The sequence below is a fragment of the Ascaphus truei genome, chromosome 3 (genome assembly GCF_040206685.1).
Source record: "Ascaphus truei isolate aAscTru1 chromosome 3, aAscTru1.hap1, whole genome shotgun sequence".
Lineage (NCBI taxonomy): Eukaryota > Metazoa > Chordata > Amphibia > Anura > Ascaphidae > Ascaphus > Ascaphus truei.
The window spans coordinates 378,668,383-378,812,561 of NC_134485.1; the positions used below are offsets into that span (position 1 = coordinate 378,668,383).

General features: G+C 41.6%; 1 protein-coding gene and 1 long non-coding RNA gene across 2 annotated transcripts; both read right to left on the reverse strand.

Annotated features, from left to right (window-relative positions):
• Positions 1 to 23,572: 23,572 nt before the first annotated feature.
• On the reverse strand, positions 23,573 to 89,967 carry ZMYM2 (zinc finger MYM-type containing 2). Its single transcript, XM_075592304.1, is given in 23 exon segments — positions 23,573 to 24,507; positions 26,381 to 26,501; positions 26,624 to 26,875; positions 28,342 to 28,456; positions 33,097 to 33,248; positions 33,446 to 33,617; positions 35,304 to 35,398; positions 36,157 to 36,517; positions 37,519 to 37,634; positions 39,051 to 39,180; positions 39,475 to 39,509; positions 44,083 to 44,248; positions 45,890 to 46,062; positions 47,913 to 48,063; positions 49,385 to 49,501; positions 52,476 to 52,591; positions 54,036 to 54,186; positions 60,927 to 61,139; positions 62,962 to 63,124; positions 74,066 to 74,351; positions 75,883 to 76,692; positions 88,396 to 88,456; positions 89,621 to 89,967. Coding segments are annotated over 21 exon segments (4,041 nt in total). The 5' UTR covers positions 76,628 to 76,692; positions 88,396 to 88,456; positions 89,621 to 89,967; the 3' UTR covers positions 23,573 to 24,296.
• Positions 89,968 to 90,410: 443 nt separating this feature from the next.
• On the reverse strand, positions 90,411 to 91,675 carry LOC142490259 (uncharacterized). The gene is made up of 2 exons (XR_012800009.1): positions 91,443 to 91,675; positions 90,411 to 91,249 (listed from the first exon to the last, which is right to left on the reverse strand). It is a non-coding gene; the product is annotated as an uncharacterized LOC142490259 (long non-coding RNA).
• Between the last annotated feature and the right edge of the window lie 52,504 nt (positions 91,676 to 144,179).

The window sequence follows — 144,179 nt, forward strand, 5'->3', positions numbered from 1 at the left end:
AATTTGAAGGGCCAGTATATTATTTCTTTGTTTTAGGCTCTCACTATTGTCTAGATTTTAATTATTGTAGGGGAGCACCGTAGTTTTTTCCACACACATTGCATCTCTGTTGTAGTTAGTTGATGATGCCTTGGCATGGGCTTCACCCATCTGGGAACAAAGGCCGGACCTCACGTGCGACATAGACTGCTTCACCAAGGAGTTCCGCAGAGTATTCAACACGCCTGGACGCAAGGTAACCGCTACCTCATCTCTCTTCCATATTTCCCAAGGCAGTCGTCCTGTGGCCCGGCACGCAGTCGAATTTCGGACCATAGCCACTGAAACCAGCTTGAACAATGAGGCATTGGCGGCAACATTCTGGCAAGGTCTCTCTGAAAACATTAAGGATGAACTTGCTGCGCAGAAATGCCTCACAGAACTGGAGGAGCTCATTGGCCTATACATCCAAGTGGACTTAAGATTACAGGAAAGAGGGGCCAAGAGAAATCGACGCAAGTAAGGTATGCAGTCCCTCCGCAGCCACTACACAGAGGCCCTGGACTCTCCTCTACCGGATCTGGAAGAACCCATGCAGCTCGGAGGCAACAAGCAATCGCCCGGTGGGAAACAACGCAGACATGATGTGTAAGGAATCGGGGGCCACGTCCCCTGCGACATAACCTCTCCTACCCACTACCAGTACTGCAGCTGCCCCCCATCTCTACCCTTGTCGCCGCGCGGCACTTACCGCTACTCACGCCGCAGCCACCATCTTGGATTTTCGCGCCGGTGTTACAGAGCGCGCATCTATCCCTGGCACTTATAACACGAGCGCCATGCCTGCCTCCGCCCCCCTTCTCGGCATGAGTCCTTGCCACGCCCCCTGCACTCTCAGCTGAGCCCTGTTACTCCCAGCCTCTCAGGAGCTGTTCCTCGTCACACACCCGTCCGGATTGGTGGATATCGCTTTAAATACCCTGCTCTGTCACTTCCTCCTTGCTCTGCATAGCTCCTTGCTTTCTGTGTAGCCTGGAAACTGTGTCATGCTCCCTTTGTCTTTACTCCTGCAGATTTGTACCGGCTTGTCAGAGTACCTTCTCTGGCTCCCAACTTTGGCTTACCCATCACGATTCTTACCTCTCAGACCCTCGGAAACGGAATTAACTACGGAACTCTCAAGACTCCTGAACTCGGCAAGTACAACGACTATTCTGAATCTTAACTCAGGCCTGGCCACGCTACAACCACATCCCGGACCCGCTCCCTCTGCTGTCGGTGTGTATACTCTAAATCCAACCTCAGTACAGGGGACAGGTCTGGTCTGCGGGCTGCACAGCATGACATAATGCTGGACACCAGGTAACTGCTTGCCCCCAGAAGTCGGGAAACGCCAAGTCCCCAGCGAGAGCCGGGAGGATCACACCGGGAACATTAGCTACTTGTCCTCCCAAGATGCCAACCAGGCTTTTGTTACCCATCACCCTAACCGGTGACACCTTCAAGGCTACAACTCTGGCCTTTCTAGGCTCTGGGTCAGGGGGAAATTTCATGGACCAAGGGTTCGCGAAAAGAATAAAAATCCCTTTGGCACGTAAAAAAGTCACCCGGTAGGGCTTGAGGTGGTTGACGTTCGACCCTTACAACCCACCTTCGTCTTCAAACTATCCCTTTACAGTTGCAGACAGGAGAGGTTCATACCGAAAGGATCCAATTTGACGTCATTTATTCTCCTACTGTCTACGTCATCCTGGGCCTCCAATGGCTTCAACTACATAACCCTCAGATAAACTGGACAGAAGAACATAACAGAATGAATTGAGTTCATACTTCCTACAGAACTGCTCTGTGCTGTCCAAAGTCTATGTGGGGTTTCAGTACTGGAGCAGTAACGTCTCATCTGACTCAAATCTACACTGCATTTCAGGACATATTCAGCAACGCTCAATCCGAGGAGCTTCCACCCCACCGATCATTTGACTGTCCCATCAACCTTCTACCCGGCTCAGTGCCTCCTCGTGGATGTTCTTACCCACTGTCACCTCCAGAGACCAAGGCCATGAAGGACTACATCGAAGAGAACCTGCAAAGGGGCTTCATCTGGACCTACTCATCTCCTGCTGGTGCGGGGTTTTTCTTTGTAAAGAAAAAGGATGGGTCCCTCAGACCATGGATTGACTATCGGGAACTTAATAAAATCACAATCAAGAACCGCTATCCGTTACCTCTCATCGTCGAACTTTTTGACAGACTACAGGGTTCCACCATCTTTACTAAACTGGACTTACGAGGAGCCTACAATCTAGTAAGAATCCAACAGGGGGATGAGTGGAAAACAGTGTTCAACACACGGGATGGACATTACATATACCTTGTCATGCCTTTTGGCCTTTGTAATGCTCCCGCGGTATTCCAGGACTCTGTCAACAAGGTTTTCAGGGATCTCCTGGACCAATAAGTCATTATATATCTAGATGACATTCTAATCTTCTCCAAAACCGCACGTGAACACCCGGGTCATGTCAAACAGGTACTCCAACAACTACGGGAGAATCACTTATTCGCGAAATTGGAGAAGTGTCACTTTCATCAGACTACAATATCCTTTCTGGGCTGCATCATCTCCGATACTGGCCTTGCCATGGATCCAGCCAAAGTGAGAGCAGTTTTGGATTGGCTTCTGTCACAGGAGACAAGGAAATTTACACCTTTATACCGGAATCATTCATTGAGCAAAACCAAGGAGTAAAACAAATTGCGTTTATTCCTTAGAAACAGACATGCACACAATGAATATGCAGAAGAAAACACATTTACTGGGAGTCTGGGTTAAAAAAAAAAAGGAACCTTAACTCAGATAGTCCTTAAAACAAAGTCTTTATAAGTCCTTTCAATGACCGGGATGTACCTGCAAGAGTCCTGGAACTCAATTCGGCATGCAGTTCCTGACGGCACCGCTCTTTCCACTCTGGATGTGTGAAATCCCTTGACCGGGAGCGAGTACTAAACATCCTGGTACTCTTTTTTGCTTGTAGTTCCAGCAGCGACCGCAACGTCTCTTTTCAGAACTTGGCCCCTGAAAAATGGGAAATTTCTGATGCCGGCTTGCGTCTATTTCTCTCAGAGCATCTTTTGGTCAGTTCAAATCTGCCGCTGCTGTCTTGGCGCTTAGAATCTCCTTAGAATTTCTCAACACGATTGGCTGCTAGGTTTCTTATGGGATTTCAGTCCCCTTCACAAAACGCTATAGCCAATCAGCTCGTGGGAAAATTTCTACCAGCCTATCACAGATTTGCCGGTACTCTGAAGCCGGACGGGCACGGATTTCAATTCTGCTATGGGGCATGCGCCAACCTGGCAACTCAGCCACTTAGCATATTGAACCCCCCGTTGTGCCAGGCTCCTCAGGGTCTGGTAAAAACAAAAAACAAAACTGTGCGCTACTACCTAACTACCTATTAAGTATAAATGTAGAAGTATACACAGTGCAGTGACTATACCATCAAATAAGTGATGAAAAATTAATAAAAAGTTAAACCACAAATCCCACAGTGAGATAATTATGCATTAAATAATAAATGCCACATAACCGTGTTGGGGATAAGGGCGTCTGCAGCTGTAAACGCAGGGGTGGCTCAAGCCCCCCACACACACTAAGAGAATGGAAACAAAAGAAAACAGCGCACAACGCCAAATAGTGAAGCAAATTCAACAATATATTATCAAATTAAAAAGGGGGTAATATATCTGCGTACATGAAAAAGATTGGTAAAAGGCATGTAGTGTGTATCACACTGTTTACCACTCGGCAGCTGTTAGCTGTAGATTCAGGTGCTTGTTTCCCTCTGCTGATGCAGCTCGGTTGATTCTGGGGAAGGACGTCAGTCTTTCACTCCCAAGGGGATTTCCCTTCATGCAGCCAGGTTCAGCAGCTGGTATTGGGGCTCGTTGAAATCGCTCCGGCTTCCTGGCCGATATGGAGCTGCTCCTATACCTCAGCAGGTATATCCTCTGCACAGAGGTAAGACCGCAGCTCACTGGGGTGCCCTCAGCGTGCCACGATGCCGCTCCGTCGCGGGACGCTGTGTAGTGACGTCACTGTCTCCACAGCAGTGGTGGATTCAATAGGGAAGTTTGAACAGTCTTACAAAGTCTCTCACAAGTGTCCAAAACAGCACACAGGATAAAATAAAAACAGGACAGGCCAGTGTATAGACAAAGGCCAATATAGGCAGATATAAGGCAATAGAATGTTACATCCAACGCGTTTCGTAGAATTAACTACTTCTTCAGGGAAGAATCCACCACTGCTGTGGAGACAGTGACGTCACTACACAGCGTCCCGCGACGGAGCGGCATCGTGGCACGCTGAGGGCACCCCAGTGAGCTGCGGTCTTACCTCTGTGCAGAGGATATACCTGCTGAGGTATAGGAGCAGCTCCATATCGGCCAGGAAGCCGGAGCGATTTCAACGAGCCCCAATACCAGCTGCTGAACCTGGCTGCATGAAGGGAAATCCCCTTGGGAGTGAAAGACTGACGTCCTTCCCCAGAATCAACCGAGCTGCATCAGCAGAGGGAAACAAGCACCTGAATCTACAGCTAACAGCTGCCGAGTGGTAAACAGTGTGATACACACTACATGCCTTTTACCAATCTTTTTCATGTACGCAGATATATTACCCCCTTTTTAATTTGATAATATATTGTTGAATTTGCTTCACTATTTGGCGTTGTGCGCTGTTTTCTTTTGTTTCCATTCTCTTAGTGTGTGTGGGGGGCTTGAGCCACCCCTGCGTTTACAGCTGCAGACGCCCTTATCCCCAACACGGTTATGTGGCATTTATTATTTAATGCATAATTATCTCACTGTGGGATTTGTGGTTTAACTTTTTATTAATTTTTCATCACTTATTTGATGGTATAGTCTGGGTCTGGAGCTGGGCAAATGGTTGCCCTTATTCATGGCAGGTCGTGGGTATTTGAGTGTAACTCCAGTACTCTGCCCACTCTGACACCATGGCATCTCTGAGACTTTCAAGTACGCGTTGGTGGACTTGTGCTGTGGCTTAGGGGGGACATTCAGTCCATCTTTTTTATGCAATAAATAATTTTTGCTGCTGCAACCGTGAGCCTCCTTCTGTTCTTTCTGGCAGTGCACTGCCATTTTTCCTACCTGCAAGTACCGGACCCGACCAGACAGTGGCACCAAGCCTGGTGGCCATCTGGTCTCTTGGAACCACGGACTTGGAAATTCCCCAGTGCATATACAGGGAATACACATATACACTGTTATACACCTTATTAATAAAAATCTTACAAAATTCTTCTAAGTCCCTCATCCCCTAGGATCTACTTAAAAGACGTGCACGTTCATTTTCAGAGCTCCTAGACCTTCCTATAATGAGTTTTAATAAAAGTTGCTTCAAATAACATTTAGGTTCATTTTCAGGGTTGCTTCAATTGTACCTTATACATGGTTGGAAGCACCCCCAACCCCTATACCGAGTCTGGGGCATAAACCGTGGGGGACTCCCCTTAAACCAAGGACCCTTAACTATACCTGGGATACACATCCCTATGACACTTTTTACCTTTCTGGCCTGTGCTGAAGCAGGGACTCCTGGCGGTGAGCTGCAAGAAAGTTTTCAGGGTAGGAGTTTGACCAGAGCCTTGTGCTTCAAGGTATATGAGAATCTGTAATAAACTATGTTTATATATATAAGGTGTTTCAAGGTTATGCGTACATCAAGGTAGATTAATCAAGCATAGAGCCACAGAGTGGCAGTTACCAGCGTCTGCAACCAGGAACCACCAGAGCTTCACTCTCCTTTCCACCTACAGGTAGGTGAAATGCCAGATAATTGATTACTCTGCCACAGTCTCAATGTCCTGTAAATAGCGTCAATGCGCTTAGTGGATCCTGGGGAGTGGTTGTCCTTTGCTCCTCTGCAGAGGAACCTGTGTACTACTTGCAAGCAAAGGACAACCACTCCCCAGGATCCACTAAGCGCATTGACGCTATTTACAGGACATTGAGACTGTGGCAGAGTCATCAATTATCTGGCATTTCACCTACCTGTAGGTGGAAAGGAGAGTGAAGCTCTGGTGGTTCCTGGTTGCAGACGCTGGTAACTGCCACTCTGTGGCTCTATGCTTGATTAATCTACATTGATGTACGCATAACCTTGAAACACCTTATATATAAACATAGTTTATTACATTTTTCACGATGAGTGTTGTGCGCTTTGTTTGTTTTTTTTGTTACTAGATTCTAGGGTCTTGGGCTACCCTTTACACAGCAGCAGACGCTCATCTACATTGGTATATATTTATTTACCTTTTCCACATGGTGGGGTGTGTTTTTTTTATTTAAATTGACATCACAATTAACACTTTGTATTAAGTATATATTTTAGTGCGCACTTATTTTTCTATCTGAGAATCTGACCTGATTCCCGGCTACCTTTTTGGGGTATTCAGTAACTTTGTAACCCCGCTACATAGCCACAATCTGAAAAGACTTTCTCTGCAAAACCCACCCTGAAACTCATAGCCTAGCAATCTCTGCTTGCTGGCACTCCTGGAAAGGCAAAACCACAAGAATTCTTTGTCGCATATTTTCATACAATGCATAGCAGTACATACACGACAGCCAGGTCCAAGAGCTGACACTCTAGGACCCCACAACATGACTCAGGGGCAACCAAGTGGGCTTGACCTTTATTAGTGATTAGTGAGCCTGGTTACCCTCTCACCGTCACAGCCTCGTCCTACGACCCTGAACGCCGTACACCGGTTCTTAGGCTTCGCAAACTACTACCAAAGGTTCATACAAAACTTTTCATCCGTAGTAGCACCCATTACGGCACTGACACAGAAAGGAGCTGACCCGACACTTGGGTCTCCTGCAACCCTTCAAGCATTCGAGAAGCTAAAAACAGCCTTTGTGTCGGCCCCTGTGCTAGTGCATCCTGATCCAGGACTACCCTTCAAGCTCAAGGTGGACGCTTTAGATGTTGAGGCCGGGGCAATCTTGTCCCAAAGGAAACCCCCACAAGCCAAGAAGCACCGCTATGCGTTCTTTTCAAAATAATTCTCGCCTGCCGAACAGAATTACGATGTGGGCAATCGTGAACTGTTGGCCATCAAGATGGCCTTGAAGGAATGGGGGCATTTGCTCGAGGGCACTGAAAACCCTGTAACTATACTGATGGATCATAAAGACCTCTTATACACCAAAGGCGCGCTTCGCTTGAGGTCACAACAAGCTTGATTGTCCCTTTTCTTCTCTCACTTCAATTTCATTATTGCCTATCCACCAGGTTCTAAAAACGCGAAGGCAGATGCCGTCTCCTGACAATTTCTTGTAGAAGACAGGCCCGAGGACCGACAGGAAACCATACTTCCCCAATCATGTATAATTTCGGCTAACACATTTTATGCTATGGAGGACATCACGAGAGGTCTGTCTGATATTCCAGAGGGTCTCGAAGTTTCAGAGGGATGTCTCTTCACCGCACCAGCTTATCATCAAAAGGTATTGGAATGGGGTCATTCATCTCAAGCTCTGGTTACCCTGGTACAAGGAGAAATATTGATCTTCTGGAAAGGACCATTTGGTGGCCAGGGATGCGCAAGGACATAAAGGAATTTGTTACCACATGTACTACATGGGCCCAGAACAAGACTCCCCCTAACAGACCTCAAGGGTTGCTGCAACCCCTCCCAATTTCAGATCGTCCATGGACTAATCTTTCCATGGATTTCATCGTGGAACTACCTATATCCAAAAAGGTAGGAATACTGGAACAGTTCATCCACTGCTTCATTTCCGATACCCAGGACAACTGGGTAGATCTCATGCCGTGGGCTGAATTATCTCATAACAATCTGCATAATGAGTCAACTCAGGACTCACCATTCTTTTCTAACTTCGGCTTCCATCCCTCAGCTCTTCCTACTGCAGGACCTGGATCTGGGGTACCAGCAGTGGACAATAGGATTCTGCATCTTTAAGAATCATGGAGAAAGATTCAGGAGAATCTCAAAGGCAGTCTCCATGCAGAAGAAGCAGGCCAACCAGCATCACTGTGAAGCCCCTACCCACAATCCAGGGCAAAACGTATGGCTGTCTACCAAGAATATCCGGCTGAAGGTTCCTACAGCAAAATTGGCACCCCGATTTATTGGCCCATTCCCTGTCATCGAGGTCAACCCGGTGGCCTACCGCCTAAGGTTGCCAGGTTCCATGAGGATTCCTTCTGTATTACTCTTTACTTTAACCCTTCATACAGGATCCTCACTCTCCTGCCTCTGTGTCCCCTCCTGAACCCCTTCTGGTTGAGGGACAACATAAATTTGAAGTACAGACGGTCCTAGACTCCAGATTTACCTGGAGCTCCAATACCTGGATCATTGGAAGGGCTTTGGCCCCGAAGAGGGTTCTTGGAATCCAAGGGACCAACTGCCAGATACACTTCTAGATAACAAAACTAGAAATAGGCAATTAAGTTACAATATCCATGCCATTAGATTCAAATCAGGGAATGTAACATCTAACCCTAAATTGATTATAGAGGAATTTAAGAAATACTATGAGAATCTCTATAACAGAGAAAAGGTGGCTCACAATGCAGGCACAAGTCGGACCGTAAGTGATTTTCTGACAGGCTCGGACTTGCCTAGACTTAGCAGGGAGGCCAATGATGGTTTAGGAAGGAATTTCACGATAGAAGAATTCATGCAGGGGATTAAACAACTAAAGCCGTCCAAGGTGCCGGGCCCTGATCAGTTCTCCAATTTATATTATAATTTTTTTTTTATAAATTATTGGTCCCCCACCTTATTCGCATGTTTAATGCAATCCTAGCAGGCGCTTCATTCCCGGAACATATGCTCCAGGCGTCCATCTCTCATATATAAACAGGGCAAAGACCCGACGAACTGTAAAAGCTTTAGACCAATTTCTCTGATAATTACAGATATAAAAATGTATTCTAAAATGATAGCTAATAGATTAAGTCATATCCTGCCTAGACTGATTCACCCTGACCAAGTTGGTTTCATAAAAGGAAGACAAGCAGCCGACAATACGAGGAGAATTATAGATCTAATTGAATTGGCCAACACTAAAAAGGTACATTCAATTGTGCTAATCAGTCTAGATGCTGAAAAGGCATTTGACAGGATAGACTGGCCATATCTAAATACCACACTTTGGGCATTTGGCTTTGGGAATAGAATATTAAAGGCAATCGCAGCATTGTATACTAAACCGGCGGCGCAGGTTATCCACCAAGGATTTCCCTCTGAATTTAATACCAAAAGTGGTACGAGACTGGGTTGCCCTCTATCCCCATTATTGATCGCCCAATGTATGGAACAATTGGCGGCCAAGATTTGGAAAAACCCAGATATTTTGGAGATTCAAGTTAAAAACCAAATACATAAAGTAGCTCTCTAGGCAGATGATATAGTATTGATGATATCCAGACCTCTGACTACCCTGCAAAATCTATTTAAACTGCTAGAGAGATTCAACAGGATCTCAGGCTTTAAAATCAATCATGCAAAATCCAAGGAATTAAACATAAACCTATCAAAACACATGGAAAAACTCAGCCATAAAATTTCAACTTTGTGGCAGCATACGGCTATTAAATAGCTTGGTATATATCTCACAATTATAAAGCTTTATATAAGGTGAACTTTCTCAAATTAATGCAGTCTAAGGAAAGACATTTGAATCTGGTCCACGTATAACAAAGCGTGGATTGGTAGAATCTACTGCATAAAAATTAATCTACTCCCTCAGATTCTGTATCTGTTTCAAACTTCCTGTGCCGGCCGTCCGTAGGGATATCCTTTCCCTCAAATCTTTAATATCAAAATGTATATAGAACTACAGGAGACCGAGGGGGATCATGGGGCGACCGACCTTGAGGGTGTATTGGGGGTACCTTGCTTGTTGTAATATTACAAAGCGGCCCAATTATGTCAAATTGCTCAATGGCATACAGACCCCAATTTGAAGCGATGGGTAGAGGTGGAAAAATAATTCTGCTCTCCGTCTAAACTGTACTATTTAATTTGGTTACCAAAATTGAAAGTCAACATTGACGGTAAACCGCTTTCCTCAATGGCCAACTCCATATCAATTTGGAAGGCCGTAACACTCAGATGTAATTTAACCACCAAAAAAAAAAAAAAATCAATTGATGGCCCCCCTTTTGGACAATCCAGATTTTGCTCCAGGGATGAATAGCAACAATTTTACAATTTGGAAGCAGAAAAGCATTGTTAGATTGAAGGATCTGGAGAGTAGAAATAGTATTAAAACATTTGAACAAATTAGGTCAGAAAAAGACATGCCACACTCTGAATTCTTGAGACACCTCCAGATAAGAGCATTTTTATAACAAATTTAGCTTCCGGCCCCCATTAGCAAATTTTGAGAAGCTCTGTATATTAGAAACAGACACTAAAATAAAATACTGAAATGTATGAGGAAGTGACCTGTTCCAGCCCTGAGTATCCCCGAAAAATTAGGTATATATGTATCAGTGGGAAGCGGACCTAGGGGACGTCCTGGAAGAGGAAGAGTGGTATGATTTTTATTGCGGGAGAACGCATATAGGGTCATGATGAGGTGGCATCTTACTCCACTAAAATTATCAAAATTTGTCGCAGGTTACTCCCCATAACAATGTGGAGAAACAGCAGACTTGTTACATATGCTGTGGTCCTGCCCTCAGATTGCCCCACTGTGGGAGAAAATCAGAGATTGGCTGCAGAGGATTTGGGGCCTCACCATTCCATTAGCCCCCTGGTCGTTTCTATTCAATAGAAAACTACCAGGCATTTCCAGGACTGAAAGAAAATTAATCGCATATTTTGCAACAGCAACAAGGTGCGAGATCGCAGCATTAGGGAAACAGTTGGAGATTCCAAACATTCCCACAATTCGGAAACCGAATTCGGTTTGTCTGCCAGATGGAAAAGTAGAAAAGTTTGGTCAACGACTCTGGCACTAAATTTCTAAAGGTGTGGCTACCCCAAACGGATATTCCTAGGGTGAGTATAGCCACAATTTTGTTTTAATAGGACGAAATGCGTGCTCCCTTGACAGAGGGGAAGAAGATTTTTGACACATGATATTAAATAACTATATGATGAAATTAGTCAAATAGACAAAGGATAGAGATGAATCCACACAGGGGACAGGATCCTGGACATAGTTGAAAAGGATCTGACTTGTTCTAGAAGAAATTATACACATTATCCTAGTTGTTTTTTTTTTTATTTTTTTTTGTTTACTTAAATATGATCTTTTAACATATTTATTTAATGTAATATGGAATTTTTGTATGTTGTGCCCAAAAACAAAAACAAAAAAATTTAAGTTAAAAACCCCCCACAAATTTTCAAGGACTAAAATTCATTCTGCCGTTTTCCCACATTTAATTATATTTTTAGTGAGTTGCGGTATCTTAAAGAGATGATTGTAACATCATTGGACATGTCTGGTGAAATTAAATATGATTTTACATACATCAGCACCAAGGAAGCAAGCAGGTGGGTATTGTACAGAGGAAAAATCTATGTACAGACAATGTAATTAATATCAGAAACCGAGGGCCTCAAGGTAGAAAAAAAAAGTGGAGGTGGTAATTCTGACAAGCTCTGATAAATTAAAGTAAAAACAACACTTATACAGGTGTATTTCCTATCACATCAGCGTTACAGCTATTTCAACAAAATCAGAGGGATCCAGAGAAGCATATTCCAGGAGCAGAGACGTCCTTGACCAAATTACTTCACATCTCTCTGTCTCAGGCATCACAACCTGGTTAGAAGCATTTCCACGCAGAGACTAATAAAGCCTGGGAATATTCTATAATGTTCAATGATTAGGGTTAACTATACGTCTCTATTTTCTCTGAGTCGTTTCTGTCTGTTCAATTGACACCTCAGCATCTTTACATTAAAAGGGACAACAGTCTATGGCAACCCTGGCTGGACCGGAATGGTCGCCTGACTTACACACACAAACCTTTGCTGCATTACATTTCTATCAAATAAGACTATATGAAATTAACCCCTTAGCTTCCAGAGTGGCTTGCAGTGCAAGCTTCTCTAGTAGGGAGGGATTAAATAAATGGGTATACAGTGCTTTTAATATCGGTTTTTAATCTAAAAATGGAAAAACATTTTTTTATTGCGACTGCCCACTTTAAAAAAATAATTATTAATTTAATTATTTTTTTTAAACGTGCTTTGACCAGTGTTCCTGACTTTTCACACAGTTAACAAAACTGAGGTTACATCAACCTTCCATTGTATGTGGTGTCAATTGTGTGTCAGTAGTCATTGTTATGTTTTGACTGGAAGCTTGGTCACATGACTGTCTCAGACACCTAGGACAATGGGATAAAAAGGTTTACTTCTTGTCAGCATCACCAAATGTGCAATGTAAGAAAGAAAAACGCAAACAAATATACCATCAGTGCGTAATAATATATCATCTATTAAGACCTAAAAATTGTGATTCACCACAGTAATTGCAGGCAAAAAATATATAACATTAGTGGCAAGTCAGAAATGTTTATTTAGGTAACGGTATTAAACACTACTGAAGTAAAAATGCCTAGTTCATGAAATTATTAAAAATGCGATGGAAACATTAGTAAGTTTTCGTTGCTTAATGGAAAGTTATTCTCTATATAACATGGTTTTCACTTGCAGGATCAGAAATTAGAATGCACTGACAACTACTGCGACCTTAGATAAGGTCAAATCCTTTTAGGTCAAAAGGGTGATTACTTTAGCAAGCCATATACCACATTAATCATAGACAGTAGATCTATGCACACAGAAATGTGCAATCGGTTGCAGATACAATTCTTTAACAGCCATTCACTCTTCAAAGATTATGCCACCTACTTTGGTGCAAGGATTTTGAAGCATTATCTCATATTTGTAAGGTAACTATTTAAAGTGTAGTGATAGTGTAGAACGATCTTTGGACAAATGAGGCATAGGTGGGTTGGATATTTTAGTGTGCTTTGGAGAATGGAAGGAATTTAGGAGACCTCCAAGGTGGCCAAAGTTCCCCAGGAACAGAAGTTTTATGCGTTATTCTCCATCTTCTGTGTATGTAATATTTATATAGTGCCACAAATGTACGCAGCACTTTACAGAATTAGAAAGACCATAAAGAGATAATATACAAGTCTCCCAAGTATAACAGGAAGTTAAATGGGAATTAGAGGAGTACCTGTCACACAAATGTTATAATCAAAATGAAATAATGGGAGACATTCAACATTAAATAGATGAGGAAATTGAGGAAATGTGAACAGACAAGATGTTAAAGAAGCTTTGATGCAAAAGGAAGGAGAGCAAAAGGTTGATGGTTACAGGGGGGGAAACATGATTCAAGGTAGAGATTTTGAGGATGGATGACTACTGCATGTTTGTTTGTAGAGGGAAAGCTGCTTATAAAGCTGTTGCCATGGCTGTAAAGCCCAGAATGGTAATTATCGATAAATGGCTGTGACTATATCTAGAGGCGTGTGTATTTTGTTTCAAATGTTGGTAGGAATACATTTGAGTACAATGGTTATATTGTGTATAAACAGCACTGTAGTTTAGCGAGTTGTGGTTATCCAAGACTTTTCAAATGCTTAATTGAACATGTGTTCAGATGGATTTTGGAGTTAGAGGAGATGCTTGGCAGAAATTGAAAGGAAGGTGCAGTATGTGAGAAGGGTTAGATGTGTAGAAGAGCGGTAGTCAGGGCCGCCGACAGGGGTCGGGGAAAGCCAGGCCAACTGTCCTGAGTTCAAGTGCTGTTCTGGGTCCCGCTAACCTTGGATCTGCCATACACCAGACCCACTGACCCTCCTGCTCAACATCCATGAGGAGGAGAATAGCAGAGACTGATTGCAAGGAGTGCGCAGTTATTCTCGCAGCAACATTTTGAACCCATTAAAAGGGTAGAAAACAGGCAGGCCAGTAAGGCTGATAAAGAAATAAAGTGCGCAACTAAATGACCACTAATGGCGATAACAGTGATATAAAGCAGATGAATACTGCAAAAAAAAAAAACTAAAATTAAAACCACATAATACCACAATGTGATAAATAATAAAATTGTACATAACCGTGACAAGTGGTTAATGTTAGCGTCTGCAGCCGTAAATAAGGTGGTGGCCCAGCACCCCCTGGACACTGGAGAAATGGAAACAAAAACAGCGCAAAACGCAAATAGTGAAGTAAATAAAAGTATTATTACATAAAATGTAGGGATAAATATTCTGCGTACATCAAAAAGCTAGAACATAAGCATTGAGTGTGCGAAGCACACAAGTTACCAATCGACAGGTTGGGATTCAGGAATCAGGAACACGTCTCTCTGGTATGCGTCTCAGACCGTCTCTGTGTGATTCCTCCTCTGGAAGGGTAACCGGAAGTGGTAAATCCGACTCAGTGGGAACCCTCTCTTTAGTCGGGTGGTCTCTGAAGTATCCAAAGTTCGTTCAAAGGTATTGGCACAGCATTGGTCCTCTAATTGAGCAGTGAAAGGGACTCAGACATTAGGAGTGTGCTCTGAAACCGGCACAGCAGCAGCCGGGAGTGGTCACTCTCACAGCAGTGTCTCTGGTAAGAGGTTTCGGCTCTCCTTCACAGTGCGCCGTGTGATGACGTCACGATAGCGGTCTGCACGATCCAGTGTACACGAATGGAAATAGTCCCAATAATGCCAAAGTACATATAGAGTATGCAAAAAACCTACTGATCATAGGCAATAATAAAATCCTACGCGTTTCGTAGTATGACACTACATCAGGGATAATAAATTTCATTTCTCAGAGGCATTAAATACCCCTCATGCCCTGCCCATTGGTTGGCTAATTAGCCTAAAACTTCCAATCATCAATGGGGAAAACGTCGCCAGTTGTTTTAGAAACAATCCTATTTCTATCAGGGTGTAGACATTTGCACAAATCCCTGGTAGATCCCCCTGGTCGCCCCATTATTACATTATCCCGATTCCTGAATCTCAACCTGTTGATTGGTAACGAGTGTGCGAAGCACACTCAATGCTTATGTTCTAACTTTTTGATGTACGCAGAATATTTATCCCTACATTTTATGTAATAATACTTTTATTTACTTCACTATTTGCATTAGGCCAGTAAGGAGAAGGCTGCAGTAGTCCAGATGTAAGAGAATGAATGCATGCATTTTAGTTGTAGTAAAATAAAGAAAAAGGTTGCATCTAAGCAATTTTATGGAGAAGCTGCAAGATTTAGCAATAGCAATAAATTGAGCAGTCAATCTTCAGAGAGAAGATGGTACTAAATGACCCTTAGTTGTTGTATATGTGAGTTTATATTCCCAGCAGTAATCCAGTTGGTAACACATACAGTACATAAATATATTATTGAAATGACCTTTGCTTCAGGCAAACTTGGGAAGCTATTTTTCCCACCCACCCATTTTTACTTTTTAAAACCAGTTTTAATAGCCCATATAATTTTTTTTTTAGATTTGAACCCTTTAAGCACATTTTCTACAACCTGTTGCACATCTTTGCCATAGGCATGCTTTTGTTTGAATTTCCTGCACTGCGTTGAGAAAATCGTAGTGTAGGAACCTGAAAGGATCCATCTTGACTTGGTAGCAGGCCAACATGTTTTGGTGAAAAGATCAAACTAAACAATCCTTACTTAATATTAAAAAAATTATATATATTATTTTGGATGTGCATTGGGGATTTTTTTTTTTTAAATTTCTGTTGTATATTTAAAGTCACATTCCCAGAAGTACTCTAGTTGGTACTATAAAGTATAAAAATTTATATATTGTGGATTGAGTTTTCTCAAGAGTGTGAATTTCCGATAAGAATGGTCCAGTAGTCCAGGCAGGAGAGAATAATAAACAGAGAAACGGTTGTATTTTAGCAAAATTACTGAGAAAGCAGCAACCGCATTTAGCAATAGCATACGACAACCAATTACAGTAGTCTGGCCAAAGAGGATACGGGGAGCCCAAGCCAGGCAGTAAGGATTTATACTAAAGAAAAACAGCTTTATAAATGCATTGATCATTATAAGAGTGTTACTAGATGCAAGGGGGATAGGGAACAATCCCCTAACTGGTGCTACAAACGTCACTATGTGGTTAATCAGTATGTCAGGTAAATCAGGAATCCATATAGATTTAAGTAACGCATCTATCCAGGTGCACAATGAAGTATGGAAATAAAGGCAAACTCACTCCTATTAAAGCCCCATAAAGTAAGAACAGTGGGGGGTCTGACTGTGCTGACAAGTGTAAGTGAAGACAACACTCACCCGGTATGAAAGCACATGCCTCTACCCGGCGGTCTGGACGGCTGAAGGGTAGTGAGAAGCACACTGGCTACCAAAGGAAGTTCCTTGATAATAAAAAAATAAACTCACGATCACGGAGTCAGCTGGATCCCGATAAGGCGTGCTTCAGTCCACGTAGATGCAGCAAAAGTTTCAGAGAAAGGGCTGATCACAGCAAGTGATAGGGCTGGAGGCAGGTTACCAATAAAAAAGTATTTATTAATTGAGCAACATAACAGCAGACCCTGCATCTGTCTGCTGTTATATACATCCCAAAGACCGGGCAGGGAATTGATGAGCATGCTACCTTGGACGAACTAGCCAGGAAAAGAAAATTATGGTAAGACAGAAGTAACTATTTTCTTCCTTGGTGGGAGTTCCCATGGCAGTGTGCACGAAAGAGAAAAGAGCCCAAGTAGTACCAAAAGAGGGATGGTAAAACAAAGAAAAACAACGCTGTAGATACTGCTTTATTGTTTTCTTTGTAGCTACAAAACACACAAACCACAGCAAGCTCTTTTTGGAACCCCTGAGCCCCCACAAAATATATATATGTATACAAGTGTCAAAAAGGAGAGCTATTGAGCTTGGCATATGTATACAACAAACGACAGTAGCCCAATATGACATCCAATATGACAAAGATACACAGAAAAATATTTATATATTTTCTTGAAAAGGGTTATTTAGTTTAACACCTTGGCCAAAGCGTTGTAAGGTGTAGCTACAATAGATTGGTAAACTTTCTGACCAAAGAATGCTTCTGCTGAAGCCTGAACATCCAACTGATAATACCTTATGAAAGTATTAATGGAAATCTAAACTGCTGCACTCAATTAAACAGCAGAAGCTCGAATCTTCGCTGCCAAGGATGTGGCGATGGATCTTGTGGAATAGGCTTTTAAGCCTGCTGTTCCTGGACAGTATAAGACTTTATACCTGCTAAAATGCAAGGACATTGTAGATTTGGAGGCAGCTTGCCACGTTTCTTCCTATCGGGAGAACAAAGTGCATAAGATTTTCGGACTGCGGAATTCTGGAAAGGTATCTTAGACGTCGGATAACGGCCACAGAATGAATGACTTTTTCCTCATCATTTGATGGATTTGGAAAAAAGGCCGGTAAAATGATCTGATTTAGGTGAAAAATAGAAATGACCGTAAGTACAAATTGATGCACCGGTTTAAGGACTACCTTACCAATAGAAAATAAGAAAAGGTTCCTTGATGGATAGCCTTTATTGCTCACCGATTCTGCGTGCTGAAGTAATAGGCACCAAAAGACCCATTATGGGGGTGAGTCATATCGGATGCTTGGTGAAGCAGTTCAAATGGCGATCAGGTGAGAGCTCGTAGCACCAAGGGCAGATCCCAAGAAGGAATCGGAATCTTAAGTTTGCAGTTTGATTATATGTATTGCTCAAAAGAAACGTACAGATACTCAGAGGCCAATTGTTTCCCCAGTAATACCGATAATGCAGACACCTGGACTTTCAGGAAACTGACACCAAGCACCAAATAAAACCCCCACTTGAAAACTTGATGGAGTGGATGGTTTAAAAATAAAGAAAAAAATTTGTACTAAGGAATCTGGCATTTTCAGGCGTGAACTTCAGACAGAGATTTTCCTTGCGGTCATCATGGTTTAGACGACCCTCCAAGACAACAGTCTTCTGCAGCAAGCTCTGCTCAACCACCAAGGCCCAAATCTCTGGACTGGGAGGTTGAATTGGCCAAGAAAGGAGATCTGGTGTCACTGGCAACTGCCATGGCTGGCTCTTTAGAATGCGGATAAGTTGATGGAACCATGTTCTGCAAGGCCAAAAAGGCACATTAGCCTTTGTTCTGCCTTATTTTACTAGGAGTATCCTTGGCATTAAAGGTATCGACGGAAAGATGCACTGTAAAATATATTAGAGAAACCTACATTTAAATGAGGGCATTTACATAAGAAGCTTCTGAGTAAAAACTTATTGAATAGAGCTTTCTCAGCTTTCTGTTGAAGCCATAAGATCTTTTTGGAGTAAAGCCAATTTTTGACCAAGCTGGAAGACGACAGTCTGCCAGAAACCAGTCTCCTGGTGTTATTGTCTTCCGACTCAGGAAATCTGCTTTCCATATTCAATATTCCCGGAATAGATTTCCGTTAGTTTTTTCAACTTTTCCTTCAGGAGATATTTATTCATGCCAGACTTCTTGCCCCAGGCTATTTTCCTTCATCTGAGGAAAAACCGCCTACATTACTGCTCTTAAAATTCTAAAATAATCACTGGTATATCTTGATGCATAACAAGCAATCTTACTTTTGCCATCTCTGAACCAAGTTGAGCACCCTACGGTACAGCATCCACCTGTCTTGCACAAAACAGCTTCTCTTTAAATTGTCCTCTTCTTAACATAGCAAAGAATCATTTAAGTGTACCGGAAGCGAGATGAAATGACAAGGGTCAACTTCAGCCATCCCAGATTAATAAAATATATTTGGAATAATCTCTTGTGCCATCTTGCCTATCTGACAACTTGAATGGACGAGGGGAAAAACAGTGTATTAGCTCCATGCATCACGCCTGTAATCTGTAGATGTAACCACTAATCCTCTGCATATCTCCTTTGTGGCAGAGAAGTGTGACAAACCCTTGTGTTTTGAACTGCAATCCAAATAATGTCAGCTTTTGAGATGGTGAATTACTTTTGCACTTATTGACTGCCCTGCCGTGAAGATCCAGAATTTTCTAAACTCTTCATAGGCCACGGCCCCAGTATTTACTGCTGCAAGCGCACCTGGCGATGCGTGCAGTTAAAAGCCACGATCGGCAGTCTTTAGGGGAGCGATGGGATGCGCGGGCCCGCCGACCACATCATCGTGGCACGGGAAGACAACATTAGTCTACCCTGCAAGCGTAAGCATCATCGTGCCCACACACAACCACTGGGGCCTGCCCCATAGAGGGCTGTGGTGTGTCGCACGCACACCGTAGCTTGCGCCGCAGCTGCCACTGGGGACTGGCCTAACATGTTGCAGATCTTTGTCTTGCGCCCTTAACAAGATGGTGCTTAGTTATGCTATCAAGGTCAACCAAGTTTCTTGTGGATGTTGTAAGGTCAAACAGAAGCACTGCAAATTGAAAATGTGGTTGTTCCACTGCAAATCTTAAACATTTGATGACTACTGGCTGCCAGGATATGAAGATGGGCGTTTAAATCTACTAAACGCCATCCAATCCACTTGTTCAACTGCTGCAATGATCACCCTCGATTTCTTTACAATGAGGACCCGGTTGATCATCTTTAATTCTAAATACGTCATGGAATGAGAACCACACCCTTTCTGGAGAAGACACCCCAAAATAGAACTCTGTTGTAATGGAATGGGTTTTATTGCCTTGTGGTTCAACAACTCCATTATACTTTGTTTCAAGGCTAAAGTTGCGTTTGTGCTCCTTGTGACTGTCACAAAACTGCTTCTTCCGGCTATCTTCTTGAATTCCAGAAATTACCCTTTGTGATTAATGCAGAACACCCAGGAATCCAAAATTGATGGAGTCCAAATGTCTCAAATATCCGTCTTTCCCCAACTGCAGACTGTTCGACTCATCTAAAGCAACTCTGCCAGAGCTTCAAAACGAAGGACCCCCTTTCCAAGATACTGGTTTTGGAGACCCATTATTCGGGTCGTTACCATCTCATAACCTTGATCATAGACCTTCCATTCTGCAAAACAGAACTAGCGCATTTTCTTCTTTGAGGTAGAACATACTTTTCACTCCAGCTTTTTTTGTTAGACCTTATTCTGAAAAGTTGACACAACGGGAGCACACAGGTTATTTTTGGAAACATAATCTGTGAGCCAAGGTCGAAGCCATAGACCTCGTCTGGCTGCGACAGACAAGGCCAAAGATCTTGTAGCCAGTCTCCGTAAATCCAGAGATGCTTTTGAAAAACTGTGGCAAACTATTTGTGACAGCATTAATAATGAAGGATCCTTTTCATACATTTTACAAGAGCTTCATGACTCTAGAAACTAACATTATGGCCACCGACAGTCTGCAAATGACGGACCTCCTTAGAGGTCTACTACATGTGTCTGTCCATGTCATCTTAAAAGGAAGTCGCATCAAACATTTGAGTTGGCAAAAAAACAATACAATGCACAGTATGAAATATCAAAACAAAGTAACTTTCGTGCAAATTTAGATAAATTAAAGATGTTCTTTAAAATTGTAGTTACCAGAACAAACATGTAGAGCACAAACAAAATTACTTAAATATCAAATACAGCACATTTTGTTTAAAATAGAACCTTGGTTGTAGTTGCTGTAGCTGTATTGTGACAGATTTGTTGATTCACGATTAACATTTGAATGTATCACAAAGAGCTCTGCATTGATGTCTTCATAAATGCATATACATTACATCTACCAAAAAGAAACATGCAAGGCGTAGTAGTAGCATTTTTTCCCCAAAACAGGTGGGGCTGAGGGTCTAAAACCCAAGTCAGAACAGGTTTCTGAGATAACCACCCAACATTCTATTCCTATGTAAATTCGTGCTTTGATTATTGATAAACCAAGGTATGGCCGGTGGTTCCAGGAGAGCGGGATGCAGTCCACCAGAGTATAACCAATATTATGTAAAGCAAGTGCATTTGCAAATTGTGTTCTAAAAAAAAAAGGGGAGGGAAAAGTTTTGTGCCAAGAACTACAGTATATATTTATACAGTTGGACAATGTTTCAGAAAGACGTGTACACTGTTTATAACTCAAACCGATCTTTATATAGAACAGCGGTTCTTAAATACAGAAGTAGCTAGTAAGCAGTAAAATACAGAACAAAACCAGGTACAACAAATATTACTCTTATCGTGGTGGCCATGTGTCTTCTAGCCATCAAACTCTAGGTGAGCATGTAAATATTAAATTATCAGGTTCAACGAGATCTATATTCTTGTAGCTCTCATACCATATATGACTTTATGGCAAGACACTAATAGGAAATAAAATATTTGACAAGTCGAGAGAAAAGCAAAAACTGGCTGAGCCCATACCCAAATGGTAAGTCAATTAACAAAGTTTTCCCAAGACCTATAACAGTATTCCCACTGGCACACACAGAAGTTAAAATGCACTTGGGATGTTCCATCATGCTTGCACAGAAATCTATCACTAAACTATAATGCAACACCATTTTTTTTTTTATTTATTTATTTTTTTAAAGGAGTTAATCCTGAATATGCCATGGAAGATCAAAATGCAATCAACAATTGTATGTAACAGAAAGGAAGTGAAAGCAGGAGTTACCATTTGTTGAAACAAGTAGGAAACAATGCCATTAAACATTTACATAATCATCCTTATATTTGATATGTAAGCACGGTTTCAAAGGCAGCATAAACCATGTAAATGACAATTAATTTTTTTATATTTAATAACATATACATGTTATATGGATCATGTTTAGGATATATCGACATTGTATGACTGATCACGTAATACAAATGAGATATTACCCAAGAAATTCTCAAAATTGCTTCCAATGAGTGAAAATGGCCATAGCAAAGTTTTGGTGCTGACAGATATAGATATATAAATAAAAAAGCAAACCCTACAGTAAGAAATGTAGAATGGCAGGCCAATGACCAAATCGAAAGTTAGGAAATAAGTAGCTATGCAGATTGCTATGAAAATGTTAGCGGCAAAGGTGTGCAAAGTTCTTGGCCATGGTATTTCCTTAGGTAAATTAGTCAACATTCACATTTTCACGAAAATTCACATTAGTTGGGAATGCAACATTTTTCTGTTAAAAAAAAAAAAAAAAAAGCCAAATGTTGCCCGATTCGTGCACTTCAGAGATAACATCCCAAATCTCCAGTCAGTGGCCATTACAAATTATAATCGTACTGCCAAGATTACGTATTAACTTAAAATATTAAAATACAGAAAAGCTTTTTAGTATTACTGACAAATTGACATTTAAGAATGCAGGGATGTATTCGTCGAGTTGGAGATTTAAAGAATTCAATCTCAGTGCCTTCCATCAACAAAATTATAGTTCCCGGAATATACATTTATGCATCAAATATTAACTTTATTGCTTTTGCATAGTTTTAGTTAATCAAGAATGAAAACATTTGAAGGAAAATCATAACTCACGTTGTTACACGAGCGATTGAAAAATCTAAGCGGAAAAGGCATTTTAGCCAATGTTACATTTCTCTTAAACCGCTTCATAGAAATTGATCATACCAGGGATAAATTATTTGAAATTCCTACCATTACAAACAAAGTGCGGAAAAAATACTCGACAAACTTCTAATTTAAAAGACAATCTTCCTCAAATCCCAAAGCAACTAAAACATCTTTTGGCTCACTGTAAGCCCGATCTCATATAAAAACACATTTTTTTTAATGCGCCAAGTGGGCGTCTCAGAAAGAAACATACAACTTAAAGGAAACGTAATTCCCCATAAACGGTGTGAACCTATTTCTCAGCATATTAACCCTTTGGTGCCTATAGACAGCTACTATGTCATTGGGGTCTGGAACTCCTCGGGCCTCATGACTTATTAGCTACGTCAATTTTACTGCTTGTTTTTGTAGAGGGCAATTGCACTCCATAGTAGTCGGTCAGGAAGTGGAACGGAAGAAGAGCACACACCTCTTCTTTTCTGTCATCAGTGACCGAGTGATCACTTGATTGTGAGTGGTGAAAGGGCTCTGGCATTCTGAAGCCGTGGTCTATCCGGCATGCACAGGTTAAATGGTGGTGACATTCACTTGAATGGAAATTCAATACTGTTAACTGTGTGTTGCCATGTTTCTCACTATACCAAGTATAGAGAACAGGCAGGGGGTGAGGGACTCGAAATATCCCCAATTAGCAATAGCTCCAACCTGTACCTTTTTGAAACTTCAAGGCATCATTTTAATTGGTAGGAATCATGTGCCCTTCACATGGTACACCATACCCATCAGAAACAGACGTTTGATAATCTTGTAACAAAAGCTTATTTTTTTTTTTAAAGGGTCCCCAGAATACATTCATAAAATAACACCAGTCATTGTTTTGAATAGTTTCCAAGTGTTTTCAAACACATCAAGTGGACGCACCTGTAATCATGTTTCCATGAAAATTGTTAACTTAATTACATTCTGTCCTATGCAGACAAATGTAGGTGTTTAATTTGTTGGGTGTCAGTATAAAAATCACAAATAAGGAAAGGACATGGTAACGTTTTAATCAGTATGGGAGAGGGAAAGGAGAGAAAGATTTAAAAAAAAAAAAAAAAAAAGAAGAAGAATTTTCACAAGTAGATTCACATTACAGTACACAAATATTGACAGCATTCTCTTTTGCCTATTTTTGGTACAGAAGATGGAATCTTTCTACATAACCTAATAGGGCTTTTCAAACTAAAAATAAAAAAATCCCTATTAGTTTACATTTTATTTTAAAATTCTTAAACTGCATATCCTAGATTTTAGTAGTGCTACCCATACACAACCATCTGCTTTAAGAACCTGGTAAAAGCTTCTTTTTAAGGAAGCTCTGCAACAATAAAATTGTGCAATATCGATAATTGTTTCTAAGAGAAGAAAAAATACACATGGCACATCCTCATTTCAGATTTTGTAATGTAAAAAGTTACAAACATATCTAACCAAATAAATAATAAAAAAAAAAAGAAAAGAAAAAATGAATTGCGTGTGTTGTGTGTAACGTATCCTAAAATTCACTACAAGGAAAATGGCAAATGTCACGCACATATTTACATTGTAATACCCAATCTGGGTACACTGCTACAAAACTCATAAAGTACATGGGGAGTAAACAGGAAATGTTGTTACTCTTAATTTTCTTTCATCATTTCTAGCAGCTTGACTATCTAATGCTCTGTTTTCTTTCTTGCGACTGACTCCTTCCTTAGCAATTAGCAAAATTTAATCTGCATCTTCGTCCAGTTCATAACTGTCCTTATCGTAAATATCCTTGACTAGTAGAACCCGTATAAGCATATTTTCCAAGGTGTTTCGATCCAGTGAAGTGGATGTGTACCATACAGGGGAGTCAGGGGAGTCAGGAGAGTCAGTGGAGACAGAGTCTTCTGGTTTCAAATAAAAAATATCCATTCTCTGATTCAGATTCTGAGGGCTAGAAAAAAAAAAAAATAAACATTTAATATATGTACATGTGAGCTCTTTAACCTTTATTTAAATAATCAGATCTATTTATAGTGTACAATAAATATTCCATATGCTCTGTCCACACATGTAAACAAAATTGAGGTGGAGAATAAACGGGCCCTACAGCTCCTTGAAATGCCCAGTTGGTACTGAAGGGGTTAATAGCAAATACCATTTACATGGCCCTAAAACAGTTTTTAGGAAACATCATTCACTGATTATGCTTCAACATGTTCTGCAGCACACTTAAAAAAAAAAAAATAATAATAATAAAAAAATAAATAAATAGGACTTTACATATAACTCTCCAGTAATGTTCTGCTTTGGAGTAATATGTACGTAAAATATTTTATTGTCACTACTTAAAAGGTGCAATCCACCCAAACGAAACATTTTTTACATGACTGGTACCAGAGGGGGGTTAGTCGGAGCTGAACCACACTGTTTTCAGCTCTGGGGAGCCCCCAGACAATGGAACAACCAACAATGTAGCTTTAAAGCAGCCACCATGATGATTGCCATTTTTGCTTACATTTTATTTTTGAACTTGCGTCAAGAGATAGCTTTTTTTATTGCCCCGACACGTTCTTTAAAAAAAAAGCTCTGATGCTCCATTCAGGAGATATAAGCATAAGGCTTTGGTCCCGCTGCGCGCGGGCCACCAGCTCCTTTCCTCCTGTCTGGAGGTCCCCCGCTGGCTCCTTCAAACGTGGCTGACTGCGTGCTGTGACGCGTCAGCCGGCCGATGCTGCCAGCTTCTGGTGATCAGAAGCGCTGACGCGTCACGTGGTGCAGCAGTCGGCCAATGAGGAGGGAAGGGAGGCGGATACGGTGAGGCGGCTACCTTGTCTGTGTAGCCGTGTAGCCGTGCATAGCGCCCCCCTCCTCTGGTGCCCGTTTCGCAGGCTGCCCCTGCTTCGGGAGGGGGGGAGAGGAGGGGGACTCCGGGAGTGAGAGAGGGACCGACAGAGGGGGGGGGGGGGGGGGGGGGAGGGGGAAAGGGGTGGGGAACAGTACGAGTGTCATCTGCTCAAACCACGACCCCCCGCTCCCTAAAGACCGCAGGGAGCGGTCAATTGCCTCTCCAAGCACCGCCTGTCTGCATTTTTGCAGTTCTGCGCGCGCAACCGCCCTTTCTGCGCATGCGCGCCGGGCGCAACCGCCCATTCTACGTTGTGCAATTTAGGATTCAACATGGCTGCGCCCTTCTCGGTGACGCCGTATCGGCGGATCGCCGAAAAGCGGAGCCCTGCTGTATTACCGATTGCCATCATTACTGAAACAAGAGATTGTAACAGTTAGCATTTGATAAGTATGAGTGACATGGGACCTAAAAGAAATAAAAATCATTAATTCTCACAATAAAACAAATACGTGTATTTTAAGGTGACCAAATCTTTCTATGTAAGCGGATTATATTCAGAAGTTTCAAAAAGGTTTGCCTGCTATTAACTTGAAAAGGAAAGAATTGTTACATCATAAAAAGTACAAACTATATTTCCATACTTTACTGGGCTCTATAATATAGCATATGCCAAGCTCCCCTCTTATAATCAAGAGTACAGTACTTCCCAGTAGTTTTATACAATGCCTGCAGTTTGATGTGGAGTATGGAATATGTCACTCAATTTAAGCCAAGCACAAGCTTTAGAAACATTAAGAATGAGCAGGAATAGCACCATTTCTAATAAGCCAACATGATCTTTATCATTTGTTTTACTTAAGAGTAACCGGCTTCCCTTAAAGTAACAAATGCTACTTATATCTAGCTTGTGAAAAATGAAAAAGTATCACTTATAGTTTTTAATCTAATACAAACATATTGTGGTTAGCAATCTTACCTTCTGGACTGATAGTACTCAAATATTTTCACAGGACACCGTGATGGATCAGCTGTGTTTTCAATTTGTTCAAATACTGGCTTGTCGTCCTCATGCTTTCTTTTTCCAGTTGCAATTTTATCTATATATATATATAAAAAAAAAAAAAAAAACCCCAAACAAGTATTAGCATTATTATAAAATCTTAGATATTTTGCCCTTATTTCAGCTGACAGTCCTAATAGCTGGAATAGATGAACTTACCCTCACTGTCACTGTCGCAGAGAGAAGATACTTGGTATTGCAGACATGCTTTGTTTTCCTTGGTTAGAGGGTTCTTTTTCAATTGTCTTAAAACCGTGCCAAAGGAAAGTCTTAAATGCTGTTCTACTGTCTTCAAACCAAAATACTTTGTATTAAAGTAGAACAGGGTAAACAGAAGGGCCACTGGGGACTGGGTTCCTAATTGATTTATTCGCCACAGATAGTCTTCTTCAACTCTAGAGAATATAGACCCTTATGGGAAAAAAAAAAAAAATGAAGTTACTGAAAGAGAAACAAAAAAGCTGACAAATATATGCTAAACTAAAAGGGAACCAAACTCACATGAAGACACATTTACATCCTGCTGTATTAAATATGACAATCTTGTCAGTTTCTGGTGTATATTCAGCCTAACTAAGCAACTAAAAGTATACTACTTCAATTTTACAAAATGTCTTTTCCAAAACCGCTTAACAAAAACAAGTGCAACGTACACATTCAAGGTTTCTACTGCTTCCATACACAGTGGGGATATTAATTCAGGTGCAATAGTGCAGATTAGGGGATTATCGCACAAACTCCCATTGAGGTCAATGACCGTTTCCATACGAAAATACCCCATATCTGCACCATCACAGTTTAATGAATACCCACCTTGGTATTAATAGGCTCTCCAACCTCTTCTTGTGTATCCCACACCAGATTTAAAGCGTAAATAATGCACTTGCACAAAGATGAATGCACCTTAATTACATATTAAGAATACATTGGTCAGTACATTGGTCTGACTCAAGGGCCTGAGAAGACTTTAGAGTTACTATTTTGGACCAAGGACTGACCACATCCCTAGAGGAAATAGTTTTTCTATATGAAATGCAGGTCAGTTTCAGTTCCCACGGGCATCTAACACCACCTGACTTATGAAATGTAGACTAGTTTGATTTAGGCTGCATTAAAACATTCAAGGTCATGCAGATTAGCAAGCATGTATATTGCATACCAACAGAAATCAAACTATTCCTTTTCATTCTAAAACGGAATTGTATGGAATATATGAAACTAAAAAGTGAAGGTGTATTTTATACTAACTAGGAGCGTGGAATATGCTTTCAAACAAAAAAAATATTTTTCCAAATAAGCCATTTTTCTCACCATCTTATTAAAAAAACAAAAAAACATTAGATTTAAAAAAAATAAAATAAAAGTAGTTCCAGTACAGGGTATGTACAGCTCAACCCCATTATAGCGCGATCCGCTAAAACGTGGATCCGCTTATAACACAGTGTGAGCACACACACACTTTCCCTAACAGTTGATTGTGTGCTCTCAGTTCTATGGGGATGCTGCAGTGCTGTTAGCTGCTTTGTGCTTGTGTCATGGCCACGCCCCACCGTCATGGCCACACCCCCGACCTATTTGCCCCACTCCTCCCCCCTCCCACCCCGAAATGGAACCTACAGACCGCAGTGAAGCACCGTGCACGTGCCGCCAGGACGCAAGATGGGCGTGCAGGCATGTGCAGTAGGGCCCATGATCGTGGCGGCCATTGTTTAAAAACAATTTTTTTCCTTTTTGACATTTTTGTTATAACGCGGTCTCATTCTGTGGCCACTGAGCACCTCGTTATAACGGCGTTTCGCTGTATTTGTTTGACTAAAAGTAACTAATCTGTCCAAACAAATCACACATTTGTAATTGTAAACATACAAACCACTTACCATCAGGAAGAATACTAGGCTGCCAGCTTCTAATGATCTTATTGAATTCCTGTCCAAATGCTTGGTAGCTTTGATCAACAAATATATTGTCCTTTCTATTGCTGCCGGATAGGAACTGTGAAAATAAAATAAAAGGTATGATTATGCCATAACTCAAGGTGGTCTCTACCGGTATAAAAAGCTTTTAAGTGAACATTCCCCATGCTTTCTGCCCATCACAATGTCTTCAAAAAATCCATGCAAAAAAGGCTTTGGTTACATTTTAGTAACTACCCAATATACAGATGTAGCCAGCTTTATTTTACCTACTGATAATGAAGAATATTGCGTTATAACGCAGAGTATCACAGAGTTTCCATAGGATTCAATGGCAGAGATAAAACAGAATATCCCACCACAATGGCCAGAGGAAGCAGAAACTCTAACTACATCTGTATATTCAAGCAATGAGAGTGGAAAGACTTTACCAATGTTGCTACTTCCAGTACACAGATAGAGGACACAATGGAGCTTTAACGACATTGCTCCCAGATAGAAAAAATTAAATGTGATTCAAGGGGAAAAAAAAAAAGTTTCTGAAAATAAAAACCCACCACTCTACATTACGATAAGTTCCTTCCTTAGGAACAAGTTTCACCTGCTAGAGACAGCCAGTTAACCACTTTGCTGCATCTAGCCATGATGGGGTTAACAGAATACCAAGATTGTTTGTAAAAGCAAACAAACAAAAAAAAAACCACAACAATGTATGTTTTTTGCGTATGGCCTTTATTTTCAGGTATTGACCTTTCTGCTTAAAGTAGTGGCTCTTGTAACACCTCTATCACCGAGCAATTGCCCCAGCGCTGGAAACAGTTCTAAAGTATCCGAGTATTAGATTCTAAAAATGTCCACTTCAGTATTATCTGGGGGAAACAGAGTGAGCGTACAGTGAAAGTCCTCTGGAAAATGCACGCATTTATGCAGATGAGAACACAAATGTATGTTTTCGAAAAGACAACGTAAACCATATATTGCCTACATAAGTGCAAAACAAGCAGCACATTTGAACCAAGCCTATGCTGCTTATAAAAGCAGCACGTTTTTGTACTGCGCCACTTAAGACACATTGAATTTTGCGGTTAGGAAGAAATAGGAGTTGAAATGCATTGTTTTGGGGTTCTGAAGCTCATTGAAGTTAAAGTTTGACAATGCGTAGTATTGTTTTGAAGGAGATGGGTGTTAAAAACTATTTAGTGGATGTGTCCCAGGGTGTCAACTGTGAGTCAGTCTGTGAGCCTTTCTCCAAAGAGTTTTAGGCTTCAATTTCCCTTTTGACCCGTGGGCATGTCTCTTAAATAAACCCCATGAGAACTTGAACAGATACCAGAATAAACTCATTAGCCATGTAACAGCAACGCGTTGCGCTATAGCAGAAGCGTGGATGAGTCCAAGGCTGCCGGTTCTTAATCAGATAAGAACAAGAATTTGGTATTCTCTCAAAATGGAGACACTTACTGGGATTCTGAGAGACTCCTGTTCAAAGTTTCAAAAGGTATGGCAGATCTATGAAACTCATAACACGCAGGACCAGCCACCCATGGATCAGTCCAATATCCACCAGTGAGAATCCCTGCGCTACCCTGGTAACCAGATGGGTAAGCCACCCCCCTCCCCCCAATAGTAGTAACAAATGGTATTTTTTACAGTGGCTATGTATAATGTATTTCTATATATGAGAAGTATGATTGTCAAGACGGTCAGGAATGTTGCGCCATTCCTCTCCCCCCCCCCTCACCCATTACCCCATCTCTTTATTTCTGTACCCTTCCCACCTCCCTCCCCCCACAACTGTTGGAAAAAAAACTAATAAACATTTAAGTTAAAAAAAAAACTATTTCATACGGCAAATCTAACTGACATTGCAAATGCATTCAATGAATACTGTGGGTGTGCTACTAATTAGCGAAACGCAACCTGAACTACATTCTGGGAGTACCTCTATAGCCCAACCCTCTCCCAACACCGTCCACAGTTTTCACTTTGTCCCAGTATCTGAAGAGATTACACAAGTGCCCTGCAAATTAAAACTAAGCAGCCAATGTGGACCTGACCTACTGCAATCTAAGTTCCTACAACTTTGTGCCACAGACATTGCAAACCGCTTGATTCCCTAATCAACTATCTTGTCTTCAGGCCATATCCCAAAGACCTGGAAAAAAAGCCAGAGTTGTCCCAATCTTCAAAAGTGGGGCCACAAACACTGTCTCAAACTACAGGCTCTTCTCCCAATACTACCCAAAGTCATGAAAAAATGTGTTCACTCCCAATTAAGCGATTACTATACCAAGGCAAATTTCCCTAGCCAATTCGAATCAGGCTTTCGCCACCGTAACTACTCCCCTAAAAGTTTGCAATGAGATTCAGTATGGAATGGAACAACTTACTGGTGCAACATTCCCAGATTTTCCGAAGGCTTTTTATACTGTTGATCATGTTATCTTGCTAAACAAACTCCAGTCCTCTGGAATAGGGAAGCATGCTTTAAACTGGTTTCATTGCTACCTATTAGGTAGATCCCAACATGTGTCTCTCGGGCACTAACTCCAACCCCTTGGATATCACCTGTGGTGTCCCGCAAGACTGTTCTGTAGTCCCTACTCTGTGTTCATTAATGATCTTCCTACAGCTTGTAAGGAAGCCTCTATACACATGTATGCAGGTGACACAATCTTATATGCACACAGCCCTAACCTCTCTGACCTTGGACATGTACTTCAATCTGACTTTGAAAAATGGATTTCTCAAAACAAACTGTTTTTAAACACTTACAAGACTGTAGCAAAGGTATTTGGGACCAAGGCTAAATTTATAAAGCTTCCAATGAAGGAGCTACAGATCAGAACCAACTCGAATACTATCCTAGCCTGTGTTACTAGTTTCAAATACGTGGGCATATGGTTTGACTCCCATTTAACATTTGGGTGGCACATTGATACTCTGACATCCAAAACATATGCCAAACTAGGAGTACTATAGGAACAAATCCTCCTTAAGTCTGCTGGTCAGAAAGCGCATCACACATCAGCTGTTGATGACAATTATAGACTATGGGGACACGTATATGACATAGTATATGGCTCGGCATCCCAAACTCACCTCAGCAAACTTGATACCGTTTAGAACTAAATATGCCGCTTTGTCCTCCAATGCAATTACAACACACATCACTGCGAAATGCTCAAAGAACTAGATTGGCCATTACTTGAGTCTAGGCGCAAAGTTCATCTCTTCTGTCTTGCCTTCAAATACTTAATGGGCAAGCTACCAGCCTATCCGAAAAGCTCATCACACCAACCACATGCAGCACTTATCTGAGATCTGACGCCAAGAAACTGTTCGTGGTCCCATGGTTCAACAAAGTATCCAGCCGTACCTCCTCTTACCGTGCACCCCACAACTGGAACAGTCTACCGGAGACTCTCGCAGCCACCAGTCTAAGTGCTTTCAAAACTAAAGCGGTCTCACGTTTTTATCTAGGCTGTAACTGTTATATACACCTATAATATATATATTATCTCTAACTGTGCATGCTATGTCTTGTATATAATGTACGGTTTAACAGTTTTCACTTATTGTAACTATGTATTATTAACCATGTATTTGTTATTATAACTATGTGCCCAGGACATACTTGGAAACGAGAGGTAATTCTCAATGTATTACTTCCTGGTAAAACATTTTATAAATAAATAATAAATCATCTAGTCTATCTACTTTGCATTAAGTGTAAAACAGTTCATGGACAAACTTAAATTAAAGGCAGAGTCAGAGTTCGTTTGCAAAGATGGCCAGAAACTGGATTCGGAACCAGAACATTTTTATTGTTTCAGTTCTGGCCCATGACAATAAACTCACTTAATGCAATACACTAGAACGAATCCAGGCAGCAAACACTTAGAATATATACTAATATGAAACCACCAGTCTAAAGTAAATATTTCTGTGTTATAGATTTCTATTCAAGTTGATTAACGTATGCTGCCCCTTCTGGTGAATGTAATACTAGTTATTGTTATTACTGTTTCACCTAAAATTACCATTTTTGCTACAGTACATTGTACAGTACCATTGGCAATCGCTAGATGACCCTTCCATATATTTCAACTTTGTAAAATCACAACCTTTTGGACTTCATAATTTATATTGGCGGCATCTTGCATAAGTGTAAAACAGTATATTATGTTATTTTTCTGGACAGCCATACACAAAGCTGGACTTACTGTATGGAAGGCTACTAAATATTTCCAAGTTATTAAGACAGATATTGAAACTATTCTAGTTTCCTTCCCCCCCTGTATAAAACAATGGACTGGTTTATTGTGCCCGAATGACCTGGGCCAACTTGCAGCTGCATAATAGAAGACAGAATTGAGGAACTAAAAATAAAAATGACGGGGGAAAAACAAAATCTAAAAATTAATCCATAGTTGGGGAGACGATGTATTAAAATACAACAAAAAGGTAAAGACGCACGCCTCATGCAGCATATACTTAGATTTGTAACCCTTTCATTGAAACTTTCAAGCAGAGTCCAAAGTTAAAGGGGAAGAAAACACCATAACTTTTTTCCACATTTTAATTTGGGGTGGTCTATGTTAACTGCTACAGATGTGCTAAAAAATAATAATTCTGAAGTCAAGTTACATGTATACATCTCTGAGCACTAAAAGAAGATTCCTACGTGCAGATCTGTAATCCCCCCAAAACACTGACCTCCTGAATCCCAAGACACAGATAATAGATGCTGTCTGGTGCATAGTTCTCTCCATTTGGTCTTCGGACCTCATTGACAAAACATGCCAGCCAATTGCTAAGATCAACTGGCGTGTGCAACAGAAGTTCCTCTTTTAATTTCACCGACTTTGCTGAAAAAATAAAAATTTTAAAATAATGCATGGTTGTCCAAGAGGAGTGATAACTTTCCACCCAACGTTTACCATTAAATCCATGGTAGTAATGTATGCTACTTTATTTGTACTCCAATACATTTTACTTGAAGCTATGACATGCAGTATTCTAGATTGTGATAGAAAGACTAAGAGTGATTGTAGAGTACACTTACTGGAGCCAAACTGCTCTAATGCTGGTAAGTCGTCGCTATTGGCCACCCGGGTTTTGACCCAGTGCTTCCAAGCATTTATGCCATAAGAATACTTAAATGGAAATACACATTCTGAATTTTCAGAGCTATCATCCACAGACTGGTAATCCAAAAGTGCCTTTCTCTTTGTTCCCTGCAAATAAAAGGGAAAGTATGCATTATCAAAACTATAATTCAAAGGAGCTTGTCTGATGTTCAACGATACAGCCAACCTAACAATTGAAAACGAGAATATTAGTTGTCATACTCTTTAAAACGGTTTTAGCTGAAGTAGCAGTAAAGCAGAATCAAAATTTCCTCTAATCAGTGGAGAAAACAACAATGGAAGACCCCATTTGCATAAAATGTGCGGGGAAGATCGCATGTCATCCCAACATCTAAAATGGCTCATAAGCAGTTATGTGTCAATGGGGCTGTTTTGATTGTCTTGTTCTGCACTCAAGTTTAGAGCAGCTAAAGAAAGTTAAAATCCTCCCGAACTACAAACGTTTTTTTTTTTTATAAATACTGACAGTTGTTCTTTAAAAGCATAAATCTAGATATAAATATGTGTGTGTGTGTGTGTGTGTGTGTGTGTGGTGCGAGGCGCGAGGCGAGTGTGTGTGTGTGTGTGGTGCGAGGCGAGTGTGTGTGTGTGGCGAGTGTGTGTGTGTATGAGGCGTGTGTATGAGGCGTGTGTATGAGGCGTGTGTGTGTGGCGAGAGTGTGTGTGTGTGAGGCGAGAGTGTGTGTGTGTGTGTGTGTGAGGCGAGAGTGTGTGTGTGTGTGTGTGTGTGTGTGTGTGTGTGTGTGAGGCGAGTGTGTGTGTGTGTGTGTGTGTGTGTGTGTGTGTGTGTGTGTGTGTGTGTGGTGCGTGCGTAATAGATATAGATATATTTTGTCTCTTTTCACTTTTTTATGCTTGCGTAGCAATGTTTTAAGCAGGTTGCCACAAAACTATATTTAAAACCAAAGACATAACATAAAACACAGACAAAGCTCAGTGCACATCCAGAAAAACTTATATACGGTACAGTGCCTAAATATACATGTATAAATAACTAATAAATAAAAAGGTCTTTTTGTTTAACATTTTCGCCAAATTGTTGTAAGCCCTTGAGCCAACTTCACGGCAGACCACGTTTCAAGGGTCCCTACACTAATATAGATTCTTAATAACCTGTGCATTGCCAGGAAGAATGATTTATAATAAATCTGTCAATATTAGTTGTAAAAGTTCTAAGTCTGATTGAAGCTTTTATTAACCTGTACAATACCAGGAAAAGCACTCTGTATTAGATTTCTCACAATCATTCTGCAAGCAAGCACGTTCCCCTGAGAGTGGGAGATGCCATGGAGTGAGCTTTTAACCATTTCAATGTGGGAGGGAGTGAGCTTCAATTGGATAGGAGGTTGCCACCCTCCAAATCAGCTAAGACTAGCTGAACAAGAATTATAAAACATACAGAACACCTACAAGCTCATATTGAACCCCCAAAATATCCACAATATCTATATTAGTGTAGGGACCCTTGAAACGTGTTCTGCCGTGCAGTTGGCTCAATTTGGCCAAAATGTTAAACTAAAAGACCATTTTATTTATTAGTTATTTATACATGTATATTTAGGCACTGTACCGTATATAAGTTATTCTGGATGTGCACTGAGCTTTGTCTGTGTTTTATGTTATGTCTTTGGTTTTAAATATATATATCGCCATGCTCAACAGCACTCCTTTGTGAAACTTATATGCTTATATGTATGTTGGGGGTATTTTGAGGGTTCAATATGAGCTTGTAGGTGTTCTGTATGCCACAAAACTATAACAGATCAAACATACCTTCTTAAAGGACCGTGGCCTCGGCTGTTCCTCATATTCTTCTCCAAACACAGGTGGTAGAAGAAACTCATTTTGTGTGTCCAGTTCTTCAGCAGCTAAAACATATTTTAATGTAAAAAAAAAATGTTAGCTAAAATGTAATATTCAGAGAATAAATGATAGCCCCACTTTACCTCTGTGATATATTCTACACCAGGTGTGGTCAACTCCAGTCCTCAAGGGCCACCAAAAGGCCAGGTTTTAAGGGTATCCCTGCTTCAGCACAGATGGCTCGGTCATTGACTCAGCCACTGATTGACTCACCTCTGCTGAAACAGGGATAGCCACTCCTGTTCTACACCACCAGCTCCAATAAACCCCATGGAAATACCAACATATTCTGAGATATATACTAGTGTTTATATTCTGTGCATTCTTGCAGAATAAGGTCATTTGCTACATTCGTAGATCACATTTAAAGCTTTATTAAAGAAGTCTCATCATCGGGTTCCAAAACAACCCTGTCAGCATGGGCAGTGGAGATACTAATTTGTAAAACCATAACTAGATTTGAAGCAACTCAAATACCCTTGACAAGGCACATTTATTGGTATTTGAGATTACGTGTCAGAATTTGTTCCCAGGTGGTCATCAGAATGGAAGTCTGACACCAGTGTCATTGTCCGTCTCCTGCTCTAATTTGGAGAGGCACAGAACCTTCAGCTAATTAAGTGTTCATGAGACAGACTGTCTTCTGATAACACACAAACTTAATTTATCCATACCATCTAAAATACACGCTGAAATATGAAAACATTAGTTAAAAAGTTTTTTTTTAAAAACACTTAAATTATACAATACTATATACGCTTACCTCTCGGAAAATCAATTTCGATATCGAGATCTGGCTCATAAGGTACATCTGGCAAGGCTGTTTGCATTTCTGTGCTGCAGCTTTTAGATTCCTCCATGTCTGTTCCCACTTCACCTGTAACAAAGGGCAGCCACGCATAAGGCTAAAAGCAAATGGTAACCTGCGTTAGAGACTGAGAAATTGTAAAGGACATACTGGTAATCTCTTCACACACAGCTTTTTCTTCAGCAATTGATTCGATAATGTTCAACAGATCAGATTTAGTAGGTTTTAAAGGACTCTGATTCATTAGTTCTTCTACGGCTTCCTTAATTTTTTTATTACTGTCCAAAGCAGCCGGCAGGAAAATGGGAATCGGCACCTAGAATAAATGGATATTGTATTATTAAACAGTTTCACTGAGTTAAGTCTGCATTAAGCAGGTAAAAGTCATTTTCACAATTAGTCAATAGTATAATCTTTGATTTGCGTTTAATATGCCAGAATATAGCAAACTACAGCAAGAAAAACAATTTTTAATTAGTTTATGTTAAACATAGTTCCCCCTAGGACGACACTGGCAAGATGAACTACTGCATTACTACATTACTAGTATGAACAAATATTTAACCTCTATTGTGGCAGAGCAGAGTGGTCAATTGGCACATTTTAATTTTTTTTATTTTTAAATAGACCAAGTTATGAGGAAAAAAAAAAAGAAAAAGATATGTAACTAGCTAAGTGGCCTTCACTAATGCAGTGCTTCCCAACCTTTTTTTACACTTGGTGCACTACCTGACAGAAAATATTTGTTCCGTGAATCCTGAATGAATAAATCTTGTCGTCGTAGACTATTGCGAACAAAACTGATTGATAAATCCTAAGCAGAATAGTGTCTTGAGCTTGTGGGCGAAACCCCAGCTTAATAAGGCCCCACACTGCACCTCTGTGTTTGCAGAGAGTACTGCAGGAGATTCCAAAGTTACGCCCACAATGTCTGGGAATCCCTGGAGCAATAAATGTCACCATTCAGCTCCAGGGACCCCTCAGTTCCCATCCCTTAATAAAAAATAAAAAAAAGGGGGGGGGGGGAGGTTTGTGGGGGAGGGGAGATATAATTATTTTTTTTAACAGATTTAAAAATGTTCGATTGAACATCAATTACAACAAAATGAACACATACAACATCAGTGACCAACATATTAACCAAATAAATTATACTTTAGATTTTGTATTTTGTCTCCCCGTCTCTTTGTAGAATTTCTTAATAAATAGTTAATCTGGGATCTTTTGTATTTCTCTGGTACTAGACAAAAGTAAAATTAATTTGTGAATGGAACTATATACATAATGTACAGCTCCCCTTCCACCAATCCCACTTACCGGAAAAGGAATCATGGTTGGAGCCGGAATGGTCTGACAATAGAGATGCATAGGCACCGGCACATACACGGGTACAGGAATAGGCACTGGGACATACTTTGTTATCAAATCTTCTTCTAAGGAAGAAAGTATTGACAGTGTTAGGCATGTTGATTCCACTGTTCAAATAGTCAAAAGGAGGGTGATAAAGCAACAGTTTATTTGGGGATTTTGTTTTCCCTTCTCCGAAACAAACAGGCTGCACAATGTAATTAATTTGCATTACTCCACCATATAAAGGAAACAGAATGTCATAAGCCCAATGCACCCCACCATGCTGATTGGGGGTGGGTTGCAGCTGATGTCAGAGGACGTTGGAACTTTCTATTTGTTACTTTGCAGACGTTTATAATTTTTGGGGTAGTAAAAAAATTTTTTTTAAAGAAAAGAAAGTACTGACAACCCCAAACAGACAATGCCCACCCCCCTAACCCCCCCCCCCCCAAAATAAAAACACCTCTACAAATATCTTGGGAACCAGATGGTGCCAGAGGTCATTTATAGGATCCTAAATATCAGCTCGGAGAGACTCCAGTTCAGATAAGTTTGTTAAAATTATTTCAGGGGGTGATGTATTGCTGTTGCTAATGTCACAATTTCTCTCAAGTTAATGGTGACAAAAACCCACCACAAATGAAAGAACACTTAAGAGCACGTTCACCTGTCCAAGATAGGTCAACAAGCCTGCCCATGTTTGTTGACCTAACTTGGACAGGTGAACGTGCTCTTAAGTGTTCTATTTACAATTTCTCTCAGTACAACTAGGTAGTTGTACATTCTCACTGCAAGATTTTACATCTTTGAAGAACTCTTATCTTGTTTCTACAAGAGGCTTTACTCAAAATTAGATTTAAAGAAGCACTGCAAATAATGAAAAGAAAAAAGAGGGGACTTTCGCCGTTACACACTGTGCTCCATCCATTGACACTAATCTGAAATGGCATAAAATTAATGATTAAAGAGGCCGTATGAAATTAACTTTAATGCAATAGGTAAGAGAAGTGTGCACTTACCCAATGTTATGCACAATAAAGTGATATAAGAAATAATGGCTCTAGTTAGTATGTTATATCAAACGCTTCCCATGCTTACTACATTTACAAAAGGTTTTTTTTTTGTACAACTCTACAAGCTGAAAGCATCTTCAATGCAACAGGTTAGGTCTCCTGCATAATAATTTCTACTCCATACAAGGACACAAGTTTAAATATCAGCCAACACTCTTACCACAAACAATTGTGTTGAGCATTTCTCCTTTTCTCTATGACAAAACATATATCCATAAATATATGCATGCACAAAACACATGTATTAATAAAAAAATTAAAAAAACATTTAAAAGATGAGACATCTGTTTCCAAAGATCTAACCCATGTAAGCATTTAACATCCATGCACCTCAAGGTAAAATCCCCAAAATACAAAAACATACTGGAGTGCTGCGAAATATTTAATACAAATAATTTTAGAAAAAGTAGATAAATTACATTGTACCTGTCTGACTATATTTTGTCTGCATGTGAGGTTTGCAGTACGTAGCTTTTGTCATTGATAAGGGCTTGCACAGAACGGCTTTATTCTTCATGTCTTTAGACATTGCAGGAGAAGAGGATGGATTTAACCCCTGAATGGCAATAAAAAGAATAAGTAACAATTTAAGTTTACGGTTTAGAAATAAACGTTTATGGCCATCTAATCAACGATAGCACCAAAAATCAGCTGAAAAACACTTTTACATAATCTACAGATATAGCAGACTCCATTGCTCCCAATGATTCCACAACATATCCTGTTATAGACACAGATAAGTTTCCATAGGATCCAATAGCGGTGATATGACCATAACGTGCCAGCGGGAGTAATACTCTGCTACATCTGTACATAGATACACATGTATAAGTAAGTGAAATCTATTTACCATAACTCTCGTCCTTGTAGTTTGAACACCCTGATCTGTAAACAATTGAACACGATTAGTAAAGAAACGGAAGTTAGGCTTTAGCATATTTAACACTTTTGCGACCATTGGGTCATCCAAATGATTTCAACATCGACCAGCATTAAGGTTAACATTAAACACAGCTTCCTAATAAGCCTTTAAAGTACCAATCACGCCAATGTAAAATAATGAAGATACCCAGAGTAATTAATTTTCTAATTGTGGAAGTCACTTGTGTGCCATTTCAATTAGGTTTTTGGATTTCCAAGCATTAATTATGTAGGTGCAGAGCCAAACTTTCAAACTGTGCACACAATCAAAAAGACGGTAACCATACCCCAAAGCACTTACATCTAACACCAACGAACAGCAAATAACAAATACAGAAATTGGAGGCAAAAATTGGCATGTTGAATGACATGTTCAAATCAAGTAAATTTTTCAGAAATTGAAACCATTTACAACTGCGTTATTAATCCGTAAATGGGATGACGATCTCAAAATAAGAAACACTTGGGGCCTTATTCTGCATAATCCCACGTGCCAAAAACGTCTCAAACGGCAACATCGGACTATATAGCATTATCCCCCAACAAGTGAGATTATTAGAAATAAAGTGCTTTGATTCCGCCTCGATATTCTATAGATGAAATTCCTCTTAAAAGAAGGTGTATTAAAGTCACAAATACTTTGCAGCACAATGAAGACAGAACAGATTACAATACCAGTTTACAGTTTAAAGATACTTTAAAGTGGAGATCATGTACTTTACACACATGCTGAAGGAAGCCCGGAAAGGAATGCTCCTCCAAGTTTTTTTTTTTTTTTTTTTTTTTTTTTTTAAATGGAGGCCACTTTTTTTTTCAAATAGGTTTGAAGTAGGGAGTCTCCAGAGCGGAACCACATTGATGTCAGTTTCGAGGACCCCCGCTTCCTGGAGAAGCTTACCTTGAAAGGGGGTGCCGGTACAAGCCCAGGCAGACGAGTCAGGGCTCTGTCTCTGTCTCTGTCTCTGTCATGTCCCACGGGCCAATAGTTACATAGTAGATGAGGTTGAAAAAAGATGTACTTCCTAGGGTTACTCATTTGGTATAGCCCTGTATACTGTTCCTTTCTAAAAAGATGTCCAACATTTTTTTGAACATATCTCTTGTATCTGCCATCACAGTCTCCATGGGTAATGAATTCCACATTTTAAATGCCCTTACTGTAAAGAACCCTTTCATTTGTTGGTGAAATCTCCTTTCCTCCAACCTTAAAGGATGCCCCTGAGTTCTTTGTACTGCCCTTGGGATGAAACGTTCTTTTGAAAGCTCTTTGTACTGTCCCCGAATATATTTGTATATAGTTCGCATATCCCCTCATAGACACCTCTTTTCTAATGTAAATAAACCTAATTTAGCTAGCCTCCCCTCATAAGCTAGATTGTCCATCCCTTTTATTAATTTGGTGGCTCTTCTCTGCACTCTCTAGTTCCATAATGTATTTTCAAAGGAGTGGTGCCCACAATTGTACTCTATATTCAAGGTGTGGTCTTACTAATGCTTTGTAAAGGGACATAATTATGTTTACTTCCCTTCCAGCCATTGCCCGTTTAATGCAAGATAAGATCTTGTTTGCCTTTGCAGCTACTACATGACTGAGCACTATTGCCAAGTCTGCTGTCTACAAGCACTCCTACAACCTTCTCCATCAAGGATTCCCCCAATATCTCCATTTAATTTGTAAGTCGACTGTTTATTCTTGCATCCCAAATGCATAACCTTACATATATCTGTATTAAACCTCATCTGCCATTTACCTGCCCAAGTTTCCACTCTCTCCAAGTCCTTCTGGAGAGAAATTACATCCTGCTCTGATTCTACTACCTTACACAATTTAGTATCAGCAAAGATGGAAACTTTACTCTCGATGCCAACCTCAAGGTAATTAATAAAAAAGTTAAAAAGCAGTGGTCCCAGTACCGATCCCCGAGGTACTCCACTCGCGCTTAGCCCAACCTGAAAAAGTTCAATTTATGACAACCCTCTCTTGTCTGTCCTTCAACTAGTTTTCAATCCAGGTGCATATATTTTTACTGAGTCCAATTTGCTTTATTTTGTACACCAACCTCATGTGGAACCATATCAAAAGCCTTTTGCAAAATCTAAGTAACCCACATCAACTGCATTACCCTGGTCTAAATTCCTACTTACCCCCTCAAAGAAACAAATGAGGCTAGTTTGGCATAATCTATCCTTCATAAAACCATGCTAATACTAATAATTTTGTTTCCCATTAGGTATTCCTGAAATGGAGTCCTTGAATATTAAATGCAATGGTTTGGCTATTACTGAACTTAACTCCTTAAGAACTCTTGATGCATGCCATCGGGGCCAGGTGCCTTACTTTAATTTTTTCAAGCTGCCTTATGAACTTCTTCCTCAGTTAACTAATTAATTAATATGGAGGTTGTGGCTTCCTCCTGCGGCACTACAATTGAAATTGAGTCTTCCCTGGTAAACACAGAGGCAAAGAATTTGTTTAATACCTCTGCTTTTTCCTTATCTCCAATAATCTGCCTACCCATCTCACACTGAAAGGGTCCTATATTTTCTTTTCTCATTTTTTTGTTATTAAGGTACTTAAAGAACTTTTTAGGGTTGATCTTACTTTCTATTGCAATCCTTTTTTCATTATCCATGTTTGCCAGTTTGACTGCCCTTTTGCAATTTTTGTTACATTCCTTATAATTCTGATACGATGCCTCCCTTCTGACAAAGAATCTAAATGCCTGCTGCCTCTTGTCTATTTCCTCCCCTACCTGTTTATTTAGCCACAATGGGTTTGACTTATTTCTTTTATACTTATTAACCAAGGGTATACACAGATAAGCGTGCTTTTCTAACAATGTTTTAAAAAGACAGCCCATTTATCTTCTACATTTTTCCCTGCAAAAACATCATCCCAATGTATTACTTGTAGATTAGTCCTCAGTTTATTAAAAACTGCCTTTCTAAAGTTTACGGTCTTTGTTGAACCCAAGAAATCTGTGTTTTGATCATTTATTTCAAATAGCTATTACTTCTACATTGTTTAGTATTACCAAATCCAGTATTACCCCTCTCCTGGTTGGTTCCTCAATAATTTGGGTCATATAATTATCTTTAAGCAACAGCAAAAACGGTTTCCCCAGTCTATGTCTGGATAATTAAAATCCCCATTATGCAAACATGACCTAGTTTTGATACCTTCTCCATTTGCAAAAATATTTTAGCTTCCTCAATCTCACCGATATTTGGTGGTTTATAGCATATCCCTACAAACATTTTCTTTATATTTTTACCTACACTGCTAATTTCTATCCACAAGGTCTCTACATTTTCATCATTCCCTTCATAAACATCTTCCCTTATAATACGTTTTAGATCCGGCTTAACATATAAACATACTCCACCTCCTATTCTATTTGCTTGATCCTCCCGAAAAAGGGAATAACGCTCTAAATAAACAGCCCAGTCATGAGTTGTATCTCACCATGTTTCAGTAATGCCTATAATATACTGCTCCCTTGTAGCTATTAATTTTTATGCATTTAAGGTTTTTTCGCATTCTGTTCTATTATCTTTTCTGCTTCTACCTTTCTGCACCAACTTGGTTTAGTCTTTAAAAGTTTTCAAGTATTATCTATATTTACTATGGGTGTTTCGCTGCTTGTCAAACTCGCACTTGCCCTCATTCTACCTCAATAACCCCTTGTTTCCTCATCTATTCTATTTAGTTCATTAACCGTTTCATTCCCATCCCCCCTCCATCCTAGGAAGGTGTGACATCATCCGTCATGTCTTCCTATTGGCTCACGTGACATTTACATTTTGTAGATACAGGCAGCACCTATGGAGGCGAGTATCCCAGAAAGCTGAAAGTCCCTGGAACAGAAATCAACGTGGTTCAGCTCCAGAAGACCCCCTGCTTCAATTTTTTATATATATATATATATATATATATATATATATATATATATATATATATATATATATATATATATATATATATATATATATATATATATATATATATATATATATATATATATATATATATATATATATATATATATATATATATATATATATATATATATATAGAAACCCTGTCTTCCCATAAGAAAAGGCACAAAAGCAGCAACACTCAGATAAAGCAAAAAGACATGTATTAGCAGTTACAAAACAGCACACTATATATAAACTATGGGTTTATAGTGTGCTGTTTTGTAACTGCTAATACATGTCTTTTTGCTTTATCTGAGTGTTGCTGCTTTTGTGCCTTTTGTGCCTTTTCTTATGGGAAGACAGGGTTTCTATATTGATTTCTATGGAGCATGCACCTTGACTTTACATTTGTTGCTTGGAGTGCTGGCTGCTGCTTTTTGTTGTATATATATATATATATATATTTTAAACGTGTCGCAAGGAGTGCTCCTTTTTAAACAAACAAAAAATGTTTCAAGAGCCAACGTTGTACTTTCTTGATACTTTTGTTGCAATGTGCAGCCTTGTTTCCATAGAAAGAGCCCTGACATGGCAGGAAGAAAAAATCCCAACATACCGTAGTGCATGTTTTCCGGTCCCTTCTGAGTAGACATATTAGGTTCATTTTGCTGGCTGTAGAAACGCAACAAGCATTGTGGATCACAGAAGTTTTTTATTACCCCTCGCCACTGTACTTTCTCTTTAAGGGTTCCTTGAGTTTTACAGCAGTCACACCTTGCAGCCTAACAAACACACAACAAAACACTTCAGTACTTTAAACAAGGGAGAACTTAATCTAGAACCGTATGTAAACACTACCATAACATGTATGGCTCGCATGGCTTTGCTTGCACTACCTAAAACGGCAATTCTGGATGCTTCATTTTTTTTTGGCGATACCCACCATTTTTACTATGGGATCCGGGGGAGGGAGGAGGGCTCCCTGGGGCTGAGCCAGGCTATTGTTGGATCCAAGAACTCCCCAGTTCCCAAGACACTTTGCGAGGGGAAGGTACTGTGAAGGTATTGACTTTTCATTCCCTTCCAGGGGATACAAAATGGCAGTTGAAATGGCTGACATCACGTGAGCCAATATGGAGCAACCCCTTCAATACCAACACACAACCATTAAGTTACCATTGAAAGCAGTTACACAGATACTGGTAATTTAACCGGTCAGTATAGTCACCAGAGCGGAATACAATATGGATGAGTTTGAAAACAGCAGCCTGACTTGCATTTGCAAAATTGTATGTAATCTAAATTGGAAAACCACTATTATCGACTTATTTCTTTTACAGCTTAGACTATGGAATGTAAAAGATTGCGAAGGATAAGGTGGCATCTAGCAGTTTCTGACAAATACTGGTTCCTTTATGGGTGTAGTTCCACTTAGTCAAGAGTAATAGGTTTAATAGGTCAAAATTAACTGTCCAAAGGGGCATTAAAGCTGCAGTTCAGTCAATATCCTGCATGTGTGGTTTTTTTAATAAATCAGTTCTGTGGTAAGAAAAAATACTTTTAGCATTTTCTGTTTTTTAAAAAACAACTTTGAAAGACCAATTTTCTTGTATTCTATTTTAACAGCCATTTGCTTAGGCACTGCCCCTTCATGTCCTGTCACAAGCCCTGGCACACCCCTTTGTCAGCCCTGCCCTCCCTCTAGCACATGTCAGTGCAGGAATGCTCATGAATATTCATGAGCTTCCACTGCCAGTCAAGCAGATTATAAACAAATCCCAGCTTTTAATATGTCACCAAATTTCGATCTATCAATACATGGTAAACGAATTGACCTGCAGCTATACAGTTTTTTAGCTAATTAGAGATTGCACACATGAAACTATTGAAGTAAAAAAATAAATGTAAAAAACAAAAAAAAAATAAAAAAAGACTGAACTGCAGCTTTAATAAGGGAGAAATGTCTGAAACGTTGTGGTAGTTTTTACTGCCTTTATCTCTCTATAGAGTGAAAATATTGGTAAACCTTATAATAAATCATTTTAAACAACAATTTGGACACTAACGTGTCCGGTATTGGGTGGAGGAAAAAAAAAAACTCTGTCAATTTATTAAAACAGTCATTTTATATACATGCTTTTATGCGGCTCTGCATCTTTAACATGTCCACAAGATATCTGGCACAAATCCACCTTCAAAAGCAATGTAAAAATGGTCATCAACCATTTGGTGTCTGGATATAGTGGGAGGTGTATTTGTGTAGGTATGCATGTTTGTGTTGATTGCGGTGGTGTGTGCTCCTTTTTGGCATGACTAGCCAACATTTATAGTCACATATTAATAAGTAAAACACAGGCCCTATCTGTTGCATGCCAGTTCAGAGAGATGAATGCTAGAATAAGGAAAATACATGTCAAAGTTACCTTGTAGTACCATTCCTGAAACTTCTTACTGCATTCATCGCTGCAGAAATCTCTCACCATGCCATCAAACTCTTTAGTTGCTGCCCTTTTACACATTTGAAAGCAGTAGTTGCAAGTAACACATTTCAAGCCCAACCGCCTTGCAAAGTCCTGTTTATACAGCAACTTACAACCTGGAGAGAAAACACTATTTTAATGCCGATACCAATGACCTATTAAGTTGTAGTGTGAATGAAAAATGCACATAACTGGAGCGGTCTACAACGGTTGGCTGCAGCCATTTGACCGTGACCAAACCCCCACCTGCACTCCGCCGCCAGAACTACCAATCGCAGGTCGCGTTCCGCCATCTTTAAATATCCTTGGATCTCCCAAACCGCAGGGCACCTCGTGCGGCCACCTCTCCGGCTGCATTTGTGAGCGCGCCTGTGCGCACCACCAGGACACTCAGCGACCGCGTGCAGCCAGGACATTCTTACATTTCCAGCGGCAACTTCTAAAATGTGTCCTGGTGGTGCGCATGGGAGCACTCACAAATGCAGTCGGAGTGCTGCGAGCTGCCCTGCGGAGGTCCGAAGACATTTAAAGATGAGGGCGATGTGACAGGCAGCGAAGGCTACCTGCGGCGAGTAGTCCTGGCGGTGGTATTTTGGTAAAAAGACCAAACGTCCCAATTTCGGAGCTGGTGACCGGGATAATTCTAGTATTGCACAGAACAAATTGTGTCTTCCAAAGCAGATTAGTACTAGAATCAGACAGACCTCCTACTCCTGTGACCCAGTCACAGAGCCAGTTAATGCTATGTACTGATATAGCATAAGACTATGTTAGATATTATTTTTAGGTTGTATATTTTTTAACCCCTTGGTTCTAGAGGGTCTAGCGACACGTTGAAGTGCAATACATTTCTGGGAACCATAGGTTAATGTTTTTTTACAGCACTATAACTAGTCCCATTTCTCTGTGCCGAACACCTACCCATTACAATATTCAAAACAGCAAGCTGCAGAATCTGTCCACTGTTTTTTTGCAATTTCTTCTGAAAAATTATTATTTACTTGAAAAGCTATTCAAATGTATACGTTAGCAACTCCTGCCCCCTCCACATATCGCTAGGATACACCCTTTTCTCACTCATGATGCAACTAAAATCTGAACTCACTCACATATCCTGACCTGTGTTGACTACTACAACCTTCTAGTTGGCATTCACCTAATACATCTATCCCAACTCCCATCCAACCAAAATGCTGCTGCCAGACTTGTCTACTTCACTCGCCACTCGCTCCATTTCTGCTGAGCCACTACGCAAACCCCTACACTGGCTGCCCCCCCCTCAATAAAAAATTCTGAAAGGGTTCATTGAAAAGACTAGTTATCTGGCATACCACTAACATGCACTGCCTCTTTCCCTGCTCACCACCCCCCCCCCCCATTAGTACCAGCTGTGCAGCTAAACCAAACGCCATGCTATCTAACACCCCTAACATCCACCTCAATAGATCCAGCTGTGTGGCTCGACCATACACTCATCACACAATGAGCTGTCATTTTACCGTTTGTTTATACATAACCCCCATATTCCCACTAGATTGTAAATTCTCTTGGGCAGGGCCCCCATTACCTTTCGTATCAGTTTGCACTTGTTTGTATGTCACTCTGCACCCTGCTGCGGAATATGTTGGCACTTTACAAATAAACGATAATAATAAACAGAAACCATTAAAAAAGGTGGTATATAAAGGAGCTATATGGATGACTACAGTCTATCAGAACATCAATATATGTTGCCAAGACGTGTTCTTGGTTGTAATACCTTTTTAGGGGTCCAACTACTGTTTATAGTTCTTCACAGATTAAATTATAGTGTACAGAGTTTGCTAAACCTCTTGGTTTCCTCTACCAGACTGGAAGTCCGACCAACTTCACTACACTAAGCAATAATGGAGTAAGAGAACGGGGGTTGTCACAACAGTTGCAAAGGCAGGTTGACCAGGTTTCATTTGCTCCCCACTAAACAAACCTTCACTGCAGAATGGCTTTTTGACCCCAGAGAATTTCATCGTGTCATGCAAGGTCTTCTCCTCTTGGCAGTATTCACAGTACATAACTATGCAGTGCAGCTTCTTATAGTCTTCACAACAATTGGTGCTGCAGAACTGATGCACTTTATTCTGTATGACAAAACAGAAATTAAATTAAAAAAAACATAATTGAATTGTAATTTTCAGTTAAACACATTTTGAAATAAAGTCACAATAAAGCCATGCAAAAGTTAAATAGTGTGAGCAGTACAGCAACAAAGGTGTTAACTTTATTTTAAAAATACATTTGTTTTCTGTTTCTAATGGGTACCAGAGATTGGTCATGGGGGCAGGACTATTGGTTAATAAAATAATTAAGGTAGAGTCATGCTTACATTGAGATGGCATGACAGTTGGCAGAAATTATTTTATCTGCCATGGTAAGATTCAAAGGAACATCATAAATTCCAGAGACCTCCTCTGGCAAACCGGCCCAGAGGTGACGAAAGGGTCACCAAATTACTCATCATATAATGTAAATCTTTCATTTATATTTGTTACAGCACACAATTTTCTAAAGTGTCAAACTGTATGGGGTAGAAGTACTTGTGTATAACAACATTAAATGTGAGAAGGTATCAGTGTTGCAAATGTCTGATATTTTGGGCCCCATAAAATTCAAAGTGGGACAACCGAAAAAGTGTGCATGTGTCAAAAATATCTGAACGCAAGGACGCAGGAAGCATTAACCTAGTGGTTACAGGGAGAAAATGACTCAGATTAAAGGAAATTAAAGGAGTCTCTCTCCACCCGTAAAATCATCTTAAAAATGGTCACCCAGGAAGAGCGATGAGTGGGAGATAAGACGGGTCCACAAAAGGTTGGCTTGTCTGATAAAGTAAAAATGGTGTCTCTAAAAGTAGGGATTGGAGGGTCCCTACATCAGAATTTCCCCAGAGGTGTGTTAACATGTGGATTTTCTCATTTTCTATTTCATGACCTCTTAAAGGATCCAATATCGTTCACTGGTAATCAGGTTTTCGGTTTTATTTCCTTTTATTTTGTAAACTGTCTGAATTTACATATTGTATGTGTTCCCATAATCTTGGTATTTTTTTTTTATAAGCACTGCACACTTTTTGTAATGTTAAATAAGCAATTCAAACAAATTGTTTATTTTTTATATCTGATTGAAGCAGGTGGTCAGCAGACCTGAACCCCATTAATTTCAGCACCTGGGACCCCGTTTCCAGAGATACATACCTCTGTATACTGGGCTTCTCATAATGGCGGCTTCAAAACTCCTGCGTTATGCAGGCCAATAGGAAACCGTGACGTCAACCGGTGCGGCTTCATATTGGCCAGTGTGACCGGGAGCTTTAAACTCCACCGAGATACCACACGTTTTTGTTTTACAAAAATTACAACATGCATCTCAAATAAGTATTTTACACAAAAACACACTTCTCACCTCCCACTCCAGAACTTCTGGTTTAGAAGAGAATACATTTTTACAGTAATTGCATTTTAGCTGAATATCACTTGGGCTGACGTGCTGGCCATTTGTAGAAGACTGCACGCTGAGTGTCTGAAAAACACACATCCAACAATGTTTCTATAGATTCATACAACCTATCCACACAGGATGCATCTGTACAAACATTTCAATTTTAAGTAATACTGTACAGAAAATAAGTAGTTTATTCAGGATAATGAATATAATCATAGCAGAACACACACAGGTAATAAAAAAACATTTCTAAAGCAATATGTAATGGGAGTAAAAAGGTATGGGGTAGTTATAAAGCTATTTTATTTCTGTTCTTTTCTTAATTAATGGGAAGACAGTCCAAATCTAACGGCTGTTTTCCTGAATAGACAGCCAGGCACATATATTTTGTTATTTTATCCACAACAGTGCACTCTAGTGGTCTAGATTATGATTAATGTTTTTATGAATTCATACTACATAAAGGACAAATATTTTTTTTTAAATATAAATAAATGTTTAACATTTCCATGATGTTCGGAGTTTCTCTTTTTATTCGAACGATTGTCTTTGTAATAATACTGTGTCCTGAAAGCCACCTGTAAATAATTGTTACAGATTTGATCGTTGTAGAGTGATTACAACATGATCATTAGAGAAACAGATAAGTCAGACGTAGCTTTGAGGCTTCAATTCAGTCATTTTTTGACAAGCTATAAATACATAAAACAGTTACTGTAATGATTATTGAAACGTTCTAGGAAAGCCACCACCACTAAGTAGTTATAGAAAGACACACACAGACGCACACACCCCCAATCCCAGTTTAGTTTCTTCATTCTACAAGTTGTTTTTACTTTCCATTTTCAATTTGTAACATTATTTACAGCAAATAAAAATATCACGTGAGCACATGCACTTCCCAGACGGGTCTGCAACCCTGTCTGTCACCTGATTCAACCGGTCTGTGAGTAAGTTTACTGACTATGCTCTTTAAACCAGGTTGTGCTGAAAAGCGGTGTAATACAGCTTATAGTGGGTGTCCATGTTAAAATGCATAAGAAGCAAAAACTTGGTACTGTGTGCTCATTCTGTATGTTATTACCCAGAATCCCTGGCTGCTGTGGAAGCACTGTATGCCAAGAGATAATGGGGAAAGACAGGGTTGCAGACCTGTCCGAGACATGTGAATGTGCTCACAAGTGATATTTTTATATGCTGTACGGTGGAGGGTTTTTGTCACTTTTTACCCACCATAAATTATATATTCTGTTGTAACATTTACAAAATCATATCCCTTTAGTAGTTTTTATTTCCAGAGCCCTAATGACATACCCTGTACGGCACCGGCCCTAGCACACCAAAGGCCCTTATGACGTATGACATACCACAGGCACTTGCTTGTTTTCTATGGGGTGATTAGGCTGACCGTGTCGATGGAGCCTCCATCCTGATAGAAATGGTGTGAGCCCTTTCCCCCACCCACTTCTGTCTGCAGCATCCAGCCTGCTTGCAGTAATTTTATCTCCCACAAGGGATCACTATAAAACAAAGGTGGGCAACTCCAGTCCTCAAGGGCCACAAACAGGTCAGGTTTTCAAGATATCCCTGCTTCAGCACAGCAGGCTGAGTGAGCCACCTGTGCTGAAGCAGGGATATCCTAAAAACCTGACCTGTTAGTGGCCCTTGAGGACTGGAGTGGCCCACCCCTGCTCTAAAGGTTAAGTATGGCCACCACTATTCCCTTTGGAGTCATTGCAGTATCCTTACCTAAGCAGACCAAGATATGATCATCTTACCGAGCCCGTTACCAAAGCACTGCACACAATGCATGTGATCTGTCATTAAGCTTTCAGCATCGGGGTTGGGGAAGACGCTTGGAAAGCTATTAAACTTCTCAAAAGTGTAAAAAATAAATAAACAAAAAAAACAAAAACACAAATCCAATATGTTGAGTCCGATTCTAATAAATGTAGTGACTATTATTCACAACATATATTGGGAAATGGTGCATGCTTTAGAATATTTGCTTTCACTGTATATTCTAATTAAACACAAAAAGGTCTATGCCTTCTACTTAAATCTTTCAAAACAACAGTCCATGTTTTTTGCATTAAACATTTTATATTTACTTTAAGTATATATAAGTATACATGGGAAGGATGTTGATCCAGGGATTAATCCGATTGCCAATTCTTGGAGTCAGGAAGGAATTCATTTTTCCCCTTAATGGGGTTTTTTGTTTGCCTTCCTCTGGATCAGTAAGTATAGATATAGGATAAAGTATCTGTTGTCTAAATTTAGCATAGGTTGAACTTGATGGACGGAAGACTTTTTTCAACCTCATCTACTACGTAACTATGTAAATATATGTAACTTGTCCTTTCAGGGGTTTTTTTTCCCCCCTCGATTTGTTCAAGAGATGAGCAGTTGAAATATTAAGTGTCCGGGACATCAAAATGGATGTCCACCACGGCCCTCCGTTTTAAGCATGATTTTATTAATCTCTAGCTTCTAATAAAACATGGTCTAAAAATACATAAATAGCAGGAGAAGCTTAGAGGCAAAATACCAACATAAAACAATTTGCGTTTATATAAGTTTGTAGAGGGGTTTGCCGGGAGACTAAGGCTGCGGCCACGGTGCAGCGACGCGCGCTCATGCTGGAGAGCTGTGACGTCACCAACTCTGAGCATGAGCACTAGTCTGTCCTGCAGGAATAAAAAGGTGCTCAACCAATTAGCTTAGCCTTAATGATCACTGAGACAACTTAATTTGAGTGTGTCTTGTCCTATAGACCTGGCGTGTTGGTAACCCACAATGACTGAAACACACACACGACTTTTTTTTATATACGTAGTGCTGCCCTTCAAAGATACCTAGAACAGCATCATGGTAATTTTACATTTATTTCAAACCAACATTTTTATTAACTAGTAAGCATTAACTGCACAATTTTGGCGAAACCAAAGATTATTTTCCAACAGCTATTGTTTTAACAAACAAAAAGGGGGCGGGGAAAAAAAACATTTCTGTAAACACAACTTTACATATTTGAAACGGATATACAAACCTGAAACTTCGCTACACAACTTGAACTGCAGAAGTTGTACAATTTTCCATCAGGCATTGTGGCTTGAAATTGAGGTAAAGAGTTTCTTTTACAAAAATGACAAATAATTCCCGCACCTGAAAAAAGTAATACAAGTACATTTAAGAAAAGCTTTTAGCCTGAATTAAAGATATTCTTTAAAATAAGAGACCATTCAAAATAGGTCAGCTATTGAGTCAGTGTGTGAACTTCTATATTACACAAACATTTATCCTACAACATTTACACTGAAAGGTTTTGAATGAAGCACTAGTACCAACATGTTATAAAACTGAAGCACTCTGAAAAATTAGTAACAGGTTCCAAATTATTACAATAAATGTACTTTATTCTAGGTGCCAAAAGGTATATGCAATTAAATGTTACAGGCACCTCAGCAATGAACCTGTGACAAAGGCAGACTGCACACATTTTAAAATGCAGCCTTAAAGATATTAAAAAGATACAAACTTATGCTACATAAGGAAATATAAAATAGTATTGTTCTCTCATAGGAAGTAATGCTTTGCTGTCTAATAAATGTGTACAATGATCCCGTTCAAACATTTCAAAATAAAATTATACTGCTTAAATGAAAATGTTATCATGTTTTTCCAAATGATGCGACATAAAAATGATATATACAAATTGCAAAACTGATACTGTACAAAAAAAATGCATTATCAGCTTTGGAGACAGGAACAACTTCTTCCAGACTATCTTTACTGTTCAAAATACATAGCAGGTGAACTTTGATTTACTCCTTAAAGATCCTGCACCTCCATGGACCAAAAGTCCATGTCATGCTTCAAGAAATAAAGGTCGGGTGGCCATGTACCTCAAACTGTTTTTTAAAAGTTATGTTAAAAAGGTAAACCTTGTAAACTGAATGAAAGAGGCCAGACTGCCTTTATCTGCACCACTGTGTGATGCCAACATGTGCAGAGCTGGACCTGCACAGGGAACGTGTCCATCCATCTCCTCACCATTCTACAATCTGGCACAGCCGATGGGATAGGAGCAGAGGAAACACACGACTGACTCGCATTGGCCGTTTCATATATGTTGAAAACTAACTTTTGTTTTGGGAAATTATGGAAAGCAAATATTGCTTTAAGAACCAACAACCATATTTAAGGAGAATTACATTGATACGTTGCTAACTCTTTATGCCAAGTTGAGATTGGCTGCAGGTTTCAAGAACCTGAAAGTGCCTGAAAAACAGAAACTTGTAATAATCAAGCAATATGACTAGGTTTTCTTCTCTCCCTTCAGATAACCGCAAATGTGCCTATACTAAAGAAGCAAAAGTGTGTTTTGAAATTAATTTTCTAAACTTGGAAAGATCACTCAAATCTGCTGCTATATTTTGCAAACCCTTCTGATGCAATTTAACTTAAAACACTTGAATGCACCATCAGTTCTGCAGTGTTATGAAGAGAGGCCATAAACAAAATCAACTGGATAAAGCTGTTCTGCAACCACAGATCCACTTAACCATCTAGCGCCCCATCCTTTCCACGTTGGCAATAAAGCACTTACTCTGAGGTTTTGCATATTTTGCCTTGTGAGTGTTCATGCACGTTGTTGAACAGTATGGCTCCATGTGTCCATTCACTCCGATGCACTGGGTCATATCGAAGCACCTGCATTGAGCTCTGCATCCCGTACAACTGGTTAGTTTGCCATGTTTCTAAACAAAACAGACCAAGTAATTCATTTGTCAAGACACACAAAACAACAGGCTTTCCATTTGGAGGAAACAGATCCAGTCACTCAACCATAAAAAAAAAATTCTTTCTACAAGTGAAAATGCACTAGATGTTTTCATGTGTGTGATTTTGTCCACAGTGCATAGCTGTAAATTAATATCATTTTAGTCATCACTCCAGCATTATTTAAATGGTTGATTATACTGTAGCTTTGCCACTACACAGGCAGGTATTGGGAAAACAAAAATGAAACGCCTTTAAAAAAGTAGTAACATTTGGATTATATTCACTCCAAGTATAAAATTGCAAGGATTATTGCTTTTCGGGAGAATGCAAAATTGCACATTAACATGTTGAATCTCTACAGCACTGGGCATTTGTAGGATGCATGTATAGTAGAGATTCACACAGCACCTCGTGGAATTCCTAATATCAAGCAGCAATGGGCAGCCTAGGGATTTCAGTTGACCTTTTTAACAGCCTCATAAATGGCTGAGAATTCCAATAGAAAGGAAAATATGCATTACAAGGCCTTTGCTGCACACCACAAAATCAAGGTACACAAAAATATTCAAATAGTGAACATTTTCGTTTCTCTATGATGCAATTAGATATAAGACTGGGTCTTAACTGGGGGCTTAGACAAACGTCTACTTTCTCAAACGTCTACCTTCTCATTTAATTAAATGGCACCATAAACTATCCACTGTAAATGAAGGATAATTAGGAAAGGTAAGAGTGAGTTACTGTGAAGGATGTACTAGGGAAAACTGCCATTTCATTCAGTACGTCATTAGTTACAAAAATGTGCTAGGCAGTATATCAATATTTCATTTGGCATGGTCATTAAAGCAAATACTAAATGACAGGCGAAAGACAACTACATTTTTATATTTAACTTCAGTGCTAAACCAATTGTGTTACACTGTCACACAACAGGTTTATGATCTTGATATATACATTTGTTTTTTTTTAGGCTTGTAATCCGTTAAATTTTAAGGATTGAAATTTTAGGATCCGCAATTAACATAAAAACACTAGGATGTTTTGAAGTGAAAACAAGGAGTGTATTTTTCTTGTTTATACACAAGGTCTTAAGGATGTTAAATGCAATAGTGAAATGAGCATTAGACAACTCAGGGAGGTGGACACATTCACTTGTATTTTACCATCGGGCTCACTATTTGGCAATGTACCAAACACTTCAAAAACATTTCACTACTATAACTTTGGCGTTAAGTAAAAGAGAAAACCCATACATCAAATGTTTTTCATTGTTTTTGACAGAACCGTGTAACAAAGTTTTAGTGCACGTTTCTATATTTTCTGTCCCTCTACTTTATGTCTGTTATAAAGTGCAAATCAATGAAAATGCTGCAGACCGAGAATTGAAAATTACTTCCACATGTTACTTAGAGACAATCAATCACCTATTCTGTAATACGCATACCACCGCTAAATCTGGTTGGGGATTACAACAGTGATGCAAAGCACCATTTCTGTCAGGAGGTTTATTATGTTAAAGGTTAATTTGTGCTTTGTTCTCTGAATTAATCAATCAATATCTGTGGAATAAAAAGCAATACAAAGCAATTGAGATATATTTTTTTAAAGACAATATTTTCGGTTGGTGTTATTTTAACAATAGCGTGCCACATGTTTAAAGTACTTTAAAAAGATGGAGACAACTGCTATTCCATTCATCTATAAAGCTCAAGAGATCTGTTGACGTAACCTATGTTATGGATTAAACGTATAAAATTAATGTGTCCAAGTGGTTTCTTTTTAATACTAGTTACATGCACAGATACCCAGCAAGCTCACAGAAACCCCCCATTGTGACACAGCAGATTATGATGAAGACATGTCCATTTAGTTCAACCTACGTTAAATTTAGACAGATACTTATCCTATATTTACAGCATTTTGATCCATGGGAAGGCAAACAATATCCAATGAGGTTTCATACGGAGAAAAATACATTCCCTCCCGACTCAAAATAATGGCAAATCAGATATCTCCCAGGATCAACACCCTTCCTATGTTTCCTTAATTGGTACATTCCTGTATACCTTTCAAAAAGATGTCCACTTTTTTTTGGAAGATATTTATTGTATCTGCCATCAGTCTCCATGGGTAATGAATGCCACATTTTAACTGCTCTTACTGTAAAGAACCCTTTCCTTTGTAAAGTTCCTTTTATTGTCCCAGAGTATATTTGTATATACTGTAGTTATCATATTCCCTCTGACGACTTTTCTAATGTAAACAAATCTAATTTAGCTAGCCTCTCCTCCGATCAGATTATCCATCACTTTATTATTAGTGGCATTTCTCTGCTTTTTCTAGTTTAGTTTCTTTTTGTAAGGAGTGGTGCCCAAAACTGTACTCCATATTCAAGGTGTGGTCTTACGAATGCATTATACAGTGACAATTATTCTTGCTTGCCTAAAACATATACCCCATTTAATTTAAAGAAAAGATCTTAATTTTGAGGTGCACTTCAGCCTTTTCTTTTTTTTTTAAACATTTTGTTTACATAGAATTGAAGCAGGGGGTCTCGGGAGCTGAACCTCAATTTTAACTCAGGGGGCCCCCAATTATGGAGATACATACCGCCGTAGGGGATGCCGGTAGACACCCTGCTCAGCTACCAGGGTTCACAAAATGGTTGCTTTTCAAAGGTGCCGCGTCAGGACGTCACGGCCAATAGGAAGCCGTGACGTCATCTGCGGCTTCTTATTGGCCCGCGTGACGCTAAACTTCAAAAAGCAGAGATGCGGGCACTCCCTTTGGAGGCACGTGTGGAAGCAGGGGGTCCCATGAGCTGAAATTAATAGTGATCAGCTACGTAGACCCCTGCTTCAATCCTGTGTGGTGTAAAAAAATAAATAAAATACACGCTTGGATTGCTCCTTTAAAAGAGTAATATTCGGTGCTAGACGATTTAACAAATTGTTCTGCACTTGTTATTCCCCTTAATGACCACTGGATGTCAGGAGATTACAAAAAAAAAAAATCAGAGCTAAAATAAATTACTTCAACACTTTTTAAAAAGTCTTTAACATTTTTAATGATAAATTACAAACATTAAAGAAAAGCAGTTACAATGCTATGTTTTTCTGCCAACAATAAAATGTATGCAAAATATAACATCCCTAATTATAGCCGTACAAAGCATTGGTTTCTAAATATATAAATCTTATTGCAACTACACAAAAATCAAAACATTTAAACAATAAGAAAAAAATAGTAAGTTCATTGCACTGAGCAAACACCATGCATTTGTTTGATAATTAATGCGGTTTATCCCCAGAAAAAAGACACAAAAAAAAACAACGTATAAATTTACTGTCAATAAATGTAACAGGTTCTTTGCATGTCGATGCCAACGCAAATATTCAACGTAACTTGTTTTTAATCAGCTTTCAAGACCACGTCCCTTCCTCAAAGGTGAACGGTTTGGCATCATGAACTCAGGATATCCCAACACGTGTGCCATTGTTTAAGGCTCACTACAAAACACTTGTGAAAATGTTTAGTTATTTGATCAATAGAAGACATCACAATCTGTAATTGATGGCAATTCTGCCTCCAGACCTCACCACACAACACAGAAACGACCACTGTTTCAACACACACACTGCTTTCTTGCAGTAGTAGATGAAAGCAAGAATCTAGATTTAATAGCCTGCTTTAGGCAAGTTCCATGTTCACATCTGGCCATCTCCAAGCTTAAATATGTCCGAATTACTGTAGATGTTTTGATTGTTTAAAAGATTTCAGGGTCATGTGTCTGTCTGGTGGTTCTTTAAAACAAAGTCCGGCTCAAAATCAGCATGTGTTGTACTGAGAATATTGGGTATAAGACAGCAAATTTCACAGAGCGAGTTTGAAAGTTACCTTGTCAACAATGGCAAATCATGTGCTACCTAATGTTGTACTTGGAATTACAATTCATAATTTTAAAAAAGTGTAACTTTAGCTTTTATCCATTTAAAATATATTTTAAACTACTTTGGCTATTTCCTGGTGTGTGAAGAAAGTTAAATATTCAGTGCAGTAACCTTCTTTAAACAAGACACAGAAGACAACTAGAGAATAAGATAGAAGAATAACCCAATACAGTGTTTCATAGAACATACACAAACAAATTCAATAGGGAACTACATTAACATTTCAAACAAAAAATACTAATTTATACCTTTTCAAGCATTACTGCAGAACAATGCAACACAGAAAACGCCTGAAACATCTAATAGATCAGAGGCTTAAAAGACAATCTGAAGACAATTATGGTTGATGTGCATGGTATTCTACCACGCTTGTGATTATGATGCACAACGGTTGCTATTTGGGCAAACGCCAAATTTTAATTAAAATAAAACATATCCTTTCCTCACAATCCAATAACATATCCTGGAATTTCTAATGCCCAATTGTAAGTAGTCTTAAAGTATTTATATAGCACGTATGTAATTGAAGAGCTATAGGTACAACTCAGAGCGACTATATAAAGCATTTTGAAATTGTGACTTCACCGCTTCTGTGCTACAGAGAGGCCTTAAATGGAACGTAGAAATCTAGTTTCATAGTGGTAACCAATAGTATATAAAGAGAACACGATTACACTGAAAGAAAAAGATACTACTACATATCCCGCTACAAGCAACCAGGCAGACTGCTGCAATTTGAAGTCCATAGTCTGAAATGTTAAATGGTAAATTATGAAGCCGTCAAAGCTCACAAAGTAAATAAATGGGTAAATTGGTAAGCCTGCCCTGCTGCTTTTAAAAGACAGATAAAAAAATAGAAAGAAAATAATCTGGTTATAAAACATTTGATTACGATAAAGTATCTATTATCTATAAATATTGATATACCAAAGGCCACAGAGGCAAACAAGATTTGTTGCAATGATGGCCCATTTGATGGTAAAAATTGTTATGAAATAACCTATCTACCGTACAAGTTTATACCGAGGATAGTGGAAGACAGCCCGACACGGATTACAGAATCACAAAAGAAGTCCATGAAAGAACAGGAACTAAAATCTTCTATGAAAATCGGACACTTCCCCTTTTCCAACAACTGATCACAAATTAGTCCAGACCTGGAAACACCAGAACAGCAAACATGCAGGAACAGACTAGTTAAAGCCTAAACCAAAAAAAAAAAAAAAAAAAAAAAAATAGACATGCTCTCAAACCCTACCAGTGAAGTGGTTGCCTGCTTTGCAATGGAGGTTTGGCCTTCCCAGCACAGAGAGGATATGGATGGATATATAGTTTTTTTTTTTGTTTTTTTAAAGGTAAAACAAAAAAATAAAAAATTGAAAAAATAAAGAAACCCCACAACATTCCTGTCAATATTGATGAGTTTTTGGCCAGACCCGCATTATTTCTCAAATCTGGGATTCCTGGTAGTCCCGGTATTTTTTTTATTTAAAACATTTGAAACCACGAGGCCCCTACAGCTAAACCGTAATATATTTAGCTCTGGGAAACACCCAGTTCGAAAGATATTCATCAGTGTACTAAACTTTAATGATGCTCCCTCCTGAGGAAACCGTAGGATAACCAGAAAACAGGGAGGTGGGGAGAGAGCGAGTGATGAAGATGGTGGTAAATCACCAGAGCTGAAAATAAGCTCTGGAGGACACCATGGTTGCAATTATTTATATGTATTTGTTAAAGGAGAAAAGCGGAGGAAAAAAAAAAACCAACACGTGAGCAGTGCTATTTTAAGCTCTTATATCAAGATAATAACCGGTACAGTTGCCGGTGTCCCTCCTGTTACAAAGCCTGGCCCATGGAACATTATAAAAAGGTGTAACGTCAATTATTGGCCCTTGGGACCTGTGAGAATTTTACGGGTGATAAATTGACCCATAATAAACACCAGATACCTTTACAGGTAGTTCGCTCAGGAACCAGCACTGTTCCCCTCCATGTACCCCCTGGTTTCAAATGCAGCTAAAAAAAAAATGTTCAAGTCTGCTTTTCATAAAGACCACATTTTAGGTCTTAGCAGCTCTTCATAAGAGCTGAGCAAATTAAATTTAGGACCAAAAACTTTGTGAATTAATTTTGCTTTCTATCAAATACATTTTAATTTGCATTTTTTAATCTGTGTCCCTAGTATATCTTGCTTTTGAGCTATATTGTGTACAATAGGAACTTTTGATAAAGGGGGTTAAAATGTTCCTGTATACTCAGTGTAAACCCCCTAAATACTCTGCAATCAGACTTTCCAATCCGCACATTGCCTTTCCCCTGGAATCCAGGTTCCCATTTCCACCCAAATAAAAAAATGTTACCCATATGCACATGCACAACCAGAGTTTGTAGAACAATGGAGACTATAATAGGAATTGTAGCTTCTATTTACAGAATCGGGCAAACGTTTTGGGCCATAGAATTTACAACAAACATACAAATGCTTTTTGAAAGTTGTGTGTAAGCACATATATGCATATATTCACAATATACATACACACATTCTAAATAGGTGTTGATCAATAGGCAATATTTTTTTCTCCATTGTTCAGAGTAAAAATTGAGTGTGTTCGCCATTCATTATTTAACCTTTTCAGTATCAAAGAAGCCTGGCACAATTGACGAGCAATGTGTTCCAGGCACTCTGACAATGAAGGGATCAAAATAAAGAATTTTCTTCTTCACTAGTAGAATAAGGTGGGACAACTTGAAAGAGAGTTTACCAGCTTAAAATCACTGAGGCAGGCTGGGCTGCAAAACCTCTTCTGCTGGCCTTCAACCATAAGTATATTGTTTCCAGCTCCTTTGCTTGGCAAATATTCTCCGCATTGTTCGCAGCAATTCATGATCAAGCCGTTCGCCATCCTGTATCTATTGAAGCAGTGATCGCTGCACAGCTTATGAGTCATGTTTTTAAAGCTAACCTCATGGCGAATCTGAGGGGTAGAGGGGAAAAAAAATAAAAATGTACATGAAGCAGATGTCTTTTCTGATTGCAGAATTACTATTCCTGGCTTAAAGCTGCAGTTCAAGCAATATCCTACTTTTTTTATTTTTTAAATTAATCAGTTCTGTACTATGAGAAAATACTTGAATATATATATATCTACAAGTATTTTCTCATAGTACAGAACTGATTTTAAAAAAAAATGTATTAAAGACAATGTATTCTAATGTAGCAAGCATTTTTGTTTTTATAGAAACCATTTACAAAGTCACACCCCCTTCCTCTTCTGAGACAGGCTCTGGCTCTTGAGCCCTGCCCCCTCTCTAGCAGTGAACCAATTGCATCTAGTGCCTGCCTTGTCACATGATCTTCCACACAGAACTTTGCATCCTGGGTACTCTTGCGCAGTCCTACAAGTGAATTAAATAACCCCTGATTCGGCGATCGATTACAGAAGAATGGATCGATCAGCAACTTAGCTAATCACTTGTCAGTGTGCAGGTTGTATTGATGAACATATTGAAAGGAAATTTTGTTTTTTGTTTTTTTTGTTTTTAAACTACAGCTTTAAAGGATTCTTTTCACATGGATTTATTATGGCACTAACCAAAAGGCAGGCGTTCCTAACCCTACTAAACTACGTATATGAAAAGGTAGATGGCCCATGGCACCACATTCAATGTAGGAAAACTTACTTTGAATCTCAATTATCATCGAAAAATAAATTGTACGCTAACTGCGCCATGAACACACAGGAGTAATCACGAAATAAAATAAAAATATATATTATACACATTCATAGATATACATATTCAAAATTTATTTTCACATATACAGTCATTGTATTCAACAGTGATTTATAAATCCTCAATTCCCATGCAGGGGGAGAATACTTGGAAGCCAAAGTTTTAATGGTAACCCGACGATTACATGTCACAGAGAAGCCACTCAAATATCCAAATAATAAGCCGCTTCGTGGAGCTAAAAAATTAAGTATGCTGGCTGGTGTCCCTTTGAAGGACCAAGACATTTAGGAAACAAAACTTTCTATAATATCAGTTATTTGTAGAAAGTTTTGATTCATAAATGTCTTGGCCCTACAAAAGGGACACCAGCCAGCATACGTAATCTTTAAGCTCCATGAAAGGAGTTTATTATTGGGATGTTTGAGTTGCTGCAGTGGCATGTAATTGTCAGGTTACCATTAAAACCTTGGCTTCCAAGTACTCCCCTGCATGGAAATGGAGAATAGTTATTATATATGTATATCAAATGTATCTATGAATGTGTGTTTAATAAATAACGTGTGGGGGTGATCCATCTTTTAAAGTAAAAAAAAATAATAATTGTGATTTGAGTGTGCTGTAAAATATCTGTTCCTTCAACTACTCTACCCAACTGCCGCATTTCATTTCAACTACATACTTCAGGTGTGTGATACGATAGAAATGTGGGGGTGAAAATGTAGTGGGTTACATTTAAAAAGTTAGGAATGTTTTTCCTTCATGCTTTGAATGTGAAGAGGAGTACACTCAATACTCAAGTAACAGGGTGTTTGTTCCACTTCCAGGATACTTTAAAATGTGAAAAGGTTAATTATTACTTCAAGGAATTTTTATTAAGACCTACTGGAAAAGAGGTACGTCATATGGACCTAAAATCGTCCTTACTCGGATATTGCTGGAGTTTTGTATGAATTTAGAAAAAATTTAAATAAAATACAAAAAACGAAGATAAAAATCACACACTGGATAAACATTACGTCTACTTAAAAATCACAAAGGAATTGGGAATATAAAAATAACTCATACCTCAGTTAACTTGCCACAAATCGTGCATCTTGATTTGCTAAGATTTTTGGCTGAATTCTGCTTATCTTCATAGACCGACAAACAATATGTACTGCAGAACTCCTGAAAGGACTCACTTGAATCCACTTGAGCAACAATTGTACCTTTCATTGTTGTAATATCCCTGAAAAATAAAACAGATTCCAAGATCACAACTATATTGCACATTCAGGTTTGGAAAATGTAGGTGCAGTGCTGAAATAATTGTATATTTTTTTATTATTTTTTACTGGTTATTTTGAACATTTTAATCAATTATAAATGTGAATAGGGAAGGATACAAAAATGAAAGGGATGAGGAAAGGCAGGAAGGGGGACATAGTATGATTCTTATACATTTCTATTTGATCATAAAATTACAATTCATACAAGACATTTACAGAATCAAGTTGTGATATTGTGAAGTTTCACCGGGGAGCCACCTCTCAGAATTTATCAAAAGATCCATTTAACAAACTTGGGAGATAATCTTATGGAACAACTTTTACATTTTGTAAAATCAGTCATTAGTGGAGGATCTTGCTTTTTCCAGAAGTTGGCTATAGTACACCTGGTGGCCGATTATGTGTGAAGTAAATATTTGGAAATGTTTAGGTATGTTCCAGCATTTCTTTTTTTATAAAACAATACTGTAAATGGAGCTCTTGAAATTGTTTGATGGGCTACTTCATTTAATTCCAGGATTTGGGACCAAGTTTGGGAAGAGACCAACAAATTTGTAAGATCGTACCAAATTTCAACACATGCTTTCAAACATCTATTGGATTAATTTTTTTATATATCTGGAACTAGTCAAAGACTTAAATGATGGAAGTTCACCTTTATTAAATATGCTCAACAACAGCATTGGCATCCATTAATTCCTCTAGCTTCTGATGTTGTGAAAAAGCACAAACTTTTTTTTTCTCGTTGCCAGAGGTTTTAAACTTTAGCAATTAGGATAGAATGATAGTTTGTGCTATTCTAGATGAAGGAAAAGACCGAGTATCCATCACCTTGAAAGTCCGCTTTCGAACATTACATCATAAAACTGTCCTATATCCAATGTCGAGTTCCAAAACTTGACATTGCCACACTGAAGAATCTATTTTCACTTTGAAACATCTACTCGCTCCATGAAAAAAAGTGCAAGCATTGAGTCCCAGTGGGACCTTTCCAGCGGTGGACGGAAGAGGAAATTTACGTTACGATCTATTTTTTCAAGTCCTCTATGGCAGCCTAATACTAATGGGATAGCTGCTCCTCACAGTTAGTATGACAAGTACTTCTTGTGGCCACTGTAAGAGGGGGCTTTATCCACCTTGGGTCAGTTAACATGTCACAGCCCATTAAAAAAAAAAAAACATATTAATATGCCAAACAAAACTGCAGGGAGGCAAGTGCACTGCCATAGAGGACTTTAAAAGATATCAGAACAATTTTTCTCTACGGCAGCCAAATACTAATGGGATGTACCAGAGTAATCCCACACTATTTGGAGGGAGTATTTATTTCCACAGTTGGAACAACTGCTTGAAGCACCCTTCTACCAAATTTCACATTTGCTGATGAATGAACATCCAAACAGTAAAGCTCAGCAAATGTGAAAAGACCAGGCTGACGCTTGACAAATTTCCTGGGCAGAGGCAGCAGCTTTTTCTGCCCATGAAGTTGCCATGGCCCTAACAGAGGTCTTTAGCGCACGCGTGCACTATGCGCATATGCATTGACAGCCTAGTGTTTGTTCGGTGCATCCTGCATGATGGACAAAGCCAAATTGGGAACCCTTCAACAAGGCCTGAACATCTTGAACGGTGTCATATATTGCTCAAACTTACATCATTATTGATTGGCAGAAATCTTTCTTGATGTTACCAGAACCATTGGATCAGCTGATGTAGAGAAACTGAAACCCAACCTGAAAGGCTTGCGTCACGGTGTTCAATACTGTCCAGACGAGAGGTATCAAAGACTTGCCCTTGCGCAAGTTGCTGACTGAGGTCCACCACTGTAGGCAGAGCTTTGTGCTTAGTAACAACGGTAGGCTGAATTAGTTAGATTTTGGTGACCCCCACAACAGAGGCCATTTCTTTGTGGTCATAGGTGAAAGTGGACCAAAGCACGGTCTGACTGAATTTAGACGTTCTATTATATGCCTGAATGGAGCCCTTGATGGTCTTGCAAGGCTTTTGAACAATCGGACCTCCTTCGTAATCTTGTAGATTGGAGGTCATGAGTGATACTAGATTTTGTGCCAAATATGACACCTAAAAATTGAAGGATTTGAGCTGAAGCTAGCCTGCTTTTCCTTAGATTGATGATCCACCTGTTGTCTCCTTAGACATTGTGCACGTGATCCTTAGCAACTTGTTCTGACAGGGCCTTGATTACCCAGTTATCCAAGAAAGGGACTACAAAAACACCTTGTCTCAATAATGCTGCATGCAATCAATTCCAAAGGGAAGAGATAGAAATTGATAGCGACAGCTGTTTAGAGAATCTCAGGAACCAACAGTGCGATTCTTTTATTGAAATCTATAGATGAGCACCCCTTTAAAGCCTATAGAAGCTAGAAATGCTGCATTTTCCATCACTGTTAGGACTGCCCTCTGAGACTCCATCTTGACTATTGATGTTGAAAAAGGCATTGATTTATTTTAAATTCAGAGTGTTCTGAATCCTCCTGATTCTTTCTGTACTAGAAACAGGATTGAATGAAAACCCTCCTCTCTGAGAAGACAGATTGTGAACGGCTCATTTTAAGGCCAGGCTCTTCTCTGGATCGTTTGAGGGTCTCGATTCCATGAAGCGAGCGAACTAGCATTTCCAGGAACACCAAAAAATACCCCATGGCTATAATCTACTGAAATAAAGGTTATCATTTGGACCCAGAGGTCCAGAAATCCTGCCACTTCCCCAAATCACGTTGTATTCAGGACTGGGGCCCAGTCACCTTCAGGGGTCTTGCTTCTTGATGGTTGCTTATGAAGCTGGTTGACCAGAGTGGCCCCAGTCCCAGGTTGGCTGTTGCCATGAATTCCAATTCCGTTGCTTCAGTCTATAAGACTTTGCATCCTGAAAACCTCGTCTTGGAGGCCTGATGAAAGCCGTAACCTTCTCTGCGTGGCTAAAAAGTGATTTCTCCCTCCAGCCATCTTAGAAAGAATTTTATTCAATTGTTCTCCAAAGAGATCAACACCTTCATAAGGTAAAGATACTAATCTATTCTTGGACAAGGCATCCGTCACCCATATTTTAAGCCATTGCGCTCTTCTCACAGCTATAGTATATGCGAAGGATCTAGCTGCTAGCCTGATGGAGTGTAGGGAAGAGTCACACAAAAAGTCCATTGAATATCTAAGATTTGAAAACTAGTGTTGTACCGGGCAGTGATTTATATAACACACACACACACACACACACACACACACACACACACACACACACACGTACGTACGTACCCACACACACACACACACACACACACACACGTACCCAGCCAAAATCAATAGTTCTACCCTGTTGGCTACCTGGTTGGTACTTACCTGCAGGGTGGAGGAAGACCGCAGCGACATCTATGAAGAGCAGCACAGGTCCTGTGGCGGTGGCAGCATCCGAAGTGTGTCTTCAGCCGGCGTGGGAGCAGCAGGAATCCACTACACAGCCCAGCAGCAAGTAAGCAGTGTGAGCCAGGGAACCATGTGACCGGAGTAGGAGCGTTACTATTGGACAGACGGCTGTCCAATACGAACGCTCCTGCTCCGGTCACATGGTTCCCCGGTGCTCACACTGCTTACCTGCTGCTGTGTAGTGTAATGGATTCCTGCTGCTCCCACGCCAGCTGAAGACACACTTCGGATGCTGCCACAGGACCTCTGCTGCTCTTCACAGATGTCTTCCGTCATTGGCTGCAGGTAAGTGATTTGTTTATTTTCAGCTTCCCTGACATTACCCGGCGCCGGCCCACTTCTCAACTGCTCCTTTCGGTTCTGCGCTCCCCCCTCCTTACGTCGCGCGGCGTAAATTTGGTCACGTGACTCAGCGTAATTTGACGCCGCTTTGCCATGGACACGAGTGACGCCGGCAGAATCCAGGTAAGTTTTAAAGTTGCAGGGGACTCACACAAACCCCCAGCATTTCATTTAAATGCCTCGAGGAAGAGCACGGCGCCTCTGCAACCGCCCACGCCCCCCCAGACAAATCCAGCGCCCCCCCCCCCCCCCCCAGGGGCGTGCCCCCTACATTGCGCACCGCTGTCTTAATGCAATCTGAGCAAAATCTTTTGAGGTAGCAGAAAGTTTGGTATTTCACTCAGCATAATATTTAGCATTATTAACAGTTTTTTCTAGGCTTGACAACTTGAGCCTCCTGCTGAGTGAGGCTGTGGTTTTCTGGTCCCCCAAAAATGTAGAACAGACTTGTTGCTAGCCTATCACGGTTGTTTCCAACCGTTTATTGGTTAAGGAACCCTATGTGAAATACCAAGGAACCCCAACCCTGAGATCAAATGCATTGTAAATTTTTCTTTATTTCATACAATTTTCAAAATGACCAGAAAATTATAAGGAACCCTTTAGGGATGCCCAGGGAACCCAAGGGTTCGTAGGAACCCTGGTTGAAAAACACAATTCTATCAATGAGGGAATAGAAAATACATTTTTTTTTTTTTTTTTTTCCAGAACCAGTTTCCTCCTTGGTAAGGAACCAATCTTTAGCGGGGGAAAAAACACGCTTTACTTCATGACGTCATCTGCTGCATCATAACATCCTGAGAGAGAAAAGGCTCCCGCGGTCTCAGGAATAAGTGCCTCCACTTTTTTAGATGGATCAATAAAGGAATATTTTTAATATTACTTGTTTGGGACCCACTTTTGGCTGTTGCGCCAGAATCACCTTGTTTCTCGGGAATAAGATGCCTAGCAGCACTGAAACAGGGCTGTATGCAGCTGCCAATATTACCACGGCAGCATGAGAGCGGCAGTTCGAGGTAAGTTGGGGGAAACGGTAGGGAAATCACCAACTCTGCTTAGGGCATCAACATGGTCCTCAAAAGAAGTATACACAAAAAAGTTATAATGACAGGGAACCTGACCGACGACCTTTAAGCAGCTGAGGTAGGACAAGAATAGCTGACCTACGTAGATAACGCCCTCTCATATAGGGGTCACAGGAAGTGCTTGTCCTGCCAGCTGTGAGGAGCTACCCCATTACTATTTGGCTGCCCCATGGAGGACAGAGGAAATATAAAACACTTGAGCCACCCAGAACTTTTTGTAGCCAGCATTTCCACCGGCTATCATCACCCCATCCCCCTCAACTAGCTCCACCCCGTCTCTTATTCTGCTCTCCGCTCTAACCAGCTTTCCTCATAAGCGGCAACCTGTCAATCACCACCACGAATGCACCGGATCCAGCTTTGATGTTGTAGTTCTGATTGGAGGACAAATCTGTATCTGCGCACAGGCACCAAGGGAGAGAATTTAGGCACACAGGGTTTTTCCATTACTGCTTTAAACAGATATTTTCCGTGCCCAATAGCAGCCCCTTTGGAGGCACGTATCTTCGGAAGATGGGGTTCAGCTCCAGAGACCCCCTGCTGCTCACCTATTTAGGAAAAACTCGGCAAAATGCCAAAGAAGCGCAGCACCACTAACCAAAACAGTTGAGGGTGTAATAAAAACGATTTAATCACAGGTGGAAAAACACACTGACATGTTTCACTCCAACAAGCTCTCTCACACTTTGAGAAAGCTAGTGGAGGTCTTTCGAAACGCGTAGGAGGTCTTTTGGCATCGCAGGGACACAGTAGCTGTGAAATCCAAGCGGTGACGTCAGAGGAGGAGTTGATCGACCGGACTCTGGTAGCAAGCAGCAAGCAGACTCCTGAGCAAAGAAGGGGATCCTCCTTCGTTGACTGGCGTAATTCACCCCATGGCAAGCGGTTTACCTGCTGACAAGACCCTTATACAAATGCGTATGTCCTAGTCACTTCTGGTGAGTAGGTTTCCAATTTTACCAAAGCGGAGCAAGTTTCAAGAATTTTTGTTCTAGTGCAGAGGCACAGAAAGTTTTTTATTGAAATCATTGTGTTTATAATGTGTTTTTATAAAATTTATTAAATTGCCCTCTTTATTTAATATTTTTGTTGTCCCTGGGTAATGCACTATTGCAGTTTGTCTGCATGTTTTGTCTTTTTTCTTGAGGTAATCCATCCAGAGAAGAACTTTGTCTACAATCTCATCCTTACCCTGGCCTCAGCGCCACAGGAGGTGTTTTTCTCTCACGTTACCAAATCTGGTTAGGAGATACAAGATCCACTTCTTTGGGCAGCTCCAGGACTACCTTTTGGACTATATATCACAGGTTTTTTTAAATATCATCGTTTGCATGAGCGCTATTGTTCACCTATATTTCCACCAACCTATGACCTGCAAGTTCTATGGATACAGCATATCATCTCACAGTGAGTATTACCTCATTCTAACTAGAGATTTATTGGAGGCTGTTTTATATAATGGTACATGCTTGACTCATTGTTTTCTCTATGCAGAGTTAGAGTCTGGTCCGGTAATATACTCCACATGTGTAAAGCTGACACTCTATATATGTGCAAAGCTCATATACTTGCTAAAGGGTCAGGTTTCTTAAACAAGATCATATCTACCATTGAAGGACTTTCATTATTGTGCATCAAGGTTCCTTCATATATTAGTATAGCCCATCCCTTTGATCCCCAGTGTATCCCTTGTAGGGATACTTTTTTTTTTTCTTCTCACCTATTTACACGTTTATTCATTTAAACTCGAGGTAATGCCACTAACAGGAACAACATTTAAGTTGTAAGGAAGATGTAATTCATCATGAATCACAGCAAATACAAAAAAATAAATACAGAAAACATAAATCAGCACCTATGCATCTGCAGTGTCTGCGCTGAATTAAAAAAAAGCAAGAGGAGAAAAAGACCGAATTAAAAGATTCCATTAATATGTTTATAAAATCATAAGACAGGCAGACAAACTGCAACGAGTACCTGCTTGCCCGAACGCATACATACTTTGTATTCAGAAATATGTGGCGACAGGATTATGAACCACAGGAATAAGAAACCGCACGCATTGGTTCAGGAAAAAAAAAATCTTAAGTATACAATTCGGGACCTACTCTACAAATTACTATACCAAAGTTGCATAAGGGAGATAGGGGTGGAAAAATATATACTTAGGAGCCAGGGTTTTAAGCACCAGGGATGGTGCAGGCGACCTCATACCTCTGCTGTGTGTCAGTGTGCATCTCCGACTCTCGCCAACACTCACTGACTCTCTCCTACGCACAGACACCCCTAGCCCCTCCCCGGCCAAAGTGTGGTATGTATTAGAGCAGAGCATTAGAGCACTTAGACTACCTCCGCAGCCAGCACTCAGACTAGCTTTTCCCCCAGCCCTCACGTGCCGCTGCTCTCCACTCCTCCGTGGCGACTGACCAGTCAATCACTGCCACGCGGGTAAAAGTGGCGAGTGACAGTTCGTGCTGCGCACGGCATAGGCACCAGAGGGGAAATGTTAGGTCAAAAGGGATATGTGTGTAAGAGACACACGAAAAGATCCCCACTAGGGCACACCGCAGACCTGAATGGTATTAAATCCTGGTCTATAAATGCGCTAAACATACAACATATAAACTTTATTAATAATTAAAATAATTCTTAAAAACCTAAAGCTACTGATGTTGCTAGGATATCAAGTCTCACAGTAAATCGAAAGGTATACCTTCTAGAATGCCGCTTATCACTTGGTCCTCCTCTTGATAGCCCTCTATCAAAAATTATTCCCCATCCCTTTTAATACATTCAAGTCCCACCCAAAACATTAGCTTACACCTTTTTGTTTAATATTCGGGTTTCTGCGCATGTACATTTCAAACAAAATGAATTATGCATGAAGGAACATGTTGGCCTCACATGCTCTACACAAAGACGCAAGTTTGGTTGGTCTCAGGGCAAATTACCAAGATAAACTACTACTTAAAATAAATAAAAAAAATTAAAAACACACAACTTTGTTTTCCCTTTTATAAACAATAAACCTGTTCAGAGATATCAAAAGATAAACACACCAAGATTATGAAATGGATATGTTTACAAGTGACAATGCGTTTTCATGGAGTAAAAAATGCACTTACTGATATAGAAAATGCGCATTATATCAAAAGGAGTATCACCTCCTTACTGAAGCTAAACAGATTTTGTGCATTGCTGTTCCAATGACCTGTAACATTCACCAATACCCAGCAGGAGAGACATTTTTACAGAAGGGTTTCTCTGACAGGATATATAGATATATATACAGTGTTCAACAAACCTATACATTTGCACGCCTCGGGCGAGTAAAATTTTTGGCGATTTGTCGAGATAGATAGACACACACATATAAATACATATACATACATATACACATATATACATAGTGCAGAATAAATGAGTTCTTCAGTATTCGGTGATACCTTTTTTATTGGACTAACAATTTATGTCATAGGACAAGCTTTCGAGAGTTATCCTCTCTTCTTCAGGTCAAGCAATACCGATATACAAAGGAATCTATGGCTAAAACAGTGTGGAGAGAGGAAAAAAAAAACACAACAGATATTTACTGTAGATAAGGTAGGGTGTTAAATGTGTTTGAAGCCAGGGGACAGTGTCAAAGAAAGGTGGGGAGGGGGAGGGATATTGGGGGGGGGAGAGAAACTGCAAGCCCCGGGAGATGAGACAGTGCCAAAGATGTGAGCTAGGAGAGGTAGAAGATGAAACTCACTTCCTGTTGCGTTGCACACAATACTCTGAAGTGAGGAGTGCCCACCTAGAGAAACTCACTGCTGTTATCCAGAACTTTAATAATATAGAAGAGAACCAAAAAATAGCGATCCTCCTGGGAGAAGATGAAACCACAGCAGAACTGGCTGCACACTATATCAGCACCTGCCACAAGCTGAGAGACGTCCACTAACCCCTACACCCCTGTGCGAAACTGTTACCCATATACCGTGCAATCATTATACCCTACCCCCTAGTATTCGTGTAATTATTGTCCCCCACCCCCTATTATTCACGCTTTGGCAATACTGAAATGTTCTTTCGTCATGCCAATAAAGCTGATTTGATTTGTGTGGATAAGAATAGAGGCAAGCAGGATAATTACAAGCAATTTTGATAGGATGTGAGAAAACCCATGTCCGCATTAAGTCCTTTGGTTTTGGTGTCAAAGAGTCTTATCATTCTGAGTTCAAATGTTTTCCGTTCTTGGGTGCTTTTAAACATTCCATTGAGGATTTAGATTTTTAGATCATTTATGGAATGATCTGGTTGTGAGAAGTGATGACCAACAGGTGAGCAGTATCTTCCTTCTTCGTGATGGAGTATAGAGTGTCTGTGCATATTCATTCTTCCTTGTAGTTTTTGGCTGGTTTCCCCAATGTAGCAACCTTGGTCACATTTGTTGCACTGAATCATATACAGACATACCCCGGTTTAAGGACACTCACTTTAAGTACACTCGCGAGTAAGTACATCTCGCTCAATAGGCAAACGGCAGCTCACGCATGCGCCTGTCAGCACGTCCTGAACAGCAATACCGGCTCCCTACCTGTACCGAAGCTGTGCGCAAGCGGGGAGACTATAGAGCCTGTTACACATGCGTTATTTACATCAGTTATTCACATATATGATGATTGCAGTAAGGTATATGGATCGATAAGTCGGGAAAAGGTAGTGCTTCACTTTAAGTACATTTTCGCTTTACATACATGCTCCGGTCCCATTGCGTACGTTAATGCGGGGTATGCCTGTACACTAAATTCCTGGATGTGCAGCTGTATGATCCTTTAACATTGAATGTTCTATGATTGTGACTGGCTGTGGGATCCTGGCAAATATGTTTGCAGAGTTTGCAGCTGCACGGTTTTGTGCCATTATCCATGTCTTTAAAATCGCTGTGAAGTTTTCTACTGACTAATTTCTGTTTGAGGTTTGGTGGTTGCCGGAATGCAAGAATGGGAGGTTTGGGAAAGATTTCTTTTAATGTCGCATCCTCTGTCAGCATGGGTTGCAGATCTTTGATTATTTTTCGTATACCCTCTAGGGTAGGGTTGTATGTGGTCACTAGTGGTATGCGTGTGTTGGGTTCTTTCTGTCTGTATTCTCACACCCTATCAACATTGCTTGTAATTATCCTGCTTGCCTCTATTCTTATCCACACTTTGTCCCCCCCCCAGTATCCCTCCCCCTCCCCACCTTTCTTTGACACTGTCCCCTGGCTTCAAACACGTTTAACACCCTACCTTATCTACAGTAAATATCTGTTGTTTTTTTTTTCTCCTCTCCACACTGTTTTAGCCATAGATTCCTTTGTATATCAGTATTGCTTGACCTGAAGAAGAGAGGAGAACTCTCGAAAGCTTGTCCTATGACATAAATTGTAAAAAAGGTATCACCGAATACTGAAGAACTCATTTATTCTGCACTATCGCAACTGGACTAACACAGCTATTTTCTGCTTTATATATACATACATATATACATATATCAAAAAATAAATAGATGATACCGTTCTGTGGCTAACGAAATGCTTTTATTTGTGCGAGCTTTCGAGATACACTGATCTCTTCTTCCGGCGATGTTACAATGTTGTAACATCGCCAGAAGAAGAGATCAGTGTATCTCGAAAGCTCGCACAAATAAAAGCATTTCGTTAGCCACAGAACGGTATCATCTATTTATTTTTTGATTATTGAAGCTCGGCTAACACGGTACTGATACCTCTACATACATATACATATACATACATATATATATACACACACACAGAAAGTGACAGACAATTTCATTTCAGTTTCTAAACAGTTTGGAACAAACATGAACCTCACGACAGACATCAACCATATAAATAAAGGTTTCTTGTGTGGGGAGGGGAAGAAGAGAGAAGAGGATGAAAAGTACAGATTCAGGCCATCAGAGAATTAAATATAAGAAAATGGCAAAGGAGCTCATGGATAAATGCAATTATTAAAAATGCCAATAGGACATGGTACTTACTTTTTACACATAGTGCAGAGCTTCTTTGGGGCTGGTTTATGTGAAAATGTAGATAAGCAAGCGGTTGAGCAAAATAGGTGAGTGGACCCCTTTCGCTGATATGCTGTCTGCCCCTTCTGGAGAGGCTTCTTGCAGTTTGCACATGTGACTTTAACAGCTTTGGAAGGCTGTTGCTGTGGAGAAGGCTGGAAAATCTGTTTAGGAAGCGAGGCCACTGGTGACAAGGAATCCGCTCCCGCCTGCTTCTGGTTCCTGGGAAATGAAGCTGATTGGGATATCCAAGAATCTTGAAAAAGAGGGAGCAAGAGAGGGGATGAGAGAAGAAGAGGCAGGTGAGAGGTAGAGGCATGGGGAGAAAGAGAAAAGATATATCTATTTAGAGAAGAAAAAAAAACATTGCAACACACTCGCTATTTAAAAAAGGAGCAAGTTCCCTCTGCTCGTTTTTCCTCTTTGTTCAACATGGGAGGGAAGCAGGGATTCCTGGACCGGGTCCCTGGGATCCATACCTAAAAGGTGCCGCAGGTACTGTCCCCTCCAGGGAAAGCAAAATGGCAGTTTAAATCTTGTGTGCAACCTGGGCCAATAGTCAAGTTTTGCATCTTCCTATTGGCCTGTGACACGCTGGGATCTAAATATGCGAAAGCACCAGTGCCAGGTATGTATCTCAGAAACAATGCATCCCGAGAGTGAGTAAAAAAAATTATTTAGTGTGTAAGTAAATATATACACACACACACACACACACACACACACACACACACACACACACACACACACACACGAGTGAGTGAATATATATATATATATATATATATATATATATATATATATATATATATATATATATATATATATATATATATATATATATATACACACACACACACACACACACACACAAACAAACACACAAACTATTAAATCCTATGTTTCCCTTTGTTATTATAAAACAATAATGCCATCATAAGTCACACTGGAAAAGCAAAGGAAATATTCAAAGGAAATAAAATGCAAAAGGACTAGCTAAAAATATCAGCATGCTTTGACAGAACATTTTTTTAAATGTACCTTTTAGGTGATTTGACTGCTTTCTAAGAGAGCCAATTACATGGGCAAGGTGTTTACGTTTAATGCATACATAGCACATGGTACCATCACATTACAGGACTAGTCCCACTCTGCTATTAAACAGTGTTAATGGTGTTAACTGGCTTCTATAACACAATATGGAGTAGAAAATTAACCCCCCTCCCGTTTAGTTCATCTAGTCTACAACAAAACAAATATAAAACTAATCTGGGATCTCTGGCTAAAAAAGGCAAATCGGCCATTTGTAAGATGTTAGAACAAGTCACCACTACAACACAATTATGATATTTTTTCCCTTCAATTTTCTTACTTTAATTTATTGTAAGGGGATTTTCACTTTCTCGGAAGTAATTCAAGCCAGTGGAGTTTTTTTTACTGGGCAATTGCACATTTGGAGTATATTAAACTACCTCAACCATAACTTTGGTGACAAGATTAAAGGGGCAGTTCCTCTTAGGACTACAATAAACTAGAAGCAGTAGTATTTTAAATAGGTTAAATGCAGACTGACACCATTTTTAAATAAGACTTGTGTAATGATGTTTTAATATTTTCTTTTACTTTTGCTGTCAATCAGTGCTTTGAATTGTTTGTATGATCTGTGCCTTTGTTAATGTATGCAACTGGCAGTTTAAGCAGCTTTTTTGTTCCTGTCACTTTACCTAGTATATGACACACACACAAAGTTATTTAACAAAGATTATTTTTAGAAGACAGATGCTTACCGGGATTATGATGGGTTGCAGATTCTCCATTTTGAAAAACATCTCCATTCACATTAATTCTCCCTGGATTGTAAGGTCCAATTCCAGCCTTCGTCTGTGAGGTAAGAGGATGGGGATATGTTTGTACATGGACACCAAAATTATTTGATTGCAATCCATTCGGCACCTCTCCCATGTTGGCGTTCTGCAGCGATGTTACATGGGTAATCATTAGGTTCATATCACGGCCCTCAGCATTTTGAAGATGGCCGTCACTCGCAGAACTCATGCCCGATTCTAAAGTGGTGACATGTGCTATTTGTATTTCAGAGTCTGGCTCGGTTGTAATGCCAGTACGCATCATGCCAGGACTTCCTTTGCTTCTTGAGAAGCTGGAGAAAGCCATGTTGCTGGGTCTGTTAGATTCCATAAGTCTTCGGTCATTGAAGCTGGAAGCATTTTTATTATGCACTGGACTGGGCTCAGTGTCTTCCTCATCGTCAATGATGATTGTTTCACTTATTATCCCTTTGAGGGAATCCAAATCTTTGCTGGAAGAATGCGATTTTGAGTCCACTCTATGAAACTCATTTTTTGTTGAAGAAAATCCTACACTTCTCTGATCTGTAGAAACAGCATTTTGTGGAACCTGTATAGGTTCAATGAAAACCACATCATCGTCGTCGTCAATAAGCGTGCTTTGAAAGTTGTTTGATGTGGGTGGACCTCCAAAAGCATTCCCTATATTGGTCAGTCCAGTAGCCATGGCGTTCGATAAAAAAAACAGAACTGTGAACTGTATACTCCAATCTCCCTAGTGTGCCACGTAACCTATTATAATGGAGGAAAAGTACAAGAAGAAAAAATTAAGCAATTATATATATAATTTAACAAATATACAAACAATGCAATAAACAAACGTAATATGTAAAAATACGCTATTGACAATTGCAGATATAGCTGATCAGACACAGACTTTCAAGCATGTTTTATTTCTGCAATGCAAAACTACAGCTGCAGAGCTTCAAACTAAATCTGTACAGCTAGCATTTTGTGATCCCTATGGTGCCATTTTGTGGGTGGGTGATCTAGACGGCATCTATACATCAAGGTTGTGAAAAGGTGGGAGATCGCTGCTTTCCCCTTTACCATGCTTTATTGATGCACCTGGCACACCATGAGAGCCCCCATAACAGGGTTTTACCAGGCGCATTACACGGGCCTTGTAATGTTCCACCTATTTTGCTAGTTTTCTAGGGGAGATTCATTACGTTTGGGCGTTGAGCACAAAGACAAAAAAGTGGAGCACACTCCACTTCCTTTCTTCTTATAAAAGGGGGTGTCCACGACTGGCACACCTGCGAGCATGTGACATGGGTTCATACATAGCTATCAAGCTAATCCACTTTCTCTCCTGCAGGGTCTCAAATTGGTAATATCTCCCCCTCAACCAGTCACAAACCACCTTAAAATAGCTGCCACACCAAGGATAAAGAAATGTCTTATCCTAGGGGTCCTTGGTCCCGGTTTACCAACAAAAATATGTAATTAGCACACAAAAATCTATTGTCACAAAATGTGTCCGAAAATGCAGTTACTCTTCAAAGAGTGTGAAGTTCAATTAGAACCCAAAGCAGTACTTATTACATTTTAGATTTAATGTACAAAACAGTTCGGCGCTTTATTTTCAGGAAAAAAAATATATATTGTTACATGAAACACACACGCAAGACTGTATAATATATGCAGATCCATAAAAATAATGGTAATACATATCCCAAATGCATGTTTATTATCATAAGACCCATTGCATTGAGAACAGGATAACCCCAACCCGTTGACATTATTAAGGCTAGAAGAGAGAAATGGTTCTCTTTTGAATTCGAGCAGAACATTAGGTAGGAAGCAGGGGGTCTCTCTGAGCTAAACTGCATACATTTCAGCTCCAGGGATCCCCTGACAATTAGATACTTACCTCTGTAAGGGGTGCCAGCAGAAGCAGGTTTTAAAGAGCCTCGTCACGCGGCCCAAGATACAGCCGCAAATTGATGACGTGGCTTATTGACCCGCGGGACATTTAAGCCGCTATTATGGTCACCACAAACAGCCCAGCCTGAGCTGCTACCAGTATCCCTTTCAGAGACACGTATCTTGGGAAGCAGGGTGTCCCCGTAGCTGAAATTAACACCGTTCAGCTGCAAAGACCTGTTTCAATTCCATAAATTTTTTTTATTGGGATTGCAGCTTCAAAAAGTTAAAAAAAAAAATTAAATGCCGAGTTAGAAAACTCTCAATGTTATCCCCATAGCTCCAAGAATATTGGGACCTCATCACGTTTGGGGAATGTGCAGCAAGCAAAGGGATTATTTTTGATGGGTTAATGTCAACTTTGAAAGAATGAATATCTGACCCAGCACCCCAACAATCGTGGATTGTTTAGCATTATTTAGTTGGTCAGATCACAACTGTTAAACCGATATATTTGTGATTCTTGTGAATCAGACTAGATCCACAATATTCTATATTCAGTAAACTTAGAGTCCTGTGGAGTCTTCCTAATCACACCATCGGGCATTCCCAGACTCTTTAGAAATGGCTAAAGGTATATTAAAAAAGGTGCAATTCCTAATAGCCAACCAAAAAAAACATTTTTGTAACAAAAAGAACATTCTAATTTACTTAATTTTAAACCTGCGTAAAAAGCAAAGACTTTGCTGCTTTTGTTTCTTTACAAAATGTGGACAAATTCCTTTTAATCGTGGTGCCTGAATGAGGAAGTGTTAATCAAGTTTCCTCGACACCAGGGGTGGATAACCTTTTTGAAGTGAAACTTCTTTGCTGGCACCCACAGTTTTGATAGGAAAAAACCCTTGTGTTGTAACAAAATTCCATAGCGGAAGTGACGTCACTGCTGGCAGAAGAGGCCATCAGTGATGTTGAGGTAGGGAGAGGACACACAAACAAACACTATAAATATAGAAGTGTAAATAGCAAAAACACGCATTCTAAGTCAAACATTTTTGCGTTTTGGCACTGAAATTGTGTTTTGATTTTTAATTAAAAACATCACCATCACAAATACAATTTCTGTGACAAAAGAAAAGTTTCACTTACAATACGCACACTCTTTTCCAGGTGTGCCAATAAATTTGGTGGGCCGCTGTCCTACTGCCCCACACATCTGATTTAAATTAGTAGCTAAAGAAAACAAATAACGATAAAAATTAACAAGGATAATAAAAACATTACAATATTACAAACTTGTTTTTATTAAGAAAAAAAAACCCCTTGAAAACCTAACAAAAAGAAGAATCTGAATGCAAAATGTGTCAATGTGATAACTGAAATGCAAGTTCAGATAACAGTTTCTCAATAACTGAATTAATCTGAGGTTGATATCAGAAGGGCCCACATGAGCATCAGTCAGTACAGATCTGTACCGTACAAAAATGTTTGCTCACAAAACAAATATGGAGAATAATGTAAATAACATTTTCATTTATTTATATGGATTAATTTATTTTGTTTTTAATCGTTATGAAAATTTTGTTCATTTTCAAAATGTATGTTAATATTCATAAAAGTTTCCCATGTCATAGTTTAATTTTAAGCATTTCGTATTGTTCCTATGACGCCTCAACCAATTTTTATTTTTTGCTCCTTTATCAGGCAGGCCATTCCAAATACCGACTCTGTCCAACCATGCTCTATAACAGGGGAGCGCAAAGTTTTTTCCTTGCGCCGCCCCCCTGCCGGCAGTCCCCTTCTCTCCGTGCCCCCCCTCCCCCCCACCTCTTACCTATGCTCCAGCGGTGGCGTCATGACGTCACGTTGCCATGACAACGGGTGTAAGAAGCTGCCGGAGCCAAGGTAAGTTATGTTTACAGGAGGCAGTGAGCGGGTCCCTCTACCCCGCGCCGTCTCATGCCCCCGCCCCTCAGTTTGCGCACCGCTGCTCTATACCATTATCTCACCCTCCAACCCCGAGCAAATACAGATGATTGGGCTGGAGGATGGCCTCGGGGATGGCCTCGGGGATGGCCTCGTGTGTTAATTTATAATAATAATAAATTATAATAATAATAATAGCATGTTCTTGTATAGCGCTGCTAGTTGTACGTAGCGCTTTACAGAGACATTTTGCAGGCTGATGTCCCTGCCCCGTGGAGCTTACAATCTATTTTTTGGTGCCTGAGGCACAGGGAGATAAAGTGACTTGCCCAAGGTCACAAGGAGCCGACACCGGGAATTGAACCAGGCTCCCCTGCTTCAAACTCAGTGCCAGTCAGTGTCTTTATTCACTGAGCCGCTCCTTCTCCCAAAAATTCACCTGCAGCCCAAGTCCCAGGGAACAATGTTTACAAACCAACTGTAAAAAGTTTTCTTTATAAACATACAGGTGCGGATTTGGGGCAATATTTTTTTATTTATTTATGCTTCAACTAGACTAGAAAAAAAATTAATAAAAAAGTGCAAGGATTTTTCCTGCTTTAAAGAAAAAAAGTTGCAACCGATCCTCTCCACCACAAAAAGAAATTTAAGTCAAACTGATTGCTGCTACAAAAGCCGTCTGTTTTCCACTTTTTATTTTGTCTTAGGCCGTGCTTATAGTGCCGGCGACGCGAATTCGCCCAAAAACAAAAGCATTGCAACCGCCTCGAAACAACGCCGCCGGCAAAATTTGATTTTTCAAGGGCCGTCGCGTCACGTGACAGCTCTTGAACAAATCAAATTGCGGGAATCCCGCGATGCGGCCGACCGGCGAAACATAACTTTCACCGGTGGCGACGGGTGACATCACCCATCGTTTCGCTGTCACTATAGGCAAAGCCTTAAGCTGCAGACAAAGGAATATCCTACGTTTTATTTTAAATAAAATCAGAATGTACTATGAGAAAATACTTATTTTTTTTTGTAAACAACTATGGATGACATTTTTAATGTATTATAATGTAACAAGCATTTTTTGTATCTATAGCAACTATTTAGAAAGCCACATCTCATGCCTCTTTTGGAAGATGCTCTGGCACACCCCTTTTTGAGCCCTGCCCTCTCTCTAGCAGTGCACCAATTGTATCTAGTTCCTGCCTGGTCACATGATCTTCCCCACAGAACTTTGCATCTTTGGTCCTCTTCTGCTGCACATCATATCCCTACTTCAGCACAGCTGGATCAGTATGACTGAGCCACTAATTGAGCCAGCTCTGCTGAAGTAGGGATATCCTGAAAACCTGGCCTCTTTGCGGCCCTCAAGGACTGGAGTTGTGCAGGCCTGCTGCATACCAAGCAATATCCTACGTGTTTTGTTATAAATCAGTTCTGTACAGGCATACCCCGCATTAACGGACGCAATGGGACCGGAGCATGTATGTAAAGCGAAAATGTACTTAAAGTGAAGCACTACTGTTTCCCACTCATCGATGCATGTACTGTACTGCAATCATCATATACGTGCATAACTGATGTAAATAACGCATTTGTAACAGGCTCTATAGTCTCCCAGCTTGCGCACAGCCTCGGTACAGGTAGGGAGCCGGTATTGCTGTTCAGGACGTGCTGACAAGCGCATGCGCGAGCTGCCATTTGCCTATTGGGCGCAATGTCCTTACTCGCGAGTGTACTTCAAGTGAGTGTCCTTAAACCGGGGTATGCCTGTACTATGAGAAAATACTTGTAGCATGTAAGTATGCATGTTTTTTTTTTAAACAACTCAATTACATTTTTAATGTATTCTAATGTAACAAGCATTTTTTTGTTTCTATAGCATCCATTTACAAAGTCACGACCCCATCCACTTCTGTAACAGGCTCCGGCACACCCCTTTTTGAGCCCTGCCCTCTCTAGTAGTGCACCAATTGTATTTAGTGACTGTCTGGTCACATGATCTTCCACACAGAACTTTGGATCTTTGGTCCTCTTCTGCTGCACTGACAGCCATTTAGTGAACCCCCCAGCCAAATCTTCACCGATCGACAATTTAGCCAATTACTTGTGTGAATTGTGTTGATGCACACATAAAGGGAGGGGGTTAAAAAAAATTTTTTGAACGGCAGCTTGGACTGCTGCTTTTTTTTGCTTGTTCTTGTAAGAATCAATCAAAAGATGGATTGAAGCAGCTGGTAGCCGCTCTGCTTGGCTAGCAGGGATCACGTAATGGGCTCTTTTCACATTTCCCGCACCCTGCAAGTCAATAGGAAGCCGTGATGTCATCGGTGCGGCTTCCTATTGGTCCATGTGACACAGGAGTTTTAAAAAGCAGAGGCATACCCTTCAGAGGCAAGTATTCCTTGAAGCAGGAGCTCCCCGTAGCTGAAATTAATGGGGTTCAGCGCCGGAGACCTCCTTCAATGCTCTGTTTAAAATGAAATATATATCTATATCTATATATCTATATCACTGGCTTGGATTGCCCCCTTAAAACCCAATTAAAAATGCATTGGGTTGAATGTAAAAAAAAAAAAGCCGAAAATATCTAATACTACAGAGCGGATATATAGACCGTGTTCGACAAACCTATACATTTGCACGCCCTGTGCGAGTGGATTTAACATCGTGGCGAGCTCCTATTGGCCCAAGCAGCACACGTGTGGTACTAGGTGGCGAGTAGATTTTTTTGTTCGGCGAGTAGATTTTTTTGGTGATTTGTCAACCACTGTATATAGATATAACAAAAATAAATAAATAAAAAGGGCTATTGCTTGGATTATTAATACAAGGAATTTGGCATCTGGATCATGAAACTACCCAAAACATGCAAACGAGCTACGTCAAATGAGCATGTTGTGTTGTAAGCAGGAAAAGAAATGTTCCAGGACAATATATCCCCTTAAATACTTTCTTCCTAACATGAATTATCAAGTACTTAAAGCTGCAGTTCAGTCAATATCCTGCATGTGTGTTTTTTTAATAAATCAGTTCTGTAGTAAGAAAAAATACTTTTAGCATTTTCTGTTTTTAAAAAAACAACTTTGAAAGACCAATTTTCTTGTATTCTATTTTAACCATTTACTAAGGCACTGCCCCTTCATGTCCTGTCACAAGCTCTGGCACACCCCTTTGTCAGCCCTACCCTCCCTCTAGCACATGCCAATGCAGGAGTGCTCATGAATATTCATGAGCTTCCACTGAGTGACTGAAGCAGAGGAAAAACATATCCCATATCTAAAGATTTTGCCAATCAATACATGGAGAACGAATTGACTGACAGCTATACAGTTCTTTAGGTAATAAGAGATTGCCCACATAAAACTATTAAATTAAAAAAAAAAATTTAAAAAAAAGGACTGAACTGCAGCTTTAAAATATTCGGTTAAAACTCTTCAAATATGTACAGAACATTGGGAGGTCTATTTAGTCTTGCCCTTTCCACTTCCAATATCTTGAACCCTTTAATATAGCCAAAACCTTACACTCACTCGCTAGTTGAAAATGTAACACAATGCTCCATTATGTTTTTATACATGCATAACAATTAAATGCCATGTTAACTTTATCCCCTTACTTTCTATGCATCAGAATAAAAGCTCCCCTTTTCTTGCAGTATCTTAAAACAAATCAAGAAAGTGCTAACTTGCAAAACTGTTGTGTGGAGGAAAGGGATACAAACTGTACTCCAATTATCAAAGCCAGACTTGCACTGTCAACTGTAGATTAAGGTGTCTACACAGCAAGCGTCAATTGCTTTACTTTTCTATGGTGCCGTTCATATAACAGCAAATTCATTTTTTACAGCTCATTCTGAAGCAATATTCATGCACAAATGGGGGAGAAATTCTGAATTTCGGCTATACTGTACTAGTCAAGACATTACAAATAACATTGCACCCTGCAGCCAAAATCTGAGGCACTGAATCACTCTCTTGGGAGGAATCAAAAGACTTACAAGAATTATTTATTGAAACAGATCACCTGTTTCATGCCATACATCAGATTAAACAAAGTATTAATTATGTACTTGTATGTATTATTCACACAGGAGGTTGGTGTACAAAATAAAGAAAATTGGACTCAGTAATAATATATGCACCTGGATTGAAAACTGGTTAAAGGACAGACAACAGAGGGTTTTCATAAATGGAACTTTATCAGGTTGGTCTAAAGTCGTGAGTGGAGTACCTCAGGGATCGGTACTGGGACCCCTGCTTTTTAACTTGTTTATTAATGACCTTGAGGTTGGGATCGAGAGAAAAGTCTCCAACTTTGCTGATGATACTAAATTGTGTAAGGTAATAGAATCAGAGCAGGATGTAATTTCTCTTCAGAAGGACTTGGAGAGACTGGAAACCTGGGCAGGTAAATGGCAAATGAGGTTTAATACAGATAAATGTAAGGTTATGCATTTGGGAACCAAGAATATAAAGGCGACTTACAAATTAAATGGAGATATATTGGGGGAATCCTTGATGGAGAAGGATTTAGGAGTGCTTGTAGACTGCAGGCTTAGCAATAATGCCCAATGTCATGCAGTAGCTGCAAAGGCAAACAAGATCTAATCTTGCATCAAACGGGCAATGGATGGAAGGGAAGTAAACATAATGATGCCACTTTACAAAGCACTAGTAAGACCACACCTTGAATATGGAGTACAATTTTGGGCACCAATCCTAAGAAAAGACATTATGGAACTAGAGAGTGCAGAGAAGAGCCACCAAATTAATAAAGGGGATGGACAATCTAACTTATGAGGAGAGGCTAGCTAAATTAGATTTACTTACATTAGAAAAGAGGCGTCTAAGAGGGGATATGATAACTATATACAAATATATTCGGGGACAATACAAGGAGCTTTCAAAAGAACTATTCATCCCACGGGCAGTACAAAGGACTCGGGGCCAAGCCTTAAGGTTGGAGGAAAGGAGATTTCACCAGCAACAAAGGAAAGGGTTCTTTACAGTAAGGGTAGTTAAAATGTGGAATTCATTACCCATGGAGACTGTGATGGCAGATACAATAGATTTGTTAAAAAAAAAGGTTGGACATCTTTTTAGATGGGAAAGGTATACAGGGGTATACCAAATAAGTACACATGGGAAGGATGTTGATCCAGGGATTAATCCGATTGCCAATTCTTGGAGTCAGGAAGGAATTAATTTTTCCCCTTAATGGGTTTTTTTGTTTGCCTTCCTCTGGATCAATAAGTATAGATATAGGATAATGTATCTGTTGTCTAAATTTAGCATAGGTTGAACTTGATGGACCTATGTCTTTTATCAATCCCATCTACTATGTAACTATGTGATGAACAAAAGTACCTTTCAGTGAACTTGCCATTTCTGTAACAACCTAGTGGCAACAATGTTCTACGGCAGTCTCAGTTGCTAACCTTATTTTGTTCTTGATCACCAAGTTTCTTTACCATCAACTTTTAATAGATATGTCTATAATTATTCTCTCTTTTTACGCTAATTTTAGTGTTATACTGCAGTCATTAAAATTAAAGAAAATATTGAAGATGCATTTGCGATTTCTTACGATTTGCATCTGTTCTTATTTCACCCACAGCAATTCTGAGTATTAGAAATACAGTTTTCAAAATATCAGAACCAGGAGTGATAAGTACTACATGCCCCAGAATAATCGAGATTGCAAATGCAAAATTCACATATTGGTAGTAAATGATGTAAAAATTAAAAAAAATAAAAATATTGTACACCTCAACAAATGGCCTTTGCCAGTAACCGCACTACTCTTGTATGTCCAGGTCAGTGCTTGAAGCAACTTAGAAAGTAGGCGCACAAACAACGTTACCTGTTGAATTGCCTCTTGCCTCAGTTGCACGGTTACACCCAGCAAGGGAAATCACTGCAAACTGGATCAACAAAAAAAAAAATCACAGCACTACACAGGACTTTGCAAATGTGAGATATAGATAGATAGTATAGATAGATAGTATAGATAGATATAAGTGTTTAATGGTGGACAGATCCCCTTACGACCGGAACAACGATCTGTCCACCATTATACACTTTTTTTTTTACATTTGCAAAGTCCTTTGGGGCACCGTTTGATTTTTTTCCTTTTTGGATTCTCGTTTGCAGTGCTTGGAGCAAGAAATCCTTACAATACTGTATATGGCAGTGTTTCCCAACTCCAGCCCTCTGGGAACTCCAACAGGTCAGGTCTTAAGGATATCCCTGCTCCAGCACAGGTGGCTCAGTCAAAATGACTGAACTGCTGATTGACCCACCTGGCCTGGAGCAGGGATATCATTAAGACCTGACTTGTTGGGGTTCCCTGAGGACTAGAGTTGGGAAAGAGTGGTACATGGGATATGTAAACTACTTTGCATATTTCGAAACAGCATCATCAACGCTCTGCACTGTAAAAGGCTCCTACTTTATAAATACATGTTGATATACTGAACAAGTGCAAAGTAGAAAGAAGCAGGGCTCAATGGATTTATTTAGAAAAAATATTTATGTAGCCATAGAAAAAGAAACTGCCGTTTCGGCTGTCACAGCAGCCTTTTTCAAGTATCAGAGTTCCAACATTGCACTTGCAGCCTAGTGAGCACGTTCTTTGCCCCCGTGCCTGCTCTCCTTCTTGGTGCGCCCCCCTCCTTACCTCACACCGCGGGTCGTGTGACGTCACATGACCCGCGAGGTCGCGTGACATCACATGAGCCGCAGCATCATTTGCTGCCACGGACAGGACCCCGCGTTGCCATGGTAACGGGTCCTGGAGCCGGCTGAAACTTGCTAAGTAGAGGTTGCAGAGGCCCCGTGCGGTCCCCTGGCATTTAATTTAATGCGCACCCCAGTTTGCGCACCACTTGTGAAGGAGCTCGAAGTATCATCTCTATATCTTTATTATATGTGCTACTTTGATAAAATGAACAATACATGTATGGGGTTCCTGTAGTTGGAATTCTTCCTCCCCCAAAATGTGGTATTCTCGAAGTAAAGACTAAAGACAAGACGTTTATACAAACAAGAGTGTGGGTGCACAAAATTCTGTGGGTATAACATTCTGCATTATGTTAACAGCTGGTGATAATACCCTTAAAATGTTAGTGGGTTATTAACTGCAATAGTGCCCTGATCAGCACAAAAGTTTAATGTAAAACCCCATTTGTATAAAATGAGACATCTATAAATATATGGCGAGAGATAGACATACATACATATATACACACACGATTGAGCTAGTCTTCATTTATTCATAGTAGTCATTTTAAATTAGTTATTGCATCATAAATTACATCAGAGAGGAGCTCAAGGACATGGAACTTTACTACGAACCAATCTGACTTCTTGCAGCAGAAATCTATCATCGCCCACATTGTTGCCACCTACAACACTATGGGCGTTATTCATTAAAACTAGATAGTGGCAGGATTGGGGCACTGTCTCTACGTTCTCCCCACTTACATAGTTAGCTATATGTGGCAGGGTCTCCTTTTCATATTGTTTTGTCTGAAGCGCTTATTCCCATTGTGTTATAATATCAATGGCACGTGTATTGTAAAGCGTCATAGAAAGATAAACATGCATACACCATGCACCCCCCCCCCCCCCCCCCAATATGCAGGGAATAGGACATGGCTGTGCTGCTACTTAACAAGCAGAAATCAGTAAAAAATGAATACCAAAGCACTTAAGAATCCACTGTACTGTCACAAATTCAAAGGTGGCTTCCTTCTTCCTCCTGTGAAGGGTTCCTTTTAGTTTGATTTTCCACAATAAAGTAATAAGTTTAATGGTCCTGGTGAGTGTTGACAGTTACCAACAAAACTATTATATATATTTATAAAAAAGAAAAAAAAAGGGTGCAGGTTCAAATTGGCTGTCCATAGTATTGTAAACTATATCATCACTCAGATGGTTGTAGGTAAAGGAAATTACAATTCGTTAAAAAAAAAAAAAAAACCACAATCTTTCAAGCTAAGTGGCTGGCAATATGGGTCTTTCAGCATTCTGATAACCAAGGGTTTACACTTGTTGATCATGTGAACATTCAACATTAGCAGTTAAGTGATTAAAACACTTGGTATTCACACAAAATATGATCACTAAATTAAAATAATACTGTAACCGAAATCACAATATAATCCAGTCTACAAGCAGAACAATTCTCTTTGATTAGAAGCCCCTAGCGGGCACATGCAATCTGCCCCTAGAAGATGTGCTGGATGCATCAGGAGGGATCCCGCTGGATGCACTCAGTATTGCAGGGAGCAGTCAGTCAGTATTGCGAGTCAGTGCCTCCCTCCCACCATCAGCCTCACAGCAATTACTGCCTGGTTCTAACCACAGGCCCTGCAAGGCCCCACCCCCCTCAAAAAAAACCACACCAACCTCTATCACAATACATGGGGTTTCGCTATCCTCAACCCATTTGTTGGGGTAAATGAAAAGGAGTCTAATCTCAATATTCTGTACCAAAAAGGGCTTTTAGTGCATTGCTGGGCCTCACATATGTAAACAAATTATCCCAATAGCAAATATAAATATATATATTTTTTAATATTATACACACCACCCCTCAATATACACATTTACACATGGACCACCCCGCATATCGCGATCTACTCACAACGGATCTTTGTCAGGATTGCAGCCCAGGCCGACATGAATCAGGACCAAGGTCCCAGATCCTAGAGGGGGGTAAAACCGGGAGACATAAGAGCCCTGCTCCCCCAGCACACACGCACTCCCACTTGTCCGGATCCCGCCCGTGGTGGGTCTCTGTATATGAAGGGGGTGTAATAAACAGGGCCTCGCACTGGCGGGGGGGGTGTAATAAACAGGGCCTCGCACTGGCGGGGGGGGGGGGTGTAATACACAGGGCCTCGCACTGGCGGGGTGTAATACACAGGGCCTCGCACTGGAGGGGGGAGGGGTGTAACACGGGGCCTCGCACTGGCGGGGGGAGGGGTGTAATACACAGGGCCTCGCACTGGCGGGGGGAGGGGTGTAATACACAGGGCCTCGCACTGGCGGGGGGAGGGGTGTAATACACAGGGCCTCGCACTGGCGGGGGGAGGGGTGTAATACACAGGGCCTCGCACTGGCGGGGGGAGGGGTGTAATACACAGGGCCTCGCACTGGCGGGGGGAGGGGTGTAATACACAGTTCCTCGCACTGGCGGGGGGAGCGGTGTAATACACAGGGCCTCGCACTGGCGGGGGGAGCGGTGTAATACACAGGGCCTCGCACTGGCGGGGGGAGGGGTGTAATACACAGGGCCTCGCACTGGTGGGGGGAGGATAAATAGCTTAAGATACGCGCAAGAAGCGGGCGGCGTTTTCACACGGCAGTAGTTTATTCTTGGCTTGGCCTGTGTAGGGAGCCGGGGGGTTGTTATTTACACCCTCGGTCGGTGTTGTGACCCCCTCCCCCCTGCAGTCGGCCGCCATTAGCGAGGCGAACAATACGGAGTCGGCGGTAATACCCGCACAGCACCGCCGGGGGCGAGGGACTGAAAACACCATCAAATAAATCCCGCGGGGAGAGATCCCCGACACCCACATCAGCACCCCATACACAGGGCATTAGAGGGGGCAATTAATTAAATCACCCGTCCCACTCACTGAGCATCTGCCCCGGCTGCTTGATCACTGCGAGGAGATTCCGTGCTGCGCGCCAGCAAGGCCCGAGCCTGAGGGGAAACACACTCGAGGGGGGAGGGGTATTTTAAATTTGCCCCACTAGGGGGCATGGGTTGCTACCCCCTCTCGCCGTACTGAAAGGCTTTGCAGCGCGCTCCTTCAGCGCGGAAACGATCACGCCTGCTCCCTCCCGCGTCATTTCTAACTCACCTCACCGCAGGTCCGTGTCCGTGAGGAGAAACACCAGCCGATCCACGCACCGCTCCTTCCACCGCAACCCAACTCTCCCGTCCGGTCCCGGGGTACAGGGGGGGAGGAGCCAACCTAGCCTGGCTGGCTGGAGAAAGCGAGGGAGGTGGGGTGGAGGGTGGCCCCGCCCCCCATCCGGGCTCCGATTGGCTGGTTGGTTTCGCCATCGGGTGGAGAAGAGGTCGTTTATTGGCGGGAGTGGGGTGCCCTTCAACAGCCGTTACTCCCGCCTCCCCGTCTTGTTGGGTGTAAAAGGCAGTCACTGACAGTCTGGCAGGGCGGGTTTGGCACCGCCCATGCGTTGCAGTCAATGCAAGCGGGGGTGAGGGAAGATGACTTGCCTGCCCGGCGCTGTTCTGGCGAAGCTGCAGTCTTTTTTTTTTTTTTTGCTCCAGCAGCTCGGCAGCGTCCCGGAGGAGGAGTCTGGCACGGAGTGGGGGTGTAGTTGTGTGCGCAGTGAGGGGGGAGGGATATGGAGCTCGCTAGCTTGTTGACTATCCCCTGTACACCCCTTCACCGCCAGAGGAGCCGGCAAAACATCGATCTTCCATTTAATGAGCGGTGTTTTTTTGCTTGTTACGTGCTCCTCTGGCTGAGTCAACTTGATCTCTCACATTAGCTTCTCACCTGAGGCTGCTTGTTGTTGCGCACAAATAGCGCCTGTGTGCAATTATAACACCACATACCCTTTTCGTGTAACCCAGACTTGCGTCAGCGGATTGTGCATCAATAATAATAAAAAAAACAAATCTAACGGTTCGGCAGCGGAGATTTATTTTTTATATAATTCGGGTGCACAGTAATTATTCAGAAGTGCGGCTGTGGCGTGGGACGGTGCTGCGCCACAAGAATAAGCATGGTGTCGTGTTACCTCGTGCGTGGGAGATCCTTATTCACAATAAATATGCTGGAAAACGGGACTGCTGATCTGTCAGAAAGCCCCGGACACGACGTGTTTATTTACATATCGCGACATAAACTTGCGCCACTCGCATTTCAACGAGTTTATAGTGGCAGTATGAGAGTGCGGTTAAATGTGTGATACGAGTGTGTGTTACAAGAAGCCATTTAAACGGCTGGATTCCCTGTCCCCCCTGCATGTTGAACTCGGTGCCCCCCACAGCTCCCCGTCATGGCTTCCTCCTGAGGCGCCGTCCACCATTTTGTCACACGCCAGCAGGAGAACTTTCTCTTTTTAATCCCTTCACATAAGTGTCTTCTGTAAGAAAAGGGAGATTTCCCACTGTAGGTGCGTGAACAAACCACCTCTGCCAGAGCCCTCAGTCTGACATCCCTTTTTTATGAATTACAAGAGATGATAATAACATAGAAGAGGGAGAAGCGCCGTGCCCTCACCCATGAGTCAAAATGGAGGATGCGCGGGCTCCACGTCCCGGCCACTTAGCTGGGCGGCTCTAACTTTATTTCGAGGATTTCTGAGGATTAAGGCAGTTTGGGGATGTCAGCCTCTGTTGCACACCACTGGGTGTTTTCGTTTTCTAGGATTTCTTTTTCATGTCCACCGGGGTTTGTGGGACTGTCTGAAGCTCTGGTCCCACTCTACAGGGATCATCTATCCAGACGCTGCCTCTGTTGTTCAAAACACGTTGTTTTTTTTATGAAGCATAGTAGAATAAAACTTGGGTCACTTGAAACTTTCAGACCAACACGAAAAAAAAATACATATATACAACCTTTTAACTTTGGGGACATTAAAATATGTACACTTTAGAAACACAATACAAATATATGCAGATGTAATTTAATTACTGACCATACATACCTAAATTATGGGAAGGGGAGTTGTGTTTATGGGGCTGGTTGTGTACCCCAATTACACAGGGCAAAACATTTTCACTTTTATTTAAATGTAGCCGAGACCCCCTACCCTGCCTCCAGTCCGGGGAGCTGTCAAGTAGTTGGCTGGAGCTCCGCACGACCGGGAGTGTGGGGGCGGCCATTTTTGTAATCGCGCATGCGCAGTGTGTAGAGTGTGGGGGTCATCTTAGGACGGCTCTGCAGATGCAGCAGCGGTACTACAAGTCCCAGAATCCTCAGGTGGGAGGGAAATACCACATGGGACTGTCCCAGCCAATGGGACTCTGGCAGAGGAGGAACAGGATATCCTCCGCAGGCGGAGAGCCCGTAAAGTCAGTCCATCAGGAGTGGCAGAGAGGACGGATGCGTCCAGGGTGCCAGTAGCCCCTGGACTATGCCAGAACTCTGCCGTTAGGTCCTGAGACACCTGAAGAGCAGTATTGTAGGGAAGGATATGGACTCTTCCCTTTATTAGTATTATTGCGCCGGTGGCGGACAGCCACGCTGGGGCCTGGGACCAGGCAACAGGACCCTGAGACATTCAGGTGAGACACTCCAGCTAGAGCTCACCCCACGAGGCGGATCAGGACCCTTAGGAGAGAGGGTATTTGTGTTGGAGGCCCCGCTACGTGGGACACGCTCCAACTCATTGCAACAAGCAGCACCTGGGTACTGCAATACCCAGGAAGGTACCCAACGTGCACCTACATCCGCAGGGGGTAACGTTACCTCATGCTTGGGAGGGGGACTTGCTTTGACAGGACATCAGGGGTATTGGTGTCACGGCACCCTCAGTAGTTTGGGAGAACCGCCAAGTGTTGGGTCATTGGGGTTATCTGTGGGTACAGTTATTGTGTTGCATATGTGTGTAGTATTCTGTATAGTAACACTCAGTAAATACTTGGTGTGGTGTATTATTATTTATGTGTGTTGTTTCCCGTAAGTGGCTATCCCGCCAACGCTGTGATCCCTCATTTGGAGGCGCTGCACTGCAAGGAGAAAAAGCTCACCCCAGGCTCCCAGCGGCGGAGGCTAAGGCCCCGGTCTCTCCGCTGTAACGCGCGCCCGCGCTTTTGGCGGCGCGTTCAGCCGATTCCCCGGTCTGCAGCTCACTGCAGGAGAAGAGACCGGGGGGGGCGTCGCGGAGGAGTGACGGAGGCGCGGCCATGACGTCACCCGGCAGGTTCGCCCTCATTGGCTGAACCGCCAGGGGGCGTGCCTAATCGCTCGACGCGAGTCCTGCTCTCAATTCTATTGAGAGCAGGAGTAGCTCTCGCGCAAGCGCTGCGGCCCCCCCTCGCAGCGGGCCCGGCGCCATTGCGGGGAGGGCTCTCGTGCACGAGCGGGGGCAAGGCCTTAGGCTGCGACCATGCTGCCGCTGACCGCACGGTGCATGGCGAGGTTAATTCTAGCAATTTAAATTTAGACATCCCCGCTCACTCGGTGCGCGTGCACACGCTCACCCACGCTTGGCGCTTACATAAACAAAAAAAACTGACTTTGAACCGCGCTCAGCTTGCCTGCAACTCCCCCCGCGCGCGCTTACGAAATAGCAAGGACACCTGGCACTCATGCTTGGAGAGCTGGTGACCTCACCGCTCTCCAAGCATGAGCGCTCTCAGCGTGGCCGCAGCCTTAGGCCTCGGGCATGGTAAGCGCTTAGGCGCTGACCCGTGCTGAGGCGCGCTGCTGCTCGGCACTGAGCCCCTGCAGCCGCAATGAGAGCGGCTTTAGCAGGGGCTTGCGCACGCTTCCGCACGCCTGCGGAAGCGTGTGTCTTAAGAAATCTTTAGTTTTTGAGCTCGCCGGAGCGCAGGGCCTGTCACGTGAGCGGTTCGCCCAATGAGGGCGAACCAGCTCCGTGACGTCACTGGCCCGCCCCCAGACATGCCCACGGACAGCGCGCACTCTAAGGCCAGGGAAAGCGCCGCTTTCCCTCAGCCTCAGCGCGCCTCCGCCCGGCTTCAGTCTCTATGGACTAAGCCTTAGGCCTGTGAGCAGACAGGTATAGCAGCATGTGTAGTTTCCCTTAGGCATAGGGAAAGGGGGCTACATAACTTTTAAATTGAAGGTACACCATGTGACCTTAGGCAAGTCACTTTGCCTCAGGCACCAAAACATTGATTGTAAGCTTTATGGGGCAGCGATTCGTGCATGCAAAAATGAAATATACTGCGCTGTACAAGAAAAATATTATTTCATAAAAGTATGAATTTTCTTTTAATATGTAAATTGTCTTTTTAAATACAGTGCAACTTAAATTTAGAAGCAATCCAAGTTGTTTTTCTTTTTCATTTTTTAATACAGACGTGAAACAGGGTCTCCGGAGCTGAACCTCATTAATATCAGCTCCTGGGACCCCCAGCTTCCGGAGATATTTACATCCGAATGGAGTGCCGGTGTCTCTGCAGTTTTCAGCTTCCTCGTTACATAGGACAATAGGAAACAGCACTTGGTGACATCACCACTTCCTATTGGCCCGTAGGGGCCGGGTGCTTTGAAAAGCAACCATATAGTAAGGTAACCAGACATCCCGTTTTTTCCGGGATTGTCCCGGTTTTTGGGATTGTGTCCCGACAACTTTTTAGAAAGTGCCAAAATGTCCCGGTCTTATTGTTAGCCCTCGCCGACTGCAAATGAGTTGATCCCGTGCATGCGAGAATGGCCCACCCTTATCGCAAATTTACTGCCACAAAGAGCCAATCCGGCACTTGCGTGATTGGCTGTTCATGCATGACCAGACGGCTCAGGCCGCCTGTGCTGACCTGGGAATCCGTTGTCGATCTCCCATGTCTAGGTGCCTTACACCATTGAGAAAGAAGAAGAGTGTAGATGTGTAGCACTGCCGCAATCTCCAGCTCCCAGTGAAACCGGAAAAAATGATGAGGTAAGCTTTCAATTGAACAACAGGTCAGGTTTTATTGCAGGGTGGTGCAGCAAGGGGACAACGGAACAACACTAACGCACCTACGCGTTTCGTGCACTAAGCACTTTATCAAGGTGACAAACATACACAATACTGCATAATTTATACTCACCTGGACTGTGCCTCGCGCTACCGGGTGTGACGTCATCGTCCCGCGTCGCAACGGGTCGCGGTGACGCTGCGTGCACAGCCATTGGCTCGGCCAGTCAGGTGGTATGCTGGAATTTTTCTGACTGTCTTTTTTTTCACTTTTTTTCTAAAACAAACTTTATTAGTAATACATGAACAACACTTAAATAAAAACAAATTAAAATCACATACGAAATAATATATTAGCAGTGGATCAACACAAGTATAACCAGTAAGGCTTGAAACATAAAGGGGCACATATGAATAAGTATAAATTTATAGAGGAATACTCAGAAAAGCCCCATATAGATAGCATGTTATGGTATATACTTGAGTGAGTGATGCTTCATAGTTCGTGAAGTGAATGTGATCATAAGTCAGTCTGTACAGTGGATACAGTAGATGGGAACAAATATCAAATAGAAGTGTACCACTAGAGATATAATCCATAGAACACTAATGATAATGTTAATAATATATTCCCTGCACAGATGACTATTGTGAAATAGAACCTGATCTCTTGTGTGGATAATACAATACCATTCATATACTTGATCATATACCATATATGAATAACATATATCAATAACATATAACATGAGATATAATAAATTGCTTGCATTATAATTACAAAGGCATGAACATGGATTGGGAGAGCATGTAATAATTAAATTAATTGAACGAATAGTACTAATTAATAATAACAAATGATGAAAAATATTACTAAGCTCTATTTGTCCACAAGGATTGTGTAATTACATGTTAATATTTGTAAATATAGAAAAATGACAATAATAATGTTTTAATAATATTATACAATTCAACGTAAACAAAGTAAGGCAATGTGTCAAATTATAAAAAATGACTTATATCCCAATCAATGTTCATGCCAAGAGGTTCCCTGGTTCTTAGAGTGAAAATCCAAAAGGATTCGCGTCTGTCTAACATCTTAACCCTATCTCCTCCTCTAGGGGAAGCAGGAATATGTTCAATACCTTGAACCGTGCATAGATTGGCATTACCATAAGGACAATTAGAGAAATGTTTTGGTACAGGGTGATTCATATCTTTGTTCCTAATTAGTCGGAGATGTTCTAGGACTCTGGTCTTTAATTTTCTCGTGGTCCTCCCGACGTATTGACGTCCACAGCCACATTTCAGTAAATATACTATGTGTGTGGAATTACAATTGATGAAACCTGGGACATTATATGTCATTCTCGTAACTGTAGATGTAAATGTTTTACTCTGACACATGGAAACACATGCTTTACATTTAGTACATGTAAACATTCCTTTAGGTAAAGGGGATTTATTCTCGTCTGCTGTGGTGAATAGGCTGGGTGATATCGTGTTAGCTATTGTTTTTGCCCTTTTGAAAATGATGTTTGGGCCTAGCGACACGTATGGTTTCAGCACAGGATCAAGCGACAGTACGCTCCAATGTTTTTTAAAAATGGCTTTAATAGATTGAGCTTGTTTGCTGAATGGTGTTATGAAAGATGGACTGAGATCAATTCTAGATCTTTTCACTGTTGATTGACTAAGTAAACTATTTCTGTCCATCTTCCATACCCCATCGAGCAGCCTGTCTAAGTCTGTTTGTTTATATCCTCTCTGTAAAAAACGAACATATAATTCTTGTGCTTTCACTTTAAACTCTTCATCATTTGAACAATTGCGGCGGGTTCTAATGAATTGACTTTTTGGTATTCCCATGAACGTGGCTTGAGGGTGACAACTACTTGGTCTTAAGAATGTGTTCCGTGAATTTGGCTTACGGTATAATGTAGTTTGAATAGACAGTGCTGTGTCAACATATAAACATAAATCTAAATAATAAATGTGATGATGGTGATAAGAAAAAGTGAAGGAGAGATTAAACTCATTATCATTAAGTGCAGAAATGAACTCCCGGAGTGTGTTGATGTCTCCTTCCCAAATGAACAGGAGATCATCTATGTAACGTCTAAAAAATACAATGTGTTCCCTAAATTTGTTCTTATCTCCAAAGACGTGGAACGACTCCCACCACCCCATAAAGAGGTTGGCGTATGAGGGGGCAAAACTCGTGCCCATAGCCGTTCCACGTCTCTGGAGATAATGAACCCCATCAAAAAGAAAAAAATTGTGAGTGAGCAAAAAGTGAATGGCATCTAACAAGAAAGTGACTTGTGCTGGTGCTAAATCAGAGAGATTAAGAAAGTGACGTGCTGCTGTCAAGCCATGTTCATGGGAAATGATGGTATACAATGACGTTACGTCTAGCGTTACCCACACCATATTATGGTTCCATACAATTTGGTCTAGAGTGGTTAATAAATCACTGCTGTCCCGAATGTATGAAGGCAATTGTTGAACAAGGGGCTGTAGGAAATAATCCACGTACCGTGAGACACCATCTCCCAAAGAATCAATACTGGAGACAATTGGTCTCCCAGGAGGGGACACCAATGTCTTATGAATCTTCGGGAGATGGTGAAACACGGGCGTGGTGGGCATGGGGTTAAACAGGTAATCAATGTCATTGTCATTTAATACTTTTAGCATAGAGCCTATGTCTAGTAGATTTTTGAGATCCCTTTGAAATTTAAGGGTGGGATCAGAGGGTAGTGCAGCATAGGAAGTCAGATCTCCAAGTTGGCGCAAGGCCTCCCTGAGATAGTCATCCCTATGCTGCACCACCACCGCCCCTCCTTTGTCGGCTTTTTTAATAACCAACTGTTTATTGGTCTGTAAATCCTTTAATGCCTGTCTTTCGTTTATTGATAAATTATCACCTTGTTTGGCGCTATGTTTGGTAGTGAATGAGAAACCTTTGTGTAGAAGTCTTAGGTCTCTTTCTACTAGGGACTCAAATGTGGATATGAATTTACCTTTAATAAATGCGGGAAAAAATACTGATTTTCTCCTCAAACCTGTTTTATAACTCCCTATTATCCACACAAGAGATCAGGTTCTATTTCACAATAGTCATCTGTGCAGGGAATATATTATTAACATTATCATTAGTGTTCTATGGATTATATCTCTAGTGGTACACTTCTATTTGATATTTGTTCCCATCTACTGTATCCACTGTACAGACTGACTTATGATCACATTCACTTCACGAACTATCAAGCATCACTCACTCAAGTATATACCATAACATGCTATCTATATGGGGCTTTTCTGAGTATTCCTCTATAAATTTATACTTATTCATATGTGCCCCTTTATGTTTCAAGCCTTACTGGTTATACTTGTGTTGATCCACTGCTAATATATTATTTCGTATGTGATTTTAATTTGTTTTTATTTAAGTGTTGTTCATGTATTACTAATAAAGTTTGTTTTAGAAAAAAAGTGAAAAAAAAGACAGTCAGAAAAATTCCAGCATACCACCTGACTGGCCGAGCCAATGGCTGTGCACGCAGCGTCACCGCGACCCGTTGCGACGCGGGACGATGACGTCACACCCGGTAGCGCGAGGCACAGTCCAGGTGAGTATAAATTATGCAGTATTGTGTATGTTTGTCACCTTGATAAAGTGCTTAGTGCACGAAACGCGTAGGTGCGTTAGTGTTGTTCCGTTGTCCCCTTGCTGCACCACCCTGCAATAAAACCTGACCTGTTGTTCAATTGAAAGCTTACCTCATCATTTTTTCCGGTTTCACTGGGAGCTGGAGATTGCGGCAGTGCTACACATCTACACTCTTCTTCTTGCTGCATACTTACCTGGATGAACAGCACGCCCTGGATATCGAGGAGTCCTGCTAGCACCAAGGTAAAGGGCCATAGTGCCCCCACATATATGTATATGGTTACCGGTGCCTGTTATTACGTCCTATTTGGTTACTAGGAGGGGCCGTTATGGGGTTGCTTTCTGTGATGGTCAAGTGGACCTCACTAGACTCCTAGCCCTTACCTGACAAATTACCACATCATTTATGGACTTTCTCATGTTATCCAGTATTATCTACATATGTCATGGAGGAATTCTGACCGATTTTGACGCATCACAAACACATTTTTTGTGCCTTACACCATTGGCCTGTTCGTATTTCCCTCCAAGCCCTTTAACTCGCTTCCGCCCTGCCTCCAGCCCCAATTGGCCAATGAAGGTGAGCCCTCATGTCCTAATTGGTTCCCATGAGCATTCATACTGTGATTAGTCTCCAACCTGTCTACCAAAATTTCCTATGGCTGCAGGGAAACTGTAACGGATCGGGGGACTCGCTCTTCCCAGCGTGTCCCCGTCACCTTGGTCCCTCCGGCTAACTCTTTCCTTGCCTTCACGGCTGCTGCCCTGCTCCCTTGCGGTGCGCTTGGCGCACTCCCGTTCACGGTCTGCGCACTCGCGCGGTTCTCCCGCTGTGCGCGCATGTTTCCGGTCCCTGGTCTCCCGTCAGGGGACTCGCGCCCCTCGGCATACCTCCGTCCCCTCTCCTACTTCCTCCGCTCCTTCTCCCTCTCTTACCCTTCAGCCGAGCACCTCCTCCGCGATGCTTCCCCCATGCTCTGGCACTCGCGTATTGCGCGCACGTGACCGCGTTACAGAGGGCGCGCGCACCCGCTCTATTTACCAATCCTCCCCTGATACTGGTTCCGCCCCTCGGAGCTTACAGGCCATTACCCTAGACTACCTCCCTGTCTCCTCCCCTACTCTCACACACCTATCCCTGCAAGCTGCCAGACAAACCCCTGCTCCACCCCTTCCTGCTATTTGTCCTCCCTCCTTTATAACCCCAGTCTGTCCTCTACTTCCTCGCTCTGCATAGCTTTCCTATAGCTCCTGTGTGTGCAGTGTCTATGCCCAGCTCCCTTGTCTATTTCAGCTCTGGTTCCTGTCCCTGCCCCTGTTTAGATTCCCTTGGTTTGAACTTGAACTCTGCTTTGGACTTTGACTACGCTGCCTTCTCCTGCCCTTGAACCTTGGCTTTCGGACACCACTACGCTGCTCTCTCCTATCCCTGGACTCTGGCTCTTGGACAACTACCTTCCGGCCTCTGGCGCCCCGGACTCAGCAAGTATAACGTTAACCCTTACTCACCAGGCCCGGCATCGCAATTACCACACTCCGGGCATGCCCTCACTGCTGTGGGTGCGTGTTATACCCTTACCCACCTCAGTACTGGGGACTGGCCAGGTCTGAGAGCATACAGGCGTTACATTATGCAGAGCCCAACAAATGCCGACCCCCCTGAGGTGGGCCAAGGTGTTACTATGGAACACTGGCAATTCCTAAGCAATCAACTCACTGATGTCACTGAGAAACTTTCTACCCTATCTCTCCGGGAATCTCCTGTGACACCACCTACCCCGGCCCCTATATCTCTAAGCAGTCCGGGACCACGTATTCCACCCCCCAACCGATATGACGGGGACCCCCTCACCTGTCGTGGATTCCTGAACCAGTGCGAGGTCCAATTCGAAATGTCCCCGTCCCACTTCCCTACTGGTCGTTCCAAGGTGGCCTACGTATATGCCCTACTCACTGGCGACGCTCTCGCTTGGGCCTCTCCCCTCTGGGAACACAGATCAGACCTAACTCAGGATTATGTCAAATTCCGGCATGAGTTCCAACTAGTTTTTGATACACCGGCACGTAGGGAGACTGCTGCTTTCTCTTTATTCCACCTTTCTCAGGCTCGTAGGTCGGCTGCAAGATACGCAGTGGAGTTCCGCACCATCGCTGCAGAGACTCAGTGGAACGATGAAGCTCTGGCTGCAGCATACTGGCATGGATTGTCCGAATCTCTCAAGGATGACGTTGCAGCTCAAGCACGGCCTTCATCTCTCGAGGAACTCATCGCTCTCAGTATCCGGATGGATCAGCACGCTCAGGAACGACGCCACGAGCGTCATCGTTCTCGTTCTCTCTCCTCCTTACCTGTTTCTCTTAGGTATCCACAACTGCCCTTTCTCGCGTTGGATGCTCCCGAATCGATGCATATTGGTAGCCAACAGCCTCGGGCCGCTGAGAAAGCACGACGTCGGGAGAAGGGTCTCTGCTATTACTGCGGCTCCCCTGAACACCAACTTCGTCAATGCTGCTTGAAACCGGGAAACGGGAATGCCCAGTAAAGGTAGAGGGGCTTCTACTGGGTACTATTTCTCCTTGCCCCTCTCTCCCTAAGGAACTACAGAAGAAGATATTCCTCCCCATAACCCTTGTGGTACCTGATCTCCAAATAGAAGTTAAAGCCTTCATCGACTCCGGGTCTGGTGGCAACTTTCTTGATCACGCCTTCGCTTGCAACAGCCAGATTCCACTAGTCAAAAAGAAGTCACCCATCGGCCTAGAGGCCATTGACGGCCGAGCGCTTCAACCAGCATTCATCATTTGGGAGACCATGCCACTTACCTTGACCACCGCGGATGGTCATACCGAGGTAATAGTCTTTGATGTTTTTCACTCCCCTACTGTCCAGGTTATACTGGGATTGCCGTGGCTGCAGCTTCACAACCCGCGTATTGATTGGACCAATGTTCTGCCGATCCAATGGGCTGACTCTCCAGAGAAGTTGGTTTCTCCTTCTGTCGCCGTGCTAGCGGGCCTCGACACCACCTCATCTTCTTACTCTGCTTTGCCGAAGGTATACGATGAATACTTAGATGTCTTCAATAAAACTCAGGCCGAAGTACTACCTCCTCATCGCCTTTACGATTTCCCCATTGATTTAATTCCTGGAACCATTCTCCCCAAATCTAAATCTTATCCCTTATCTGTGCCCGAGACGGAAGCGATGACAGCCTACATCCGGGAGAATCTTAAGAAAGGGTTCACCCGGAATTCTACCTCCCCCGCCGGGACAGGCTTCTTCTTCGTGAAGAAGGATGGCTCCCTAAGGCCCTGTATCGACTTTCGTGGGCTGAACAAAATCACCGTAAAGAACCGGTACCCCCTGCCGCTGATTTCAGAACTTTTCAACCGTTTACAAGGAGCCTCCATTTTCTCCAAACTCGATTTAAGAGGAGCCTACAATCTCGTTCGTATAAGAGAGGGGGACGAATGGAAAACCGCGTTTAACACGCGTTCGGAACATTACGAGTACTTAGTGATGCCGTTCGGCCTTTGCAATGCCCCTACTGTATTCCAAGAGTTCATGAATGATATCTTCCGGGACGTGTTGGGTACGTTCATCATCGTATATTTGGACGACATCCTCATTTTCTCCAAAAGCCTGTTCTCTCTCGGCTCCGTGCTTATCACCTCTACGCGAAAATGGAGAAATGTTTGTTCCATCAATCTTCCACAGCCTTCTTGGGCTATATAATTTCCCATGTGGCTTGCAATATGTGGGACGCACAGGCAGAACCTTTCAAAGACGTATGTATGAACACGTCTATAATATAAAGAAAGGTCTAACAACGCACAGTGTGTCCCACCATTTTTTGTTACATCACGATAGAGACCCAAAGGGCCTGGTTTGCCAACCTATTGAGCTATGCACTCCAGACTGGAGAGGTGGGGGCATTATTAAACATATTAATAGACGTGAGGCCTTTTGGATTTACAAACTGAAGACCCTGTCCCCCAATGGTCTCAATATTGATTTTGAACTAGGTTCTTTTTTAGGTAAATAGATTGGTCTGGCAATATCAGATGTAAGAGAATTAGTTATTTCTAGCTAACTGTGGCATGACTGGTGCAACACCTGCTATGTCCTATAAATTAAGAATAAAAGGAATCTGCAAAAATCAAATATATCCATTGGGAGAGTTTGAATATTTTTTTATCACTGTTGGTCTGTCTTATATGTATACGACGTTTGGGTGTATATATTTTGACATTGTTGATAATGTTGTTTTTATGTTTTTATGTAATGTATGTTTAAGAGTCCATGTAGTGAATTGGTACTAATGACATACAGGCTGTTTTAATTTTAAATGATCAATTAATTTTAATTGGCTAGGGTTTATTAGTGTGTCACCAAGTATCATTGTTTTCAGCCCCTGAGGAAGTAGAGTGACATCTACGAAACGCGTAGGGCTAGTGGCATTGCCACGGTTGGTCTGGCTTTGGACGTTTATGGTCATTTGAACATTTGAACATTGGAGCCCAGCTATCCCTTCAGCTTGCCAACTGTCCCTTTAAGGCCACGTGTACTATCGCGCGCGGGCGCGCAATGATTTCCCGTTTGTTCCGGAGGAGGAAGTGAGGCGTGTGTCTACACGCGGTACAGAGCTGTGGACCCCGCACACCAGCCTCCACGGCCGGAGCTGTTCCGGCTACCATCGTAGGGACGGTTTGGAGCTTGAGCCGCAACGGAGCAGAGACATCACCCGGCAGGGAGACCATCTGAATTTAGGACTTGTTCCTACCAATGCGAGTTAAAGCCTTGCTGTCTGTAAGTAGGGCTCCAGTTTTTGTGTCCCAGATGACCTGCGGTTCTTTGTATTTGCCAATGCCTGATTTGGCATAGTTCCTTTTAATAAATAGTTTTTTAATTGTCGCTAGGACTCTTAATTGTTTGTGTGTATTAGTGCAGTACTGCTTACCCTACAGTGTTGCGCTATGATTTTTGTTTGTTTGTGTTTTTCTCTTTGCATGGTCTGTCGAGCAAGTGTGCGGATCCCTTGAGGAGTACAGAACATTCCACTGACAATTTGGCGCCAGGTTTTTTTCTATATTTTTATCTTCCAGGAATATCAAACTCAAGACCCCTTCCCAGAAACTGGCCCCAAGATTCTTAGGTCTTTCAAGATTTTCGAAAGGATCAACCCGGTCGCATACCGACTTGCACTTCCTTCCACCATGAAGATCCCTTCGGTATTCCATGTATCTTTACTGAAACCTGTGATCCAGAATCTTCATTTTCCGGACCGTCCTCGGAGGCCTAATCCTATCATTGTACAAGGACAGCAAGAGTTTGAAATTCAATCCTTACTCGATTCTCGTTGGTCCAGGGGCAGACTTCAGTTCCTCGTACACTGGAAGGGATACGGTCCGGAGGAGCGCTCCTGGATACCTTCTCACCATGTCCATGCCCCAACTCTCCTCAGGCAGTTCCGTTGGAAGTTCCCTCATAAACCTTGGGAGGATCGTCCGGAGTCCGATCCTCAAGGGGGGGATACTGTAATGCAGGGGTGGGGAACGTCAGGCCCGAGGGCCGTATAAGGCCCTTGAAATAATTTGGTCTGGCCCTACTAAGGCAACTGCCATAACCGGGGTCACACTAATTTAAAAAAAAAATGGCCAACGCGCGCCCGATCGGGAGGAGGTGGTGTGAGACGTCGGCAGCCCTACACGATCCCCAGCAGCCACCATACTAGCCCCAGCAGCCACCGTTCTTCCCCCACACTCCCCAGCATTCCCCGCACTTCCCCCATGCTTCTTCAGCAGTTCCCCCCACACTTACCCCAGCATCCGCCCTACACGATCCCCCGAGCAGCAGCAACAACTACCAGAGGTAGGGGGGCAGGGTTCTGTGTGCCTACATGCCTGCTGTGTGCCTTCCGCGTATTGATTGGACCAATGTTCTGCCGATCCAATGGGCTGACTCTCCAGAGAAGTTGGTTTCTCCTTCTGTCGCCGTGCTAGCGGGCCTCGACACCACCTCATCTTCTTACTCTGCTTTGCCGAAGGTATACGATGAATACTTAGATGTCTTCAATAAAACTCAGGCCGAAGTACTACCTCCTCATCGCCTTTACGATTGCCCCATTGATTTAATTCCTGGAACCATTCTCCCCAAATCTAAATCTTATCCCTTATCTGTGCCCGAGACGGAAGCGATGACAGCCTACATCCGGGAGAATCTTAAGAAAGGGTTCATCCGGAATTCTACCTCCCCCGCCGGGGCAGGCTTCTTCTTCGTGAAGAAGAAGGATGGCTCCCTAAGACCCTGTATCGACTTTCGTGGGCTGAACAAAATCACCGTAAAGAACCGGTACCCCCTGCCGCTGATTTCAGAACTTTTCGACCGTTTACAAGGAGCCTCCATTTTCTCCAAACTCAATTTAAGAGGAGCCTACAATCTCATTCGTATAAGAGAGGGGGACGAATGGAAAACCGCGTTTAACACGCGTTCGGGACATTACGAGTACTTAGTGATGCTGTTCGGCCTTTGCAATGCCCCTGCTGTATTCCAAGAGTTCATGAATGATATCTTCCGTGACGTGTTGGGTACGTTCGTCATCGTATATTTGGACGACATCCTCATTTTCTCCAAAAGCCTGGAGGAGCACATTCACCATACCAAATTGGTTCTCTCTCGGCTACGTGCTAATCGCCTCTACGCGAAAATGGAGAAATGTTTGTTCCATCAATCTTCCACAGCCTTCTTGGGCTATATAATTTCTGATAAAGGCTTTACCATGGACCACGATAAATTGAAGTCTGTACTTGATTGGCCGTTACCGAACTCTCTCAAAGCCGTGCAGCGCTTCCTTGGCTTTGCCAATTACTATCGGAAATTCATCCGTAACGTCTCTACTATTGCGCTACCAATCACTGCTCTCACCAAAAAAGGTGCTGATCTGACTGTTTGGTCCCCTGAAGCCATCGAAGCCTTTGACTTTCTCAAAAGTGCCTTTGTGTCCACCCCTATCCTTCGGCATCCAGATACTTCCCTTCCTTTCACTCTCGAAGTAGACGCCTCGGATGTGGGAGCCGGCGCAGTGCTTTCTCAGAGATCCTCTCCACAGGAAAAACTCTATCCGTGTGGATTCTTTTCCAGACAATTTTCTTCGGCCAAGAGAAATTATTATGTCGGGAACCGCGAGCTGCTGGCCATCAAGTTGGCTCTCCAAGAATGGAGACATCTCCTCGAAGGTACCAAAGAGCCTGTAGCCATCCTCACCGATCATAAAAACTTATTGTACATCGAGGGGGCTCGTCATTTGGGATTCCGTCAAGCTCGTTGGGCTTTGTTCTTTTCTAGGTTCAATTATACTATTTCTTACATTCCGGGCACCAAGAATATCAAGGCCGACGCTCTATCTCGTCAGTTTTCCACCGAGAATGAATGCAACGAATCCTCAGAGTCAATTCTTCCTGCTAAGTGTATTATTGCCGCCAACAATTTTGATATCTTGGACGAAATCAATAAAGCCCAGGCTCATATTCCTAGGAGATTTAAGGTGCCAGAGGGACGGTTATACGCTGCCCCGCGTTTCCGCCACAAAATTCTTCTATGGGGACATTCGTCTAGAGCTGCTGGTCATCCAGGCTACAAGAGAACTGTAGATCTCATCAAACGGACCTTTTGGTGGCCTAAAATGAATAAGGACATTTTCGAGTTCACCAGGGCTTGTCCAGTATGCGCCCAGAGCAAATCCGCCCATCATAAACCTTCTGGTCTTCTCATGCCTCTTCCTATTCCGGAACAACCTTGGAAATATATCTCCATGGACTTTATTGTGGAGCTTCCCAATTCTAAAGGGATGAATACGATCCTTGTGGTAGTAGATAGGTTTTCTAAGCATACACACTTTATACCCCTCAAGGGTCTTCCTAATTCAGCTACTTCAGCCGACGTTTTTTCCAAGGAAATTTTCAGATTACACGGTGTACCTATTTCCATTGTTTCTGACAGAGGTACTCAATTCATCTCTAAGTTTTGGCGAGCATTTTCTCAAAGACTTGGCATTTCCCTTCTATTTTCCTCGGGTTATCACCCACAAACCAACGGGCAGACGGAGAGAATGAATCAGACGCTGGAACAGTATCTTAGATGCTTCGTGTCTGAATCGCAGGACAATTGGGTAGACCTGTTACCCTGGGCTGAGTTTGCTATTAACTCATTAAAAAACGAATCCACGCAAGAGTCGCCATTTTTCATTAACTATGGATTCCACCCCAGCAGTCTTCCCCTCTCCTCCCTCCCCTCTGGTGTTCCTGCAGCAGACTCTCGCATATCCAGTCTTCAAAATTCCTGGAAAAGGATCATAAAAACTTTGCAAAATTCCGTTCTAAGACAAAAGACGCAAGCGGATCGGCGATGCAAAGTGGGCCCAGAATTCAAACCCGGAGACAGAGTTTGGCTATCTTCCAGGAATATCAAACTCAAGACCCCTTCCCAGAAACTGGCCCAAGATTCTTAGGTCTTTCAAGATTCTCGAAAGGATCAAACCGGTCGCATACCGACTTGCACTTCCTTCCACAATGAAGATCCCTTCGGTATTCCATGTATCTTTACTGAAACCTGTGATCCAGAATCTTCATTTTCCAGACCGTCCTCGGAGGCCTAATCCTATCATTGTACAAGGACAGCAAGAGTTTGAAATTCAATCCTTACTCGATTCTCGTTGGTCCAGGGGCAGACTTCAGTTCCTCGTACACTGGAAGGGATACGGTCCGGAGGAGCGCTCCTGGATACCTTCTCACCATGTCCATGCCCCAACTCTCCTCAGGCAGTTCCGTCGGAAGTTCCCTCATAAACCTTGGGAGGATCGTCCGGAGTCCGATCCTCAAGGGGGGGATACTGTAATGCAGGGGTGGGGAACGTCAGGCCCGAGGGCCGTATAAGGCCCTCAAAATCATTTGGTCTGGCCCTACTAAGGCAACTGCTTTAACCGGGGTCGCGCTAATTTAAAAAAAATTGGCCGCCGCGTGCCGGATCGGGAGGAGGTGGTGTGAGGCGTCGGCAGCCCTACACGATCCCCAGCAGCCACCGTACTAGCCCCAGCAGCCACCGTACTTCCCCCACACTCCCCCCGCAGCATTCCCCTCACTTCCCCCATGCTTCTTCAGCAGTTCCCCCCACACTTACCCCAGCATCCGCCCTACATGATCCCCCCAGCAGCAGCAGCAGCAACTACCAGAGGTAGCGGGGCGGTGTTCTGTGTGCCTACATGGCTGCCTGTCTGTGTCTGTATGGCCCGCGAACGATGTTATAAATATCCAAATGGCCCTTGGCAGAAAAAAGGTTCCCCACCCCTGCTGTAATGGATCGGGGGACTCGCTCTTCCCAGCATGTCCCCATCACCTTGGTCCCTCCGGCTAACTCTTTCCTTGCCTTCGCGGCCCCTGCCCCGCTCCCTTGCGGCGCGCTCGACGCGCTCCCGTTCACGGTCTGCGCACTCGCGCGGTTCTCCCGCTGTGCTCGTGCGTTCCCGGTCCCTGGTCTCCCGTCACGGGACTCGCGCCCCTCGGCGTTCCTCCGTCCCCTCTCCTACATCCTCCGCTCCTTCCCCCTCTCTTACCCTTCAGCCGAGCACCTCATCCACAATGCTTCCCCCACGCTCTGGCACTCGCGTATTGCGCGCACGTGACCACGTTACAGAGGGCGCATGCACCCGGTCTATTTACCAATCCTCCCCTGATACTGGTTCCACCCCTCAGAGCTTACAGGCCATTACCCTAGACTACCTCCCTGTCTCCTCCAATACTCTCACACACCTATCCCTGCAAGCTCCCAGACAAACCCCTGCTCCACCCCTTCCTGCTATTTGTCCTCCCTCCTTTATAACCTCAGTCTGTCCTCTACTTCCTCGCTCTGCATAGCTTTCCTGTAGCTCCTGTGTGTGCAGTGTCTATGCCCAGCTCCCTTGTCTATTTCAGCTCTGGTTCCTGTCCCTGCCCTTGTTTGGATTCCCTTGGTTTGAACTTGAACTCTGCTTTGGACTTTGACTACGCTGCCTTCTCCTGCCCTTGAACCTTGGCTTTCGGACACCACTACGCTGCTCTCTCCTATCTCTGGACTCTGGCTCTTGGACAACTACCTTCCGACCTCTGGTGCCCCGGACTCAGCAAGTTTAACGTTAACCCTTACTCACCAGGCCCGGCAATGCAATTACCACACTCCGAGCACGCCCTCACTGCTGTGGGTGCGTGTTATACCCTTACCCACCTCAGTACTGGGGACTGGCCAGGTCTGCGGGCATACAGGAGTTACAGAAACTATGTAAGGGGAATCTTGTGACGGTAGCTTTGAGACAGGCTATAATAATACACACCAAATATAACTGGGTTGAACTGGACGAGACTTAGATATGATAAAATATAATTTATTCCTTGAAAAAGGTGAACACACGAGATATACAAATAACAGACAAAATATGGACACTTACTTAAAGGTTAGGACAAGAAAGCCATCAGGATACAGGATGGACCATTTCTTCCATAATTCAGTTTCAGATGTTGACATCACAGCAATACATGAAGATCATACATGAAGACACATGAAGACAATTGAGTAAGGGTGGACTCTGACTTATATACCATTTCAACCCTTCTCTTACACTCAAGGCGCCGAGCTGTCTAGCAAAAATCTCTTTGAAGCAGATTTTGGCTTCCATTGTAAGTGTGAAGTATCACACTTAAAAACACTCAGTTCCTTGGTTCCTGCCCCCAGTATAAACAATTAGGGCAGTTACCTTTTGATCACCGGGCTATGTTAATTCCCTGCCCTATTAGCATAGCAGATGGGGGTCTGCATTGTCAGAGCAGACCCAAAACCCCATATACATTTTAATACCTACACATATTAAAATAATCGGTTCCGGTAGGTCCAGCGGGTCCAAACTTTCCAGACCTTAATGCCGGAAGTGGTACACTATAGGGTCCAAATTTCAGCCCGCTATGACCTTCGGAACCGGAGAAATACAAATATCACATAAACCGTTTCATATTTTATTATAAAATCTCCGCTAAAAAGAAATCTCAGCGTTTCACTAAATCCCCATTGAAAACAACGGGCTCCGCCGCCATGGGTTTCAATGGAGCAACTCCGCCGTTGTAGTCAATGGAGTTTCCCGCCATAGACTTTCAATGGAGGAACCGTCGCCATTGAAGTCTATGAGAAAATCCACAAATCTTTACCTTCGTCCATACTCCGTCTGGTTGGTCTGAGGGGGCTGGGAAGGGGCATGCATTAAAGCCGGAACCTTGGCTATATGCCACCCAAATCCTATCCCTCTGGTCCTTTCAAAACCGGAGATATGGACTTACACATTTCAACATTTTACACTTAGTCGTTTTTTCGCCATGCGGCTTTTCCCCATTGGAATCAATGGCCGGTGCCGCCATTGACAATGCATGGCGCCCGCCGCCATTAGATTCAATGGTGTGACCCTCCTCCACTCGACCCTTTACGGGGGTCCCTCATTCCCGGACCCGGTGTGGATCGTGTGTGGGGGTTCCTAGGGGTTAGGGACAAAAATAACTTTATTCCCAGGGGCCCTAGAACTCAAGATTCCCACGCCAATTGTCGTTGAACTTGACCGTAGTGATTAAACTCTTTTAAAAGACATTGTATCCGCTTTTGCGGTCTGCGGTTTGGATGGCTGCCAACCTGTTCCTCGAGGCCGGCGTTGAGGAATCTCCATTGAAGTCAATGAGCCCATTGACTTACAATGGGAAACCGCCGCTCCTCCTCTCGGACGCCACCTGCTGGTCGTCGCTGGAAAACAGGTCCAAAACCGCTACTTCTGCCATTAGAAAGCATGGAGGCTCAATGGCGACCTATGGACGGCTGCAAAATGGAGCCTGAAAAGGCGGGAAAATTATACAAAGGGCTATAATCACTATTTTAACATTAACCCCTTCCCTCCCGCATCAACCCTAGTGTATGTGTGAGTGCAAACACCAGGATAACACAATACATTTACACAGGGGAATAAACATTTGGATATTGAAGCAAGGCAAAACACATTACTGGACCTCAGTCCAGTTAACCCCTTGCTTCCCTGATGAGAGTAGAGGGTGGCCAAATGGGGGTGTAACCCCTTTAATCCCGGGCCAAATCCTCTCTATCATGACAAACCTGATCAGCTTTACGGGTCTCAGTCTGATCCTAGCATGGAATTGAACTAAGCGGTGTGCTCTACGGCTGTGTCAGACACACCTGAAAACGAGACTGGGAGCCTAACCGAGTGGGAGATTAAAAAGTGCTTCTGTGTGTAACGGGTGCTCACCACAAACAGGACAGAACCGCGAGGCTGAGGTGGGGATTTAGAATACACCAACCTGCAGCCGCGAGTCTGAGTCCAGTGTGCAGATCCGTAGTCGTGTGGCCGGGATAGGGTAGGAGAAGTAGGATAGTGTGGATACTTACCATGGTTAGGTTTGGAGATGTAGAATAGTCGATGTGCGTAGTCAAGGTCAAGGTGTAGAGAATGTGGGAGTCCAGGTACGAAGCCAAGGTGGTGGATAAGAGAAGTTGGGAGCCCAGGTACAAGCTGAGGTTGAGGATACTAGGAGACAAGATAAGGTTAGCAGAATTGCACAAGGCAAAGCAGGACACAGGAAGCTGGGTGCTTGTGGGTAGCACTTCGTCACAGGTTAAGGACTACTATTCTCAGCCGGTTTGGAGCAGGGATCGTTGAGCATATAAAGGACTGTTAGCCAGTCAGATGAAAGGCACAAGGCAGAAAGTAATGATTGCAGAGCCAATCCATGCTGGGTTGCACGGCTGTAAATGCTGATTGCCATCAGCCCACTCAATCATCATGGGATGGAGTAAGCACCGCAGGCGAAATAGATGAGGTAGTTATCCTGCTGTCAGTGTCAACTCGTGGGTGAGTCCTTCACCTGACAACAATTGGACGGCGCCTGCGCACAATCCTGTCAGCGTGAGGTGCGTCACCAGGGGTGTCACGAGACAGGTCACGGAGGCAGTACCTAAGACCGATCCTCACACTGTGCTGTGGGACTTTGAGTCACCAGAGAAGCAGAGAGCAGGACTTTTAAGCATGAGATTTGAAAGTGCTCAGCGTTGAATTGCACCAGAGAGGTCTGGATGGTCTCTACCCCCACAGGAGTGGAAGCAAACCCTGGGTAAGCCTTGAAAGTGGCGCCTGGCTCCTAGGTAGCTAGGATTTGCCCATGTTCCCTGTTTTGATGAGTGTAAGCTCTGATTTTGTGCAGTGCTTGCTTACTCCGGTCAGAATAAATATTATTTCCTGTTCATCTCCATGGCAGTGGGCACATTGGGTTTAGCGTCGCCTCTGGCTAGGCTAGGACAGAAAATAAACTAATAGTTTTGGGAAGGTAGTGCTTCCTATAAGTAGCTCCTGACCTGTGGGCAGTCTTTTTCTGTCCTAACTGGCCGGCAGGTGGGTTATTTTTGGCTTGCCTGACTGCTTTCCTCTTTTAGGGGGTAAGTTGATACCAGCGGGTCAGTTTCCCTCTCACTCTTCTGACACCTGAAGCCCCTGATGTTGCACTCAGGTGAGTGGCAATTCAGGGGGCCCTATGAGACCAGGGCTTCCCACAGAGGTGCTTTGCGCTGTGGTGGAAATTCCCCTCATCCTCTTGAAAAGAAGCAGCATGGAGTAGCATGTGCTGTTCTCTAGTCTGCTGGCCTCATGGAGGTCTGAGATGTGCATGCACACGGGCGAGAGAGGAGGGTAATTGAAACAGACCTGTGCCAGCATTTTTAAAGGACACAGAGGATTCCAGCTTTCGGCGTCTCACAGCAATAGAAGGTCTCTGCATAAGTCTTGCAGGTAAGCTTTGTTTTTCTATTTTCTACTTTTTAAAAGAGTGGCGGTGGGGTGGGGGGGCGGGGTATTGTGGGGTGGGGGTTTCCTCAAAGGCATTTATTAATTTTTCTTTTTACCTGCTTATTGCATGTTTATTGCACAATGCCTATTTTTTCAATTGCCTAGTTTTCAATGTATGGCTTAAAAAGTACCTGTCTTGTAAGCAATCCTGAGTTCAAATCTCAGCAGTGATCTATGTTACGGATAGTGCTATTCCAGTTCAAACATTTTCTCAATTTTTTTTCAAACATTGTGAACAAATGCTGGATGGCCTTACTGAAATAATTTATAAAATAAATACTGCCTGGTGCTGTATTAATCAGTAGCTGAGCCAGAAGAGACTTCTCTTAAAGCTGCAGTAGAAGCCTTGAAGCAAAGAAAGAAGGCAAAGTTTGTGTGGCTTGTGAAAAGCCTGCTATGGAAATGATTTTGTGAGGATTAGCCCAGGAATCTTCAGACAAATCTCATGAAGGAATGCCACTGTATCACAAAGCCTGCTCTCAACAATGCAGGCCTCAAATGAATCTCCTAAGACAGGGGAGCACACACTTTTTTCCCTGCGCCCCCCTGCTGGCAGTTCCCCTCTCTCCGCGCTCCCTCTTACCTCGGCTTCGGCGTCATGGTGTCACGTTGCCATGGCAACTCGTGTAAGAAGCCACCTGAGCCAAGGTAAGTGAGGTTTACTGAGGCCTTCTCCGCTTCCCCGGCACTAAATTTAAGTGCCTTCGGGAAGCTCGGGGGGGCCTCTGTAAACCCCGCACCCCCCACAGTCAATCTCGCGCCCCCCAGTTTGCGCACCGCTGTCCTAAAAGATCAAGGTTAAACACATGCTGTGAGGGAGTGAAGTGGTTAACTCCCTCACTCTGTCCTGATCAGGAGACTACACTCTAGCTGTCACTCTGCTAGGGTGTTTCCAGTATACTCCTGATTAAAATAGTTGCAACATAAGCCTGGTAAGCAAGCAGGCCTTCAAGCCCTAAAAACACTGCAACCTGCAACAATTGTCTGTGCCATTAGCTGGGATTCTTACTCTCTACAACAGATAACAGACAGGGACTCATTGTTCCTGCAAACCTCTCTGTACAGTCCTGCGGTCACTGCGGTTCCAAATGTGACGATGAAGAGGTAACCAGGCTCATTAATAAAGGTTAAGCCCTTTTGATTACATCTGATCCATGTGTTGGGGTTCAGGAGTGTCAGCTCATGGACCCAACTGTTGTAAAAGCATTACCTGAAATTATGCGACAATAAAGAATCTTTGTGTTTTTCCCTGTCCAGGGATACCAGCAAGCAGGGATTGCTGTGGTATGAGTTTCAAGGGGCGTTTTGCTGAGAAAATGTTGCCAGAATATCTAGTCGGGGGCCAGAGTTGCTGGTTCCCCTAAAAATGTACCCAGGAATCTGGTTGGATTCCTGGATGCATGTTGACACAGTATCTCAGTAATATCTCCCTTTGAAAACGCTTGTGCAACTCACCACTAGAGTTTCCTGCTTCAGCACAGCCCAGAAAGGTAAATGGTGCAAAGGGATGTAAAGTATCCCTGTAACTATAAGGGGTCCCCAGGTTAGGGGGGATACCCAGTTACTGTACAGGTAACCCAGAACCTGCTTGGAGGTTCTGGGGGTACTCCAACCATCTATAAGGTTGTGAGGGGGCTTGTAAAGTTATCAATTTGTGTCTTTTTACTGTAGTTTGTGTATGTTACGCCGGTGCTGCCCGCAAACCAGACTCGTCCCTTATACTGAGGTGGGGACGAATATGTGCACGCACCCGCAGCAGAAGGAGCGTGTCCGGAGTGTGGTGTTTTGGTGTTGCCAGGCCAGGTGGAAATAGCTGTAGCAATACTTGCCGGTACCAGTAAAAGAAGAGACGTAGTAGTTGCCGTTAGCCAAGGTCAGGGAGGGGAGAGATCCGGAAGGTCGGGGTCCAAGCAGTGATCGAGGGACGTGAGAAGCCGCGTAGTCAAGAGGGAGCCGGGGTCGGGAGCCAGAGAGTGTAGTCCGCCAAGCCGAGTCATAACCTGAATAAGCGAAGACAAGAGAGAGCCAGAATAGACATCCACAAGGAGAGACTATGTCGAGCAATGTGGAAGTGGCAAGACAGGCAATATATAGTGCGGCTGACCAATAGGGAGCCGAGGCAGACCTGGAGGAGCGCGTGGAGCTGTTCTGGATAGGTCCCCTTAATTGGCAGGCAGGTGAGCAGGTTTGGTCTGGGGTAATAGCCTGCGCATTAGTTGGGGGCGTGGTTTCACTGCTAGTGCAGTGAATAAATTATCTTCACCCGGCGCGCGCTGTCGAAGCGCGTGCCCGGGACTAATGGCAGCCGCACGAGAGGAGAGTACTTGCGGAGCAGAGGCGGCCCGCTGGAGATGGTGGGGGCGCCCCAGGACAATAGGGGGCAGATGAAGCCGGCGACGGGGACGTCCCACGGCAGCAGGAGGTAAGGGGGAGTCACACTGCGGTCGCCGTGACCCCCTAATCCTCACAGTGTATCATTGTGTGTATGCCTTTTCTTGTGAATAAATTTACAATTTATTTCATTAACTTGTTTTGCTCAATACATGAACCTGGTAAAAAAAAAAAAAAGTGTAAATTGCCTGGTCTCCTGTGACATCATATAAGAAACAAATACTATAAAAACTATACTTTTTGTGTGCTTCCTTTCTGCCACGTGAAAAAGGGCATTTGTGATTCTGACGTCAGACGTACTGGGTATGCTGGTTATTGTTGACCCTTTACACAGCTGTATGAAGATCTATTGTATCCTGGTTTCCCTGTACAGGAAATGAAGGACAGTTTGTGTTGAAATAAGTGGTGTGTGGAGTTCTTACTGACCCAACCAGGAGGCACACGTGAGATAGCCTCAACCAAAACGGTAGAAGAAGAATTTAAAATCCAGGATGGGCTGTTCAAAGGGGCCCAGAAGAAGATTAGATCATTCCCCATTCATAGGGTGATCCAAGATATGATTGAAGCGGTGAGCTCATCCAATAGGAAGCTAAAGCCTGGGATACTCCTCTCAAAGTGGAAACGGCCATTTCCAGATTTACTGGAAGAACCACTCTACCCGTAGAAGATGGGATCTCTTTTAAGGATCCTATAGAGATACGCATGGAAGGTGAGACGTAAATCTTTTCTTGCAGTAGAGCAACCTGTAGACGTACAGTAGCAGCCGTCTCCGTCTTCGGAGCCAATAGGATCTTGTCAATATCAAAGAAACTCTGGATAGAGAAGTGAAAAGAGCTACTATTTTAGGTGCCTTATGGCTAGGGGACATTATAGGCAGGGCCCACTTTAGAGCCAGACTCTGGACACTCCAGGGAAGCAAGATCCTATTGCCCTGGCAGGGAGTACACTGGACGTCCATCATGGAGTGACGGACAAGGTCATCTTTTTTAGGGCCCATCGGGAAGAGGAGTAAGCTATATAGGTAAGTTGGCACTCACCAGGTTCAAGGTTGTGTGGACTTCAATTATTACAGCAGATGGGTACTTCAAATAATATCAGCTGGTGGTTGTGGACGATCCAAATGCCCAAATAAAGCAGGGCATTTATTCAAACATATTTCTAGTGGATAAATTCACAGGGGACTTCAGACAAGTTCTGGACCTAAAGTTGTAAATACCTTTCTAAATATCAGAACATTCAAGTTAGTCTTTAAGGTCAATAATTCAATCATTAGAGCCTGGAGACTGGTTAGTGTCACTGAATCTAAAAAGATGCTTATCTGCATATCCCGATTGCCAAGAAGCATCAAAAAGCAGGTCTCATTTGCAATATGTAGCTCTCCCCTTCGGGTTAGCAATGACTTCAATAGCTTTAACAAAAGCGCTGGTTACTCTAATTGCAGAGTTTAGGAAGGGATGCATCCAGATATTTTCATATCTGGATGATATGCTGATAAAATCCAGAAGCAAGGAAAGACTCACATCTCAATATAGTATTAACCTTTCTAAAATCTCACGGTTGATAAATGAATAAAGCTGTCTGGATTCAACTCAGTAATTAAAGTTCCTCTGAGTCATGTTCAATTCAATTAAGGGTAGGTTTATTTACCTCAGCAAGAAGCTTTAGATATCATTCAACTCGTAAAAACGATAAGAACAAAACCTATGACGATAGCATGAGCTTGTATGAGACGGCTGGGAAAGATGGCAACCACTTTAGAGGTTACAATATGTGCAAGGTTCCATATGAGGGCTCTTCAGCTAATCTTCCTGGATCAATGGAACAAGGATCCTTTAGACCTACTTCAAGGTATCCTTCTGTTCCCACGAACCAGAGTTCAATTAAAATGGTGCCTAAAAGTAAGCAACCTTGTAGATGGATTTTCTTCAGGATCCCAATTGAGTTTTCTTGTCCACTAATGCAAGCAACATGTGCTGGGGTGCTCAATTACGCCAGCATGTGATCTCCCCTGGGCAGTCAGACACTTCACTTGCTTCTCCGGTTGTCAGCACGGCTAACTGGGAACCTGCATAAAAGTGCCGAAGTTAACTACATATCCACAGGTTACCTATTATTACTAGACTAGTACTGTAGGGTCTTCTATTCCCCCTCCCATGATTTGATCAGGGTATAGATTAGGGTTGTTAGAGCTTCCAGCTCAAGTACTCCTATTTACTGCTATTATGCACAGCTGAACCCACAGGATCTCTTACACTAGCTGACCTCCACAGGGATTGCTTACTTGCAAATAGAGCTTCACCTCTACAGCCAGTCCTAATTACCAGGTAACCTCTGGAATACTATATATACATTTGTGCCTGTCGCTCTCCAATCATAGGAAAGTACCTTGGAACCGGACCTTGTGTGTATATATATATATATATATATATAAAGCAGAAAATAGCCGTGTTAGTCCAGTTGCAATAGTGCAGAATAAATGAGTTCTTCTGTATTAGGTGATACCTTTTTTATTGGACTAACAATTTATGTCATATGTCTATTCTTATCCACACTTTCTCTCTCCCCCCCCAGTATCCCTCCCCCTCCCCACCTTTCTTTGACACTGTCCCCTGGCTTCAAACACATTTAACACCCTACCTTATCTACAGTAAATATCTGTTGGTTTTTTTCCCCTCTCTCTATACTGTTTTAGCCATTGAATCCTTTGTATATCAGTATTGCTTGACCTGAAGAAGAGAGGATAACTCTCGAAAGCTTGTCCTATGACATAAATTGTTTGTCCAATAAAAAAGGTATCACCTAATACAGAAGAACTCATTTATTCTGCACTATATATATATATATATATATATATATATATATATATATATATCAAATGTAAATATACTGTATGCTCATTTGCATGTCTTAGGCAGGTCTGCAACCCCGCCTTTCACCATTATCACCCAGCACACAGAACTTCCACTGCAGCAAGGGATTCTGGAAATGACATGCAAATGAGCACACAGTGCCACTTTTTGCTTCAAAAACCATTTTATACATGGTTCCCTATAGGCTTAAGCTTGCTGCAAGGTCACAGCTTTGAGCTCAGCCAGGGTTAAGATACATAGCCAGAAAACCCACCCACAGACAGCTGTTTCGACCTTAATGGGTCTCATCAGTGTGGGGTTGGTTAACTGGCTATGCGATGAAGCGAAAGGATGGGGTTTACCATACTGAGTTAAGTTATGGTGAGTTTTCTGGCTATGCATCTTAACCCTGGCTGTGCTCAAAGCTGTGACCATGCAGCAAGCTTAAGCCTATAGGGAACCATGTATAAAATGGTTTTTGAAGCAAAAAGTGGCATTTTTGTGTGCTCATTTGCATGTCATTTCCCAGTATCCCTTGCTGCAGTGGAAGTGGTGAAAGGCGGGGTTGCAGACCTGCCTAAGACATGCAAATGAGCATACAGTATATTTACATTTGCTATATGCTTTGCTGTGGAGGGTTTTTGTCATTTTTTTTACTCACCATAACTTAACTCAGTATACATATATATATATATATATATATATATATATATATATATATATATATATATATATATATAAAAACAAGATACAAACAGCGCAAATTCCAAACACTTAGTTAGATGCAGTTGCAATGATAACTACACCTGGCCAATCAGTCAAACGAGAGGTGATATACCTTAAAATCTGACCCTACTCAGATGCTGCCGATTAGGTCTGCGGCTCCACACTTGCCGCAATGGATAATACAGGGAAGAAACGACCTAGGCGCAAATAAGCCAGGAAAGAAACAAAGAGAAAAATATCATAGGGCAGTATGTCTGTAATTTTCGGATATTAGGTGGTAAGATATGCACTTACACTTAGTTCAGCAAATTAAAGCATTTAATCCTCAATGGGACTCAGGAACTCTGCTTCTGGTTGTCCTTGCGATTTCTATGTGTCTCATTCACTTCACTTTCATTGGTTACTCCAGAAAGCTGCTGCAGAATCACCGTCCGTCTGCTGCTAGACGATACCTTTGCAAGGGATGAAACTCACCGGGAGGGGGGGAGGGAAACGGGGGGGGGGGGGGTGGAGTGGAAAAGGGACAATAGAACAAGGTATAGTGTAAAACCTTTTAATAAAATCTATCTAAAAAATAACAAACAGTATTCCACTCACATGCGGTGAAATAAATTCAGGCAGTTGAGAGTTTTAAATGAGTCTCTCACACTCGTATCTGTCTCTCTCCGGTTCTCTGCACTGCTGCTGTACTGGATCACTTCCGCGTCATGTGCTCCGGCTCCGACTCTCGCGAGACTCCGTCTTCCAATGACGTCAGTGCGCTGCCTCTGCTCCGGTAACAAGACCTGTCCACAGCGCGTCTCAAACTGCACAACTGGAAACGTCTGCCCTACGCGTTTCTCCACTTGGGCTTCCTCAGGGGCTAATACCTTAACCTCTCCCTACCCTGGGTATAAATACCCACCTCTTGTGACTGATTGGATATTGTCATAATTGACTAAAAGACAATTATTTCCGGTATTTATGACATTCAGTAATTAAAATCAAAGTACATACATAGAAAATACATAGAAAAAATACCCAGTTTGGCGATTAATTGATCTGATGAGAATATATACTGGGAAATTGAATATTTATATGCTCATCATTAGTTCAAACGATATGTTCAATTGACTTTAGTGTAAATTAATATAAAGGGGCCGATGCAGTAACTTGCGATATGTGTGTGTCGGCAGCGCGCTTAAATCTCCTGTGTTTGGCGGGAATTTGCCGCTAAATGCAGTAAATGGCGATTGTCAGGGAAATTGGAGAGTTGCACATGTTGCGAGTACAAGGCGCAGCGCTCCGCGTTCCTGCAGTCAGTGGCGGATGACTGCATGTATCCGTATTTCACTTGAATGTGGCGTCAACCTCTGCACATAAATAAAAAAACCTCCTTCTTGCTTAAAGCTTTCAGTTACTCACGGTAGTGACTGTCTTGCTGTTACTGACATTAGCAAAACTTTTACTGCTGTCCCTAATTAGATACTTTTAGAAACATACCTGGTGCAGTGCTACAGTTGTGTCTTCTGTTCTTTGACACGTGAAGAGGTGATACATGTGTGCATGTGACTTGTGACATTTCATGTACATTTGTGTCTGTGTGTTGGACTCTGTTGCAAAGCTTACAGTACATTTCAGTGAGTTGCTGTGTGTACTGTAACCCGTGCATGCAGCAAGAGGGGGATTACCTCATGTATCTGTATTGTAGGAGAATTTGGCGGCAACTTTTGAACATGAAAAAATCACCTCATGATAGTTTGACGCATTCTGTTACTCACAGCAGTGTGTTTCTTGCTGCTAGTGACATTAGCAAGGCTTTCACAGCGCTGTCCCTCAATAGATAGTTTTAGGAACATACCTGCTTCTTGTCATTCACAAGACAGACACCTTTGGCTCACATTAATAATGTATTTTATTATAAACAACACATGTAACAGGTTCTGAATGACATGTAATACAATTGAAGCTGCGCTGCCAGCAGCAACAGTACAATGACACAACAATGTCACTAGCAGCTGAAATTTTCGGCTCTCGCCTGCTTGTTGGTGCCGCAGCTTTTTGGCGCTTTTCTCGCAAGGAGTTTCTCCCGCGCACCCCCGAGATCTTACTCGGCATCTACTGAATTCTGCGTGCTGCTTAATATGGCGAAATAGCCATTCTCGCCACCCCGCCGGCGCTTGATTTCCGGCAACAATTGCATATGCCGTTTTTCAGTTAACTCGCACACATACCGCCATCAACTGCATACTACATGCCAATCTCGCAATAAAACAGCCAAATTCAGCCTTCTCGCAAGTTACTGCATCGGCCCCAATATGTTTAATCAAATTTCTGTAATAGAAACAGATTTGAATAAGAACAAGATTATTCATACAGTAATCACAACTAGGTGTGTATTGATAATGGCTGAAACCAATTTGCACTATAAATTTGAGACATATTGAATGGACATATTAGAATCACAAAATTGGGTTACAGTGGAACCAATTATAAGACATATTGCTTAACCACATTTTACCTATAAGGTTAGATCCAGTGTGTTATAGTTAAGGGGAGAATGACTACATTATGGGATTCGGCTATACCCATGGTAAAAATACTAGGCACTAGAAATGCTAGTGAATGTAAAGAAAAAGGGGGGGGAGGCAAAGCAGGGTGCATTAGACCTGCTAACGAAGCATAAAATGCCCCAAAGCAAGGGGATGGGATTGCGCATAGGTACAAAGTTCTCAATACTCTTGATACCATTGAAGGCCAATAAGTAATCTATGAATGTACACAACACGCTACTGGTGCATATAATACCACGAAGCTGAGGAAAGGTACAGCTATTTCTTATATAACAATTGTTAACTTGAAAGATAAAGATATATATCAACCAATTAAAAATATATATAACTTCAAGACCCCAATGACGGCCTATTGCCGTAATTAAGAATTAAAAAATATATTAAACTATTGGTAACAGGGAAGCGAGAGACAACTAAAATCATATCAATTATATAAATATTAAATTAATTAAATTATAATGTTTGGGATACAAAGGGAACTCCATTTGTGAGTCATATTAAATTGATATACAGAGGTATTTCATAGTTCAACCACATCCAACACAATATTTAAACTGAGAGTCTTGGGGATACACTTGGTACTTCCATACTTAATTGAAATAAATTGAAAAGATATTCAAAAGATATCTATAGGGGACACATCAACACTCAATACATAGTGGAACTGCATGAATAGTTAAATGGTATGGTTCTCATTCCATAGAATTGATTTTTGGTGGGGCTTATTCAAATCTGTTTCTATTACAGAAATTTGATTAAACATATTATATTAATTTACCCTAAAGTCAATTGAACATATCGTTTGAACTAATGATGAGCATATAAATATTCAATTTCCCAGTATATATTCTCATCAGATCAATTAATCGCCAAACTGGGTATTTTTTCTATGTATTTTCTATGTATGTACTTTGATTTTAATTACTGAATGTCATAAATACCGGAAATAATTGTCTTTTAGTCAATTATGACAATATCCAATCAGTCACAAGAGGTGGGTATTTATACCCAGGGTAGGGAAAGGTTAAGGTATTAGCCCCTGAGGAAGCCCAAGTGGAGAAACGCGTAGGGCAGACGTTTCCAGTTTTGCAGTTTGAGACACGCTGTGGACAGGTCTTGTTACCGGAACAGAGGCAGCACACTGACGTCATTGGAAGACGGAGTCTCGCGAGAGTCGGAGCCGGAGCACATGACGCGGAAGTGATCCAGTACAGCAGCAGTGCAGAGAACCGGAGAGAGACAGATACGAGTGTGAGAGACTCATTTAAAACTCTCAACTGCCTGAATTTATTTCACAGCATGTGAGTGGAATACTGTTTGTTATTTTTTAGATAGATTTTATTAAAAGGTTTTACACTATACCTTGTTCTATTGTCCCTTTTCCACTCCACCCCCCCCCCCCCCTCGTTTCACTCCCCCCCCTCCCGGTGAGTTTCATCCCTTGCAAAGGTATCGTCTAGCAGCAGACGGACGGTGATTCTGCAGCAGCTTTCTGGAGTAACCAATGAAAGTGAAGTGAATGAGACACATAGAAATCGCAAGGACAACCAGAGGCAGAGTTCCTGAGTCCCATTGAGGATTAAATGCTTTAATTTGCTGAACTAAGTGTAAGTGCATATCTTACCACCTAATATCCAAAAATTACAGACATACTGCCCTATGATATTTTTCTCTTTGTTTCTTTCCTGGCTGATTTGCGCCTAGGTCGTTTCTTCCCTATATATATATATAACCTCTGGAATATCAGTCATTTTTTCACTTACATTGGACTGCTCTGTATATATTTAACATCTTAAGTGCTGGCGTGCCTTTACCAGGACACTGGTATCTGATACACTGCCCTTGGTGTTATCACAGTTTAAATCCGTGTTACTTCTTGTGTATAAAATATATATATATACACAGTCATGTGAAGAGAAAGTACACCCTCTTTGAATCCCATGGTTTTAAATATCAGGACATAATAACAATTATCTGCTCCTTAGCAGGTCTTAAAATTGGGTAAATACAACCTCAGATGAACAACAACACATGACATATTACACTGTCATGATTTATTTAACAAAAATAAAGCCAAAATGGAGAAGCCATTTGTGAAAAACTAAGTACAACTTATGATTCAATAGCTTGTAGAACCACCTTTAGCAGCAATAACTTGAAGTAATCGTTTTCTGTATGACTTTATCAGTCTCTCACATCGTTGTGGAGGAATTTTGGCCCACTCTTCTTTACAACTTTGCTTCAGTTCATTGAGTTTTGCGGGCATTTGTTTATGCACAGCTCTCTTAAGGTCCAGCCACAGCATTTCAATCGGGTTGAGGTCTGGGCTTTGACGGGGCCATTGCAACACCTTGATTCTTTTCTTTTTCAGCCATTCGGTTGTAGATTTGCTGGTGTGCTTGGGATCATTGTCCTGTTGCATGACCCAATTTCATGACCCAATTTCAGCTAAGCTTTAGCTGTCAGACAGATGGCCTCACATTTGACTCTAGAATACTTTGGTATACAGAGGAGTTAATGGTCAAATCAATGACTGCAAGGTTCCCAGGTCCTGTGGCTGCAAAACAAGCCCAAATTATCACCCCGCCACCTCCGTGTTTGACAGTTGGTATGAGGTGTTTGTGCTGATATACTGGGTTTGGTTTTCGCCAAACGTGGTGCTGTGCATTATGGCCAAATATCTCCACTTTGATCTCATCTGTCCAAAGGACATTGTTCCAGAAGTCTTGTGGTTTGTTCAGATGCAATTTTGCAAACCTAAGCTGTGCTGCCATGTTCTTTTTAGAGAGAAGAGGTTTTCTCCTGGCAACCCTTCCAAACACACCATACTTGTTCAGTCTTTTTCTAATTGTTCTGTCATGAACTTTAACATTTGACATGCTAACTGAGGCCTGTAGAGTCTGAGATGTAACTCTTGGTTTTTTTGCAATTTCTCTGAGCATTGCACGGTCTGACCTTGGGGTGAATTTGCTGAGACAATTGGCAACTGTCTTGAATGTTTTCCACTTTTGAATAATCTTTCTCACTGTAGAATAATGGATCTTAAATTGTTTGGAAATGGCCTTATAACCCTTCTCCGGATTGATGGGCAGCAACAATTGCGTCTCTAAGATCATTGCTGATGTCTTTCTTCCTTGGCATTGTGTTAACACACACCTGAATGGTCCAGACCAGCAAACTGCTAAAACTTCGGCTTTTATAGAGGTAGTCACACCTGCTGATGATCAATTAATCAAGGGCATTTGATTAGCAGCACCTGTCTGCTACTTAGCATCTTAATTCCTATGGAAGCAGTAAGAGTTTTTCACACATAGCTTCTCCATTTTGGCTTTATTTTTGTTAAATAAATCATGACACGGTGTAATATGTCATGTGTTGTTGTTCACCTGAGGTTGTATTTACCTCATTTTAAGACCTGCTAAGGAACAGATGATTGTTATTATGTCCTGATATGTAAAACCATGGAATTCAAAGAGGGTGTACTTTCTTTTTCACATGACTATATATATATATATTTGTGTAATTTTCACTCATTTTTTACTTTATCAGTCTCATATTATTTTATATTAATACCTAATAAAAGTTCATTGTTAATTATTTCAACTATCCTACTCTTATTGGTCAGTTGAGTACACCATACTGTGCTTTTCTCTTCGTCACTTGCAGAATTAAACCCAAGTATGCCCAATGCCATGGAAAGATTCCAGGAAAAGAAAATGAATGTAAGTATGAACACAATTTTAGTTTTTATTGAACTGCTTTGTCCTTTCTGGTTCTTAGATCCTGGTGTAAAGTTCTGGTCTTTTGTGGCACATAGGTAGCTAGGATTCCGACCCCCTCCCTCCCCCTCCCCGTGTATTCCCTGTTTTGGTGAGTGCAAGCTTTGTTTGTGATTTTGTGCTGTGCTTGCTGGCCAGAATAAATACAATATTTAACTGCTTTGTCCTGTCTGGTGACTTGATCCAGGTGTAAAGTTCTGGTATTCTGTGACAGTATCACTAGAGATTGATGAGGGAGTTTTAGGACATGCCCAGAACGTGGGCTTAACCAGATTCTAAAGGCACAAAGTTTTAGGATAAAAACCATGCATTTAGAATGTGAATTTAGATTTTCAACTAAGGGAGTGTCAATACTATGACATGAAATCTTATTTTCCACTAATAACTCTCAAAGAGAGCCCAAATATATGGTAATGTATGTTAGGGACTTCTGTTTATTTTATCCTTTATTTGATTAAACTGTCCGTATATATTGTACTGTATATTTTTGTAATAAATGTTTTCTGTAACCTAAGCACTGTACTACTTTTGTATATTAAATTTAAATTTAATAAGTATTGATTTAGGCTCTAACTGAACTTTATACACTTTGAAAAGAGTAATTGGATTTTCATACACTTTTTGGCTACAATAGATTTTCGTGTGCTAATTACATATTTTCTTAGTAAACAGAGACCAAAGACTCTGCAAGTACATCTTGATATCTCTTTGGTGGTGGCAGCGGTTTAAGATATATATTGTGATGGATTGAGGGTTGATATTACTCATTTGAGGAACTCTGTTGGAGTGAAAAGTGAGTCAGCTAGGTTGTTGTGTGTATTAACCCGTGTCACATATACAAGTCACATGCTCACATGTGTGCCGTTCGTGATATATAAGATATGCAGTGCTCAAAGGGTTAAAGTGTGTAACACCAAAATTGTGTAATGGTTATAAAGTGAGGGAACACACAAAAGTGTACACATCAATGAACCTAAAAAAGAACAACTAAAGCTCATGAAAAATGGGAATCAAAGTTCACTGCAGCTGGGCTGCTCATCAAAGACGTGGACTCCACATCGTAGAGGAAGGAATCTTTCTGCTTGATCTCCTGAGCTTATATTCGGATCAGTGTTCCACATTGTAGACCTGTTTAGAAAAAATGTCTAGATCCTTTATTTACAGCTTCCTGTGTCTATTTTAAAAGACTTCCTTGTTCATTCAGACAAGGCTGATTAGCTGCACCTAAGGATATCTTATCCAAGGGAAATTAACTGCATGTATGCTGGAACCTATCCACTCTGCTAGCTCTTTAATCCATAAGGACAGGCACTCTGTCACAATATAATATATATTTCCTATACATGGGTTTGTTTTTACTCCTTTTATATGAGGATCTGTACTGGCACAGCAGGAACACTTGGATTTGTTGTGTCTTTACTATGCTCTCCATCCTATAGTATGATAATCTCCTTTATCATTAGGAATTTTTATGTTTTTCTTTATTCAGATTTAGAGAGCATTTTCTCATTGTGCCTATTTTAATATTTGGTTATTTTTGTCATTTTTCTTTTTTACTTTGTGTTTTGTATTGGTACATTTCCTTCTGTCTTCTCTTTTTCCTGCTGCTTGCTTTGCCAGTATTGCAATGTGATTCTGTGTTTTTTCTTGGGTTTCCTCTGTTTTTTATTACACTTTACCTATGGCTGTTTTTGTTCGTGCAATGGATTATGAATAATTATGAATTAAGGCTGTGTAACATCAAAAGCGTCACATCATAAGTGTACATCAAAAGTGTCTACAAGAGTTAATTTTGGAGTTCATATCTCTGGATGTTTTATTTCTATCTTTCTATCTTTAATCATGGATGCATTCTGAATATCTGGATTAACATTCTGATTTATCTCTTCAAACAGGTATGTGTCATTGAGCTGCATTCTACCAACCAGAGAAATTAAGATTTAATTGGCTTTTGGGGTATGTGTCATTGAGCTGCATTCTACCAACCAGAGAAATTATGATTTAATTGGCTTTTGGGGTATGTGTCATTGAGCTGCATTCTACCAACCAGAGAAATTAAGATTTAATTGGCTTTTGGGATATGTGTCATTGAGCTGCATTCTGCCAACCAGATAAATTAAGATTTAATTGGCTTTTGGGGTATGTGTCATTGAGCTGCATTCTACCAACCAGATAAATTAAGATTTAATTGGCTTTTGTGGTATGTGTCATTGAGCTGCATTCTACCAACCAGAGAAATTCAGATTTAATTGGCTTTTGGGGTATGTGTCATTGAGCTGCATTCTACCAACCAGAGAAATTCAGATTTAATTGGCTTTTGGGGTATGTGTCATTGAGCTGCATTCTACCAACCAGAGAAATTCAGATTTAATTGGCTTTTGGGGTATGTTTGTGAGCTGATTCCTATCAATTGAGAGAGAAATGATAATCTAACTATTTTGTAAATCTGAGTTGATTAGACAAACCCCTCCCTTAAGTGTTAGTCAAATGCATGTGAATAGGGTACTTAAGTCACTGTAGCATGGCGTTTAGCCATAAGGCTGTGTAACATCAAAAGCGTCACATCATAAGTGTACATCAAAAGTGTCTACAAGAGTTAATTTTGGAGTTGAAATTGGAGGTGAAGATTGGAAGAAGATCCGGACTCTGCACAACAACTTTGTAACTGTGAGACATTCACTTTTAACATCTGTGATTTATTTGTACACTTTTAGCCTCCAGTACCTTGGAACTCTCTCCTCCTGCATCTTTTTCTGTTTACTGTTTCCTCACTCCTTTGTGAGCATTTCTGTTCTCTACAACATCTCCACTCCCCACTGCACCATTATTTATACACCTCTCTCCCAACAACTTCTTTACCCCTCAATAAAAAACATCCACACAAATCCTCTATTCACACTCTCTATCTACTCCTTCCTGTTGCTGGGGATCTTCCCTAAGCCAGACATACACACCTGATCTCACTCATGCCTCCCTGACACCTCTTCCCCTGTAAATGGTGTTAACATTTTCATTTAACACTGACCTTCCTTAAATTTTACCCCACAAATCAAGCATCCCAATAGCCTGCCCTCATGGCTAATGTCCCACACTCAGTCACTCCTACCACCCATTGTGACCAAGCACTGCCATCTACAGCACTTACTCCCTCACATGCTGTCTCTGTAAGTTTCCCATTAAACCTCTTAGATTGTAAGCTCTTCGGGGCAGGGATTTCCATTCCTATTGTCTGATTATGCTGCACTTATTGTATAATTATAATTCCCTGTACTGTATTCTTTGTGAAGCGCTGAGTACACTTTTGGCGCTATATAAATAAAGACATACAATACAATAAAGTTTTTTTTATTTTGAAGTATTCTTACCAATGGGGCCTGACGCTTCTCACGCTGAGCTGACTGACTTGGGGTCGACAGGTCATCGGCGCATGACATCACAGAAGCGCCAGATTTAAAAACACCGGTTTTGACTTTGTGTCACATTTAAAGTGTCTGGTATGTTTCCTTGAGCTGAATTCTCGTACTGTACTATCAATTGCAAGAGAAATTAAGATTTTGTTAACTATTGGAGTATGTTTCTGTGGGCTGAATAGGCAACCCCCTCCCTTAATTGTTAGTCAAGTGGCTGTGTTTTAGAGTATTTGAGACCATCCATCTAGGCTGTGAAGCCATTTGGCTGTGTGTCCCATCTTAAGTGTCACATCTAAAGTGTCTGGCAGAGTTAATTGTGGAGTTGCAATTGGAGGTGAAGATTTAAGGAACATCTGGACTCTGCACACCAACTTTGCAACTGTGAGAACTTAACTTTTCGAAAAGCTGTGATTATTTGTACTCTTCCTATCCCACAGTATCTAAGAAGTCTCTCCTCCTGCATCTCACTATGACCTTCCTATTGCTTTTTCTGTTTACTGTTTCCTCACTCCTTTGTGAATGTCTCTGTTCTCTCCAACTTCCCAACTTCACCAATATTTATACATCTTTCTTCCATCAACTTCTTTACCCCTCAATAAAAAACACCCACACAAATCCTGTATTCACATCCTCTATCTACTCCTTCCTGCTGCTGGGGATCTCCCTTAGGCCTGAACCCAGACATACACACCTGATCTCACCCATGCCTCCCTGCCTTCTCTTCCCCTGTAAATTGTGTTAACCCTCACATTTTAATACTGACTAACCTTAAAACTTGATCCACAAATCAAGCATCCCAATAGCCTGCACTCATGGTTACTGTCCCACACTCAGTCACTCCTACCACCCATTGTGACCAAGCACTGCCATTTACAGCACTCATTCCCTCACCTGCTGTCTCTGTAAGTTCCCCATCAGACCTCTTAGATTGTAAGCTCTTCGGGGCATGGATTTCCTTTCCTATTGTCTTATTTTGCTTCACTTATTGTATTATAATTCCCTGTACTGTATTCTTTGTAAAGCGTTGAGTACACTTTTGGCGTTATATAAATAAAGACATTCATACATACATACATTTGTACACCTTGAGAAAGTGCATTGTGTGTGAAATGCATTGGTGGTTTTTTTCTTTTACCTCTTGACGGGGTCAAATGTGATCCAATAATGCCGATGTGTATATATATATATATATATATGTATTTTTTTTACATACTTCATATCAGCTAATATCACCACTGTTATGTATATTGTTCACTATCTGTTCCACTGGATACGTTTATAATACTCATAGTTCACATTTTTACACACAATATTAGTGCGCTCTAAGCCCTGTGTTTTCTCAATAATTCCACGCCAGTTAACAGATCTGGCAAGAGACTGTTTGCGTATAAGTCTATCCTGAAGAATAGGTCTTCCCATGATTTTATCATTGGTGAATCTGATTTCTCAGATAATGAAATGCTTAGCCACTCTGTGTCGTTTCACAACACACAGGATGATTATAGTGTCCCTCAGAGAACCCAGAGAGGGCCTAATCAACGTTCTGGCTGGGGTAGGAACCCGAAAGATAGGGGTGAGAAACCCCAAAGGGTAATACCAACCGCAACCCCAAAACTATCAACCATCGTCAAAAAACGACCGATAACAAGAAGGGGTAGAGGGAGACGCTCACTGAAGATTCCTTTACAAACACACGAAGAATATTTAGATGAAACCTCAGGGATCATTAATAAATCCAATGTGGACCTAACATTTGATTAACTCTTCCTTCTCAATAAAGGACTTAAGTTTGCTTCAGATATGGATTTCAAGCTTTTGATACTATTTTGGATTTACAAAAATTCATATGCAAGCTGAATCTTAAAAAAATTCTTTAGTGATAAGGGCACTGTTTTGACAGATATCTAAGGTTCTAGTGGTACCGCAAAATCTGATGCTGTGAATATTACTAATGATGACTCTTTTTCTGCCTTTGCTGATGCATCATGCTGTCAACCTCTCTCTCTCTCCATAGCAATGATGATTTTTTATTTTTCATTTAAGGACATTTGTGCCCTCCAAGATCTGAATGATCTTTTTGATGATCACATTTCAGAGATTGATCCTTCTGCCTTTTTTTGGTAGACGAGGTTCTGGTTTAAAAAGGAAATCCACTTTTACCCCACCTTTTTATTAAAGGCACCTTTTTAACCACGTTTGCAAAACTGGTGGAGCGCGATCTGTCTCTCTTATCGCAAGGGGATATCGGTTCAATTCTACTGATCATATGCTTGGTAAAAATCTATCGCAGGGACAAATAAGGGCATTATATGCACTGAAGAATAATAAACATTTGATCACAAAGGGGTTCATGCAGTAAGCGGCGGAAAAATGCATTAGCCAGCTTAGCAATTAGCCATGTTTTTGGCGTGTTAAAGTGGCTGTATGCTGTAAGGGGCGAATCCCTGGGGAATGAATGCGCCACCACCATTTGATGGTGGCGGGACAGCTGCCTGGCGAGAAACTGCCGAGAAGCCGTCCCCTGCCGAGTTGTGTTTGCAGCAGAAAGAGATCCGCTGCTCTCTCGGCGCAAACATCAGCACAATAAAAATTATTTTTAAAACAACTTTTATTCATAGTGTACATGTGCAGGGGGTCTCCGGAACTGAACCGCATTGGTTTCAGGTCGGGGGACCCCTGCTTCCCGAGATACAGACCCCTTTATGAGGTGCCGGTATCCCTCTGCATTTAAAGGTCCCGATCACGTGACCGCGGAATGTAAACAAAGCAGGGGGATACCGGCACCCCCTAAAGGGGTCTGTATCTCGGGAAGCAGGGGGTCCCCGGACCTAAAACAAAAGCGCTTCAGCTCCGGAGACCCTCTGCACATCTACACTATGAGTAAAACACACATATCAATAAAGACTCGTTCCTTACCTTACAGGGTATCTGCTATGGTAGCGAAGCAGCATTAATATTTATTTAATAATACTGTACAGTGAGCAGGGGGTCCCCCGAGCTGAACCGCATCACTTTGTGGACCAGGGTCCCCCTGCTTCCCGAGTTACAGGCCCCGGTATGTGTGATCGGATGGGCAGTGTCGCCGCCATGTTTATACCGTCCCATACGCTACGTGCCCGCAACAAACATGGCGTCCACACTGTAACCGATGCCCCAAACCGGGGCCTGTAACTCAGGAAGCAGGGGGTCTCTGAGCCACAAATAAATGCATTTCAGCTCAGGGGGCTCCCTGCTCCCGCACAATATTATTAAAATACATTAATGCTGCTTCATTACCATAGCGGATAGCCGCTAAGGCAATGAAGGGGTTAACGCATAATAGCATGTTCTTCCAATGACGTCAGTGCGCTGCCTCTGCTCCGGTAACAAGACCTGTCCACAGCGCGTCTCAAACTGCACAACTGGAAACGTCTGCCCTACGCGTTTCTCCACTTGGGCTTCCTCAGGGGCTAATACCTTAACCTCTCCCTACCCTGGGTATAAATACCCACCTCTCGTGACTGATTGGATATTGTCATAATTGACTAAAAGACAATTATTTCCGGTATTTATGACATTCAGTAATTAAAATCAAAGTACATACATAGAAAATACATAGAAAAAATACCCAGTTTGGCGATTAATTGATCTGATGAGAATATATACTGGGAAATTGAATATTTATATGCTCATCATTAGTTCAAACGATATGTTCAATTGACTTTAGTGTAAATTAATATAAAGGGGCCGATGCAGTAACTTGCGATATGTGTGTGTCGGCAGCGCGCTTAAATCTCCTGTGTTTGGCGGGAATTTGCTGCTAAATGCAGTAAATGGCGATTGTCAGGGAAATTGGAGAGTTGCACATGTTGCGAGTACAAGGCGCAGCGCTCCGCGTTCCTGCAGTCAGTGGCGGATGACTGCATGTATCCGTATTTCACTTGAATGTGGCGTCAACCTCTGCACATAAATAAAAAAACCTCCTTCTTGCTTAAAGCTTTCAGTTACTCACGGTAGTGACTGTCTTGCTGTTACTGACATTAGCAAAACTTTTACTGCTGTCCCTAATTAGATACTTTTAGAAACATACCTGGTGCAGTGCTACAGTTGTGTCTTCTGTTCTTTGACACGTGAAGAGGTGATACATGTGTGCATGTGACTTGTGACATTTCATGTACATTTGTGTCTGTGTGTTGGACTCTGTTGCAAAGCTTACAGTACATTTCAGTGAGTTGCTGTGTGTACTGTAACCCGTGCATGCAGCAAGAGGGGGATTACCTCATGTATCTGTATTGTAGGAGAATTTGGCGGCAACTTTTGAACATGAAAAAATCACCTCATGATAGTTTGACGCATTCTGTTACTCACAGCAGTGTGTTTCTTGCTGCTAGTGACATTAGCAAGGCTTTCACAGCGCTGTCCCTCAATAGATAGTTTTAGGAACATACCTGCTTCTTGTCATTCACAAGACAGACACCTTTGGCTCACATTAATAATGTATTTTATTATAAATAACACATGTAACAGGTTCTGAATGACATGTAATACAATTGAAGCTGCGCTGCCAGCAGCAACAGTACAATGACACAACAATGTCACTAGCAGCTGAAATTTTCGGCTCTCGCCTGCTTGTTGGTGCCGCAGCTTTTTGGCGCTTTTCTCGCAAGGAGTTTCTCCCGCGCACCCCCGAGATCTTACTCGGCATCTACTGAATTCTGCGTGCTGCTTAATATGGCGAAATAGCCATTCTCGCCACCCCGCCGGCGCTTGATTTCCGGCAACAATTGCATATGCCGTTTTTCAGTTAACTCGCACACATACCGCCATCAACTGCATACTACATGCCAATCTCGCAATAAAACAGCCAAATTCAGCCTTCTCGCAAGTTACTGCATCGGCCCCAATATGTTTAATCAAATTTCTGTAATAGAAACAGATTTGAATAAGAACAAGATTATTCATACAGTAATCACAACTAGGTGTGTATTGATAATGGCTGAAACCAATTTGCACTATAAATTTGAGACATATTGAATGGACATATTAGAATCACAAAATTGGGTTACAGTGGAACCAATTATAAGACATATTGCTTAACCACATTTTACCTATAAGGTTAGATCCAGTGTGTTATACTGTAGTTAAGGGGAGAATGACTACATTATTGGATTCGGCTATAGCCATGGTAAAAATACTAGGCACTAGAAATGCTAGTGAATGTAAAGAAAAAGGGGGGGGAGGCAAAGCAGGGTGCATTAGACCTGCTAACGAAGCATAAAATGCCCCAAAGCAAGGGGATGGGATTGCGCATAGGTACAAAGTTCTCAATACTCTTGATACCATTGATTGCCAATAAGTAATCTATGAATGTACACAACACGCTACTGGTGCATATAATACCACGAAGCTGAGGAAAGGTACAGCTATTTCTTATATAACAATTGTTAACTTGAAAGATAAAGATATATATCAACCAATTAAAAATATATATAACTTCAAGACCCCAATGACGGCCTATTGCCGTAATTAAGAATTAAAAAATATATTAAACTATTGGTAACAGGGAAGCGAGAGACAACTAAAATCATATCAATTATATAAATATTAAATTAATTAAATTATAATGTTTGGGATACAAAGGGAACTCCATTTGTGAGTCATATTAAATTGATATACAGAGGTATTTCATAGTTCAACCACATCCAACACAATATTTAAACTGAGAGTCTTGGGGATACACTTGGTACTTCCATACTTAATTGAAATAAATTGAAAAGATATTCAAAAGATATCTATAGGGGACACATCAACACTCAATACATAGTGGAACTGCATGAATAGTTAAATGGTATGGTTCTCATTCCATAGAATTGATTTTTGGTGGGGCTTATTCAAATCTGTTTCTATTACAGAAATTTGATTAAACATATTATATTAATTTACCCTAAAGTCAATTGAACATATCGTTTGAACTAATGATGAGCATATAAATATTCAATTTCCCAGTATATATTCTCATCAGATCAATTAATCGCCAAACTGGGTATTTTTTCTATGTATTTTCTATGTATGTACTTTGATTTTAATTACTGAATGTCATAAATACCGGAAATAATTGTCTTTTAGTCAATTATGACAATATCCAATCAGTCACAAGAGGTGGGTATTTATACCCAGGGTAGGGAGAGGTTAAGGTATTAGCCCCTGAGGAAGCCCAAGTGGAGAAACGCGTAGGGCAGACGTTTCCAGTTTTGCAGTTTGAGACACGCTGTGGACAGGTCTTGTTACCGGAACAGAGGCAGCGCACTGACGTCATTGGAAGACGGAGTCTCGCGAGAGTCGGAGCCGGAGCACATGACGCGGAAGTGATCCAGTACAGCAGCAGTGCAGAGAACCGGAGAGAGACAGATACGAGTGTGAGAGACTCATTTAAAACTCTCAACTGCCTGAATTTATTTCACAGCATGTGAGTGGAATACTGTTTGTTATTTTTTAGATAGATTTTATTAAAAGGTTTTACACTATACCTTGTTCGATTGTCCCTTTTCCACTCCACCCCCCCCCCCCCCCCCGTTTCACTCCCCCCCCCTCCCGGTGAGTTTCATCCCTTGCAAAGGTATCGTCTAGCAGCAGACGGACGGTGATTCTGCAGCAGCTTTCTGGAGTAACCAATGAAAGTGAAGTGAATGAGACACATAGAAATCGCAAGGACAACCAGAGGCAGAGTTCCTGAGTCCCATTGAGGATTAAATGCTTTAATTTGCTGAACTAAGTGTAAGTGCATATCTTACCACCTAATATCCAAAAATTACAGACATACTGCCCTATGATATTTTTCTCTTTGTTTCTTTCCTGGCTGATTTGCGCCTAGGTCGTTTCTTCCCTATATATATATATAACCTCTGGAATATCAGTCATTTTTTCACTTACATTGGACTGCTCTGTATATATTTAACATCTTAAGTGCTGGCGTGCCTTTACCAGGACACTGGTATCTGATACACTGCCCTTGGTGTTATCACAGTTTAAATCCGTGTTACTTCTTGTGTATAAAATATATATATATACACAGTCATGTGAAGAGAAAGTACACCCTCTTTGAATCCCATGGTTTTAAATATCAGGACATAATAACAATTATCTGCTCCTTAGCAGGTCTTAAAATTGGGTAAATACAACCTCAGATGAACAACAACACATGACATATTACACTGTCATGATTTATTTAACAAAAATAAAGCCAAAATGGAGAAGCCATTTGTGAAAAACTAAGTACAACTTATGATTCAATAGCTTGTAGAACCACCTTTAGCAGCAATAACTTGAAGTAATCGTTTTCTGTATGACTTTATCAGTCTCTCACATCGTTGTGGAGGAATTTTGGCCCACTCTTCTTTACAACTTTGCTTCAGTTCATTGAGTTTTGCGGGCATTTGTTTATGCACAGCTCTCTTAAGGTCCAGCCACAGCATTTCAATCGGGTTGAGGTCTGGGCTTTGACGGGGCCATTGCAACACCTTGATTCTTTTCTTTTTCAGCCATTCGGTTGTAGATTTGCTGGTGTGCTTGGGATCATTGTCCTGTTGCATGACCCAATTTCATGACCCAATTTCAGCTAAGCTTTAGCTGTCGGGACAGATGGCCTCACATTTGACTCTAGAATACTTTGGTATACAGAGGAGTTAATGGTCAAATCAATGACTGCAAGGTTCCCAGGTCCTGTGGCTGCAAAACAAGCCCAAATTATCACCCCGCCACCTCCGTGTTTGACAGTTGGTTTGAGGTGTTTGTGCTGATATGCTGGGTTTGGTTTTCGCCAAACGTGGTGCTGTGCATTATGGCCAAATATCTCCACTTTGATCTCATCTGTCCAAAGGACATTGTTCCAGAAGTCTTGTGGTTTGTTCAGATGCAATTTTGCAAACCTAAGCTGTGCTGCCATGTTCTTTTTAGAGAGAAGAGGTTTTCTCCTGGCAACCCTTCCAAACACACCATACTTGTTCAGTCTTTTTCTAATTGTTCTGTCATGAACTTTAACATTTGACATGCTAACTGAGGCCTGTAGAGTCTGAGATGTAACTCTTGTTTTTTTTGCAATTTCTCTGAGCATTGCACGGTCTGACCTTGGGGTGAATTTGCTGAGACAATTGGCAACTGTCTTGAATGTTTTCCACTTTTGAATAATCTTTCTCACTGTAGAATAATGGATCTTAAATTGTTTGGAAATGGCCTTATAACCCTTCTCCGGATTGATGGGCAGCAACAATTGCTTCTCTAAGATCATTGCTGATGTCTTTCTTCCTTGGCATTGTGTTAACACACACCTGAATGGTCCAGACCAGCAAACTGCTAAAACTTCGGCTTTTATAGAGGTAGTCACACCTGCTGATGATCAATTAATCAAGGGCATTTGATTAGCAGCACCTGTCTGCTACTTAGCATCTTAATTCCTATGGAAGCAGTAAGAGTATACTTAGTTTTTCACACATAGCTTCTCCATTTTGGCTTTATTTTTGTTAAATAAATCATGACACGGTGTAATATGTCATGTGTTGTTGTTCACCTGAGGTTGTATTTACCTCATTTTAAGACCTGCTAAGGAACAGATGATTGTTATTATGTCCTGATATGTAAAACCATGGAATTCAAAGAGGGTGTACTTTCTTTTTCACATGACTATATATATATATATTTGTGTAATTTTCACTCATTTTTTACTTTATCAGTCTCATATTATTTTATATTAATACCTAATAAAAGTTCATTGTTAATTATTTCAACTATCCTACTCTTATTGGTCAGTTGAGTACACCATACTGTGCTTTTCTCTTCGTCACTTGCAGAATTAAACCCAAGTATGCCCAATGCCATGGAAAGATTCCAGGAAAAGAAAATGAATGTAAGTATGAACACAATTTTAGTTTTTATTGAACTGCTTTGTCCTTTCTGGTTCTTAGATCCTGGTGTAAAGTTCTGGTCTTTTGTGGCACATAGGTAGCTAGGATTCCGACCCCCTCCCTCCCCCTCCCCGTGTATTCCCTGTTTTGGTGAGCGCAAGCTTTGTTTGTGATTTTGTGCTGTGCTTGCTGGCCAGAATAAATACAATATTTAACTGCTTTGTCCTGTCTGGTGACTTGATCCAGGTGTAAAGTTCTGGTATTCTGTGACAGTATCACTAGAGATTGATGAGGGAGTTTTAGGACATGCCCAGAACGTGGGCTTAACCAGATTCTAAAGGCACAAAGTTTTAGGATAAAAACCATGCATTTAGAATGTGAATTTAGATTTTCAACTAAGGGAGTGTCAATACTATGACATGAAATCTCATTTTCCACTAATAACTCTCAAAGAGAGACCAAATATATGGTAATGTATGTTAGGGACTTCTGTTTATTTTATCCTTTATTTGATTAAACTGTCCGTATATATTGTACTGTATATTTTTGTAATAAATGTTTTCTGTAACCTAAGCACTGTACTACTTTTGTATATTAAATTTAAATTTAATAAGTATTGATTTGGGCTCTAACTGAACTTTATACACTTTGAAAAGAGTAATTGGATTTTCATACACTTTTTGGCTACAATAGATTTTCGTGTGCTAATTACATATTTTCTTAGTAAACAGAGACCAAAGACTCTGCAAGTACATCTTGATATCTCTTTGGTGGTGGCAGCGGTTTAAGATATATATTGTGATGGATTGAGGGTTGATATTACTCATTTGAGGAACTCTGTTGGAGTGAAAAGTGAGTCAGCTAGGTTGTTGTGTGTATTAACCCTTGTCACATATACAAGTCACATGCTCACATGTGTGCCGTTCGTGATATATAAGATATGCAGTGCTCAAAGGGTTAAAGTGTGTAACACCAAAATTGTGTAATGGTTATAAAGTGAGGGAACACACAAAAGTGTACACATCAATGAACCTAAAAAAGAACAACTAAAGCTCATGAAAAATGGGAATCAAAGTTCACTGCAGCTGGGCTGCTCATCAAAGACGTGGACTCCACATCGTAGAGGAAGGAATCTTTCTGCTTGATCTCCTGAGCTTATATTCGGATCAGTGTTCCACATTGTAGACCTGTTTAGAAAAAATGTCTAGATCCTTTATTTACAGCTTCCTGTGTCTATTTTAAAAGACTTCCTTGTTCATTCAGACAAGGCTGATTAGCTGCACCTAAGGATATCTTATCCAAGGGAAATTAACTGCATGTATGCTGGAACCTATCCACTCTGCTAGCTCTTTAATCCATAAGGACAGGCACTCTGTCACAATATAATATATATTTCCTATACATGGGTTTGTTTTTACTCCTTTTATATGAGGATCTGTACTGGCACAGCAGGAACACTTGGATTTGTTGTGTCTTTACTATGCTCTCCATCCTATAGTATGATAATCTCCTTTATCATTAGGAATTTTTATGTTTTTCTTTATTCAGATTTAGAGAGCATTTTCTCATTGTGCCTATTTTAATATTTGGTTATTTTTGTCATTTTTCTTTTTTACTTTGTGTTTTGTATTGGTACATTTCCTTCTGTCTTCTCTTTTTCCTGCTGCTTGCTGTGCCAGTATTGCAATGTGATTCTGTGTTTTTTCTTGGGTTTCCTCTGTTTTTTATTACACTTTACCTATGGCTGTTTTTGTTCGTGCAATGGATTATGAATAATTATGAATTAAGGCTGTGTAACATCAAAAGCGTCACATCATAAGTGTACATCAAAAGTGTCTACAAGAGTTAATTTTGGAGTTCATATCTCTGGATGTTTTATTTCTATCTTTCTATCTTTAATCATGGATGCATTCTGAATATCTGGATTAACATTCTGATTTATCTCTTCAAACAGGTATGTGTCATTGAGCTGCATTCTACCAACCAGAGAAATTAAGATTTAATTGGCTTTTGGGGTATGTGTCATTGAGCTGCATTCTACCAACCAGAGAAATTAAGATTTAATTGGCTTTTGGGGTATGTGTCATTGAGCTGCATTCTACCAACCAGAGAAATTAAGATTTAATTGGCTTTTGGGATATGTGTCATTGAGCTGCATTCTGCCAACCAGATAAATTAAGATTTAATTGGCTTTTGGGGTATGTGTCATTGAGCTGCATTCTACCAACCAGAGAAATTCAGATTTAATTGGCTTTTGGGGTATGTGTCATTGAGCTGCATTCTACCAACCAGAGAAATTCAGATTTAATTGGCTTTTGGGGTATGTGTCATTGAGCTGCATTCTACCAACCAGAGAAATTCAGATTTAATTGGCTTTTGGGGTATGTTTGTGAGCTGATTCCTATCAATTGAGAGAGAAATGATAATCTAACTATTTTGTAAATCTGAGTTGATTAGACAAACCCCTCCCTTAAGTGTTAGTCAAATGCATGTGAATAGGGTACTTAAGTCACTGTAGCATGGCGTTTAGCCATAAGGCTGTGTAACATCAAAAGCGTCACATCATAAGTGTACATCAAAAGTGTCTACAAGAGTTAATTTTGGAGTTGAAATTGGAGGTGAAGATTGGAGGAAGATCCGGACTCTGCACAACAACTTTGTAACTGTGAGACATTCACTTTTAACATCTGTGATTTATTTGTACACTTTTAGCCTCCAGTACCTTGGAACTCTCTCCTCCTGCATCTTTTTCTGTTTACTGTTTCCTCACTCCTTTGTGAGCATTTCTGTTCTCTACAACATCTCCACTCCCCACTGCACCATTATTTATACACCTCTCTCCCAACAACTTCTTTACCCCTCAATAAAAAACATCCACACAAATCCTCTATTCACACTCTCTATCTACTCCTTCCTGTTGCTGGGGATCTTCCCTAAGCCAGACATACACACCTGATCTCACTCCTGCCTCCCTGACACCTCTTCCCCTGTAAATGGTGTTAACATTTTCATTTAACACTGACCTTCCTTAAATTTTACCCCACAAATCAAGCATCCCAATAGCCTGCCCTCATGGCTAATGTCCCACACTCAGTCACTCCTACCACCCATTGTGACCAAGCACTGCCATCTACAGCACTTACTCCCTCACATGCTGTCTCTGTAAGTTTCCCATTAAACCTCTTAGATTGTAAGCTCTTCGGGGCAGGGATTTCCATTCCTATTGTCTGATTATGCTGCACTTATTGTATAATTATAATTCCCTGTACTGTATTCTTTGTGAAGCGCTGAGTACACTTTTGGCGCTATATAAATAAAGACATACAATACAATAAAGTTTTTTTTATTTTGAAGTATTCTTACCAATGGGGCCTGACGCTTCTCACGCTGAGCTGACTGACTTGGGGTCGACAGGTCATCGGCGCATGACATCACAGAAGCGCCAGATTTAAAAACACCGGTTTTGACTTTGTGTCACATTTAAAGTGTCTGGTATGTTTCCTTGAGCTGAATTCTCGTACTGTACTATCAATTGCAAGAGAAATTAAGATTTTGTTAACTATTGGAGTATGTTTCTGTGGGCTGAATAGGCAACCCCCTCCCTTAATTGTTAGTCAAGTGGCTGTGTTTTAGAGTATTTGAGACCATCCATCTAGGCTGTGAAGCCATTTGGCTGTGTGTCCCATCTTAAGTGTCACATCTAAAGTGTCTGGCAGAGTTAATTGTGGAGTTGCAATTGGAGGTGAAGATTTAAGGAACATCTGGACTCTGCACACCAACTTTGCAACTGTGAGAACTTAACTTTTCGAAAAGCTGTGATTATTTGTACTCTTCCTATCCCACAGTATCTAAGAAGTCTCTCCTCCTGCATCTCACTATGACCTTCCTATTGCTTTTTCTGTTTACTGTTTCCTCACTCCTTTGTGAATGTCTCTGTTCTCTCCAACTTCCCAACTTCACCAATATTTATACATCTTTCTTCCATCAACTTCTTTACCCCTCAATAAAAAACACCCACACAAATCCTGTATTCACATCCTCTATCTACTCCTTCCTGCTGCTGGGGATCTCCCTTAGGCCTGAACCCAGACATACACACCTGATCTCACCCATGCCTCCCTGCCTTCTCTTCCCCTGTAAATTGTGTTAACCCTCACATTTTAATACTGACTAACCTTAAAACTTGATCCACAAATCAAGCATCCCAATAGCCTGCACTCATGGTTACTGTCCCACACTCAGTCACTCCTACCACCCATTGTGACCAAGCACTGCCATTTACAGCACTCATTCCCTCACCTGCTGTCTCTGTAAGTTCCCCATCAGACCTCTTAGATTGTAAGCTCTTCGGGGCATGGATTTCCTTTCCTATTGTCTTATTTTGCTTCACTTATTGTATTATAATTCCCTGTACTGTATTCTTTGTAAAGCGTTGAGTACACTTTTGGCGTTATATAAATAAAGACATTCATACATACATACATTTGTACACCTTGAGAAAGTGCATTGTGTGTGAAATGCATTGGTGGTTTTTTTCTTTTACCTCTTGACGGGGTCAAATGTGATCCAATAATGCCGATGTGTATATATATATATATATGTATTTTTTTTACATACTTCATATCAGCTAATATCACCACTGTTATGTATATTGTTCACTATCTGTTCCACTGGATACGTTTATAATACTCATAGTTCACATTTTTACACACAATATTAGTGCGCTCTAAGCCCTGTGTTTTCTCAATAATTCCACGCCAGTTAACAGATCTGGCAAGAGACTGTTTGCGTATAAGTCTATCCTGAAGAATAGGTCTTCCCATGATTTTATCATTGGTGAATCTGATTTCTCAGATAATGAAATGCTTAGCCACTCTGTGTCGTTTCACAACACACAGGATGATTATAGTGTCCCTCAGAGAACCCAGAGAGGGCCTAATCAACGTTCTGGCTGGGGTAGGAACCCGAAAGATAGGGGTGAGAAACCCCAAAGGGTAATACCAACCGCAACCCCAAAACTATCAACCATCGTCAAAAAACGACCGATAACAAGAAGGGGTAGAGGGAGACGCTCACTGAAGATTCCTTTACAAACACACGAAGAATATTTAGATGAAACCTCAGGGATCATTAATAAATCCAATGTGGACCTAACATTTGATTAACTCTTCCTTCTCAATAAAGGACTTAAGTTTGCTTCAGATATGGATTTCAAGCTTTTGATACTATTTTGGATTTACAAAAATTCATATGCAAGCTGAATCTTAAAAAAATTCTTTAGTGATAAGGGCACTGTTTTGACAGATATCTAAGGTTCTAGTGGTACCGCAAAATCTGATGCTGTGAATATTACTAATGATGACTCTTTTTCTGCCTTTGCTGATGCATCATGCTGTCAACCTCTCTCTCTCTCCATAGCAATGATGATTTTTTATTTTTCATTTAAGGACATTTGTGCCCTCCAAGATCTGAATGATCTTTTTGATGATCACATTTCAGAGATTGATCCTTCTGCCTTTTTTTGGTAGACGAGGTTCTGGTTTAAAAAGGAAATCCACTTTTACCCCACCTTTTTATTAAAGGCACCTTTTTAACCACGTTTGCAAAACTGGTGGAGCGCGATCTGTCTCTCTTATCGCAAGGGGATATCGGTTCAATTCTACTGATCATATGCTTGGTAAAAATCTATCGCAGGGACAAATAAGGGCATTATATGCACTGAAGAATAATAAACATTTGATCACAAAGGGGTTCATGCAGTAAGCGGCGGAAAAATGCATTAGCCAGCTTAGCAATTAGCCATGTTTTTGGCGTGTTAAAGTGGCTGTATGCTGTAAGGGGCGAATCCCTGGGGAATGAATGCGCCACCACCATTTGATGGTGGCGGGACAGCTGCCTGGCGAGAAACTGCCGAGAAGCCGTCCCCTGCCGAGTTGTGTTTGCAGCAGAAAGAGATCCGCTGCTCTCTCGGCGCAAACATCAGCACAATAAAAATTATTTTTAAAACAACTTTTATTCATAGTGTACATGTGCAGGGGGTCTCCGGAACTGAACCGCATTGGTTTCAGGTCGGGGGACCCCTGCTTCCCGAGATACAGACCCCTTTATGAGGTGCCGGTATCCCTCTGCATTTAAAGGTCCCGATCACGTGACCGCGGAATGTAAACAAAGCAGGGGGATACCGGCACCCCCTAAAGGGGTCTGTATCTCGGGAAGCAGGGGGTCCCCGGACCTAAAACAAAAGCGCTTCAGCTCCGGAGACCCTCTGCACATCTACACTATGAGTAAAACACACATATCAATAAAGACTCGTTCCTTACCTTACAGGGTATCTGCTATGGTAGCGAAGCAGCATTAATATTTATTTAATAATACTGTACAGTGAGCAGGGGGTCCCCCGAGCTGAACCGCATCACTTTGTGGACCAGGGTCCCCCTGCTTCCCGAGTTACAGGCCCCGGTATGTGTGATCGGATGGGCAGTGTCGCCGCCATGTTTATACCGTCCCATACGCTACGTGCCCGCAACAAACATGGCGTCCACACTGTAACCGATGCCCCAAACCGGGGCCTGTAACTCAGGAAGCAGGGGGTCTCTGAGCCACAAATAAATGCATTTCAGCTCAGGGGGCCCCCTGCTCCCGCACAATATTATTAAAATACATTAATGCTGCTTCATTACCATAGCGGATAGCCGCTAAGGCAATGAAGGGGTTAACTCATAATAGCATGTTTATTGGGGACAAATGCCCCAATAAACATAGCAGCAATACACAACATACTATACAGTAATGGGCAACATTACTATTATCCACAAATGGATAATAGTGCAGTTGTCCATTTAAAATACATACACAACAATCAAGACATTAAATACATATAGCACTCACCCATGTGCGGCTGCCACGATGAAGGCCATCCTCATCTTCATCCTGCCCATGCCCCATCCGCTTCTGCAAAACAGACACAAGAATTAAAACATCCAATGTAATGTCCCCTAACCCCTTAATCACCATAGCGGTTATTAACCGCTACAGTCATTAAGGGGTTTACCCACCATCATCCACATACCCTCCCCCACTAACCCCCCCACACCCTGAGGCCTAACCACCCTCACCCACTACCCACAGGGGAGTCCTACCAAATACCCTTGGGGCCAATACCCCCTCCCCCAGCACATACAGTACAATAATGTGCCAAATAACTATTATCCACATAGGGATAATACATTATTTGGCCATTATGAAACACATTAAATACCGTAATAAAATAAAGAAAATTCTACTAACCTCATCAATAAGAGGCTCCGTTGCCAGCATCATCCTTGAGGTCCGTTGCCAAAATAATAAATAGGCAATACGTCTCAATGACATTAACATACCAATGAACCCCTTAATCACCTTATCGGGTACTAACCTCAAAGGTAATTAAGGGGTGAAGCCATCCTGCAATGGCAACAACCACTTATGCATAACATCCTCAATGAATTAAAAAGCAATTTCCTACACAAATCTCATGTAATCATTAAATCTGAAGCCTCAAATGCCACTTAAAACATTGCATTTACAGTGTATACATGTAGCATAACATGTAAACTACATGTACACGCTGCAAATCAATGTTAACAATA